At 45.6% G+C, this 144179-nt stretch overlaps 1 pseudogene; it reads left to right on the top strand.

The window, feature by feature from the left end:
• The first annotated feature begins 50909 nt into the window (after window positions 1-50909).
• LOC143388994 (paired box protein Pax-2-like) lies at window positions 50910-128620 on the top strand (annotated as a pseudogene).
• The last annotated feature ends 15559 nt before the right edge of the window (window positions 128621-144179 follow it).

Here is a 144179-nt window from a genome sequence, read left to right as displayed (position 1 = left end):
AGTAAATATTACTTGTAAATAGGTGGATATTTTCAGGGCTCACTCTTATGTGCTGTTAAGGTAAGTCTGGCATAGGCTTTACATCAGAGCTAGTTTAGTCCTAGTTAAGATAGAAGCCCTCTGAGGTCTCTAGTGAATGTGCCAGGCATTCAGTGCTGTTTCTCCAACATAGCTGAAACTTAAACAGCACCAAGTCCTGTGTAAGATGTGGGAAATGCTTAGCTCACAGCTACCCAGTCCATTGTCCAACCTTGTTGAAGTTCACTATATGTGTGAATGTTTTACTACTCAGCACGGATTCAAGAAAAATCCTACATATATTCCTCAAGTGTTTTATTGCATAATGATGTCTCATTCTCTATGCCACAAATCCCATGCTCTCATCCTCCACAAATTCCACTACTTATCTCTTCAACTCAGACGTCCTGCCTGGGCTTTGATTAGGTTTCACCTCTCTGTGGCTCTTCTAGAAAGTACCTTCAAGCTAAAAGCTGGAGGATCTTAGGGATCATCTTGTTTATGGCCCTTCTCCCAGTCAACACAAATCCAAAATCAAAAAAACTGCTTTTTATGTTCTATCCAGTTTTCAAGGTTTTTCCCCCCTAGTAGATCAAGGCTAGAGGTAAAAGAGCTTGAAAGAGATGTCTAGACACACAGGTTTGCAACACACCCACGGTCACACACCTTCTGTAGAAGCATCAAGCTCAGAACCTTGTTTCCCAACTCTAAGTGCCTTTCAAGACTAAGAGAGTGTTGTGTGTGAGTTTCCTAGGTGTGCTGAATCAACTAACACAAATCATGAATGACACAGTACAACAGAAATTTATTCTTTCCCAGTCTAGGAACCAGAAATCCAAAATCAAGGTGTTGACAGGGCTGGCTCATTCTGGAGGTTCTGAAAGAGAATCTGTTCTATAACTTTATCCTAACTCTTGGTGGCTGTTTGCAATGCCTGATCTCTCTCTCTCTCTCTCTCTCTCTCTCTCTCTCTCTCTCTCTCTCTCTCTGTCTCTCTCTGTCTTTCTCTCTCTCTCTCTCTCTCTCTCTCTCTCTCTATATATATATATATATATATATGCACTAGGGATTAAACTCAAGGGTGCTTTACCACTGAGTCACATCCCCAACACTTTGTATTTTCTATTTTGAGACACAGTCTTGCTAAATTGCTGAGCCTGGCCTTGAACTTGAACAACTCCCACCTCAGCCTCCTGAGTTGCTAGAATTATAGGCATGTACCATTGCGCTGAGCTCTTCTCTTCTTATATTAGAACATTTGGCCCTGGATTTAGAGCTCACCTAGTAAATTCAGGATGATTCCACGTACAGGTTCTTACTTAATTATATCTGCAAATACCCGTCCTCCAAATAGGGTAACATTTGGAGGAATTGTTATGAGAAATTATTAGAGAAAGAAATTATTATGAGAAATTAATATTTAGGCACATCCTTTTTAAGAGGGGGCACAATTCAACTTGCCATTGGTAGGAAGGATAAATGACACAACCAAAGTCACACAAAACAATTTGGAAATGTATGCCTTGCATACAAACAGATATTAAGGCTGACTCTGACGGGCTTATTTTGGAGGATTTGAAAAGGGTTTCCATGTAGAGCCCCAGGACTACCCGTCAAGACACAAAAGTCAGTTGGAAATGTTCCCTCTCATAAGAGCCCAGGCACATGGCTAACCTAGACCTCTCACCACTTTCTGCATTATACACTTAACACCACTGTTGACCCCGGCTGAATCGCCCAGCATGTAACGAGGGATGATTGCTCTCATTGGGTCCAGCCTCTTCTATCTCTAATAACGAAATCAGTCAGGACTAGAGGCCTGCATCCTGAAAGCAGGGACATGTAGTAGAAATGAATAGAAATAAATTGTTGACAGCCCTTACCTGGAACAGCAAAAATGTCACCCCTACAATAATTCTGTTTGTGAAGATGACCCAAAATGCTGGATTCAGTGGCTTCAACTGGGTAAAAAAACAAAAATCTATTGTGTGGCATCTAATTGTCATTTCAGCTATAATTTTTCATGAACAAATGATCTTTGGTTTTCAACATGAATTCTTTTTTTTTATTTTTTGTCTTTATTTTCTCAGCAGGTTTAGATGGTCTGTTGTAAGACAAAGACAAAATCTCCTCATAAGAAAAATTAGCAAGGAAGCACAGTGACAGGCCAGCAAGAGCCCTTTATTTAAAACATCAGCCCGAATAAATAATTTGACAGCATTAATTCATTAAGAAAGAAATATCTAGAAGAGATACCACACTGAGATCCTTAAACAATGCTCTGAAAGCTTCATTGGCTACAGACACATCCCTGGTGTGAGGATTGGAACAGATCTATAAACCCACATTTTACCTGGGCTGTCAGTCCTGTTGGGTGCTGAACAGAGCCAGTTCGTTTGGTTTCCTTTATGGTGTAGACAAAATACAAACATTAAGTGAGATCCAATAGAACACCCACTGGCAATCCTCAAATCTCTAAGATTTAAAAGAAACTGGAAAATTTAGTTGAATAAGGAATGACAGAAACAGAGGCTCATTTTTAAAGAAAAATAAAGCCTACCCATATCAACCCCCATTGTGCCAAAGACCCCAGCACCAGCACCATCAAAATCGAACTGGACTATAATAGCCAACAAGGACAAGTGCCTCACAAACATCACAAATTGGTAGAAGGAAATTTTTAGAGGAATGTCAACACCTAAAGTTAGAATCGTGCTCTATGCATGTCAAGTCAAGGTAGGTGAAAGAAGTTACATATATGGTCAAAGGAATTGGAAAAGGAACCCTTGACCAAGTGGGGGAAGGATCGCAGAGTATTGGGAATAGAAGGGAATTGGAGATAAAAAGGGAAAATACACGTCTCTGTAAAGTATAGACACTGACTATCAGAGAAGCTGGAAGTTCCTTGTCCAAGGGCTTATGTGGGACCAGCACCCACACCTTTCTCTATTTGTTGCTGTCTTTACTCAAATCTTTGTTCTCAAGGCCACGGTGGGTCGTCAGACTTTCTCAGACCTCAGACCTGGGACCCCTTTCCTTTTCTTTCCTCGTTCCCACTATATCCCATTCTTTCCCCCACACCATCCATTTCCACTGGCAGACCACGGCACTTAAATTTATTTCTCCAGTGCTGACTTCTCTAAACTCCAGACCTGGGGTCCACAGTTCCATTGGGTGTTTCACAGGCATCTCAAGTTTGACATGTACAAACCCCACGTTCTGACTCCATCCTTCCCACCATGAACTCGTTCCTCCCCAGAGGATCTCCACCCACTGGATGGGATTACCATCTCACCAGCTCCTGGGCTGGGGATGTAGCTCCATGGTAGAGGGCTTGCTTGCTTAGCATGTGTGAGGCCCTGGGTTCAACGCAGAGTACCTCAAAATAAAATACAATAAAAATATTCCATTTGAAAGATGATCCAGACCCCTCCTAGTTGCCTACCAGGACAGACATTTGGCCCTGACTTCTCTGACAGTGCATGCCCCTCTCCTTGATCACTCTGCTCCTACTGAACTCTTTAAACATCTCAAATCTTTCCACTTGGGAGCCTTTCCCCATGCTGTTCTCTCAGTCAGGAATGTTTTCTTCCTTCCATTCTGAAAAGCTGGTTCCTTTTATGCTTCAGGGTTCCTATTAAATGTCACTTAAAAAGAAACCTTCTTGGACCAGCCATCTAAATGACATCTTGTTTTCCTGCTGCCCTTTACAGCAGTGCCTTGATTGTCTCCACCACAGCACTTAGTACAATCTGTTGTCGTTTATTGATTTGGTTATTGAATGTCATCCATTATAAGTCTCTCAGCTAGATGCCAGCGGCCATCAAATCTCCCCACTGTGGCCCTCCACCTCGCCAGCACCTCACACAACATGCTCAGCATGTGCTCTTTCACATAACGAGAGTGGAGGACATTCAAAACATGGTTCTCTCTACCCAAAGGGGAGAGAAAAAAGATGCTGGTCTTCCATTCAGTATATATCCAATCTGGTAGAAGGAATCTCATGAGGGACGGTTGCTACAAGACGGAACGTCATCGCCGCTGGTTCTCTAGAGATCCTTGTTCAACAGTATCCCATCCATCAAGGAGGGATTAATTTCATCCCTGGCTCAAATACAGAACAAGATGACTTCACCCGGCCCCTTCCAAACTTATGACTTCATGAAAAAAATCTATAAGCTCTCAGCCTTACAGCACTCTGATAATAAATTACCCTTTTAATGAAAAAAAAGGATCCCTTTTGATATCTATCCCCATTGAATGATGGACCTCAAAATTGAATTGGAGTCTAATAGACATCAAGCACAACTACTTGTCAGTTCTGAGCAAAGATGAGAGGGAAATCTGGTGATATCTGGGGACTCCAAGGGCAGTGCTGACAGAATGTCCTTTCTGGTTTCTGTAGTGACTCTTCACTGAGGACCAAGTCTGTGGGTGTCCATTAGGTACCTCCTTCAGTTTGTGAGCCAGTCTCTGAAAGGAGAAAAGACACCAATCTTCCTATCTCTTCATGGGTGTTCTGGTTTAGATATGAGGTACTGCCCCAAAGCTCCTGTGTTATTGCAGGGATGTAAGGAGAGGAAATGATGGACTCAACTGTGACAGCTATGACTTATTCTGCCCATCCTAGCTTGAAGGGACTAACTTGGTGGTGACTATAGTTAGGTGGGTTGTGGCTGGAGCAAATACGTCATTGAGGTGTGCCCTGGAAAGGTTCACCTTCTCTCTCCCCATCTCTGCTTCCTGGCCACCGTGAGGAAGGCTGCTTCCTGCACCCTGCTCTATAGCCATGATGTGCTGCCTCACCTTGGGCTCAGAGCCATGGATTTGGCTGTCTATGGACTGAACCTCTGAAACCATGAGACCTAATAAAACTTTCCCTCCTTCAACTTGTTCTTTTCTAATATTTTGGTCACAGAAATGAGAAAGCTGACTGATAGAATGGGCATTGAAATCAAGACTGTCCAGATTCCATTTAAGATGTGACTTTCTCTATCCCTACCATGTTGGCTTTGGTCAGAGAGCTGGATTCTACCCCAATAGCACATAAGTTTCTGTGCTTCAGAAGACCTGCTATGAAATTCCAATCCATTTTCCTAGTGTCTTGAAACCTATCAAAATCCCTGTCAATCATTTCTTCCATGATAGACTGTGCTCCTCCTTAAAGGACAAATTGATAGAACCACAACATTGACATCCCAGAGCCCACAATCCATCCCCCTCCCCAATGCCCCTCCAGTTCATTGGCACTGCTTTATTAGCAGCAGAACCAGCTAACCCATTCCAGAGACAAGACTGTCACTCTCTCTTCTCATTCCCAGGTCTTCTCCACTAACTTCTTATTGTCGTGTATGTTTTATGATGGATTCTGTTCAAGTTATCACACTGCTAGTTAAATTCATACTTTGTCTTTCCATTGTAATCCTCCATGATTTCTTTTTATACAATATTCAGTTTGGATGTATAACCTGAAAAAAACATTACTTTCTGGTAAATACCTTTAGAGAACACTTCATTGTTTTTAGTTAAGATACAACCTAGAGTGACAATCGCAGCCTTGGAAAGCTGAACAACTTCTTTCCCCCTTGAGAGTCTTTGTACAACCTTCCATATTCAGTACCCAAGGACATTTCTTTCTCTCTCACCTAACACAGGGTACAGTAAGGTTACATTAGATAATAAAAGCCCTCTGCTGACAAAAGATGCTTTTGAAAAGTCACTCGAAAAGGGAGCCTTGTCGACAGCTTTATTAAAATGAAATGCCACATCTTTGTGAAGTTAAAAGTCTCGGGATTGTGGTTAAAAGTCTGGTCATCATACAATGGAAAGTCTTTTAAGAGTCATGTTTTGCTCAGATTGGACTAACTATGCATGACAGCTAGAATATAAATCCAGACTTTCTCAGCCCCATCTAACCTTTTCTTTCTATGTCATGCAGAGGTTTCTAAGTGAAGGATAGATCTGTGGAGTAATATGAGAGAGAAGTTCTATGCTGAACACCAACTAGCAGAAGCCATAATATAGAAATAATTTCATTCAAGTTAAAAAATTAGAAACTGTCCTGATTCATTTTCTGTTTCTATAACAAAATACCCGAGACTCAGTGATTTTGGAAGTATATAGGCTTCAGTTGGTCTCTGATCTGGAGGAGGCTAAGCAGTCCAGGATGCATCTGCTCATCAAGTGGTGAGGGCCTTTTTCCTGGGTCACTACATGGCAGAGGTTGTCACACTCACAGTGGAACAGCAAGCATGCCAGAGGGAGGCACTTCTAAAACAAAGCCACTTCTTTGCCAGTCCATTAATTTGGTAATCTGTAATGGATTAATCCATCCATGAGAGCAGAGTCCTCATGAGCCAATCACCTTCCAAAGGTGCCCCCTCCAAACACCATTAGTATATAAATTTGTAAATTAAGTTTTCAATACATAAAATTGGGAGTGGGGTTACACAAACCATAGCAAATCTGTTGCTCATCAGAGAGGCAAGAAGGCTTAAATGGGAATCTTGCCCAGTATTCAAGGAAATGCTATTCCCATATAATGTGACCTGGGAAGTATATTTGAATAGGCTTTCTAATACACGTTTTTATGGCAAACATTAAAATGCAAAATGCAGATATCCTTAAACTCAGTTATTCCTTTTCAAGGAACTCTGGAGAGACACCTGCCCATGTGCAGAAAGGAGACTTTATAAGAATGCTCATTATAGCATTGTTAATAATAATATAAATATCAAGACTTTATAAGAATGCTCATTATAGCATTGTTAATAATAATACAAAATCAGGAGAATGATTGTATGTACATCTACAAAACAATTTAAAATAATGAGGCGTATTTAAACGCACATGCCCTGGAAAGATACCCACATAATGGAAATAATATAATCCCACATGTATAAAAAGGAGAACCTTTATAATTCATGCATTTATAATAAGATAAAAAATAATTGATATATATTTAAACCACATATCAGATAATGATTTATAAGTATTTTTATGACCTTTTTATATGTATTTGAATATTTGGGTTTTGTGCATATATTTTATTATGTTAAATTAAATTCAAATGAATTATTTATTTATTTATAAATCACATATGTTATATACTGATATTATAAATCTGATAATATGTGTTTTTGTCAACTTTTCGTCACTGCCACCAAAAAGATGTGACAAGAACAATGTAGAGGAGGAAAAGTTTATTTGGGGGCTCATGGTTTCAGTGGTCTCTATCCACAGATTGCCAACTCCATTGCTCTGGCCCAAAGTGAGGTGAAGGGGATGATGAAGGAAAGCAGCTCAGGACATGGCAACAGCAGGCAGGGAAAGTTCTGCTCACTAGGGACAAAATATAAATCCCAATGACATGCCCCCAGTAATCTATCTCCCTCAGTCAAACCCTACTTGCCTTCAGTTTTTGACCCAGTTAATTTCTACTCTTAAAATTCTTGCATTGTCTTATGCATGAGACTTTGGAAGACACCTCATATCGAAACCATATATAAAAAGTATTTACAGTTTCTTTTTTTTGTGTGTATAATGTTGGAGATTAGAACCCAGGGCCTTGTGCATGCAAGGCAAAGACTCTACCAACTGAGCTATATCCCCAGCCCATACATTACTGGTGGGACTGCAAATTGGTGCAGCTAATATGGAAAGCAGTATGAAGATTCCTTGGAAAACTGGGAATGGAACCACCATTTGACCCAGCGATCCCACTCCTCAGTCTATACCCAAAGGACTTAAAAAGAGCATACTAAAGAGGCACAGCCACATCAATGTTTATAGCAGCACAATTCACAATAGCTAAACTGTGGAACCAATCTAGATGCCTTTCAAAAGATGAAAGGATAAAGAAAATGTGGTGTATATACACAATGGAATATTACTCAGCATTAAAAGAGAATAAAATCATGGCATTTGCAGGTAAATGGATGGAGTTGGAGAATACAATGCTAAATGAAGTTAGCCAATCCCCCAAAAAAACAAATGCTGAATGTTCTCTCTGATACAAGGAGGCTGATTCATAGTGGGGTAGGGAGAGGGAGCATGGGAGGAATAGACAAACTCTAGATAGGACAAAGGGGAAGGAGAGGAAGGGGAGGAGACATGGGAATAGGAAAGGCAGTGGAATTGAGATGGACATCATTACTCTAAGTACATGTATGAAGATACAAATAGTGTGACTCTATATTGTATACAACCAGAGATATGAATATTTGTGCTATATATGTGTAATATGAATTGAAATGCATTCTGATGTCATACATAACACATCAGAATAAATTTTAAAAAGTATTTACAGATATATATAAATCATATATCAGAATATTTAAATAATCTTTCTAATTCAATGAAGGAATAAATAACTTTAAAATTTATTTTAAAAATTCTAATAGCTATTTCTCCCAAGATACATAAGAGGCCAACAGGAACAGAAAAAGAAGCTCAAGATCATTGAGCATTAGAAAAATGAAAGTCATTGCAAAGCCTAACATGTATAGCATGTCTAAGACTCTGAGTTCAAAATATAGTACTGAAAAAAAGAAAATGAAGAAAAATGAAAGTCAAAACCACAAGAAGATGTCACATCATATCCACTAAGATATTTATAGTAAAAAAGACAATAACAAGTGTTGACAAGGATATGGAGAAGGTGCAAATCTTACACACTGCTAACGGGAATGTGAAATGATAGAGTTTTTGTTGCAAAGAGTTTGGCAATTCCTCAAAAGTTAAACACAGAGTTACCATGTAATCCAACAACTCCATTACTAGCTATATAGCAAAGAGAAGTGAAAATTTACATTCACATAAAAATACACATAGGAATTCCATAAAGCCTTATTTTTGATAGTCAAATTAGAAACAATACAATTGTCCATCAACTGATAAACAAAATATAGCATATTCACACTATAGAATATTATTATTATTCTCTCATGAATAAAGGAATGAAATATTGACACATGCCACAAAATCAATGAACCTTGAAAACATTATGCAGAACAATAAAAGCCAAATATAAAATGGGTAGTGGCACAAAACTATAATCCCAGAGACTTTGGAAGCTGAGGCAGGAGGAGTATTATCAGAGCTAGCCTTGACAACTTAAAATAAATAATAATAATAATAATAATAATAATAATAATAATAATAGATGGGGATAAAGTTCAGTGCTAAAGTGCTCCTGGGTTTAACCCCAGTACCCCCCACCCACCAATCAGACACAAAAGATTCCATTTATATGAAATATAAAAGAGATAAGTATACAGAGACAGAGAATAGCCTAGTAATTGTCAGGGGCTGGGGAGTGAGGAATGGGGGGATGACTGCTCTTGGGGTGATGAAAATGTTCTAAACTTAGCAATAATGGTTACACCACTCTGTGAAAATACCCCCCAAAAAAATCACTGAAGGGCTGGAGTTGTGACTCAGGGGTAGAGCGCTCACCTAGCACATGCAAGGCCATGGGTTTGATCCTCAGCACCACATAAAAATAAATAAATAAATAAATAAATAAATAAATAAATAAATAAATAAATAAATAAAGGTATTGTGTCCAACTACAACTAAAAAAAATATTTAAAAAAATCACTTGAGTTGCACATTTGAAAAGGGTGAATTTTATGGTATCAGATGGTATCTCAACACAGCTGATATTTTTTAAAAAATTTAAAAATGAAAAGGTTCCAAATAGTATCTAATAAGCTAATAAGAGTGGCTATTTGGAGGGAATGGATTAAGACACATTTTAAGACTAAGATTGACATGTTTCTCATTATTTTTGTATTTTAAAATGTATTGGCAAAAGAAAGAAAGAAAGAAAAGTCCTAAGTATCACTCAAATGGTGGTGTATGATGAGAAATGCAAGGTAGTGCATTTCATTCTTCCTAATATGCAACCTGAGAACAGATATTCATTGCAGTAAATAAATATTTGGGTACTCTTGTAAGCCCTGAGTATGCCAAAAAAAAATTAAATGTATAAGCTATGTTCCTTCCAGGAATCATGGTGCACATATGAGTAGAGACATGTACATAGTCAATTGTTAAGATAGTGGGCTAAGTGCTATATTACTAGCATAATCCTCTAGCTCTGGAAGTACAAGGGCAGAGGCCCTGGGGGAGGAGCTGAACTTTCAAAGAGAAGCAAAAGTTAGCCAAGCAGAGAAGAGGTGAGGGCAGACAGGCAGCCTGGGCTGAAGCCTGCAGGTGGCTGGTACAGAGTTTTCACAAAACAGTGTGTCAGTGGCTCTGGTTGTAATCCATGTCCTGTGGGGGAGATTCTTGCAGATGGAAGTATAGACTGGAATCGGACTGAAACGACTTTAAATAATGCCTTGCTCAGGGATTAGGATGTTATTCTGTAGACAAGGGGATATGACAAAGCAGGGGAGTGGAGCAGATAGGAAGAGCCCAGTGACAGAGAAACCAGTTCGGGCTTCCTGAATTAAGCAGGCAGAGAGAGGAGCCTTCGCATAAGAGCCGTGGCAGTGGCACTGAAGCGGGAGGTGGGATCCAAGAAATATTTCAGAGGCAAAACAGGCAGGACTCCGTGACTGATGTGGGAGGGAGAAGGGGCTGTCGCAGTGACTCCCAGAAGCCATTAGTTGTCAGAGCACATAGAGGAAGATTATAGTCAGACTTGCTCGCCCCTCAGGACACAAAATGAAGATGAAAAAGAGGGTTTCACAGACAATAGGAGAAAATACAGCTCCACATTCTGCATGCCTCTGCCAAGACAGAGGATCCTGAGCTGCTGTTGTTGTGACAATCTGTGCTGGGTAAAGGGTATTTGTTAATGTGTAGTAAGTGCATGGCAGGGGATGCCAGGCACTGCACCAAGGGCTCTACATGCATATCTCACCGAATCCTCAGGACACCCCTTTGTCAAAAAAGAAAAACAAGGTTTATCGAGATCACAAAACCAGTACAAATCCAGGCCATTATCTGCAGAGGCCAGTGGACCGAAGCACTTTGCTCTCCTGCCTCTTGGCTCTGGGAGGTGAAATTAGAAAGCTTTTGTGTTCCCTTCCAAAGAAGTTAAGCCAGATCATAAACTCATCCTCCACATCCAGAGCACCCATCCCTTCCATCCCTGTGACATCAGAGTGATGCTTCGATCTCTTCGTGACTTCCAGGATGTCTCCCATGGCTAACTGAGGCAGGTGCATCCATAGAGAAGGAGCCACATGGCTCTACATCCTGCCAGGGAGTCCAGGCAATACCAAAGGGCCTCCTTGCCCTTCCGTTGGGCCAGTTAGAATATACAGCCTAACACTTGGGGATTCAGACTTACAGACTCTGGGATTTATAGAGTCACTATAGTGAACTGAAGTGGGATTTTTGTGGTTGTTTTTTTGTACTGGAGATTAAACCCAAAGGTGCTACAATAGAGCTGCATCATTCCCAGTCCCTCCTGCTACCCCCCGCCTTTTTTTTTGAGATAGGGTCTCACTAAGTCACTGAGGGTCTTGTTATATTTCTGGGCTGACCTGGAACTTGCAATCCTCCTGCCTTCACCTCACTAGGATTACAGGCGTGCACTACTGTACCTGATTGTTCTTATTTTTTTTTTTAAATCACCTTGCATGTATCTGCTCCTTATCTGTTAACATCATCCCTATTTTTCTCTTGAGAACAACATGTGATCTAGATTCAGTCCACATGGTTGGGGCAGATGTGCTTCATCTCTACCTCCACGGTGCATGTTTGACTCAGGCTTGACCAATGAGTGCATCTTATTGCTTTTGCCCGAGGAATATGATACAATTCAGTCCATGGAGAGCAAGGTCCAAGACATTTTTTTTTCCAAATTTAGACCCACAATGAAAAAAAATTCCTGAGAATAGCCAAATTAGGAGAATAAAGAGATGAAAGGTGGAAACAGAAATGCTGAGTTCCTTAATCGAGCCACTCCTGAAAGCTAAGCTGAATTTTTCAGTTCATTACACAAGCCAGTACAGCCTTCATGCTTTCTCTATTTTTTATTTCTGACATGGATTGCTCTGTAACCAAAAAAAGTCACAGGAAAGAAAAACCTACAACACCTGCCTCAAGAAAGTGCTGAGTGGTTAGCTGCCTAGCCCCCCTCAACAGGCAGTATTCAGAGGGAGCTGAGATCTGCCTAGAAGCAGAGATGTCACACCCAGAGAGGCCTACATTGGCCTTGTACATAGTACATTAAATGGAACGGCTGTGGGGTGTATGGAACAAAAGTTTTTCTAGTGTCCTATAGAGATGATGAGGACTGGGCACCTTTTCTGGATAGCCATCTCGCTACCCCAACATGGCCAGACCACAGATATTCACCCCTCAGGACCTTGACCAGAGTCTACTTACAGTCACTACACTTAGTGGGCTTCAATGACAACATGAAGGAGTTAATCTTTACACATGCATCATTTAAAGTAACTCTCTGGGCTGGCTCAGAACTTGGACTCCTCCTGCCTTTGCCTCCTGAGTCCCTGGGATTACAAGTGTGCACCACTGTACCTGATTGTACAGACAAGAGGAAAAAAATACAGCCCCACATTCTGCGAAGACAGAATATCCTGAGCTCCAACTCCCTGACATTCTGGTACACACAATTTCCTCTATCCTGACATTGGGCATATAATTCCTCCCTCTCAGAATGTCCTCCCTCCTCAGCCCAGTTGTCCACATGCCAGTCATTTCTAAGACTCACCTTAGATTCACCTCCTCCAAAGAATCTTCCCTGGTCATTGCAGCCTTGACTCACAACTTCTTTGAGTATCTATAATGCTTACCCCATAAACCTACATGGAATCCAGCAAAAGAGGTGAGTTTGCATATCTAGCTTGGGAAGAGACTCCTGAGGCTTTATTTCTGTAGTGCTGCTGCCCCGTGGGTGAACACTAAAAGATAAACTGGGGGCTCTTGGCAGATCTAGAAAGGCTCTGGATTTTAGTATAGCAAGGAGGGTGAGATAATATCCTAAGACTCGGCTGTTCTATAGAGGGCATCCTGGGAAAGGATAAGTGTTCACCAGGAGCCAAAGGGTCTGGTCACTTAGGCCTTGAGTAAAGTAGGGAAGTCCCAGCTTCCTTAATTCCTCCCAAGAGTGAGAACTATGTAGATCTGGGGGTGCAGGGCTGTCAGGTGCCCTTCAGAGGAGATGTGAAAAGAAAGGCTAAACGTGCACTTGTTGAGAGCCCAGAAAGCCAGACTCTAGCAGACATCAGAGAGCCCATGAGATTGCTCTGATAGGCAAGTTCCTAGGAGCACTGCCAACCAGTAATGCACCCAGTGAGAGATGCCACAGAGAGCAGCTGCTGAGGTTGTGGCCACAAACAACAGGACATTCCTTCATGGAGAGCTGCCTTTATGAAGAGAACTAGACTCTAGCTAGAGGGTCCCACTGGGGAACTTTACCTGGCTAAGGCTCAACTCCTTACCCTGTCAGTGTGCAAGGCTGTGTGGCATTGCCTTCAAGACATGGGTTCTGCACTGGCGGACCTGGGCTGGAATCACATCTCTGTGGCTGAGTATTGCATGACATTGAGGAAATCTCTTATCCATGCTGTGAGTCAGTATTATCCTTCATAAAATAGGGATGCAAATTTGTTGGGCAAATAGAACAGGAGAATGCACATGAAGGGTTTCACTCCATACCTGGTGTGTGGTGGATGATGGCTCAGTAAGTGTTAGGCATCATTATTATGATTGCTGCTGTCCAGGGGAAGCCTGTAGGGATTGGAAGCTGTAGGTGTGTCAAAACATGGGAAACAAGGAGTAAGAGAACCTGTTCCCTGGAAGTCCAGAGCAATTGGTAGCCCGGGATTGGGCTCAAGATCACACTGATTCTTGAGAATTTGGACAGTAAAGACCTCATATTCCTAATGGAGATGTAGTCTCTGAAGGAAATTTACAGAGATTCTTTCTTAAGTTGCTTGTGAAATTTTCTACATTCCTTAGTTTCGCTGGATCGCCAACTTCTACAACAGATAACCAAGTCTTTCACTTCTAATTAAATCCATTTAGGGTCTATATCAAAATCAGAGGGCCCATACTGATCAGCTGATTGGCCCTAAGGGTCTAATGTGGGTAGCCACCATTACTCTCACCGCGTCAGAAAAGGCTGCACACTATCAAGAAAATTGTCAGAAGAAGAGACAATTCAAACAGAGGATGCAGCAATGGAATTGTCCAATGAAGAAATTAGGATTGGAAGCCTTAAAAATATGTGTATCTTTTGACATAGTGATTCCTTTCCTAAGAAACCATCCTACTGAAATAATGCACAGGGTAGATGAAATGTTAGGTGGAAAAGTCATTCTTCCAATAGAATATGTAATCAGGAAATTTTTTAAACAATCTAAATGTGTAAGAACAGAGAATACATTATATAAACTATGTATCTTCTTCCATGAAATGATTTATTAAAATAATGCTTAAGCAGCATTTTAAAGGCTTAGTGTTTCTGATGTAATGCTTAACAGAAAAATTCTATACAAACTCTGATCTCAGGTTAAATGCACAGAATATTAATGCTGGTTATTTGATTAGTGCAATCTGTGGTGGTTTTCATTTCTTTATCGATACTCTATATTTTCTATTTCCTAAGTTTTCTGAAACAATAAGGTATTGCTTTTGTAATCAGAAAAATGTTGGACTGTTCCTTTACATGATGCATGTGTAAAGATTAACTCCTTCATGTTATCATTGCAGCCAGCTCAGTGTAGTGACTGTAAGTAGACTCTGGTCTTGAGGGGTTAATATCTGTGGTCTGGCCATGTTGGGGTAGCTAGATGGCTACCCAGAAAAGGTGCCCAGCCCTCATCATCTCTCTATAGGACACTAGAACATCAAAACAAAGACCTCTCAACACTCCTCCTGGGAAAAGACTCAACACTCCTCCTGGGAAAAGAGAAAAAAATTGATGTCAAACGAACAGGTCTCTCCTTCGCCATGGATCTCTCAGTCTGGTTCAGCTGCCATAGATCTTTCAGTGCTCAGACACAGAGCCCTCCACCAAACCCTTCTTGCCCTCTCCACAAAACACCTTTTCCAGATAAAGTTCTGGAAAGCTCCTAAGTGCCCAGAGGCCACAGGTCACCATCTTTGACCCTCTCATCAAAACTGTCTCTTTCAAATACCCACGACACCTGAAAATTAGGTGTATCATCAGTGTCTATGGTAATTACTACTCTGTTCAAAATAATAAGGATAATAATAATGAATATCTAAAAAAAAAGTAGACTCATGATATCCTCAGGTATCAGAACAGCTATATAAGATTGTGTATGTACTTATTGGAAACATTACAAATACATGCTTTGTCCTAACACCTCTTTGGAAAAACACAAAATATTTCATAAAATCATCTCTTCTCCTGATAAACTTGTTTGACCATGTTTTCCTGATAATGTAGAACAGATGAAAAAGAATTTCTGATTTATTTGCTTTTTCCTTCATAATTTCAAGAGATGTCCATTGTGAATACTGATAAAAGGGTTCATTATTAATTTCCTAGATTTTGGTCACCTCTGTGCTAATCAATTCATTAAAAATTCAAGTTAAAAAAGAAAGTTCATGGAGATAGAATGCTAATATGCCAGTGCAGAGAAAACAGCATACAGTTATTTCTGCAGAAGATCAGTTAGAGAACTATCGAGAGACAGCCAGATATTCTAAAGCTGCTCCAAATACCCTTTCTGACCCTATGACTATTCTGAGCACAAACTCAGGATTTTGGCTTCCTTCACTAACACCTAATGATAAAAAAAAATCCCCAAGTATTATTTATGAGAGCAGAAAAGCAGATAAATAATAGCCTCCTGACACTTCAAAGGAAAATGAAGAAAATGTGAGTAAATATAAAATCAATTCATCAGATATGCTTTAAAATTACAACTGTCAGTGTTAGAAGGAATCTCAAAAGATCATTTTACTCCATCTGCTGATTTCTGCTGATAAGATACCACTCTATCCACAAGAGTGAAAAAATAGTCCCAGAAGGAAAGGAGAAATCTCACTGGTAACACAGCTGATCAGAACCAAAAAGCAAAAGAAAGTTAGATCTCAGTCTCTACTACCCTCACATGGGTTCCAACCTACTTCTCTACAAAAAATTATCCTCTCTGGGACTGGGGCTGTGGCTCAGTGGTGGAGCGCTTGCCTTGCACATGTGAAGCTCTGGGTTCCATCCTCAGCACCACATAAAATAAATAAAATAAAGGTACTGTGTCCATCTACAACTAAAAAATTGTTCTCTCTGGAGAATGTGTACATCATTACTATATTCATGCTACATTTTGAGCACATACTTTGGCCAGTCATTATGTTAGTTAGAAGGAATACAAAAAGAAAACTATATATATATATATATATATATTTTAAATATATATAAAAGAAATATATATTACTTTATATATAATGTATATATTATATTTATTATTATTTCTGCAGATCAGTTAGAGAACTATCTAGAGACAGAGAGATATTCTAAAGATGCACCAAAAAATATATGTCATAGGCACGCGTGCCACATGCACACCCCATGTGTATCATGTGCACGACATGTGTGTATCACGTTCGTGCCACACATGTCATATGTGAACCATGTGCGTTCACGTGAATGCCATGTGCATATCATGTGCATGGTGCCTATCATGTGCATGCCAAGTGCATGCCATGTGCATATCATGAGCATGCCATGTGCATTCCATGTGCATATCATGTGCACACCACGTGCATGTCATGTGTGCATCACGTGCATGCCACTTGCATATCACCTGCATGCCACATGTATGCCACGTGAATGGCACATGAATGACACATATATATTTATGTATATATTTACATATATATGGATTATATCCATGTACATATACATTATATATATATATATTTTTTTTTTTTAATAGTCTTAGAAGACCTTACAATCCAGTGAGGCAAAAGTCAACATAAACAAGAGTGCTATAGAACACACACACAGCAATACAAGCAAAACTCTGTGGGACCATAGAAAAGGGAGAAAGAAATTTCACTTACAAAGTGCAAAGAAGGTTTCAAAGAGGAACTAAGCCCCGAAGGATGAGTAATAGGTATTCCAGGGTAAAGCAACCCAGAGGACAACGGCATGGATGTGAATAACATATTTGAGAAGCAGCAAGCATAAAGTGTGAATGATAGTCCACAGGAAAAGCCAGGCAGCCTTTGGTTTTCCCCAGACCTAATCTGATAAGGCCTCTCCGTCAGGCCCTGTAAAGGCCATCGCTGTTTCTCCTCGCCTTTGTCTAGACTGCACCCTCTGTCGGGGACCCCTTTTCTCTCTTCATCTATGCCAACTCCCCATTGCTTTTCTTGATGGATCCCTAACTTTACCTCTTCTCCAGCCTCTCTGGGAGAGTTCCTTATTCCTTCCTTTGTTTTCCTATAATAATTTTTGCATATTTTCTAGAGAGTGTTTTAATTATGTGTCTACATGCAAGTACATCTCTCAAACAAGCCTGCAAAAGGTCTTAAAGACAATAGGCTTTTAAGTACTTATCTGTTTGATAAACATTTCAAATGAATGAATGCCTGCCCTTTTCTGTAGAAAGCTAGGTGCTGAGGGTGACACAGAGAGAATACACAAAATGAGTTCTTAAGGGAAATAGACACATAGATAAATCATAAGTGGAAGGACAATTTTCAGCATTGAAACCCCCAAGGAAGCATTTCAACCCAACTAAAGTCCAAACGTCAATCCAAAAACTTTCACGTACAACTGCTTTGGCATTGATTTAGAACTCTACCTAGACAGATTCATAAATTCAAATCCTTTCCTTGATGCATTCTTAGAGCTCATAAAAGGTTATCTGAAAAGGCAGATCCTGGAGTATGATTTAGAATTATAAGAGAGAAAATTACTGTCTGGTCTTTCTTTCATCACTGGGCATGTAATCCATTATAACGGTGTTAAACTTGTTGGTTAGTGTGAAAATGAGAGGAAATGAGTCTACAGACAAAAAAAATGCAATGAGACAGTAAACTAAAATTAATGCTTCACAAATTCTCAGCTTCTCCACCTTATTGTCTCAGTTTGTTATTCTCATGAATTATCAGAAAGTGAAGCTTAGCCACTGCATCTAAAAATATAGATTTCATTAAACTTCATTACGCAGAAAAGCGCCTGAAGACATTGCTTCTCCTTTGACCTCCCGAGCTACTCAAACTACTCATTCCCGGGGTTAAAGAAAAGTCTCATTAGCTGTACCTGATGTCAGCAACCGTGTTATTAAACTGCCTGTCACTCAAGCCCCAGGACCGAAAAATATCTAGGTCATCGGATGTTTTATGCCACCCACTTCTCTTTGCAATACAATAGAGAAAATGTAGTGCCAGGAATTGCTATTAATAATAATTACAAAAAAAGTTGGTTATTTCTGGGATACCTTTGAGTTAATGTGAAAAAAGCTACTATCTGCCAGGAAACTGCTACACACCAGAAAGAGATGAGATAGGTAGACAAGAATGTATTAGTCTGCGTGAGCTATGTCCTAATCCATTTGGCTGTCTATTACAAAATATCATAAACTGGGTAGCTTATCAACCACAGAAACTTGGTTCTCACAGGTCTAGAGGCTGAGAAGTGTGCGATCAAGGCGTTGGCCTTCTGGGCTTCCAATGAGGGTCTGCTTACTAGCTTACAGATGACCCCTCTTCCTTATGTCCTGACATCGTGAAGCAGCCTGAGAGCTCTCTGGGCTCTCTTTTATGAGGGCACCAACCTTGTTCACAAGGGCTCTCCTCATGACCTCATCCCTTCCCCAAGGCTTCACCTCTCAATACCATCACCTTAAGGATTAGGTTTCAACATACAAATTTGGGGCGTAAACGAATATTCAGACCATGGGAGACTGTCATAACAAAATACCAGACTGAGGAACCCAAACAAAGGAAAACTTTTTTGCTCAGTTTTGAAGTCCAAGATCAAGGTACCAAAAAGGTGACTTGTAGGTTGCTGTCTTCTTGCTATATCTTCAGATGACTTTTTCTCAGGGAACACCCAGGGGGAACTCTCTGGTTTCTCTTCCTCTTCCAATAAAAAGTCCCCTCCTACTGGATTATGGTACCACCCTTATGACTTCACTGAACCTTAATTAATTCCATAAAGGTCCCAGTTTCAAATAAAATCACATTATGTTTAGGGACTCAACACAGAAGTTGGAGGAAAAGAGACACAGTAAATAGACAAGATAGAAGGGATAATAAGTTGCTAAGGAGGTAGGATTAGGATCAGACTTGGTTGTGCAGGAAGTAAGCCACTGTGATATTAAAAACTGGAAAGTGTTAGAAAAGCCCCACAAAGCTCCAGAATGCTGTATTTGTACACACACACACACACACACACACACACACACACATACACACACACACCATAGTGCTTAAAATTTTACATTAGGAGTTGTTGTTGTTGTTGTTTGGTACCAGGGATTGAACCCAGAGGCACCAAACCACTGAGCTACACCCCCAGTCCATATATATATATATATATATATATATATATATATATATATATATATATATGAGACAAGGTCTCACTAAGTTGCTTAAGGCCTCTCTGAGTTGCAATCCTCCTGCCTCAGTTTCCTGAGTTGCTGGGATTACAGGCATGTGCCACTGTTTCCGGCTCCCTAAAATTGTACATTAAGCTTTCAAGAAACATTCGTTGTACAAGAATTCTGTGTCTGGCACAAAAACTAGGTGTTTCTGGAGTATGGTTAACTGAATTCCCAGCTAAAGATACTTACATTCTAAGAAAGAAACTATGTTTTGAGAAAAGTTGTTTTTAACCTGTACTGCAGGTTGAAATTAAAAATTAATAAATACATATTCCATAATTGTTATCTTAAATCTAAATAGCATGAATGGGTTTGGGGCATCTATATTTTATAAATATTTATTTATTTAAAAAATCTCTCTAGGTGGGGATGGGTGTGGTGCTGCATGTCTATTAATCCCAGCTCTTCTGGAGGTTGAGGAAGGAGGATTGAAAATTGGAGTCTTGCCTCAGCAACTTATCGAGGACCTAAGCAACTTAGCTAAACTCTGTCTCAAAGTAAAAAAAAAAAAAAATTAAAAGGGGTGGGGATGTATCTCAGTGGTTAAGTGTTCCTGGATTCAATCCCCACATCCCAAGTACAAAAACAAAAAGCAAACAAACGAGAAAATTCCAACATGTCTCCAGGTGATTCTGAAACACGGCCCATATGGAAAACCAGTTCAAACTAGGGCGATAAGCAGTGGCTTTTTATTCTAAACATCGAGGCTTCTGGAAAATAATGTGAAGATACCACCACCTCATTGTAATTGAACTCTCTAGATGGCTAATAATAAATGACCAGGGCAACATGACATCCTACAGCCAATGCACCATGAGACTAATGGATAACAGAAGGCATGGGTGACATAAGATAATGTACTGAAACTTAATAGAAGATAAGAAATCTCTTCTTGAAAATATAAGAGATTACTACTTCCATTTGTGGTAGGTCACCATGACACAAGGCTGACCATTCCCCTTGAAGTGCTTCCCAATTTGGAACCAACGCCTATGTTTTTGTAACTCTCTTTTTTATGCTTTTGATTCCTTGCTTTTCTGTACAAGTTTTTAGGAAGAGGCTCCACAACTCTGTAGGTCTATGGCCACAGGTTCGTGGGGTGCCTGAGTATATGGGGACTAGGATGATCAAAATAATTAGACTTAGGCCCACAAGTGGGTAGGAATCCAGAATTAACCTTGCCACCATTTTTCTTGGGATAAAGTGAATTACAAACCTAGGGCAGTGTTATGTTACAATCTTCCCCTTCACCTCATCCCCAAGCCCTAGGTCTTATCTATTAGGTTTCTGTCTGAGTTTCCTGTTCTCTATTAGTGCCCATAAGGAACCCTGGGCTGTTAGCTTGAGCGCTGAAATTCTGTCTTGCTATTGCTACCTGCACAGTACCCATCCAGCTAACTGCTCGATAGCCAGCTAGTGCTACCTGCACACTGTTGCTCTCTGTTCACTGGATTCCATCCCCTGTAAACTAGGCAGGGCCTGGACTACATTTCACTCTTGACATACACAGGTTGCTACTCAGACTCCTTACTTAGACGTTGGTTCTCAGTGGAAATGGTTCTGCCTCCACTGGCATGTTTTTGAAATTGTTGATGATACCTTTGGTTGTCACAGCTATAAAATCTGCTCACTTTTACTAGTGTTTAGAGTGTGGTTGTCAGGGAAAAGGGACATCCTACAGCAAATGCACCAGATAGTCCACACAAAGATCAGTTGTACTTTGCTCATCTGCATATTCATGTTGAAGAAAAATCTTTTTATTCATATCTGAGAGGGACTAGATGCTAACATTATTTTAATATAATCCCTAAGTCTTTTTTGTAGTAAGTTATAATATGCATCAAATTTCCCAGAATAGGCTTTAGGGATAGTAAAATCAAGACAGGAATCTAGTTGGAACGTTAGCAAAATGGTTCACTATCCTAAAAATCACTTCACCAATAATACAATGACATTCTTGAGATCTAAGTCACAGGTACAAAGCTCCCATATCTGTTTACAATTGTTATTTCTACTCTTCCTTTAACAACAAGTGACTGATTACTTCATCAAATATTTTAGTGTAAACAGCATCAAGCACTTTCATACTGAAACACACATTATGTTAGTTTTAATCACTTTACATTTCCTAAAACTTGATATTAAAATTAGGGAAATATATTAACTTACTTTCTATGCAAAATTATGAATGTAGATAGAGTGCATTATCTACTGATTATATTTGAGAATTAAGAGGAGATGTTAGGTCAGATAGGTTTCACAGATCAATATTAGTATTTATTCAGGATAAAGTGAATATTCACATAAAACCTGTGTATCTCTGTATACCATTTCAAGGATATCCCAGTATGCCCTTCAACCAAACCTACCCAATGATATATTCCACCCTATAATTTAAAAAGAAATCATAAATGTTATTTGTGTAATTCATTTGAATTAAAAGCTATGTTCTTAAAACTAAAAGCATAGAAAGGATGGTTCATCATTTTTTTAAACCTGTATTTCAATAGTGCTTTCACATGTATTGATTTTACTTCAGATTTACAAAATAGACAGATAATAGAGAAATTGTGTATTTCTATCTCTGTCCTAAAAAAAGAAGATTTCTTGAAGTTCTCAGAGTCTGACCAGTTAAAAGTCACAGAGCTAGCCAGAGAGAGCTGAAATTCGAGTCTACACACTCACAAGCCAAAAGCAGTGCCCTCTTCACATACATAATACTGTTTCTTGGGTGATACAAATAATCACAGGTGAAAATCAGAAAAAGAACAAAATAAAAGGGATCACTATGAAATGTTAAAAATGCATAAAAACAACTAGGAAAAGGGTGATTTCTGAAAGTCTCAAAGAAAAAATTCAACCCTCTAATCTAAACTATGTGGCAAAGGTAGCTCTTTGGACACACGAATATAGTCTTCCTCTGCAACTCACCACAGCCCACATCTTTAAACCTCCTACAAAGGCCCAAGGTCATGTACAAATGACTCCCTAAGAAGACACTAGCTGTGCTGCCCTCTACTGTTGAAAAACAAAAAGACCAGGCATGCAAATGGTAATCAGATTGGCTACCAGTGTCTCTGAGGTGACAAATTAAATGGATATCAGCAGAGCTATAAATATCATTCCACTTTCATTAATGAGTAGTTCAATAATATTTTTTATTTGAATAAACATTGTTACTACACTGAGATCAAATAATTCTTTTGTCTTAAGACATAATCATTATTACAGTTTTTAATTGTTAATTAAAAATTAAAAACTGGATTCTATGCGTAAGTATAGTTGAATGGACATGAAGAAACACTTAGTTCTTATAACTATTCTTCAGTTCTTATAATGTCAGGGCTAAATGAACCTTAAAGATAACAGAGAGGAACCAGGCGCCATGGCCATATCTATAATCCTAGCAGCTTGGAAGGCTTAGGCAGTAGGATTGCAAGTTCAAAGCCAGCCTCAGCAACTTAGCGAGGCCCCTATGCAACTTAGCAAGACCCTGTTTTGAAATTTTAAAAACTTAAAAAAGGAATAGGAATGTAATTTAGTGGTTGAACACCCTTGAGTTCAATCCCTGGTACCAAAATAAATAAGTAAATAAAAATAACAGAGAGGCAGCCAAATGGATGTCTACACATGACAAATCAAAACCACAGGAAGCAGCTGTCTGGAAAAATGTGTAAATAAAAATTCTAACACTGTCTAGAATCAGTGAGAAAGAATGCCAGAATTGACTAGTAATGTCTTCCAAGGAAAAGAAAGTGAGATGATGTCCCACAGGCAGCGCTAACACTATCATTGGGTTACAGCAGACCCCATCCCTAAGCTCGTCTGAGCCACTTATTTTATAGATGAGGAAGTCAAGGGCCAGTAAGATGTGTAAAATAGAAATTATAGGAGTCCATTAGTTTGGACTGGACTCCTGTATTAAGCAGCAGCCGACCAAACTAATATGGAGTTTAGTCACCAGAGCTAAGCTTTAAATTAATTGCGGAAAGCTGTATAACCAATTAACTTATAAGCAATTACTATGTCTCTATGCCTCACTTCTGTTTTCTCTAAATACTGCAAGATCCCATTGTTGGTTGGACTCCTTTGAACCTGCTTTGTTAATGAGGGTTGCCTGATTCACAAACAGTTTTTTTTGTTTTGTTTTACTTTGTTTTGCTTTGTTTATAATTGCTCAGCTCCACTCTACTAAGTTTAATTGGTCCAAAGAATTTTCCTTCTAACAGATTGTCAAAGATCTCACCAATGCTGGAAATTAGGCTAGGTTAAGAATTCAAGCAGCGTGTACTCTGGGACATTGTCTTGCCCTGAGATGTTTCTTAGAGTTCCAGTAAGAGAGCTCCAGACATTCCAGTTCAAACTTCAGAAAGTAAGAAGTAGTGTCTGTTCTCAATGAAGCTTTCAGATGATTCTTTGCTGGCACCAAGGAGCACATGTTCTTCCTCACATTGACTGAAAGCCTTTGTGAATGGTAAGGGCGCAGGCAAAGCCTTTTCATCTTACAATTGATCTTTTTTGATGATTTGTTCATAAGAAGCTAGAATTTCCCATTGTGGAGTCATTTCCATGGTTACCTATTGATTTCCTATAGGAAGCATGCTGTTTACACGGCCATCACGTCTTTATTGTGGAAGGTAAATCACCTTCTGAGTTTTTGCTTTATTTGCAACCTGAGGCATGTAAAAAAAAATGAGCTCTGCAAAATTACCAGAACAAGATAAATAAATGATTCATGCAAGTTGGTTTTGCATGAATAAGTGATTAAACCTCTTTCAACCTTGCTAGTTGAAAATGCAGAATTAATGTCATTCTATGCAAATGGAAGCCCACTTTCCTGAATTCTGACCTAATTATAAGTATTTTGTGAGGCAAAACGTATGTGAAATTTCTCACAGTTTTTAAAAAATCTGATAAGACTGCTACTGAAAATCAGGAACCAAGCATCACTTCATAAGCCTTAACTGCAGTTGCACATAATGAGATTTGCAATTTACCCTAAAGGTTCTTTCAAAACATCCTGTATTTTAGCATTCCAAAGGCATATAACATTAGTGGTACAAATCAGGCCTTACCATCGCTTACCAGACAGCCTAGTCCTTGGTTTAAAACAGTAGCCTGAATGGATTACACTCTTGGAAGCAAGACACACAGGACACCAGTGTCTCAGTGGACCATTCAATAAATCAATCAAACCTCTCAAGAATCCAAGACAACATCCACAAAATGAAACTCCCTTAACTCAGAGGCATACAATAACAATTTCAGTCTACAGCAATGTGCCTGAGATTTGTGCTAGAGGCTTAGGTCTCTGGCCACAGAGTAGGTAGGGACTATAAACATAAACTTGGACTAATCATGTGATGCCATACAAATCATAAAAATAAAAAAAAAACATAGGAGGAAAAGATCAACTTGGATTTGAAAATGGTCCAAAAGTCTTCTAGTATAGAAAGTAAGAAAAGTATATTTTGAATTTTTTGAGGAACAGTGCAGAAGTAGTGAGATTTCAATAGGTGTAAGGGGAAAATTATAATAATTAACATTTAATATACAACAGATATTACACTAAACACTTTATACTATTTTTTTCTTTTTTTATAGTGCTGGGATAAAACTTGGGGCCTTGCAAGTGCTTGACCACTGAACTGCACTCCCAGTAATTTTTACTTATTTTTATGTTTTTAATATTTTTTGTTATAACTGGACACAATATCTTTATTTTATTTATTTATTTTTATGTGGTGCTGAGGATCGAACCCAGGGCCTCACACATGCTAGGTGAGCACTCTACCGCTAAGCCACAATCCCAGCCCCAATTTTTATTTTTTTTTTATTTTGAAACAGGGTCTCACTAAGTTGACCAAGGTGGCCTCCAACTTATGATCCTCCTGCCTCAGCTTCCCAAGTCGCTGGAATTACACTCTTGTTTCATCTTCACAACTATCCAATCAGGTGAGTCAGCTATTATGGTACCATTTTTATAGAGGGAAGAGCTGAAGTGAAACAGCTAGTGTCACAGAATCAGTGGCAATGATTTTAATGAAGACTGTCGCCTGAGTCTACAGCCATAACTTTACCATTCCAGGGAGAAACGGGGCATGTAGGTGCAAGGAAGCAAATTACACAGCAAGAGAGTGGCAGAGGGTACATCACCCAGTGAAGAGACAAGTGGTGGTGACGGGGGAGAAACTGTGGGAGGCTGGATTACGGAGAACTCTGAATGCCATTCTTGGTAGGATAAGTCTGGAAAACCGAACCCCAACTGAGAAGGTGCCAATTAATTCAGGTGGTGCTGACCTGTGAGGCAGAGGCGGTCTTAATCACAAGAATACTAAATGCTCATTATCCAACCTTTTAATTAGCAAAGAAACTACCCAGCCCTTGGAAGAGTTATCAGAAAAGAGCCAAGGTTTGATCACGCTGTTCAGGGAGAGAAAAGAAAAGAAATAAACAATCCTCTGATCTCTCCTAGGCAACAGATCTGTCTTTCAGATGTTTATTTATTTATTTATTTATTTATTTATTTATTTATTTATTTATTTATTTATTTTCCCTATCTTCCAGGTCCCTATCGGAGACAAAAGAAGCAGAAGGTAAGTGATAGAAAGAAAAAAAAAAGTAAGGCTGGGGAAAGGGTGTGGCCAGAAGGAAACACACGGTGACTCTCTGCACTAGTTTTCAGTGTTAAGTGCCTGGATCGAGTATTGGTGGAGCTGGTGCCTGGCATGATCATACAGATCTCTTGGCAGAAAGCTTACCTTACAGAACCAGGTCAGGAATAAGGACCTGGGTGTGTGCATCAGCACCGAGGTAGGAAAATATGGGAAGGCCAGATTCTCTCCCATCGTCTTTAATTGGTGTATGTGGAAATGACCCACCAGGGTGTCCACAGAGAGGGCATGGGGCTGGGAATCAGGAAGGTAGTCCTTCCTCCTGAGAAAGGATCACTGCATTTCCCCAAGGTGGCCTGATAAATGGTAGAGGACCCACATCATGTTTCCTGCCTCTTAGGAAAGCATGCTTTTTTTTGTTCCTATGAACTTCAGAATGAGGCACAGTTTTCTGAAAGCCGGATCTGCCCTTTATTGGATACACAACCTCAGGCAAGTTATTATCCTCTTTGCTATAAAGATAATGTTTCGGTCAGTTTTTTCACCACTGTGACCAAAAGACCTGACAAGACCAATTACAGGAGGGAAAGTTTATTTTGGGGATCATGGTTTCAGAGGTCTCAGTCCATAGATGGCTAGCTCCATTGCTCTGGGGCCAAGGTGGGGCAGAACATCATAGTGGAAGAGTATGGACATGAGGATCAGGAAGCAGAGAGAGCCAGATAGCTCCCCTCACCATGGACAGACTATAAACCCCAAAGGCACACCCCCTGTGACCCATCTCCTCCAGTCACACTCTACCTGCCTAGCATTACCACCCAGTTAATCCATTCAAGTGGATTAATGCACTGATTAGGTGAAGGCTCTCATAACCCAATCATTTCAACTCTAAACTTTCTTGTGTTATCTCACACAAGAGCTTTTGAGGGACACCTCATTTCTAAACCACAACAGATAAATTAAAGAACTTCTTCACTCTCGACAACTCAGACAGGTAGGCAAGGTTGAATGGGTGGAGCCATCATTAAGGTCCTCAGTCTTCTGCCCAGCACCAGACTTGGGGTATAATTACAACTAAAGGGTAGAATGCACCTCTTGGGGGAAGGGCCAGGCTCCTTTTTCCTAGCTGCTAGGGTTGCACTGATTGATTGGGGGAAAGGAAAGAAACTGAGACAGCACCTTCAATGCTACTCATATTTATTAAACATCCAAAGCTGTCCACTGTGCTTAGAGCTTTGTATGTGTTATCTCATTCAATCCCCCAAGAGTCCTGTGGATCATTATCTTTGCTGTACAGACAAGAAAACAGAATTTCAGGAAGATTAAGTGACTGCCTAAATCCCCCTGGAACTGGCCCTGGCTCCAAGCCTCGGGTAAACTAGGGCGCTGTTCTGTGAACAACTACGCTCCTGAAGCCCTGACCAATCTCAGGACTGTTCGGTCCAGACAAGGATAGCCTGCAGCCTGTACATAGGTCCCAACCGAGAGGAGTCTGTCCCCCCTTCCCTATGGAGCAGAATTTCTGAATGCCAATTCAATAAATTATGCCACCACTTTCCAATCATGAGGCACTGGAGTGATGTGGCAATTACAGAGAAAAAGGAGACGCCTCTCCTGTCTTCAAGGAGCTTGTGAACTAGCCTGAAGGTGGCAAGTAAACAGATCACAGCAAGCGAAGGCATCTTATGCTGAGATGTATTTGAGCAGAGTCGATATAGAAAGGAAGAAGGAAATGAATCAGGAAAGAGACACTGACGGAATGTGTGAAGAAAGGAAGGGAGGAGGGAAGGGAGGAAGGTGAGCAAGAGGCCTCTAAGCACATATGGAGCACAGGGCACTGTGTGAGGCTCCCCATTTCCTTACCCTCCATTCTCCCAACATCTGGTTGTAGATGCCCTTACTCCTCTCACAGCCCTGCTGCAAACCCTCCAGTGGTTTTTCTTAGGATGGCCTAGTCCTGCATGAACTGGCTCCAGACTTCCTCTCTGGCACAAATCCTCCCACACTGGCACCTTCACCGTGCCTTGGACACACACCGAGATCACTCCCGGTTCTCTCCACCCAAAAGGCTCCCCCACCCTCTCTAGTCACACATGCCCTCTGCTTATTACCCTCTCATCATTCTGGTCTCTACAAACATGTTACTGCTACAGAGTGGCTTCCCTGACTCCCCTAAAACTCCCCTCCCACCCTCACTCTCTGTCTCCTCGCTCAATCGTGCTTTCCCCTGAGGCACCAGTCACTACTTAACTTGATTTGTATTGGTTCCTTGTCTGTCTACCCACCTCTCTCCCAAATCATCAGCTCCCTGAAGGCAGTGACGTCGTTTATTTTTATATATCCCAGGCGTTTAAATAGTACCTGGCAGATAATAAATGCTCGATTAAATTTTTATAAATACACTAACAAATTTGTCTTTATAAACGAGGAAACTGGGGTTCGTGAAAGTTCAAGTCACACAGATGAACCTACCAACTTCAGGACATGGTTACACTCTTCTCTGCCTCATGCCTTAGGCCTCGAAATTCTGTCTTTCTGAGACTCTGTTGACTGATCTACATGCATCCATCGCTTCAGAAGGGCCCTCTGGGGTCCTCCTGTTTAAAATTGCTCCACCCCACTCCCAAGAACACTTTATCCCTTTACCCTATTTTATGTTCCCCATGACGCTTAGTACTTCTGAAGTTATCTTGTTGTTTGTTTACTTTTTATTATCTTCCCTACTAAGATGTAAGCATCATGAGCAAGGAGACCAGTGGGACTACTTTGTTCTCATTCGCTGCCCACTTAGGACAGAACAGTAGAGAGCAGGAAAAGCCATGAAAAACACACCAATAAATGAACAAGAGTGTGCGCGTAGATCTCTTGGCACCATACTTAGCCCATAATCAGTGCTTCCTCGCTATGAATTATTTATTTATTTTTTAGTAGTAGAGGTGGTGAGAGTGGTCATACTAAAATTTTAATAGGAAAAGATCACAGAACAATTTCAAAGGCTAAATATTCATTGTGAAATAAGTGTTGGCTTTTCTTAGACTGTATTCCCTGGGTAATTTTACCCGGCAGTCTGTGTCCTGGGCAAAAATAGTGCAGTTTGGCCCCAGCCACAGGGCTTCCGAGAAACCCTTTCTTTTTTGGGTCAAAACTAGTGTGCTTCAACCAAGAACGCAGCTTCTGATACCTTCCTGTGCAATTCACGTATTTATTAAGTACATAAACATTTCAATTGCAGGAATAGAATCTAATGTGCAATTTAATTTGGACTGAATTTCTTTACTCTCTACCCGGACCTGACAAGTGTAGCTATTTTCACATGCAACCAATGATTTTGTGGCGTTGTACATGGCTACGCCTGACTGGCAGAAAGCAAAACACCAAGATCAAGGGCCATAAAACTGAAAATAAATAAAATGTGTGGCCTGAAACTTGTACATTTTTTTTAAATTCTTAAAAAATGTACAAGGTGTCCATTTACATATCTTTGGGACATTTCCTTACCATTCCTGATCTCTTAGCCCATTCCAATTTTCATCCCATTCTTGCAGTGGTACATGATGTGGAGTTACACTGGTTATGTATTCATATATGAAATTGGGAAAATTATGTCCAATTCAACTATCTTTCCTATTCTCATCCCTCTTTCCTTCCCTTCATTCCTCACTGTCTAATCCAATGATCTTCTATACTTACCCTCTCTATCCCGCCTTGTTATGGATTAGCATTGATGTATCAGAGAGAACATGGGACCTTTGGTGTTTTGGAGATTGGTTTATTTCACTTATCATGATAGTCTCCAGTTCCATCCATTTACTGGCAAATGCCATAATTTCATTCTTCTTTATGGCTGAGTAATATTCTTATTAACACACTTTCTTTAATTTATTTCTTTTGCCTAATATCTCTGGCTAGGGTTTCAAGGACTATGTTAATTAGAAGTGGTGAAAAAGGGCATTCTTGTCTTATTCCAGTTTTTAGAGGGAATGCTTTCAATTTTTCTCCATTTAGAATCATGTTGCCCTTGGGTTTAGCATGCATAGTTTTTACAATGTTGAGATATGCTCCTACTATGCCTAGTTTTTCTAGTGTTTTTAGCATGAACAAATGATGAATTTTATCAAATGCTTTTTCTGCATCTATTGAGACAATCATGTGGCTCTTGTCTTTAAGACTATTGATGTGATTATTTATTTCTATATGTTGAACTAAATTTGCATCCCTGGCATGAATCCCACTTGATTATGGTGCACTATCTCTCTCTCTCTCTTTCTCTTTTTTTTTGTATGTGATTTTATGGGATTTTGTTAAGAATTTTTTTTTTGCATCTATGTTCATCTGGGATATTGGCCTGAAATTTTCTTTCCTTGATATGTCTTTGTCTGGTTTTGGTATCAGGGTGATACTAGCCTCATAGAATGAATTTGGACAGGTTTCCCCATTTTTTATTTCATGGAATAAGAGGTATTTGTATAAGTTCTTCTTTCAAATTCTGGTAGAACTCTTCTGAGAATCCATCTAGTCCTGGGCTTTTCTTAGTTGGTAGACTTTTGATGGTGTCTTAAATTTCATTGCTTGAAATTGACCTGTTTAAATTTTCTATGTTCTCCTGTTTCAATTTGGGTAGTTCATGTGTCTTTAGAAATTTGTCGATGTTATCGTGACTTTCTACTTCACTCAAGTATAGATTTTGAAAGTAGTTTTTGATTATTTTCTGTATTTCAGTAGTGTCCATGGTGATTTTCATCACAAATTTTAGTGATTTGAATTTTCTCTCTCATTTTCTTCATTAACTTGGTTAATGGTTTATCTATTTTATTTATTTTTTCAAAGAACCAACTTTTTGTTTCATATAATTTTTTGCAAATTTTTTTTTGTTTCAATTTTATTGATTTGGGGTCTGATTTTAATTATTTCCTGTCTTCTACTACTTTTAGTGTTGATTTGTTCTTCTTTTTCTAGGGACTTGAGATGTAATGTTAAGTTATTTAATTGATGACTTTCTATTCTTTTAAAGAATGTGCTTAATGCAATGAACTTTCCTCTTAGAAGAGCCTTCATAGTGTCCCAGAAATTTTGATAAGTTGTGTTGTGATTCTCATTTACCTCTAAGTATTTTTTTAATTTTGTCTCTGATGTCTTCTACTATCCATTGGCCATTCAGTAATATCGTATTTAGTCTCCAGGTGTTAGAGTAGCTTCTATTTTTTATTTTATCATTAATTTCTAACTTCATTCAATTATGATCTGATAGAATGCAAAATAAATCACTATTTATTTTGTGCCATGGCATATTTTGAAACACATGTTGTATATGATTTTTTTAAAGGTTTAAATTTTGCCTTGGGATAGGTGCCTGTAGTTTTCATTGTACTGAGTAGTAACTAAGTTTGTATGTTAAGGAGTAACTTGAAACACTAAATTCAAGATTAAAAAACATGCATATTTTTAATTCATAATCTAGGATAAGGTTTATTCTTCTAAAAGACAAAATTTAAAAAGTTAAATAACTTAAACAGTTTAAAAAAAACTTTAAAAGTTTTGATAAAATCACAGTCCTGGGGCTGGGGTTGTGGTTCAGTGGTATAGCACTTGCCTAGCTCATGTGAGGCACTGGGTTTGATCCTCAACACCACATAAAAGTAAATAAATAAAATAAAGGTTAAAAAAAGAATGCTTTAAAAAAAATCACAGTCCTAATATACAGAAAAATGAAGATCACATTCATGATGTCTTCAAGATTCCTTTGCAACCGCTCAAAGAAAAGAGGGTTACTTCTAGACACTGGTATAGATCTTTTCTTTATTTGGGGTGATTATTTGGATACAGCTTCTATTGCAAAGAATATTCCCTCTGTCCATGCATACCACACCCACCTCTGACACTCTTCACAACCATTCCTGAGAAAAAGAGGCCAGGAGGTAAAGAGTGCCATAGAGGGCAAGTCTTGGGGACTCCTGTCCCAGAGCCTGTGATTCTGCCCATCATGGGGAGCAGAGGTTTTTCAAAGAGGAAATTTGGAGAAATGATATTAGAGAGGAGGCATCAGGAAGGAGAAGATCAGGGAGAAGAAGGTTAGGAAAAAGAAATTCAGGGAGGAGAGAGTCAGGGGAAAAAATCATTTGTTTTAAAGCTGTAAGGGATATATAGTCATCAAAGCATCAAATGAACCCCTGTTACATTCCCCCACTGTCAATTTCTAGCTTCTACTTCTATGGAAAGTGAGTAATGACATCTCCAAGCTACTTCCTGTCAAAAAGGGAAGCTGAAGGGAGTCTGCAGAATGGAAGGTTTCTACTTGTTGTAGCCATTCTCTCTTCTGGGTTTTTGTGACATAGTTGCAAAGGGAGGAACAGCATCAGAGCAGTAAATGGAATGACACACTCACAGGGCCATTTATGACAAGGGTACTTGGAATGAGGTAGAGAAGACCCAGTAAAATAGACTTAATACCTCTTGGTATCCAAGAGAAGAGGCTAGAGAACCAGTCAGTGAGGCCTATTCCCCATCCCATCCAGAATGGATGTGTGGTGGTCCAGGGTCTGTGGTAGCCAGGTTGCTCACTGCCTGATCTTTTCAATACCGGTCTCCACCTGTGAGGAGGTGGTGATATAAATGCAGCAGGAGGTATTAGTGATAGCACAAACTCTCCCTCGCCCAGCTGACAGAAAGTCCAATACCATGAGGTTATCTAGAACCACCTTGGCCAAGGAGTCCGGAGAAGTCTGTAAATTTGAGATGGACAAGGCGGTGCCACTGGGCAAGGTGATCAAAGTTTTTGACAGATTCCAGAGGATGCAGTGGTGTGACCCAATTCTCCAGAAGGGTAATAAATATTTATTTCATAACTTAAAATCTTTCTCCTCCCTGTTGGATCACGTGACCCTCTGGAAAAAACATGTAGTGTGTGTGTGTGTGTGTGTGTGTGTGTGTGTGTTTGTGTGTATGTGTATTCCAAATGTCTCCATGCGTGCAATGTGTGTGTCTGTGTGTCCATGTGTGTTATAAATTTCCACTTACATTACATGGCATTTTGAGGTGGTAAAGGCACAGTCATATCTCCACAAAAGCCAGCTATGGTATTCTCAACACTACAAGCTTTTTATGACACCTAGGTGGAGACTACCAGGATGTCTGGAAGACTAATCAGGGCTACACAAGAATTTCCTGTAGCACGGGCAGCATCTGTAGATCTATGGGAAGCTGTCTCTGTGTCTTGCGGTATTGTCACAAGAGTCCATGGATGTGTAGTTCCCTGTTCTTCCCAACTCCTCAGAGCTGGGCAGGCTCTTCAAATAGAAAAGCTTTCGAAATGATCCAGATTGTACCAGATCCCCTCCAGACACACATATTTCCTGAAGTAAATGGTGCTGAAAATCAGCCTATTATAGTACCATTATCAGAAAATGTGGAGTAAGGCCTGGCCTAATCTACAATCAAAGTTTCTGCCTCAGTTTCTTGATTGATACCACATTATCCTTTCCTGCCTGTAGCCCTATCCATAATTCCAGAATAGCCTGATTTGCTATCAAATGTGGCTTGGGGCACAGGCCCACATGTTCCCCTCTGATCAGGACACAGCTAGCAGCATAGCGGGGATTCAAAGTGAGCTCTCCAAGGTCCTGAACACGGAGTTCTTATGGGCTATTTGTTTCTCTCCTCACCCACCAGCCCCACAAAAACGAGATATTTTTGAGTCAGAACCCACAATACATCAGAATGTGTTCTTATCTGGAGACAGGATCTTTACAGAAGTAATCAATTTAAAATGAGGTCGTTAGCATAGGCCCTAATCCATTATGAATAATGTCCTTATAAAAAAGGTAAAATCTGTACATCAATAGAGGGAAACTGATGTGAAAAGACACAATGAAAAAAATAAAACTCAGCCATCTACAGTCCATGGAGAGATGTCTGGAATAGATCCTCCCCTTATAGCCCCCAGAAGGAACACATCCTGCCAGATTCTAGCCTCAGAACTGTGAAACAATATATTTCTGTTTTCTAAGCCATCCAAATGGTGGTACTTTGTTATAGCAGCCCAGAAATCTCCGTCCACAGTTACAAATTGCAAGTGTATGTCCCTGACTATCATTTCCTTGCAGCTGTCCAAATGTACAGTTTACAGCTTAAGACGGCTCTGTTCCCAGGGTCACGTCATGGTACATTCTCACACCAGACAGCACATACTCTGCATGACCTCACACAGTGCTCCTGACAAATCGGAGGATGGACAGAGTCTAACACACAGAACAGCCACAGTGATGGCCATAAAACACTTGTTCCACGTGATTAAACTTCAACTACAAATTTAGCTAAGTTATCCCCAAATTAAAAGACTATAAAAGAATGTTAGGGAGGCATTACTGGGTTTGATACAGTGCTTTTAAAAAGAGACAAAGTCATGGTGTACAGGTAATTTTGTAATCACTGAATTGCTAAATCAAAGGATGAATTCATGTTTAACCTATCAGGAAACTCATCTGATTATGACTGGGCAGATGTTTTCATTGTCTGTGGAAGGCTGCTGACTCTAGATACCCTGGATATATACAACACTGTTTTTTTTTTTTTTAATTCTGAATGCCTAACAACTAAAACTGTCCCCAAATGGAAGTAGTTTCATCCTCTAACATTGCTGGCACAGAGATTTTCAACTAAAGATCCACTCTAGTTTATCCATCCTCCTGCATAACACTTATTGTGTAAAACAGGCAAAGTCCTGGGCATCGAAGGAGTAGAAAGAATAGTCAGAATCCTATCAATCTTGCTCGCAAAAAAGCTTAGATGCTTCTAGGAGAAATAAGACAGGCACATAGCAAACTACAGCATAGAACAGAAAATTATTAGTGTCACACACAAAAAGGAACAGCTAAAATGCCACAAGAGGTCAGAGGCATTTAGGAAGGAAGACACTGTGGGAGTGGTGACATTTTTCTAGATGAATGTCATTACTGGGGAGAGAAAATGGCATCAGCCAAGAAAGAAAGACATTGAGGACTGACTGGAGTACAGGGCATGTTTAGAGGAGGCAGGAAATGCACTTAGAAAGGTCATCTCTATCTCATTTACAGAAGGTTTGAACAACTGCATCAGGAAGGCAAGTTTTGCTCCAAAGAACAAAAGTAGCCATTCAAAAAAAAAAAAAAAAGATGACCTACAGAGGTGCTGCCAGAGAAATTCCAGAGGTAAGAAGTCACCCCATGAGGTGTCTCCTTTTCAGACCACACGAGTCTCTGGATTCATGCTAAGGAAAGATCAATCCTTCATCACAGACACAGACCACACAGTGCAGGGAAGCTATAAGCTAATGAAAGCCCAGGTATGTCTTAAGTGCTTCATAGGGAATAGAAAATCCAAACCCAAGGCGACTCTTCCCTTGTCAATGATTCTCCTGGGCAGGAAGCCAGTTCAGAGAGGTCTTCAGCTTGTTTTCAAATCACAAATGACAATTTCTTAGCAGGAAGTAATATTTTTCCACTTTTTCTCACTCCTTGACACATAATTGGTAGACTCTCCCAATACCTGATGGTATCATAAAAAAAGAGCTGAAGGGAAAATAACTGCTGTGGGTTGGTAAACTCTAGGATCTCTGACCTGATTAAAGGCATTTCCAGTGAAACAACTATGTACAAAGTAACTAGGAAAAAGGAGGAAGGTGGAAAAAGCTGAACGCTCCTGGTCAGGGGCGGAGTTGAATGGGGAGGGGGCACTTAGCCCATGCAAGCCGGAGACTTCAGGCTTGGGGCCAGTGCGGCCACACCGGGAGCACACAGCCAACAGCCTGCGCCAAGTCTCACACGGAGGGACGCTCGTGAAGCCATAGGCAAACTCAAGGAAAAGCCCTCTCTGACCTGTAGAACCCCCAGACTTTCCCCTTGCCCACTGCCAGCACCCTGGAGCCCACGCACGCACAGACACCCTGTTCTGAGTGTACTGATCCAAACTTTGTCCAACTTGAGTGGCTGGACACAAACTCCTTTCCGTTCCTCTCTTGCCAGGCCTGCTCTTTCTGAAGCAGAGAGGGAGGAGATTCTCAGCTTCAAGACCCAGGAGAGGGCTGGAGCCTCCTTTTGCTGGTACATTAGCCCCTGGCCACCCGCCAGGCCTCCGGACACTGGACGCCTTCTTCGCTCAAAGGCTCTGGTAGTTGGAGTGGCCTCGATGGGGTCCTGGCCTCATCTCTCCGCTGCCCCTCCCGGACCTTCCCAGGGGCCAGCTGACGTTCCCAATTGTTACGTCGAGGACCCTGCTGGATTTGGAGCGGGAATTCAGGGCTGCCAGTCCCTTGCCAAGCCATCATCTCGGGGCTCTCAGCCTTTCTTAGCTGATTTTCCCCCAGCCTTCTCCCTGGGTTATGTCTCTCCCCACCCGTCACTCTGTCTCTGTCTCTGGCGGGGCTGCCTCAGTCTCTCTGTGTCTCTCAGTCTCTGTCTCTCTTGTTTGTTTCAATGCGCGGACACTGATTGCGCCTTATGAAGTTCTAACTGATTTTGTGTCAGGAAGATCTTTCTCGCTGCTACCCAGCCTGGCGTGACGGATTAAACATCAACTAGTTAAATAAAAATTAATATCAACTGCCTCCTAACTTCTAATGTCATGTTGTTTATAACTAATGAACTGATTAGGGGATAAACACATCACGGAGACATTCGGCTCTCCTGCCTCAGCTCCGTCGCCACCACTGCCCACTCTCCGGCAGGGCCTGCCTGCTGCCAAGCCAGAGGGAGGAGGGGGCTGGGGGCAGGGCAGGCTGCAGAGGCTGGGAGCTCCCTGGGGCTTGTTCCTCTGCCTCCTCTTTCCCTTTCTTATTCTCCTTTCTCTTTCCCTTCCTCTGTGCATTTCCTTTCCTTGGTCTCTCCTTCCCCCCTTTTTTTCTTCTGATGTCATCTTCCTTCCTTTTCCCTTTGCCCCTCCTTCCCTTCCTTTCTTTCCTGTCCTCTTCTGACCTTTGCTTCTCTGCCTCTGTCCATCAGACTGTCCCTGATTCTCTCTCCCTCTTTCTTATCTCCCCACCCCTCAGTCTGGGGCTAGAATCCATGCATTTCTGGGTCTCTCTTTTCCTTACTCTAGCCATCTCTGCCTCTCTCTTCCCTCTTCTTCCCCCTTATTTATATTCTCTCCTCCTTGGCCAGTGCAGAGTATAACGTTTACCAGTATCCTAGTAACTGGGCTTCTGCCCTGCTAAAAGCAGGAGATGTGGCCACTCCCTTGCACCTGGTAGAAAAAACACACACACACACACACACACACACAAGTACACACACCAGCTACTTAAAGGAGCAGGAAGAGAGCTAGAATAAGTGGGGCTGTGTTTTCTATTCTCTATTCTTTCTGGAAGGGGAATAAGGAAATAAAAATGATTTCTTAAACTTTTGCCTTTCCTCTTGTCCCAGAAGCAATTGATACAAGTTCAAGTGCTAAGTTTAATTTCAGTAAAAGAAAAATTGCTCTGATGTCTTTCCTCCAGGGGCTTCAGATTTCTCACTAGCCAGCTCCAGCCTGACCTGAGTAGTCTCCTACAGGGCCCTTTTCTTAAAGATACTTAAACCAAATCACAATTGTCATCATGACAACAATAAGGCAGAAAAGTAAGTAATCACAGACCCAGCCGTGGTGATTTTTTCCCCCTAAGAAGCCACAATGTGTAAACTTGGTTTGCCCTGGACCGCAGGGTCTGACAAGACAATAACAAAGAAAAAGCTTTTAAAACCAATTTAGCACACGTGAAAATGTAATTCTAATGAAGAATCAATAGGCTGGCGGATCATTTTTCCTGGGATTCCTTGGAGAACCTGAGAGAGACTTTCAATTAATGGGACAGGCAATGAGCAAAAGGGCTCCAGAGACAGTGTGGGACAGGGGTGAGGGCTAGGAGACAAAGAGAAGCACAGTCCAAGGGAGGAGGCTGGAGGGGCTTGAGATATAGGGCTCAACATTGTAGCATCACTTTGTTGGCTTTGGAGAAAGAGTATCAGATCCAAGAGCAAAGAAGTTTCCTTCCTCCTCATAGTCCCTCTGGTATGCGACAGCTGCTTAGCACAATGGCCTCAGCTGCCTTCCCCTGGGCCCAGGCCCTGGTCTTGGCACTGCCCCAACCCTGGGCCCTTTGTTCAGGTAACTGTGACCAGACAGCTCAGGAGCAAGCAGGAGGCACTAAGCTGAGTGTGTGTGTCCCCAGTTCAAAACACCTGGTTCCCAAGTAGGTAGCTCCCTATGTGTCAAGTCAAAGACATTGGGTCTCAGTTTCTGTCTCTGTCAAGAGCACCTGATGTTACGTATGGTCATACCTTACATTTTATGAATCAGGTGCATGCACATTCTCTCCCAAGAAACTTTTGAAAAGGGAAAGGGAAATTATTATCACTATTTTAGAGAAGAAGAAACAAAGGCAAAAAGAGCTGTGCAGAGGTATGCTCAGGTCACATCCCTTGTGTGGGACTGGGTGTGGTTCTGAATAGGTGACAATGAGACACTAATTATGTGTGATCCTCTCATGTGTATATAATGGAATGACCACATGATAATTATATGTGTGTGTGCTTAAAGTTTCATTTATTAATGCTGTTCTCTTATCCTTGCCCTTGGAAATGTTGTTCAGTTATAACAAAAAGAAAAAAAATCGTTTTGTTTTTATGCACTTGGGTTGGGAAATCACCAATAAAAAAGAGAAAAAAAAACACCGAGGTCTAACATTTTAAATTTTAAAACACTGGTAAGATGGGACTGAGAGTGTAGCTCAGTGGTGGAGCTCTTGCCTAGCATTCTGGAGGCCCTGGCTTCAATCCCCAGCACTGTTTAAAAACAAAATTGGTCAGATGACAATTGAACATGATTGTATTTGTCTGAAATGGCAGAGTCATGTTCCTATGGGAAGGTTTTTTTAAAACTTAAGTCAAGGAACCATGATAGAAGTTTTGCCTTGGAGCTTCCTGTTAGTAGATGCATAATCTTTCTAGAAGAAGCTCAGTTGAAGTTCCAGGAGACAACCTCAATTCCTGAGGGAAATGGGCCTGTGAGCCCTATGAACCTGAGCTCCACCCCTTGCCTTAGAACCTGTCTTCTGGGCGTGTGTGTGTGTGTGTGTGTGTGTGTGTAGAAAGAGAGGAAGAGAGAGAGAGAGTTAAAGCCAGCCACAGGCCTCTGTCTGCACATGGGCTTACCCCACATTTTCCTTGACAACCTCTCAGAGTTGACAACCTCTCGGAGTGGGTGGCAGAATAAAGTGGAACAAATGAATAGGGAGACCATGGAGAGGATAGGTATGGAAACACTAGTGCTCGTGAGCGGTGTATGTGTGTGTAAAAAAGTAGGAAGGACTACAAGCTGGTACCTATGAAAAAAAGTGGAGTATGGAAGGTTTGAAGGAGAATTAGACCAAGGTGTAAGAGTTATAAATTTCAGATTGGGAGGGTTTGGTGTAGGGAATAGGGTTGGACTTTTGAAAGGGATTAAAACATCAGTGTGCTCAGAGTGGGTGTGAGTCCAAGGGCCCAGGAGTCTTAGGGTAAGGGATTCCAGAATATGGTAGAAGGGCATGTTCAAGTGGCAGTCTAAATGAGTGTGAGAGGGATGGGACTTTCCTCCTCTTTCCCTGGTCCTCCTCATCTCTTCAGACGCAAGGAAGCCAGTACTTTTTCTTTTCATTTGATTGTTTTAAAATAAGAAGAAAAGTGATTCAGAGTGGGAGAGCTTATGAAGGATTTTGTGAGCAGCTCACAATGAATGTATTGGTGACAGGGACCTCTGGGAACGACTGCACGGCCTGTGAAAGTTGGAGCACTACTGTATCTTGGAGACTGAGCCTGAGACCTGAAGGCGCGTGACAGGCAGTGGAACCTGATGGTCCAGAGAGTAGGATGGGGAGAGTGCCCAGAGTCCTGGGGAAGGGTTACAGCACAAAGTTGGGGAGCAAGGATGCCCCTGCGCTGGAGGCTGTATACTGAAGGGGACCGTGTGACAGTGAAGAAGAGGGGGTGGGGTGAGAGGGTGTGCAGGCGTCTAGACCCGGGATTCGGTCTTTAGGCGCCTCAGGCAGCAAGGGTGCCTGCGGCTGGCTGGGGGCCTCTGCGCGCGTGTACGCGCGTGTGCGCCAGGCGGAGAGCCCGGGGCTCGAGCCCCTCTGCTGGCTGCTGTGCCTCGGCGCCGCGGGTTGTGTGAGCGCGGGCGCAAGCCAAGCGCACCGCCGAGGCGGCGGGCAGCCTGGGTTATCTGAGCCGCTCGGTCTTGGGTGGCTGATCCCAGATCTCCGGGCGGCTGCGGCCAAGGCGAGACGCACTGTCCCGCCGCAGAGAAGCCGGGAAGCCAGGCCCAGGCGGCCGGGAGCAGAGTATGGAACAACATGCGGGTCGGGCAGGTAAGAGCGAGGAGAGACTGGTCAGCGTCTCGGGCAAGGGTGCGGGGAGCACCAGAGGGCTTCTGGCGGCCAAACCAAGAACGCATCCCACTCTTTTTTCTCTCCTGTGCTTGGTACCCAGCTGTACCGTAAGGGCTGGGGACAGAATCCCTGCGGACTCTTCTCACCCCTGGGACTTCCAGGGCCTTCCCTCCCGGTGTCCTCTAAATCTTCTAATGAAAACTTTCCACCCAGAAAACGTTAGTCTTACAACTTCTCATACGTCTTTGGAGTACTTGGTTTTTCCTTCCTCTTGGGTGTTTAGGACTTGATCTTTCAACTTTTCTCAGAGCATATATATTTTGCCCAACTTCCTCCAAGTTGAGAGTGTTGGGAAGGCTTTAATTTCTAGTGGGAAGGGAGATGTGAGTGTGGGCCTCTGTGCCTATGCTAGTGGGTAGGAAACACTGAGTGCACATACCTGTGTGCACTTGTAAGAGTCTTGTATATGATTATGAGCACTAGTGTTGATGCTCCTATGGGGTGGGGGGGGAGGGGAGGCTCTGCCCTCCAAATCAGGAGAGGTTCAAGGGAGGCCTAGGGAAAAGATGGTTCAAGGGAGGCCAGGGGACCCAGATAGGGAGTAGAATCTGAAACTGTCTACTCAAGTGCTGACTGAAGGCTGATTTTCTCCTCTCCTCCACCCCCAGGCCTGCCAACTCAGCTTTGACTGCCCATTAGGTGTCCTGGTGTAGTGTAGGGGTAGCAAGCCAAGAACCCAAGTTTAGTTTGGGATTGGTGGGAAGGAAGAGGGCTGGGTTGGGTTTCCAGAGTTTTCCAAATACTTCCATAGAGGTCAAAGCCTCACTCCTCACCTTTCCCAAATCTCATTTCTCCCCTCCCCACTCACCCAGCTCAAGTTCCCATTTTTTGTAATTTTTTTTCAGCTGATAACTCATGTCCCCCCCCCCCCAGTACTACCCTTGCTCTAGCTTCTTGATTGGGCTGTCCCCATTCTCCTCCCAGTTCTTGCCCTGACGGGAAGAACCTGGGCCTTTAGAAGTGTAAACTGTGGCCTCCTGGGTTTTTAGGGCTGTGGGCAGACCCTCTGCAACAGAGGTTTAAGTAGGGAGATCAATAGCAAACAGTTGTAATAATCTAATTAATTATGGCAAAATTAAAAGCGAGTACAAAATCAATCTCTGATGGTGTTGAAGATGGAATTCAATTGAGAGCCCATCTGTGCACCCCCTCGACCGTATAAATATGCAGCCCAAGGACAGACCTAATGGCTGGGTCTTCCTGGGAACCTCTCTCCCCCTTCCTTCCTTTCCTGTCCAGGGCTTCTCTCTTCTTCTGTCTCTCAGAATATATTTTGCCTTCTGATGCCCTTTCCTCTGTCCGGTTTGCTTAGACTCCTGGAACTACGACGTTTCTATTTTCCCTCTAGGCAGGCCTGAGGTGCATAGAGTGGGTTCCCAGTCTCAGCAAATCTTCCAGCAGTTGTGTGGAGTCCCCCTCCCCAGCTCTTAGGAAGAAGGAGGCAGAGCACGGGGACATCCTTGTGCAAGTGTCAGGGTCCTCATCCTCAATTACTTGGGATACTTTAGAAGAGACCAGGGCATTTTCCGCATACCCGGGGAACCTGTGCCTATCCTGACCCCTGACCGTAGGACAAGCCTGCATACCAGACTCCGGTTCCCTTCCCTCCTTTCCCCAAGCGGGGCTCCCACTTCTGGCAGGCGCAGCTCGGTAAGGGCGGGGAGGAGCCGCGGAGCCGCGCCGGAGGCAGGGCGGTGTTGGAGAGGAGGAAATCTCCCCTCAGGTTAAGGCGCCCCCCACCAGCCGAGCCGCAGGGTCTTCCGCCCTCGCCCCTTCGCCGCCTTCTTTCTCTCTTCACTGCTCCGGCTCCCCTTCCCTGTTCTTTACCAAAGCCGCGTCTGGCCGGGGTACCACTCCCTGGGGGCCCTGTCCCCTGGACTGGCCCTGTGCCCTTTTTGGTCCCTCCCCATGAGTTCAAAATGACAGCGACAGACACGCACTAACCAACCTGCCTGCCGGACACCCAGGCGCAACCGCCGCAGCCAGGTTTGCGAAGGATGCGGGTTTTATTTGGTCTCGCTGAGCCTGTTTCTAAGCTGCAAAAACCATCAGGAAAGGGTGAAGGAAGGGGAAAGGGGAGAGATTCAGTAACTAGGTCAATTGTGGTCTTCAGATAGTGTAGCCTGTACCCCCAGAGCCATAAAAATAAGACGTTTATTGATGTCCACCATTTTTCTCCGCTATCTGTTCCAGTGGCTCTCTGGTTCTCTGGCTCCCCGTCGCTGTTCCTCTGCCTCTCCCTCCTGGGGTTCTGAACCCACTCTATGACTCACGCTGACTTCCCAGGCTTCTTTCTACCCTCAGAGACCCCTCCCTCTCCCTGGTCCCGCTGCCGGGTCCTCAGAGCCTGGGGGAGACACAGCCTGATGCCTCCCGCCCTCTTTTGCCAGGCCTCCTCACCCCGTTATTAATTGCTGTGTTGACCTGCAGGATTGATTGGCGGCCCCGCTGGAAGAAGCTGAGGAGGCCTTGGCCTCCGAGCAGCCTCGGCTGAGGGTAGAGAGAGGAGGGGGAGGTGCTGGATGCCGGGCCTGGCTCCCAGCTCAGCCCCGCCTGGAACACAGCTGTTTGCCTAAACACCCTTGGCCACCCCCCTCACATACTTTTTATGCACCCTCAACACTTTAAATACACACTCACACCATCCCCTCACCAAAAGATGCGCTGCCTCCAAATTCTCCTTAATTGATTTAGAAATTGCAAGAGTATTCTTCCACTAGTCAGTTTCTTCAACATATTCGTTCGTTAGCCGCGGGTCTAGACCCTACCGCAGGTCTAGACGTGGCAGGACAAACTACGGGGCCTGGACCTAATATCCCAGATTTATTTCGCACCCTTTCTTTTCTAGGAACAGTTACAGAAAGTTAAGCGATAATTCTGGATGCGGGTAACCCTTAAAATCTCAAATCAAGGAACTTTTTTTTTTCTTGCCCTGTCTCCTGAATGATTCACTTCAGGCCTTTTGTTTCAAGTGCGGGGAATCTCTGGCTGCCGGAGGGTGGAGGGCAGAGAGTTGCAGTCGCCTGGGGCAGGGGTCTAACCCTACAGCGAAGGCCCGGCCCTCCCCTCCCTATCCCTTCCCTCACCTGCCCAAAGCGTCGCGTGCGAACACACACACTCGCGCTCACACACGCATGCACACTTACACGGCCCCCATAGCTGCAGCAACACCCCTAGCCCAACCCCAGGCCACAAACGGCGAGCCAAGAACCCCCAGGGCGTCCTGGCTCTAGGCTGGACGTGAGAGAAGGCAGGAATATACAAACCTTGGCGGGTCCCCTGAGAGACCCCCTTTCCTTGGGCCTCTTCCTGTTTCAGCCAGCCCCTCTTGACTCGGTGTCCCCTCTCCCCTTTGCTCCGGTCCTTTGTCTCCAGCCACCTTGCAGCCTGTCCTCGCCTGGGCGGCCCTGCTCTTCGGCCGGCCTCCCTGTCTCACAGGCGGGTCTCCCCCTGCCTTGCCCGCTCCCGGCTCTGGCACGCGCACCGCCTGCTCCTCGAGTCCAAACACCAGCTGGGAGAGGAGGAAGGGAGGGAGCGCGCGCTGCGTATGGATCCGAGACGGTAGATTTGGTGTCTGCTCCCAACTCCTGGGAAACTCAGCCCCGGTGCTGCCGCCCCTCTCCAACTATTCCTCAGCGCTGCCCAGCCCCGCGCCCAGGCCCGCATTTGGCCTTTACTTTCCCTACTTACCGTCTGTGGCTATTTCGCTTTCCCTGGTTTCCTGACACCCGCAGTTGCGATCCCTTTGCCTTGCACTCCGATCCCTTTTGGCTGCCTCTTGATGCTGTCTGTCCCCTCCCTCCGCAGTCCCCACCGTTGCAGTGGCGGTGGCTGATAGCGCTAGGGTCGCCTCGGTCCACCCTCACTACATCCCTCGACCGCTGCCGAGTCAGCCCGCTGGCTTGGCCCGGTTGAGAGGAGGGTTAATCATTACTTCTCCACCAACACTCAGCCTGGGTTGGACTTTCTCACCCTAGCTCCGGGAGGGGAGGGGAGCTGGCTCAGTGGGGACTTTGGCTTTGCCCAAAGCAGCCTCTTCAGGCCTTCCGGATACAGGTGCCTTCTCAGTTCCCTTAGCGTCCCTGTCCCTTTCACATCCTCTTTCTCCTCCTCCTCTCTCCAGCCGTTCTGTCTCTCCCATCAGTCAGGCCTCTCCCCACCATCTCATCTCCCCTGTGTGTTTGGCAAGTTGACTTCAAGTCCTGGAAGGACCAACTCTCTTTGTTTGCAACCAGACCCAACGGGATTTCCGTCAATGGCCCAGCTCCTCCCAGAGGTTTTGGAGGACTGGCCGAAGGGGACGGCGCCTCAGGCCGCAATTAACCTGGCTATTGGGTGTGTGTGTGTGAGGAATTTAACTGATCCTCCAGCTGCTGGTGGAGGTGGGTAGGAAAGTGGGAACCAAGGAGTGGCAAGAAGGATAGAGCAGAGTGATAAACCTGGATGGAGTATAGTCAAAAGGAAAAGAGGGAAGATCCAAAAGAGAAGAACACAGGAAAGGTCTGCAGCAAGAATCCCCAGAAAGCTTTACAGAATTGGAATTCAATAGAAAACACCTCTCTCAGATCCTTCCTTTTCCTTTTTGTGGAAGGCCAAGGATTCAAAAAGCTGTTCCTTAATCTACTATAGAAATGTTTGTTTTTCAAAATGCCTTTTGGTTAGCTCCATAGAGTAGACAAGTATCCCCATTTTACAGGTGAAACAACTGAGGCATAAAGAAGAAAAGGGACTATGCCTGTAGGGGCAGCTGGTCCTTCCTGTAGGCTGTGGATGAGTGATCCCTTTAGCTGTACAGAGGTCCATGCATGTCTGGGGAGGGGGGACAGGCAGTGTCAGGTCTGAGCCAGGAGGACTAGGATCTCTCTGACACATCTCTCACACACACACACACACACACACACACACACACACACTCACTCATCTATCTAGTTCTTTGATGTGGGCCCTCCTCTCCTACCCTCCCTGCTGGCCAGATTTCTCTTGGATTCACTATTTTTCAGCCTCCTTGTCCAGTGGCCCTCAGGCGGCAGCCACCTGGCTGACCCGTGCCGCTAAGAGGCCGCTTTGGTGGCCAAGTGGCTTGCATTGTCGTTTCCCCTCAAAGGGACTGCGAAGGGTCCGAAGGGTCCGGCGGATCGCAGGGACCTCTAGTGAGGGGAAGCAGGGTTAGAGGGGGAGGGGCTAAGGAGGATAAAAGCCCAGCACGTGCGCGGCCTCAACAGGACCAACAGTCCCGGCGGGCGGGGCCAGGCGGGAGTCAGGCCTCCCGGGCTTCACGCGGGGTGCCCAAATATTGGGAACAAAAGCGGGAAAAGAAGAGTAAGAGCAGGAGGGAGGGAGCAAGGGAGAGAGCGAGGAAGCAGAAATTAGGGGGTCTTAGATGAAAAAAAAAAGAAGAAAGTAGCTTTAGGGGGAATGTGCTGTGGAGTGTGAAATTGCAGCCCATGGTGCTCCATATTGTACCAGAAGCTCTTCCAAAAAAAAAAAAAATCCTCCAACGTGACCAGAGGGCTAGGCAGGGGGAGGGACGGGAGAGAATGGGGAGGAGGAGGGAAAGGGCCGGGCGGGAGCTGGTGAGGCCGAGCTGGAGAGGGGGCCGGGGTGCTTGCAGCGGCTGCCTGGGATCTGGCCGCCAAGGGTATGCGCTTGGGCTGCGGCGGGACGCTAGGGGCAAGTGGGCCGAAGGTGCCAGTACCGGAGTTTGTCAGAAGAACTTTTTCTTTTCTTTCTTTTCCTTATTTATTTATTTATTTATTTGGTAGTTGTGACGGTGACTTACCAAACTGGGAATAATTCAGGAAAGGAGCTCGGCTGCGGAGCAGCTGCTCTGCTCTACCCTGGTCTCTTCCCTCCTCGGGTTCTGCTTCTCTTCCCTTCGGACTAGTTTTTTCCCCTTTGATTCTAAACAGCTTTTTCCCCCCTGAACTTTAATGCGTTTAATTTGGTCCGCGATGTGGGGAGCATATCCTGGGGAGATACATTTAATTTCGGAATTTCTAATCCCCTCCCTCAGAGCCCGGGCCTTAGCTCCCGGTGCTGCTCCCCGGGAGGTGGGAGGAGGAAGGCAGGCCAAGCCACGGGGGAGGGGCGCGGCTGGGTTGCTCCCGCTGCAGCCCAAGGCCCCCGCCAAGCCCCCCGAGGCCCAGCAGCCTTCCTGAACTGCTTGAGGCCAGGCTCCTGGGTCCCGGGTCAGCGCCCTGCCGGCAGAGGAAGGCTGCCAATGCCTCTGCCTTTTCTCGCCCAGGCAGAAAGCTTTGGGCCTGGGAATGGGAAACCAGTAAAGGAAAAGAGAAGTGTCCACGAAAGGAGCAGGTGCGAGTGGGAACAGCCGAGGGGTCTACCCCGGCACTTCACTATTCTGCAGTCTACTCAGAAACATGTTTTAGAGCTTGGGGCGGGTGAGTCACGCTTGGCTTAGGTACACTAGAGGTGGGATGCATATCCCGGACCAGCACCTCTGGGACACCTGCACCCAAGCAGAGCAGGCGAGGCCCTGCCACAGAACCAGGCTGACCCTAGATTGGCTGAGAGGGAGGAGGCAAGAGTTTGGGCCGCCAAGCGTCAGACAAGCCTGGCAGGAAAGGGAGCGGAGAAGGCGAAGGAGTCCAGAGATCCACAAGGAAGATTTATTGGGCAGATCAGATGCACAGAGGCGGCTAATGAAGCAAATCCCGAGATGGGTATCAGAGCAACTCCCCAAAAGTTTATTTGCCTTTAAATTTCCGCAGGGAGGCGGGCGCCTTGTTTGAAGTGTAAATGCCCCTAGGTTGGCGGGTGGAAGGGCCACTTTGAAAACACCAGAGAGAAAAGGTTCATTTAGAGGCAGACGGGAAAAGCAACCAACCCTGACAGGTCGGAGCCCAAGTTGTGTTTGGGGTTGGGTTGTTTTCTTTCTTTCCCTCTTTCCTCTTCTTTCTTTTCTTACTTTTTCCCCTCTACTAGCCTCTATAGAAGAAGAAAAAGAACAGGAAATGGGGAGTTAGAGGGAGAGGCCAGTGACTGGAGAGGAATCTGCAGGCCAACCCTGGAGGCCTAGGAGAAAGCAGAGCCTTGGCTAACAGGGCTTCTAAATCACCAGGGATCATTGCTCTTTGACTTTCTAGCCCAGAAATGGGCTGGAGCTAAGGATGAAGCTGCCAGGGACTGGTCCTGCAATAGGGTGAGTGTCTGGCTAGTGCAGTGCTGGGAAGAGTGTCCAGGAAGCAGGGGATATACCAAGGCTCTCAGAGGCTATTTGGGACTTGGACTATCATGGAAAGGTCTTCCTTCCTGAGAGGACAAACGTATGAGTACAACTTCCAGCACACTTTGTGGATTTTCACAAAATATGAAAATCCCTCTCTCCCAATATATGAAAAATGCCTGTTATCTACACCCACACTTTATAGTATGTGTAACATTGAGGTACCTATTGGGTTCTAAAAAAATCTGAATCTGTGTGGAAAGGGGGAGTCTACCCATAGTCTTGTTCTTCCAATAGTTCAGACTTCTCAAGACTTAACTCCTGTGATAACCAATATATGGAGACTTGGGACAAGAGCTCCTTTAGTTCTGAGCCCTTCTCAATAAGGACCCTTCTTCAATCCTCCCCACCTCCAATTCTGGGGTAATTACCTCCCTGAAAGAAGCTCAAGTCTGTACCAGCTAATACCACCTGAGAGTCTCTTGCTCCTGGTCTAGGAGCTGTTTGGTTTAGCTGTTTTTCTTTTTCGCTATCCACAGGGAGTTAGTGCGTGTCCGTGGGGTTCTGAGGCCAAAGGAAACCCGGGAGCGCCATCTGCAGGCCTTGAGAAGAAGAGACTGACCTTTGGGGCTGCACCCTGCACCTTCAACCTCCTGCCCAAGGGAACCTGCTTCACCGCCCAAGGGAAGAGGGGGCAGGGGCTGGGGGGAGCAGATGGAGAAGATTTTTTTTTTTATCTTCTAGAAGTTACTCCGCAGATGGATTAAGCGAATTGGTCTCAGAACAATCCAGGAGGGAGGGCAAATACCAGGATCCCAGCAGACCCAGGCCTCTAAGGAGTGAGAGTCTCAGAACCTCATGCGGCAGAGCTTGGCCTGAGACCCACCAGAGGAGTAAGGGCGTCCTGAAAACCAGAGTTCCAGACGTCCAGCTGGAGTCAGGCTAAGTTGGGCTGAGTCAGGCAGGTGCGGACCCGGATACTATCTGCCGCCCAGGCTTCAGCCAAAGGGACTGGGGCACGAGTCTTCGGCCCTTCCCCCAAGCACCCGAGGCTGCAGACAGGCCGGAGGAACCTTAAGTCTAGGCGGCGAGATCGCAGCACAGCGCAGTCTTCGTGGAGCCGCCCTTTCGCAGACCCAGGGAAGCGGGGGGAGGGAGTGAAGGAGGGAGAGAGAGTTAAAACATCAGCTGAAGTGCCAAGATGATTTATGAGACGAGGGAAAATATTTCATAAAGATCTCCCGGATATTCTGTACTTAACCAGTTAGGAGACAAAGGGCTTCTCCTGCCTAGTGCGTGAGAGCGGACCCCAGCGAGCAAGGGAGGGAGTGCTGGCGAAGGCTGCGTAGTCCGGGCCAGCGACTCCGGTAGAAGTGAGGCCGGTGTGCTGCGCCTCCTGCGCTCGCTCAGATCCGCAGAGCTGGCAGCGGGCGGCGCTCCGCCGCGTTAGCAGTTGCCTCTTCTCCCCAGCAGGGGAGAGAAAGCTTTGGTCTCCCGCATCCTCTGCCGCCAGCGAACAGACACTCCGCAGTGTTTCTACCCAATCTCCTCCCGGTTACCGAGGGCCCAGGAGCCAGGACCCCGGGCTTTTCTATCATCCGTTGGGTCCCACCAAGGCAGGTGGGTTCAGGCCGGAGGTCTCCAGCTCGATTCTAAAGCAAGTGTTCTGTACTGCCCAGACCCGGGTGGGCGAGGGGATGCGGGAGGCAGTGTCCGCAACTGCGTGTGGGACAGGAGAGGACAAACTGCTGGGCACTTTGCCCCAGAATGAGAATGGTGATGGTGCTTGAATGGCAAGGTACCTCTGGAGGGAAAAGGAAAGGGAAGGACCAGAGAAAGAGGAAGGAAGAGTCAGGACAGAACGGAAGGGAACTCAGAGCTGAGGGTAGTGGGGTTAGTGCTAGGGACAAGGACCGACCCGGGCCCCGTGGCTTATGCGGGCACTGGCCGGTGGTGATGGCAAGGCTGGGCGAATTGGGACTGAAAGCCCGGCTTCTGAGTGCCGCGCCTCAGCCGTGCTCTGTGGTTGCCTGAATATTCATTAGACTGGCCGCTCTTTATCCTTATCTAACGTTTACCTTATCGGCGAGTTTCGTTTCTCAGTGTAGTTTTAATCCTGGGCTCCCATTCCTCCTCCCCCTGGTTCGCTCCCCTCCCTCCCTCTTCCTTCGTCCGCGGTTCCCTCCCTCCCCCCGTTTCCCCCTCCCCTACCCTCCCCTCGCCGGCACCGTAGTGACAGGCGAGGGGCCCTCCTCGCTGAAGCTCGGGGCTCTGGCGCTGGTGAATCACAGAGTGGTGTATTGCCTTTGTCTGACAAGTCATCCATCTACCGGCTCGGGGAGGGGGAGGGGGTCTGGAGGGGGCTTTGCAGCTTTTAGAGAGACACACACACCGGGAGCCGAGGCTCCAGTCTCCGGCCGAGTCTTCTCGAAGCCGCAACCCACCTGGGGCCAGCCCAGCGCTGCCGGCGCCGCTTACCTCCCTCCCTCCCTCGGGGCCCTTGGCCGCGGCAGCGTGCGCTTGCCTATTCCGGGGGCGGGGGCCCGCTCGCGCGCTCCCCTCCCGCGGGCGCCCGCTCGGACATCCCGGGGATTGCTACTTCTCTGCCAACTTCGCCAACTCGCCGGCACTTGGAGCAACCCAGCTCCCATCCCGGCGCCCTCGGGCCGCCCCCCGCCCCACGCCCTCTCCGACCAACGCCTCGTGGATGACCGGGTTCCAGGGGAGCTGAGCTAACCGCCTCCCCGGCCCGGCCTCAGACCTGGCAGCAGCTGCTGCGCGAGCAATGCGCCCCCGGTGCCCCCTGGCCCGGCCCATTTCCCCGGGGCCGCTCTGCTGATCGTCCAGCCCCGCGCCCCGACGGTAGGAAGTTGCCGCCACTGCGGTTGCAAGCCCCCGCTGGCCCTGAGGAGTCCCGGCGGGGAGCTCAGCGCAGCGGCCCCCGCCCCCGCGCGCCCCACAGCTGCCGGGCGCCCGCTCACCCTCCCTCCTTCACCGTCCCTCCCTTTTCTCCTCAAGTCCTGAAGTTGAGTTTGTGAGGCGACACGGCGGCGGCGGCCGCGCTGCTCCCGCTCCTCTGCCTCCCCATGGATATGCACTGCAAAGCAGACCCCTTCTCCGCGATGCACCGTGAGTACCAGCGCCAGGCTTCTGCTCGGGTTCCAGCCCTGTCTAATCCCAACGCAGCCCGGCCCCTGCACTCAGGTCCCATCTCGGAGGCCACGCTGGCTTTTCCCGTTCTCTCTTTTCGTTCTACCTCTTTTCCTTTGCCCAGTGTTTCTAACGCCTTTAGCTTCTCTCCCTTCTTCCTTCTGTAACCCACTCTTATTCCTCTGCCTGCCTTCCTACCTTCCCTGGTACTCATCACCTGCTTTTGCTCCTTCCACCTGCTCCTTCTTAGGTCGTGGGACCCACAGCCCTAGGCGGGGGTTCCAGCTCCCTAGTCAGCCTCTTGCCCTAGACTGGAGGACTAATTGACAGGCAGTTTTTAGGGTGTTGTGGTTTTTCTCCCTCTCTGTTTTCTCTCACTCTGTCACCCTCTCTCAGTTTGTCTTCTTCTCCCCACTCCCTCATCTCTACCTTTCTCAGACTTGGAGTTGTGGGTGTCAGGGAGGAGACTTCTAGCTTGGACAACCTGAGTGTTAGGACAGTTGGTCAGAAGAGAGTGGGGGTGGGGTGCCCCCTTCTGACCCTCCGCTTTCAGCATCTTTTTGGCCCTTCCAGCCTAGTCAAAGCTTCACCTGGGCTGATTTGAAATATTTCCTTCCTCTCTCTTTCCCATTTCCCTTCCATCTCCTTTCCCTTTGAGTTGAGAATCCAAGGTTGGCAGGACGTGGCATTGTCTTTCCCTACCTCTGCCCTGGGAGATGTTCTAAAACAAAAAGGGGTTAGAGGAGAAATCGAAGTCAAGAAGAGAGCAAGCAGGGCAGCCTTCCAAGCTGGCCCCTGGGCAGAGTGCAGCTCTGCTCAGTTCTGAAGCCTTCTTGCCTGCCTCCCACTCCCTGTTAAGGATCTTGCAGTCAGTGTCCTGGGTAGGGGGTCAGCAAAGAAGGAAAAATGAGGGGGAAAGAACAAAAGGAAGGCAAATCCCCAAAACTGGGGGAAAATGAAAGAGAAGTCAAAACAAGGGAAAGGAAATCAAAGACAGAAAATTGAAAGGATGATACAGAAAAAAAAGAGAAAAGGAGAAAAGAAACAGGAAAAAGAATTGTTTTAATGAAATTTAAATTTATCTTATTCATATTATGTTTTTTAGCTTGGAAAACCATGAGATATTTAAGCAGACATTTAAAATAAAAAGTTAAATAAGATTCTAAGTAGAAAACCCCTCCCCATCTGTAAATTAATAATTAAGATAATTTGCAACTTTTCACAAGGAAACTTTTTAGACCTGGCTTACTTCTGTGCTTAAGACAAGAAAGCCAAGAAGAAAGAGCTGTGTTTCTCTAGGCATATATTTAGCTTTGGGGGGGGGGTCTTTAAAAACTACTCCTGGGATAAAATATATTTCCCTAAATAATTTCGGAGTACAGGAAACCCAAGCCGAGGGTTTCAGGCAGTTGCTTTTCGCTGCAAGCCGGGCCGGAAAGCCTTGCTCCTTTTTGGGAGTGGAATTATGTCCTCACGCCGTCTTCACCCAGCCCGCCTGTCTCGCAGTCGGCTGCCACAGCTTTGGCTCTCTTCTCTGGAAGATTGCGCCTGGGCCGCGCACTGATAGCCACTTTGAAACCAAAAAGGGAGCAAGGACAGCAGAAGGTGGTCAGAAGAAAGGAGAGAGTCGCCGCGCAGCTGGCGAGCTGGCTGACTCGCGGGCCAGCAACTACAGTCCAGGTCTTCACCGCCGGCAGTGGCGCATTCCAGGCCTGACTCAGCGCCAGCCCGGCAGACCTCTGGCCTCCGGTCGACCACCGGCCCGGACGTCTGCCTTGCCCCCTTCCCATCTCCACCCTTTAAATTGGGGCTGAGGGGCCAGGCCCGGAGCCCGGGGAGGCTGAATTATTCATCTTTAATCTGCCCGCAGCTGCCGCCTTTTCATGCTGGTAATGCGAGTTCTCCCGGGGCCTAAATTATTGATGGTTGGGGTTTGGAAGGAGGGGAGGGGTGAGGAGTGGGACTAGAGATAGGGAGATACAGGGATGGGGCCAAAATAAGAGGTTCTGGCCTCCCAAGAGCCACCTAATCAGAGGCCTCTTCCCAGGTATTTCACCCGATTTCTTTTGGTTTCCCCAGAAGGGGACGGGAGAAAAAGCGAAGGGGGCACAAGATGCCCCCCCCGCCCCCGCTTTTTCCGAACTCGCTTGAGGCCAGCATGGCAGGGGTTGCAGATTGCTGGCCCAGTCTGGCCTAAGCTGCTACAAGTCTCTGAGCTTGGATTGCTTGCTAAATGCCGCTGCAGGTTGATCGCTCTAGGTGCAGGATTTCTAGTCTGTGGTAGGCCAGGGAGAATGGGGCACCGGGGCAGAACCCTCAAGTCTGGCACCCGGTGACCACCTTGCCTCTTGTATTGGAAACCTAGCTAGTAGGACTGGAAACCCAGAATCCTCCTTTTGGCCAGAAGAGCAAACGCTCTTGTTGCTGGGTTCCCTGGGCTCTCTGGGCGGCTGGGCTCTAAGAGGTCAGAGGGACTGGTACTGGCTTGGGCTGGCTATAAAGGGTGCCGGGTGAGTCCTCAGCCGATTGGGCAGCCTGTGTTGTAAGACCTGGGTGAAGTGGTTTGCACAAAGCCCGAAGCAGTTAGCGACTGACAGGCGAACCCAAACAGCCTGTGTTCTCGGCTGCAGCGGGGAACCGCGCAGCTCTCAGGCCATCATCTTGTCTTTGACAGCATCAAATGCCCGACCCCTGTCTCTTCCACTCTCCCTTCTTCAGCTGGTTTTCGTTCCACTTTAGACACTAGGGAGATGAGAAGGTAGATTTTCTCCCAAATATCTAAAGATAGAAAACATAAAGGGAAGAAAAACTCCCTGCCAAAAACACACCAAACAAAAAGCACAGGGAAAGAGGTAGTGCGATCCCGATTAAAAATAAATACAAAGGAAGAGGTAGAGAGCAAAGGTGTGTGTGTGTGTGTGTGTGTGTGTGTGTGTGTGTGTGTCTGTGTGTGTCTGTGTGTCCCTCTCTATGCTTGGGGTTCGGCTGAGCAGAGTTAAGCGGACCCGGACCTCCCATCCGCTTCCAAGCCCTCGCACGCACTGAATCTGCCCCTTGCATGCGGCGCAGGCGGGATCCCTCTCCAGCTAGTTCCGTCTTACCAGGCACTTCATCTCCTCACTGTCCTGTATTTGTTCCCAACTGGCATTAATCCCTTTTACCTTATTTCTCCTCCTTCCCATTCTTTTTTCTCTCCTGACTTCTCCATTCCTTCCCTCACTTTCTCCTTCGCATAGACCTGGTCTGAGAGTTGCGTTCTGCCCAGCCCTCTGTCCAACATCTGCGCTTTCCTCTCTAGGGCCCCTGCAGTTCCAACCCCTAATCCTCCGCATTGTGGTCAGTCCCCCCGCCCCTTCCTTCTCGAGTTCAGGAATATGCCCCACAGACCTACCTGCTCCTTTAGCAAGTCTGGGGCCGCGGACCCTGACTAATGGTTGGTCCCTGCTGTGTGTGGGGTGTTGTGTTTTTTTCTTGTCTCTCCCCAGCAGGGCACGGGGGTGTGAACCAGCTCGGGGGTGTTTATGAACCGCTGGCCTCTACCCGACGTGGTGAGACAGCGCATGGTGGAGCTGGCCCACCAGGGTGTGCGGCCTTGTGACATCTCCCGACAGCTGCAGGTCAGCCACGGCTGTGTCAGCAAAATCCTGGGCAGGTGAGGGCCGGAGCTATCCCTGGAGAAGACCTCCTCCTTCCCTGGCCCTAGGACGTGGTTAAAAGTGGAGGATGCCAAACAGGAGAGGCAGACCCCCAGTTAGAAGGGATCTAAAGAGCTGTTTCATTTGGAAAGGGAAATCAAGTGGTGGCACAGCCCTAGGAGGAAGAGTGGAGCAGGGTCAACCCAGTGCCTGCCCTGCTTCAGGAACCTCCAAGGGGAGGAAGCTCCATTTGTGGCTTCAGAAAGGGAGGGACACTTTTCCCAGCCAGTTAATGTGAAAGATGTTGGAGCAATGGGGTGGGGAGCAAAATGGGTCCCCAAGAGGAGAAAAGACAGCATTCGGGATTCAGGAGGGTCCTGGTTCCCATAGGGCATTGTGCTCAGTAGGAAAGGGCTGGAGGTGGTGCCTCAGCCCTGGCTTTACCTGAGGCCTCTCCTGGCTTGCTCTTCCCAAGTGAAAAGCTGAGCTTTCACTCCCCCGGTGCTTATTCTGACCAATATGCACCCCTGGTGTGGCTGTCTCCTAGGAGAGAGCATTCCTTAGTCCTCTGCCTCTGCAGCATTTCTCACATTAGCCAAGTTTTCTCTGGAAGTCTTGACTCAGCCACAGTGGTCCATTTCCCTCCAAGCTGCTGCCTCAGGCAGGAGAGTGGCTCAGTGGCTTCAGAGCCTGCAGCCCCCCTGCCCCTGCTACCACCCTGCTTCTTGCTGACCCTGCCGGCCTTCCCGGCGCAGGTACTATGAGACTGGCAGCATCAAGCCTGGTGTGATCGGTGGTTCCAAGCCCAAGGTGGCAACGCCCAAAGTGGTGGACAAGATTGCTGAATACAAGCGACAGAACCCGACTATGTTCGCCTGGGAGATCCGAGACCGGCTCCTGGCTGAGGGCATCTGCGACAACGACACAGTGCCCAGCGTCTCTTTCATCAACAGGTGAGCAAGCTCCCTGGTCTGCAGATGGGACTCCAGTTCCCAGTTTTTGCCTTCTGGGGTGTCTGCCTGAACCAGGTCTCTGCTGTCTGTCCAGCCTCCACCCTGTCTTCCAGCTCCCAGCTTGAAGTCCTTTGAGTAGGGAGAGGATTCTTGGGAGACAGAGAGATAGACAAACAGACAGGGTTGTCTCCAGTTCAGAGCTGGGTATTCCCTGCCAGGCTTCTCCTGCCTGCGTCCTGGAAATGAATTCAAGTGTTTGTGGTAATTAAGACTCCAAGATTATGCGCCTCGGGATCTAGAGACAATCACAGCCCATAGCAAAGACTTTAAAATGACGAGTGTCTATTCATTGCCTTCAAACAGACTTCCCTTTCTAAAGGCATGCGCTCTTCCCTAGGGGCAGCCACCAGTCCTGGCTCCCCTGCCCTCTTAGCCAACCCCCACAAAGCTTGCCTCCCAAGAGCCCAGGTTTTGCTAGCAAGCTCTGCACAAATTTCCGGCCTAGAAGTACTGGCATCCAGGTCTGCAGAGCAAATGCCAACCACCAGACAGTTATTGGCAGGATTGAGGATCTGGACAAGGAGTAGGATGCCACGCAGGGAGGGAGAAATCAGACCTTGAGACTGAAGCTTTGGAGATGCCCCAACCACCTAGGGTACATATCTCCAGGATGAAGTCTTTGCACTGATGACAGGTTCAAGAGTAGGGATGGCACAAGCCAGAGTAAGCTTAACATGTAAGATAGTTAGAACTCTAATTCCCAAAATCCTTCAGTGTGTTCTCTGGGAGAATACATGGGCATGCTGCATGCATATATATCACAGCCAGTATGTCAGCATGCCTTTCTTGGGTGGCTGCAGAACACACAAGCAGCAGTTGGGCTTAGGAACCCCAGGACAACTTCACCGTTGTGCAACTGTACAACCTGACAGTTATACACAGAGATCCTGCACAAGTCATTCACCAGTCAGAAGTAAGTTTCAGATAGCCTTGGACCTCCATTTTAAGGTTCTCCCCAAAAGAGAAGAGGGCTAAGAATTCCACACCCCATTATTCTTTGCACTCTTTTAAAGGCTCACTATCAAGGCGACTAATAATTCAGATGGTGCCTTTTTCTGAAACTGGCATCACCAATCACAGGGTTTTTATTAAAATATTTTGCAAATGATATGGAATTATCCCAAATCATCCTGAAAACAGCAGGTAGAATTAGCTGGTAGAATGTACCTTGGCTAAAGAAGATTCCCTCTGCCACACTCGTGCTGTAACGTACTGCAAGGCGACCCCAGAAATTATCCCAGTGTGTGCCATCTGTATTAAAATGGTTATTCAATTATGAACAGGGTAACATAATACTGATCAGCTAATTATACACCCTCCGAAACCCTCCAGCTCCCTGGGTCTGGCTTAGCCAGGTATTGAAAATATGATGGTTTGACATTCAGATACCTTCCAAAGAAGCTGGAGAAAAAGGCTGGGTGGTTTGGGAGAGGAATAAGTCCTTTGCATTTGAAAGTCAGGAGGAGGCTAAGGAAGCTGAGGGCTGAGGCAAGAGTGCTGGTTAGGGAAAAAAAGGGGACAAAGCATTGTTTTCTGAGCCATCTGAGACTGTCTCAGCTGGCTACTGGCCCTGACAGTGAGTTGGAACTGAGGTCTTAGGAGGAGAGCAGCTGGAGCCAAGAGTGACCCAGTAGAGGACCTGCGTTGCTGAACTAGGTGGTGACATCTGGGTAATATTTCAGAGAAATGCTTGTTGTCAGTGATGGGATTTTCAAGCATTTGGAAGAACCCAAGATGTGTATAATTAAGGTGATTCGTTTCCTTGTGTGGCATGGAGGAGTGGAACAACAAAGTAGTTGTGGGGGCAGCCCTATCTAACACAAAAGATGTTTTTGGAAGCTGGCTTAGGCACAAGTGTGGGATGTTTCATCCTCAAAAGCCATAGAGTGTAGGCAACAGGTGACCTGAGAATCAAGCTCCGGAGACCTTGAGGTACACGCACCAGAACTGGGGGAAAAAGTAGACAAGCGAGCCATCTGTGAGATGCATGGCCTCACAGGACATCTCTGACAACCTCAGAAACTACCCAGCAAAGGGCCCTATCACCACAGGGGCATAGAGGCTTCCTTGGGTGCAGAGAAATAGCTAGATTTTGCTGGAGATGGAGAGGGAATATGAGGAAGGAATGGGGAAGCCACTGGTAGCACGGTGGCAAGCCCTGGGTATAAAATTAGGCTTCATGGCTTCTTTTGTCAACAAGAAGCAGTCAGGTTATTCTTGATTTTTCTTTGGGCAGAATTCTCCCACAGTTCATATTTTGGAAAGAATTCTAGGAGCTGCTAGGATACCCCATCCTTAGCATCCTTCTGGTATGTGCTCTGCTCTTAAGGAGAGGTTTTTTTTTTTTGAGATGTGCTTCACCCTAACACTTGATAATGACAGGATGTTTCTACTGGTGCTTTTTTTTTAAACTTAGCTCTTTCTCAATTCTGAGAATTCTCAGTCTCTGTAGGAAGAACATAGAGATTTTCCTCTGTGCGGAGACTAGTGCATGGGAAAATGGGGAGTTTTAAGTTCAGAGATTTATTGTTGGAGAGTTGTCCACTTGTGTTAGGTCCTTTCAAACAGTTTTGAGTAAGGGTGGCAGGAGCCAGCATTGGCAAGAAAAGAAGTTCACACATGCTCACCCACCTGAGCCAAAGGTTTTTCACCTTCTCCTCCCCAAAACAGATGCTGTCGCCGCCCTTGAAATATGCTGTTATGGCTATAAATTAAATTGCTTTTTGTGTTTAAAAATGGTTTTGGCATTCTCTGATCCTGTCGCGATAAAAGCTTAGTGTCCAGTCTCCATTCTCCATCAGCAAATCCTCTTGGAATTGCCTTTTTGGGCCAAAGGAGTGTGCCAGGGAGGCCTCTGTACTCCCAGAGAACACTGTCCAAAACCTCAAGTTGACTGGGTCGCTTAACACATGGAATTTATCCGAATCATTCTTAATATTGGGTTACTGATCGCTGACACAGAATTGCCAGCTCTTCAGCTTGTACGCCACTGCTGTGGAGGGCTGGTGTTTATAACCAGGTGACTTTGGATTGAAACCTGGCATGGGAAATTGCCTGGAGCAGGGAGAAATGGAGGGAGATCCCTGCTACCAAAGGAGGGAAAAGTCACTAAGTTACATGGCTGAGCAAATGACTAGGCGGAGAGGATTTCCCTGATTATGTGCCAGAGTCTTCTGGTTTGGCTGTTGCTCTGGGCAGGGAATATAGCTCCTTTGAAAGAATAACATGAACTCCAGATGAAGTCTAGGGTTACTGGAGATCCTCTGAGGGTGCATTCTTGGAGTGAAATGACAATAAGGGCACCACTTTCTAACTTTTTGAGGCTGTCCTACACTCTTTGGAACCAGTGACTCCTCACCCCTACATTTTTTGGAGTGGACCTTTCCAGAGTCTGCTCCTTACTGCCCACCAACCACTGGTGCTCTCCCTTAGCTTATTTGGTTCAAAATAAGCACGTTCCTTCTAGCTGTGGCAACGCTGGCTGCAACAAGGTGATAGCCCCAGCACACGTGTTAAAAAATTCCAGTCTGTCATTCAGGTGTTTTCTGATCCCTCCTAACACCACTGTGTCATTCTCAGGTCTTTATCAAAGGTCTGGCAGTGGGGGTGACAGTGGTCTACCAGTTGTCCTTTCAAGTAAGCTGGGAGTTAGTCATTCCAGGACCTGAAATGTTGAAGATGACTTCAGGGCTAGGGTCTGTTTCTCTTTCTCTGAAACTCACATTCCAAAACATTGCATGTTTGATTCTGGCTTAGCATGGTGGCATTGCCTGCCATATCTCCATATCCTCATAGCTGTTGGTGGTCAGTGCTGTTGGACTCAGGGCAAAAAGCCAGAGTGGATCAATGAGTTAAAAAAAAAAAAGTCCACAGAGGAGTGAGAGAAATAAGGACAGAGAACCTGCTTTTGGGGCACTAGGCTTAGCACACTGGAGCCGCAAGTAACAGTTTATCCTCAGCAGTTTCTAAGAAGCCATGCCCACCCCAGAGGGTGTCTCCAGCTGTTAAGGTCTCCTGTCCTTAGAACATGCGAAGCAGGCATGACTATCCATCCTATTCTTTAACTTGAGCTGGAGTTGACTCTTGAAAAACCCATTTTGTTTCCTCAGTTGTTTTAGCCTGGACTTCTTGGCCAGCAGTTGTATTTGTCTGTCTCCCTATTGACTGGCTTGTGGATGTTCAGGCTACAATATCACCTCTGGTTGAGGGCAATGACTAGTCGCCTTGAGTTCTATGTCAGCTGGCAACTTTTAAGAAGAGGCACACAGGAAGGGTTATTCCTAACAAAAGCCCCAGGTGGGTTTTGGAGGATGATGCAAAAAAGAAAAGAGAGAGGGAGACCCTAAATAAGTAAATAAATAGTGTCCCAACTGTTCCGAGAACTCAATAAAACAATCACATCAAATATGAAGAGGCATAAATCTTGTGTCTGCACAGGTAACCTACTCAATTGCTTTTATTATCGCTCAGGCTGCCTCCATTTATTACCGTCCATGACCCTGGCAAAGGAGACTGCATGGAGGGTGGTCTCCAATGCAATCCTACACCCAGAGAGGCAACAATCAGCCCATACAGCCAGGTATTTCGATGGGAACCCGGGAAGGGCCCATCTGTCTGCATGAAAACCAATCAATAACTCTGTAACCAGAGCCCTTGTCACAGGGAAATGGATAACACAACAGTTCAATAGAAGGGCCACAAGGGGAATTAGCCAAGTGGAGATGGGGCAGGGCAGGAATGGCTCCTACAGAAGGGAAACAGGGGTGACCAGAGAAGAGAAGATTGGGGAGGCAGTGAGGATGAGGCAAGGGAGAGCAGTAGCCTCATATGCCTATTGACATAAGGTGGGGGCTTGTTGTACAGAGTAGAGTCAGGGATAGAGAAGCAGCATTGGAAGTTGGGGTGGTGGGAACCTGTTTTGGAGGGCAGTTGGGAAATGGGTATTTTTGGGGGGCACACAGGATGGTGTAATTGTAAATGTGACAGGATATGCTCACGGGCTACATGATAGCTTCTAGACAATGAGTAGCAATCATAGTAACTGGTGCAGAAGATTAATTACACTTCCCCCAAAGCCTGTATTCTGAAAAGGGGGCTTCTTATAAACCCATGTGGGATGGGGGTCCTGCTCCCTAGTCCTCTTAGCAAGGCTAATGAAGGAACACCTTAATCCAGGTGCCCGTTGTACATTCCCAGCTTCCTAGACCTGCATCTCTAGTTGCATCTCTAGCAGTTTTGCCTCTTGGTGCTCAGGTCTGGCATTACTGCTAACTAGGGCTGCAGTTCTTATATTAAGAGGAAAATTAATATACTAGAAAGAAGTCCTTCTTCACTTCCTGTTCCTTAAAAGAATGCAGTAAAGGATACTCACCTGACCTGCCAATTCTCTGGCTCCCTACTTGCTTTCTCATACCTTCTGACCAGCCAAGCCAGTGTCCAGAGCTCAGATTCCTGCAAGGGAGACAGCTGCAGGCACAGGTCACTCACTCTGGGTGCATCTGGAGAAGGCAGAGTGAGAACTGAGATCTGAGGAATGGGAAACAGTGTCTCCCAACCAATCTCCATAGCACAGGAGACATACCAGGTGGGGAAAAGTGACATCACCTAGGATTATCTATCTACCACTGAACCTCTGGGTTGAGGTGTTTTCTCCTGTTGGTCATGTTTTCTGTTGTGGTACTACCACTGCACAGCTTGAATATATTCATGATGGATTATAGACATAAAGGTCAATGTCTTCTACGTGTGGGTCTTCTGTGTGCCCACCAGTGTCTGCTGTTAGGTGCAGACCTCTGAGGCCAAGAGGAGGAAAGGGAGGAAGGCCCACAGGACATGACCTATAGTCACAGGCAAAGGCCTGGTACCTTGTACTTGGGCCCAATAAGTCAGTGGGCTGTGGGCAAAGTGGTAGCAGTAATAAGGCTGAGCTAAGGATGCCTCATTTCAGAAAACTGGGACCAGATTTTTTTAAAATTATTTGCATAGTAATACTCTATAGTTTAATTAGCTCCCAATCAGAGAGAATTTGCTGAACTAATGCCATATCACTGTCTGACATACAATTGTGTGACCAGCTGTCCATCATTGCTTCAACACTCCAGCCCCAGATCCATTGGCAATGCTAGTTAGGGACCAACCACATCAGCAACCAAGAAGACACTCTTCCAGTATAACTCTTCCTCCCAAGCTATGGTCCAGTGACTCACAAGCCAGGTCTTCCAACAGGAGGCATGGCACTGGGACATAGTCATGGGCAGAGCTCTCCCTAGGACAGGCCCAGGCCTAGTCTTCAAAGCCTCCCCCAATAATCCGGGTGCCAAGAAATGAAGAAGAGGCTCTGGGTCAGAAATGCATGATTGGACCTGGCTAAGAGGCCAGGCAGGGCATGGTGGCAGAGGCAGCTGCTTTGGGGCCTCCTGAGGAGGGCAGGGCACAGAGAGCTGATGAGCATATGGGAAATAAGAGGAAAATGGCCTTGCCTGGAGGAAAAGGAGCAGGCCCCACGTACCAGGGAATTTTCTGGTAAGAGAGGAAGGTGTGTAGGAGGCAGATGAGAGTGTTCATAGAGCTAGGATCACCTTATAACTTGTCCTCAATCATAAAAATAGCAGGACCCCTCCCTACATTTCTTGAGAGATGACACGATGAGAAGTTTTGTGTTTAAAGAGAGGAGCAGCACTGAGTCACTGGGCAGCATTCTATTCATTTTATTATCAGGATGTCGGGGAAGGAGGTTAGTGCCCACAAGTCCAGACTGTCAAGACTTTTATTTGCCAAAAGTGGTGAAGGGGCAGCTACTTACAACACAAATGTCTTCCAGATTCTGGCAAGGAGGGTACATGGCTCTGGGAGGATCCATGGCTTATGGGAGCCTGACCTGTAGGCATTGATATAGGAAAGCTTGAGGAGGGTGCTGGGGATGGAACCCAGGGCTTTGCATACATTAAGCAAGCTCTCTCCTGCTGAGCTACATCCCCAACCCAGGAAGACTCTTTTGATAACTCTGTGCTAGACAGGGCTTGTTTCATCCTGGCCCTAGATAGGCAGCCTCTGGTCTATGTAACTCAATACACTGACTAGTCTTTCTGCTTTAGGCCAGAGCAGTAACCTCAGTGCAAGTGCTAGAGGAGAGGACATTTTCTGAGCCCCTTAGTCCAGAAGGTCATGGGGAAGGGAGTATGGGAAGGAGAGGAGAAGAGACGTGAATGGGAAGGGGACAGGAGGTGAGGATGTGGACTGCAAGAGTGAGGAGGGAGGTGGGAAGCTGAAAGGTGAAAAAGAGCTGTCTGGGAGCTGCTTTGATCTGGCTGGGGTTCCTTAGGACAGGAGCATGTGGCAGGGTCAGAGAATGCATCCACAGAGCTTGAAAAGGAGAATTGGATCCTGCTCATCTGAGCCAGAGTCCTTGATACCCTTCTAGGTCTCTAAGGTGATTGAAGGGAGCAACAGCTCCAGGCAGCTGGTCCAGGCTGATGAGACATTGAGGAGCAGTTCAGAGGTGATAAAAGAGTAGAGGCCAGGGAAGAGAAAGTAGGAAAGTTTCTGAAAAGAGAGTGGAACAAAAGAAGTGACATTGGGGGGATAAACTTGCAGAGCTGGGAGTGGTGTAGTGCCTTCTGTGAGGGACTCACCGGAGCTCTGGAGGTGGATATTGCCCCCTGCCCCCTCGGCACACTGCACAACACCAACAGTATCCACGGGCTGCTGCAGTGCAGGCGCTCCAGCCTGGTCCCTAGCAGGCTGAGAAGGAAGAGTGAGAGAAAGGCCCGGAAGAAGAGGGGGCAGCCTAGCTTCCTGGGGCTTCCACATTAGAGGCCCCTCAACTCAGAGCCTCTGGTAACTTCTCTCTGGACTTTTGCTCTGCCTGCTTTCAGTCCTGCTCCACTCATAGCCATCTCCCTTTGCAGCGATCAGGAACAGAGGAAGCCAGCTGATATGCTGGGCAGCTCCTGGAGGGAGGCAAGACAGGGCAGCAGGCTGAGAAGGGAAAAGTGGAGTTAAGAAATCAGAGAGGAAGGAGAAGAGAGAACTGGGAGAGAACGAAGGGGTAAAAAGGAAGAACAAAGAATCCCCAGAGCTCAAGCAAATAGAAGCAAGTGCTGGGGACAGCACTCCATAATACTGGTGCTCCCTCTTGACCCTGGAGTCTTGGCTGGGCTCTGCTGCCCTGCCCGTGTCTGGTAGGTAAATGAAGGAAGCTGAAGAGGCCAGGAGCTTTATGGACAGTACTGACCTGATGGACCATGGAGATGGTCAGGGAGGAGCCCCTCATTTGGCCCCTTATTCTGCCAGCTCTCATTATAATTCTAGAGGGTGAGCTCTGGTGTGTGCCTTAGTGTGTTACCCTGAGAGAAGCTGGTGAACATGTGGTGGGGGCCTCTGTGTAGCTCTGATTTAGAAAATGTATATGGGCTGGTGGCATCTAGCCAAGCTTGGCTTTTGTGCCCATGTCTAAATGGCCTAGCATTCCAGGGAGCTCCTGGAAGGAGTCACTCTGGTCAGCCCAAGTGGTCTACTATTCAGGTTTCCAGTTGATAGGATTATTTGGTCCCCAAACAAGAGTCCTTGCCATCACTTGGAGGGCCTGCTTGTTTGGGTGTTAGCAAATGCAATACAGAGAGCACAGGGTCAAAAGGACAGTAGACATCCTGATGGGTCAATAGGTAAGGGTCAGGGCAGGTCCACATAGGGTCCTGACACTGTTAGTCTGTGGACATGCACATGTCTGGGGGTGTCCACTGGTGAGCAGCATGTGTTTTCTTCATTGGAGGTGAGAGTGTCAAGTTGTGTATGACGGCTGGAGTGGTAAGTGTGTATAATATCCTGCTAGGTAAACTGGTAGCAGTTGTATTATTTTATCTGCCGTGTCACCTCAAAGGGAGACAGTGCTTTGGACAAGGGCTGGGATAGTTATCTCCTTCTAACATCAGCAGAGTGAACACCCCCTTTCCACAGTTCCTTCCCTCTCCTTCCTCTCTCTCCTTCTCTACACTCAGGAGCCAATCTCGGTAGATTCTAATTGAAGAGTGAGGAGAACTTGATAAGATAAGGAAGGCCATCCTTCCTCTAGGGACCAACAGAGGTTTCATGTTCCCTCTCCCCTCTGCTTCTCTAAGGGCAGACAGCCTTCCGACTGACTGTGACTGTCCGGCCTCGGGGAGAACCAGAGGGACAGAGGTATACTGAGGTTGGGGCTTGGCTTTCTGACCCCAATCACTGTGGTTCTTGGAAGGAAAGCCTAACAGGATCCTGAATAAGGGTTGGGGGAGGTAGAAGACAAACAGCAGAAGACAGGGAGAGAGAAGTGAGAGCCTGCTTGGAGCGACACTGACCAGCCACACTGTCAGTTTGGGCCACAAAAATAGACTGGGAAGGGGGAAGCATGCACACTCTGAAAGCTTTCACCTAGATTTCAGAACTAAGCACTCAGCTCCCTATAGAGGGGACAACCCCAGTTCAGGGCCAGCTGCTCCTTAGAACAGTGTTGGCCCTCACTCTCAGCCTCCTGCCTCCCACTCAGCAGATGACATCTGCCTCTTCCTCCACTCTCATCGCCCGTTAACTTGACTGTTAAGAGACAGCTCGGAAGGTCATGCGGACTCCTTAAGAGATGACCTCCCAGGGCAGGTACAAAAAAAGTTGAGAGAAATTCATTTCATGGCTAGTGGCTGCTTAGAAAAGGCGATTCCAGCAGACGAATGTGATAAATGTTAACTGAGCATTAATCGCATTAAAGAGGGCCCTATAAACTTTTCATTTCTAATTAAATTCGTCCACTGATGCTGCCCAAGCGAGTACTCTGGCCTTTGTTTATGTGGAAAATTAGAATGCAAATACAATGGGATTTATTTCCAGGAGTGGAGTGATGGGCTGGCCTCTCTGGCTACTGGTCTCCAGGCCTGTCAGGCCAGGTAACTGCTTCTCTGGAGGTATTGTGCCCCTTGTGACAGATTTTTGTTTGAAGGGAGAGACCAGAATCCAAGGTCAAATAGAGTTAGGAAAGGGGAAAAGGTGTAAAACGAATTAAAGAGAAGGAAAAAGGGCAATAAGTGGCCCAGGATAAAGAGAATCATGGTCCTGTTTTCCCTCCAACTCACACCTGTAGAATAAAATCCCAACACCTTGCTTGTGAATAATGTCATTGCAAGCCTTCTCTGAGATGAAGGAGTGCATGGGGGAATTTGGAGGAAGTGGCCCTATAAGCTATATGTGGATCCCCTCCTAAGAGGACTCAGTGGTCATCTATATGATGGGCCCACCACCTGGATTTGTCTCTGGAATTTTGGGGCTGCTGTCTACATCATGGTTTTGCTGGGCTCTTCCTGCCAGTGCCAAGTGGCATTGACACGGAGCAGTGGAGCATAGAGGCACAAACTGAAGAGGACATTGTGCATGCACACTTGCACGCACTCAGCCTTCTTACACGTAGGGAGAGCCAGTTGCTCATGAGAATAAACAAATGTCCCTTGAAAGGAGTCTTTTAGTGTCATAACCCCTTTGATAAAAGCAGTAACCCTAAATGTTATTGAATAGAACAATCTAAAGTTCCTATTTGCAAAAACATAAATTAAGTCCAGGGGAGAAAAAACCCGAGTAAGAAAAATCATTTGGCTGTATCAGAGATACTGAAAGATAGCTCTGTTGCTCTATGATTAGGGAAGTTGTAAACAGCATTAAAACACAGAGGAGAAGGAAATGGAGGTAGGAGAAGTGAGAAAAGGCAGAACACTAAATCACAAATAGAGGTACATATACAAAGTCACAAACCAGATTTACGCCAAGCTTTGCAAAATCTACAGCCTAGACTGCCAATGCGTAGAGACACCGAGTACACAGACACACAGGCATTTGGAGAAGAGGCAGTGTGGAGAGGGTGGATTGGTTGCACCGTGGGCAGGCTGCTTGCTGTGCTGGATGCTGGGATTGATCCATCAGCTTTGCTGTGCAGGGATCTGATTGATATGATTCTTTAGACAGCCAAGGATACAGCTGTATTTTAAAGGTCTTTAAGCACATGAGTCTCTTGTGAGCTAGATCCATGTTCTAATGGATCTCCAAGGTAGCAACCCATTCCCACAATGCCATTTGCCTGACTGATTTTTCGAATAGCTGCTACCCCTGTCCTCTTTAGTCTGTTTTATTCTGGGTTATTCTTTTCCTCTTTAGTGTTCACTTACGTGTCTTGGAAATGCATGAGCACTTGCTGACAAACAGGTTAATGACTGTGGCAACTCCCAAACATCTGGATGAAAACCAAAAACTTTAGTCAATCATCTATAAAGGTTGTCCATATGATGCCAAAGATCTGGTATATTAGAAATATTCACCTAATTGATTGGATTTCCCAGTTTTTATGCAGGCACAGAAACAACACATTGGGAAACACCTGTTTTCAGAGAAAAATGTTCTAGGAAACTAAGTGTTGTGGTTAGTTTTTCTCCCCCCAGTTCTGGGCATGGAATCCTAGGACTCAAGCATGCTACCCAAGAGCTCTACCACTGAGTTACACCCCAGCCTGATTTTATTTTATTTTGAGATTCAGTCTAAGTTTCTGAGGCTGGCCTCAAACTTGCTATCCTTCTGCCTAAGCCTCCTGAATAGCTGGGATTACAGATATGCCCCACTGTGCCCAGCTAGAAAGTATCTTTGCTGCATTTGGGTCTGATTTCTGGTTTGAAAGTAGGCTGGCATTTACTGGGTAGTGGAAGAAGTTAGTGGGGGCAGCTGAGAGGAACTTTGCTTCCCCAAATATTTTGGTCAGGAAGATCACTTTGTACACATAAGCTGAAGCTTATTTGTCATTCATCAGGGGGTCCACTTTGCCATCTTAAGGAGACAATCAGGTTTTTAATAGATTTGATTTTTTATTGATTTATTCTTTCATTTATACATTCAGAAAACCTTTGCTAAGCACCTACTATATGCTAGGCAATTCACATACAGTTGTGTGGCATAAAGTAAGAAAGGAAGCTCTGGGGAAAACTTTGAATCTAACTTCATTACTCCATGGCTACATGGTTTTGAGCAATTTCATTTCCTCTCTAGACCTCAGCTTTCTCATTCATATATCATGGGTATAATCATGTAGGTCTCTCATAGGTTGTCATGAGGGTTAAATAAACTAATCTACATAAACCTGCTTAGACTTGCACTTGGCCGATATTAAGGGCTTGACAAATGTTATTCTTACTGTAGTAGTAATTGTTAAGTGTGTGTTTCTTTCCTTTTATTATAAGTTTTTTTCTTTTCTTGGTACCAGGGATTGAACCCATGAGCACTTAACCACTGAGTCACATCCCCAGCCCATTTTATGTTTGTATTTTGAGACAGGGTCTTCTTGCTAAGTTTCTTAGGAACTTGCTAAGTTGCTGAGGCTAACCTTGAACTTATGATCCTCCCAAGTCAGCCTCCCAAGTTGCTAGGATTACAGGCATGTGCTGCCTCACCCAGCTAGTGTGTATTTCTTGTTATGTGTCTATATCAGTGTGTGTGCATTCTGGTTTGTATTTGCATAAACACTGAAATCTTTTTAAAAAGAAAACTTGAAGAACCACAAGGATATTCTATGAATAGTGTTGTGTATCATAAAGGCCAGTGAGAATTATGGTATCCTGTGAGCCCAGTAGATTTAAGAAGCAGATCTGTTCTGTGTGCTTTTTAATGGCAGGAAGTGGGGGGGGTCTCTGCAATTCAGTTCTCTGACCATTGAACAGAATTGGGCAGGTAATTGTCCCCTTTGTTCACTTTGTGAGCTCAACCTGTGTGTGTGTGTATGTGTGTGTGTGTGTGTGTGAGTGTGTACTGTGTACAAGTGCACACTCCTCCTCTGGATGAGCCTGCTGTGGCTTGAGGAGTTGAAGGTTGGCATTTTCCCAACTGCATGGCATTTTCATGGGTTGTGGTGTTTTGCATTTTGTAGGGTGTTTTTTTTTTTCTTTTAAAGATAAAATGAAATGATAGTAGGAAAAAAATCCTCTTGTGATGGGTTTGAACGATTTCTATGATTCTTAAATGTCACAGACAGGAGAGGAGAGGGAGGTAAACAGGAAGAGTAGGGGATTAGAGGGCCGAAATGGAGATAAGAGAAAGGATGAAAAGGGAGAGGAAGCAGCAAACAAATATTTGATGAATTCAAGCTAAATCTGTCAACGAGGGTCTTGCATATCTGGATATTCCCAGGGAGCGTGGGAATCTGATAATCATTGTAGTTATTTTCATTGCTAAGGAGTAAATAATTTTAAGAAAAAAAGTCAAGAGCCAGGTGCACCTATAATCACCTCAACTCAGGAAGCTGAGGCAAGAGGATTGCAAGTTCAAGGCCTGCCTCGGCAACTTAGTGAGAACCACAGCAACTTAGCAAGACCGTCTCAAAATAAAAAAAAAACAAGAAGAGCTTCAATGTAGCTCAATGGTAAAGTGTGCCTGGGTTCAATCCTCAGTACCACCACCAAAAAAAAAAGAGTTCAAGAAACAAAATTTAATTTGGACTTAATCTATTTGCTATGCCTATTTACTCTGTGTCTGGCAAGAATAAAGATCAAAACAAAGGTTTCCCAAATACACAATGATGTTTCTTCCAGCTCCATGGGAAATTCTATAGAATGAGTCTGAGTTCTAGTTTCATTCTTGCCTGAAATTCTCCTTGCCCCTTTGGCTTAGTTAACCAAGTTCAACTTGGGGAACTTCCAAGGATCCTAACAGCTCTAATGGTCATTTGTCTGATGTCTTAATGGTTACTTTATTACCCTTTTATTTGTTGTCAAATTTAATACCTACATTCTACTATCTCTCATTTATACCCATTAACTGGTGAAAGTTCAGATTTTTTTAATTAGAAAAAATTTTAAATGAGCTGAATTGGAATTGTGAGAGCTGAATTATCCTCAAAGTATATTTTTTATACGTGTAAAATCTGCATGAGGGCTGTCATCTTCCTTTCAGCCTATTCATCACCAAAGGGCTGGCTGCCACCTCAAGACGGAGATGGGCAATGGTGGCCTCCACCAACCCCTAGCCCCTGCATTGCCCAAATATACCAGAAACCAGAAAGGAGCTGCTTCCTTTTCCCATGCTACCTGACTGCTTTTTTATTGAACTTCTCTGCTTAAAACACACACACACACACACACACACACACACACACACACACACACACATTCTCTCTTTTTCTTCTTGATTTGCCTTAGGATCTTATGTACATCAACACACTTGTAAACCTCTTTGTATATGTGCATTGGCTAATCTTAGGGCTGATTTACTCAATTTACTCAAGCCCTAATATTGACCCTCCTCCTCCTCCTCACAGTCATAGCTAACCAGTGATTACTGCAGTAGGAACTGTTCTAACCATGTTGCTTGTATTAATTGATTTAAGCCTCATGAACAACCCCACAGGGCTTTGTGGGATTGTTTACAGATGATGTAACTGGAGAACAGAGAAGTTAATAACTTGCTGGAGGTCACCAGTTGCATAGCAGAACTAGGACTTGAACCCATGAAGTACTCATTTGTCTGCCATGTCACACTTCATATGCACTCAGAATAAATGGAAGTGCAGGCATGGGTAATTTCTTGGAAAGCTCTGTATATTTTGTATAATTTTGCAGTCTTTTTTTTAATTTTTAGAAGTAGTTGGACACAATACCTTTATTTCATTTATTTATTTTTATGTGAGACTGAGGTTCAAACCAGGGCCTTGCACGTGCTAGATGAGTGCTCTACCGCTGAGCCACAACCCCAGTCCATATTTTTGTAGTCTTAAGTCCCATTCGTACTTTTACTTACAAGCTCAGAACAAGGACCCTGTGCCCTATTAGAAGGTCACACCTACTATATGTACCTGTAACCTCCCTTTGTGTGCAAGCTGCTGCTAAGCCACATCATCTGGGGATACTAGGAAGGAAGAAGATGCTGCTGGCCATGGCCACAGAATGGAGAGGAATGGAGTTCTTGGAACTAGAATTCATGTTATCCTCATTAGGTCTGAAGAGTTGACTCCCATCCATTCTCCTCTAGCCCCCGCTGGGACTTAGACTTTGAACAGGCATAGGGGTTCACCTAAGGGCTTCGCTCTCCAATTTAGGCAGACATAGGGAGGGTGGCATCAGGACCTCAGCCTGTGGTAAAGTCAGACCTGTTCAGTGGAGCAGAAGCAGTTTGTTTCAAAAAGAACAGAACTTTATATTTGATCATCAAGAAGAGATTTGTGGCTGGGTGTGGTGGTGTTCACCTGTAATCCCAGAGGCTCAGGAGGCTGAGGCAGGAGGATCGTGAGTTCAAAGCTTCAGCAAAAGTAAGGTGATAAGCAACTCAGTGAGACTCTCTCTCTAAATAAAATACAAAATAGGGCTGGGTATTTGGCTCAGTAGTTGAGTGCCTCTGAGTTCAATCCCCAGTACCCTCCCCCAAAAAGAGATTTTTTTTTTCATTTCTAGAATCTTCCCTTTGGAAAGGAGCAGCACAAATGACCAGGCCTGAGTAGGCTAAAAAAGCCAAAGGATGGGCCCTTTCACCCACAACCACACCAAGAAGGCAATTAGAGCAATTACCTAATCATGTACCACCACCCAGCTCCAATATCATTACTCAACCCACATCATCAAGGAGACACCCATTAACCTAATCTCTGAGACATACTTTATGAATAAAAAGATGCCGATATGATCAATGAACACAATAATTCAAAACAGAAACACAGACACTGCCACCAAACAATACTCGAATTCCTTCGACTCAGTGTTACACAAAGTACAGTCACCTTGATACAACACCACGTAACGAACCTTCCACCACCTGCCAGAATGCGTCAACACATTTCAATACACAGTAGCACACAGCACATTTCAAACTCTCAGTCCCACCCCACAGGCACTCTGTACACAAAAGCTAGAGTCAGGTGGCCACCAGAGCAATGGTAAACATTGGTCAGACATACACAGAGGAGAGCCAGCATTGCAACACCCAGCCCCTCTGCACACCCTGCAGAAAATGGTCACAGTTGCAGTCTTCTGAAGCTCGGGAGCAGCCTGCCAGAGAGCAGCAGCACCATCCTGTCTCTCCAGCAGGTGGATGTGTCTAGACCATCACCTCCAATAAGGCCTCCGGGCTCTCATTGCTAGTAAGAGAGTGAACTGTCCCCTGAGCCTCCTTCCTGAGACAGGACAAATCAGCTCTATCCTGGTTGGGGTTTAATAAGACTTGGCTGTTACTGAAAATGACAGAGCTCCAGGGATGGAGGGAAAGGTGGGGGTGGGGGTGGCTCGCCAAGCTGGGTGCAGGAATTCCCCTCTGACTCCTGCCTTCTGTGGCCATTCCAGAGCTGAAGCCCTCTTGCTGGGTGTTCACTGAGTATCGATTCAGTCTGCAAGCAATTTTAATATTTCTTCAGGGACTTTCCAGCAACAGCACAAGTCATTAATTCACCCTCCCAAATTGCTTATTCAATAGCAGGAACATGGCTCCTGAATAAAGTCCCACAATTTATGTGACTTGCACGAGTCAGGAGGTCAAACAACTGTTATGGAGCGAAGTTAAAAATCCAAATAAAATATTGACACTTTTTTGGGCGGGGGAGGGTTGAAGCCAAGGTATTTAAAATAGGTTTTTGTTGCAGTGCCCCCAGGATAAAGAATGGAAGGAGACTGAAGACAAGTTGGAGTTTATAAAATCAATGGCATTTATTGCACATCTACTTGGCATTTAATAATTCTCTCATTTCCACATCCCCCACCCCACCCCATCCTGGCCATAGACAGAGAGATACACAGGTATACAAATACACATTTATGCACGTCAATACCGATGCACAGACCAGTATAAAAACACAGTTGTGATGTGAGAATCTCAGATGCCCTGAGAAGAGAGCAGTGATGGGCGTGGAGTCTCACCATGGCTAACATATTTAACAGAAATAGACACAACTTGGCAGATATTCATGAAGTAGATTTTGATAAAGATATCTACTGTTATAAATCTTGGATCAATGCATTAGAGCCAACAGGAATATAAAGATACACTAATCATAGAAATAGTTTCTAAAAGCACAGAAACCAAGAAACACATCTATATGTGGTATTATGCAATCATATTAATGATTCATAAATTATGATTCATTTGTGACAAATGTGATTCTTATTGAATGAACTATGGCACACATAAAGGGCAAGCATGTTTAGAATCATAGCCAAATGCATCCGCTGCTAATTGTCTACAGATACATTTACTTAGTTGTGCAGATCATGCATGTGGAAAGACTTAAAAAAATGTGTTTGTGCTCAAATAATTAATAAACACAAAAATTATTAACATGGAAATTTCCCAGAGGTCCTATCATTCAGCCTTCAGATACTAGAGACACAGACCTGAATCTAAAGTCTGGCTACCGTGCCATTAAGCATGTGACCTTGGGCAAGTTGCTTAGCCTCTCTGTTGTTGTAAAATAGAGAGCAGACCTATTTAAGAGAGTTGTGGTTAAACTGGGCATGGTGGTGCACACCTATAATCCCAGTAACTTCAGAGGCTGAGGCAGGAGGATTGCAAGTTCAAAGCTAGCCTTAGTGAGGCCCTGAGCAACTTAGAAAGACTCTATCTCAAAATTAAAAATAATAATAATAATAATAATAATAATAATAATAATAATAATAATAATAATAATAAAAAGATCTGGGGATATGGATCAGTGGTTAAGTGCCCCTGGTTTCAATCCCTGACACCAAAAAGAGAAGAAGAAAGTTGTATTACTTAAGATTTGAATGAGAAAATACACTGATAGCAATACCTATCAGATAGTGAATATGAATAAAGTATAGTTATTATTTTACCGTTATTATATGCACCTCTTCAGTGAGGCCTACTTTCTCATGAATTCTAGCATCTGTTCCTGATATGGCTGATTTATTCTACCTAGTGGTTAGTAGCACGAGTGCGGGAGAGATACACCTAGGTTTAAATTCTAGTTCTGGGCTGGGGATGTAAATCTGTAGTTGAGCACTTGCCTAGCATGCACAAAACCCTGAGTTTGATCCCCAACACAAATCTGGTTCTGTTATTTAACAGCTGTGTAGTGTTATGCAAATTACCTAACCTCTCTGAGCCTTAGTTTCCATGTCTATAGAACAGAGATAATAATCTCCATAGGTAATTGTGAAAATTAGTATCATTGTGTTTTGTACAGTGTTTAGCACAGTGCCTGGTACATGGTGAGATTATGTTAACTCACTATATCCCTTTAGATTCTATTATTGTTGTTATTGATATTAATAGCATCCATTTGTTATTCAACAAATAATTATTAAGTATTATGTTCAGTTGGGGCCTTGGTGCTAGGTGGGGACATCTGCCCTTGTAGAGCTCAGAGTCCAAGGGAGGACTTAATGTGAGCTGAGTAGGCAGGGCATCAGGACTCAGTTCTGTGTGGAGCCCAAGGGGAAGAGGGAAATAGGGAGAAATAGATGGGAAATCTCAGGGAAAGCCAGATTGGGGAATGTTTTGAAGACTAGATTGAGGAATTCTGAATTTATCCTGTAGGTAATAAGAAACAATTGTGGGATTTAGCCACATCACTTTCTTTCAGAGGGAGTCAGAGAGGGGCTGATGGATTGCTTTTGAGTACCTGAGTAACAAGATGAGAGGTGAAAAGGGTTAGAGGCAGGGAGACCAGGCAGTCACTAGTGGGTCTATACCTACTGCTGCCAAGGTAAACACCCCTCCAGGTTTCCTTCTGCTTGCACATGGAGGTGGACTGGCTTGTGGAGAAGGATGGAGAGGAACAGAATGGGTGCCTATGCCCAGCAGCAGCCCCCACTCTCCATTATACTGTGGAGTCCTCAAGCCTCCTGAATCTTCCAAGCAGGACCATGGAGTGGACAGCCGGTAGACCCCAGATCCAGCTAGAAGCCTTGACAGATGAGGGCAGGGCCTGTGACCAGAGGAGCTAGTCTGGTCACACTCTGGGCTTGGCATGCACCGCAGACTGGTTTCCAAATGGTTAGTTAAACACATTGCCCCTTAATTTTTAAACCTATGCATATCTTGAAGTTAAATCAATCCATATGCTTACCATTCATCATATAAACCATCACTATTGCCCCCTTGGGCCAGGCCCATGGCCCATCTAGCCCGGTAAATTGTCTCTGGCCTGGGCTCCAAGGGACACGTGGTAGAAGGATTATTGCCCTTAGTGCCAGTCTGAGAAGGCTAAGTTGATGCATAGAATATGCCTGGTATCAAGGAAACCACTGGGAATATATCAACCTGAAATGTACAAAAACTATTTTGAAATGATTTTTACTTTTGACCAATAGCTTAGTTTCCACAGAGGGCCTGGTAGTTTCTTGAATTTGGATGACAGCATCAGTCAGAGTCAGGTTTAACAAATGGTAAGAAATGTATATGGATAGGAGTATGGAACTTTCTTCACTCACTAAGATTTCCTCCTAACTCTCTCAAGGACCCCATGTAGAACCAGTAGGGTGGTTCCCTCACCCCCTGGATTAAGCTTGTCTCAAATATTAGAGTACATAAATTTGAATTCAGGCTGGGTGGGGTGGCCTGTAATCCCAGTTGCTCCAGAGACTGAGGCATGAGGATTGGGAGTTCAAAGCTAGCCTCAGCAATTTAACAAGGCCCTAAGCAACTTAGTGACATCGTGTCTCAAAATAAGATTTAAAAAAAAAAATGGCCGGGTGCAATGGCACACGCCTGTAATCCCAGCAGCTCCAGAGGCTGAGACAGGAGGATGATGAGTTCAAAGCCAGCCTCAGCAATGGTGAGGTGCTAAGCAATTCAGTGAGACTCTGTCTCTAAATGAAATATATAGGGCTGGGGATGTGGCTCAGTGGTCAGGTGCCCCTGGGTTCAATCCCTGGTTTAAAAAATAAAAATGATTAAAAAAAAAAAGAAACTTGAATTCAGGATGTCAGAGGAGGGATCAGAGGTTTGTGTTTTAGTAAGTGTGCTAGGAGATTCTAATGCAGGTAGTTCAAGTTAATACTTTGAGGACACCCTTCTGCAAGCTTTTTGGTAGAGTTCTCATTTCTTGGAGTTTAATTTTGACTTCTGAGAGCTGATGAAAGTGGCAGAAGGTCTTGACACATTTGGGAGAAATCTTAGCAACCTGTGTATCCCAGCTGAGTCCTGCTACTGCCAGAAAATAAGGAGCCCAAAAGAAACTAAATTTCAGTTTTCAGTTTCTGGGATATGAAAAAAGGAATGTTCTCATTCCTTAGAGTTCTCTGAGCAGGGACCATTTTCAGGAGAGGTGAAAACTTCCTGGGTGATCTATGATATCTCCCTTGAGATTCTGCTATGAGAAGTCTCCAGCTGTTTGTTTTATTGACTTGCCTCAGGACCAGGCCTGAGATCCACGCCTGATACAGGCAGCTCTCAAAGACTCCAGTCCTAGCTATTATCAGCATTAGTCAGGCAAAATATCCTTTGCTGAAGTAAATGTAGTTTAGTTCTCTAGAACGATCCCGCTTATAATGCATACTCAGGCAACTTGAAGTCACTGACGGAAGCCTCACCAACAGCTTGTCTGGCTCAGTGGATAGTGGGGCCATCTAGCCTAAAACATTCTCTACCTTGGAGTTCCTCTGATTTATCAAATCAGGGAAAATTTTTCCCATACTAGGGTTTAAGTATTTTTTGCAGACTCTAAACCCCAGGACAATTTATGCTGATTCATACATGTATATAACACATGTATGTAGATAGCTGACATTTTGCTTCTAAGGCTCTTTGAACAAAAACCAATGATATGACCAGGCTTGAGACCAACCTACTGTTTCTCTAGAAAATATTTCCAAAGTTGGGACAGCAGACTGTTCTAAGTACCTGGACAAGATTTCATAGAGACATGTGGCAGATCCCATGCACACATATTTTCAGCGCTGGTTCCATTTTCTACTGAGGAATACTGAGGTTCAGAGGTGTCCCTTGCCTTCATTTCTTAGAACATGGGATTAGAAATAGAATCCAGGAGTTTGGATTCTGGGCTTTGGGATTCTTTTTCTGGAAGCAGTATAATTTAGTGGTGAAGATGTTAGGGTCCCTAAATTCAAATCCAAGATTTGCCACTTGTAAAATGAATGCCCTCAGGCAAGTTATAATATGCTGCATCTGAAAAATGGGTTGTTGTGAGGATTCAGAGACCCACTTGTTGGAAGCACTGAGAGCATTGCCTAGCACACAGTAAACATGCAGTAGACTGGTTTTATTACTGAAGTCCTGCTGAGGAAGCATCACTCCTAGAAATCTTGACCAACATAGTCCTGGAAATGCTGCCACCTCACTCCTGCCAAGGTGAGCTATCTGAGGTTGCCTCAATGCTAATAGGACGTCTTCCTGTCTCCACCTCAGGGGAAGTTTTTGCACACCATTTATTATCATATAATATAATGCAATATAATATCATACATAACATAACATAATATCATGGGTAGGTTAACTTGAAAACCCTGAGGCAGACTGTGGATGGATGGATAGATGAATAGATACATTTGTACTAAGTATACATACATTATATCATTCTATTGATTTGTAAAAAGTTCCCGGTCTGCCTGGCTGTAATGAGATTTTTGAACTTTGCGTGGCGATCAATGAGAGGAATATTATTGGCCTGGAGAATTGATATACCTGCTCTCAGTGGCTTGTTCTGCTCCCAGGCTGCCCCAGCCCCCCAGGTGTGTGATTCCAGCAGACACTTAACCTTTTTTACAGTGTCATCAGGCAAAAAGGAATCTAATAGTGACACAGGACTTGTGCTCAGCACTCTGCCACTATTGCTTTCCTGTCACAAATAATTTATAGCCTTCTATTTCCATCCCTGAGCCTGCACCCCAGCCCTGCCTCCTGCTTTTCCCCAGCTCCCAGGAATCAATAAACTCACATAGCCATAGTGGGACTTCAGGGTGCAAGGACTGGACAGATGGACAAAGAGAGGGAAAGTGAGAATGTGGCAGAGAAAGAGAGGGAAAGAGAGAGAAAGAAGGAAATAGGAAGCAATGAGAGGAAGAGGAAGAGGGGGTAGAAGTAAAAGAGCATTGGGGGGGGTCTCCATATGCTTTCCTGGAGATGGAGGAGAGTGTCTCTCCTCATTCAGGAGTCTAACAGACTGTTGCTGAAGACCCATTCTGACTCACATAGCCCATGCAAATTGTTTTGATCTCCAAGTAGTGGGAGGTGGAGGCCCCTGGGAACCAAATAGAGAGTGACCTCACCACCTGCACCTGCCTCACCATCCTTTCCTCTAGAGCTCTGCCTCAAACCCCTATCATCTCTTTGGTCCTCTGTGGATCCCTCCTCGTATCCCCAAATGGGGCTTTATCTGGCCCCTACCCTGTCTGAAAGTCTTTCAGTGCAACATCTTTTGGGGTCAACCTGTGGTCTCAGCTGCTGCTGTTTCCTGTCTTCACAGTACTCTTTCCCAGTTCTTGTAGCTTGCAGCATTGACCAAACTGGAATATGTTGCATGGGAAGGTCTCCTGCCTGCAGCTGGCTCAGCCCCTAAATTGAAAGCAGCCAGGCCTAGGGGTCACCTATAGAAATAATAATACTATTGGGCACTATTGTCATGGCTATCATATATGGGGTCAGCCATCATATTAATCACTTTTCGTAGATTATTCTTATTGTAGTTCCAGAAAGTGCCTAGTAGTATTATCTTATATTACTGATAAGTGAATAAAAAACAACTGAATTTTCCAGGCAATAAGTAATAGAGCTAGTATTCCACTTTAGGTAAACTAAGCTCATTGTGCAAATTCCCTTGCTCTACTTCCATCCTTGTGAGTGTGGGAGACTCTGAGTGCTCAGAAGCCCTGCACTAGGCACAAGTGAAAACCCTGGGAAAAGCAAGCCCTCATTTGAAATGGAAAGGAAAGAGCTTCCTATGGAGGAAAGCCTACTAGAAAAGGAAGTGGGGGACCATACCCTGTCTCTCCATGAAAATGGGAAATGACACCTCCTAGCTGTGCCTTCCAGGGTCCTGTCCACATCCTCCAAGGATCCATATCCTGGGACTTGACCTTTCTGGATAAACCTTCCTGGGGCCATTGAGGAGATTGGCATGTCTTGATGACTTGTGGAGCCAAGGATGGAAAAGAATTGGAGGAAGAGGAGGAGGCATGGGGAGGAGAAATGTCAGGCAGCCACCCTGCTTTACCTCTTGTTTTCAGCCCTAGTGCCATTCCTATGAGTTACTGGGTTGTATACAGGATACAGGAGTGCACTGGATGACCTTCAGATTTCCACTATTCTAATTCTTAAATTCCCTGTGATTAGCTCTGGGGACTGGCAAGGGCCTACTGCTTGGGGTCATAGATAGACACCAAGAACATTAGTAACTCGCAGCAGGCACCCTACCTAAGTCCTCTCCCCTGCACCAAGCCGCTGTCAGGGAGTAGTGATTTTCCATCACTTGCTGCCTCAGCTAAATCTGCACCAGTGCCCCAGGGGTCAGAGGCTCTGGGTAACAAAGACAGAAACTCCACAAGCCCATCCAGTTATCTGTCTCACCCAGCCCCAGCCCTGGGACTCCCTTAGTCCAGAGCCTATCAGTTCTCAAGTAGAGCCACTCACAGGATCCGGGAGGCTCTAGACACTTGTGCTGTAATGAATCTGCGGCAGCTTCTCTGAGCTGCTCAGCATCCTTCTAGACTTTTCTTGTTAGATCAGCCTATGCTGCCCTCACCTACTTTCTGATCTTTCCTATTGTGGTTAGGCTCCAAACCTTCTCCTAACTCTCAGCTTTGATGAGAAATAAAAGCCACCGAAGTTCATTTTTGAAGCTTTTGAGCCCACCTGGAAGAATGCTTTTTCTTGCTTACTCCTCCCTGTGCCCTTCACTCCATCTCTTCCTTGTTCTGCCTTGCCCTCTGTCATGCACAGTCTCTCTGGCAACTTCGGTCTCTCCCTCTTCACTTGTTCTTCTTCCTCAGCCCACAAACTTATTCAGGTATTTCCTACCCTGAAACCCTCTCCTTCCACTTGGTAGACAGTTCCATTCTCTGATTTCCACACAGGAGTCTCCTTTCACTGCCTCCCTCTCCTCCTGACCACTCCTCCATTCATTCTACCTGACTCTACTCCAGACACTATGCCGAGACTACTGTTCTCCCCAGGATCACTAATGTTCACCCAAACACCCAAATCCCCATTTTATTCTATTTTTGGTGCTGGGGATAGAACCCAGCACCAAAAATAAAATAAAACCCAGCTACGCAAGTAATTTTCCAGGGAGCTACACCCCCAACCTAAATTATATTATTCTTAAAACATTCTTCTCCGTGGGCTGCCTACAAGGCCCAGGTTCCACCTGTATCTATCCTGAGGCCTCTCCTTCCCCTCAGCACTCGTTTCCCCAACAGACTCCCCAATCCCTTTCTGCCACATCAGCAATGCATGGATGTGTGCACCTCACATGCTGCATGTCTAGAGTAAACATCACCACTTTCCTCCAAAACCAGTTACCTCCCTGCAGCCTGTTTTTAACAATGACATGGACTACAGAGCTCCCAGTGGCATAGCACTGAGGTTTTAGAGCCATGGTTACCTCCAGTTAATTGCTAAATTCTGTCCACAGTGTCTTGCAAATCCTTGCCTCTCTTTCCTAAGACCAGCTCCTTATCACGTCATGCCCAGATGTCACCTTCCTGGGATTGTTTTTACATGCCATTTCTAGTTTGAGAAATTACTCATGGCTGGAGACCCTCTAAACCTGGCTCCCACATGTTGGAAGGATGGCAGAATAGCAAAAGACACAGGTTTGGGAGACTGAATTCAGACTCTGCTCTAGCTGACAGTGGTGTGATCTTAAGTAAGCTATGTAACCCTCAGCTTGGTTTTCAATCTGCAAAATGAGTATCCCAATATTGACTTCAGAGGTTGCTGTGAGACTTAACAGGTACATATAAGTAATATAAATTGTGTAATATTAGAACATAATAGATGTTCAATAAGTGGGAAATAACTATTTTAATCATTGCATCCAAGTTTTCAGCCTTATTTCCTCTTGTCTCTTTTATGAATCCATAAATGGCGTCTGTCAGGTGTAGGCATTAACCCCTGAAGCCTCATGCTCCCCTGGCTTCCCTGCTATACTTCTGCCCTCCTCCAGCTCCTCATACAACACCCTTTCTTCTGCTTGTTGATTCATCTTAGAATTGTGTTATCTTTCCGGGAAAGAGATTGTAACAATCCTGTAGACCAGACCAGGCCATGGGGATAAGGCTCCTCCTCCTAATGCTAGAAAGTTGGGGAAGGAAGATTTATATTCAAAGAAAGTGAGTAGCCCAAGAGGATCAGGCAGTCAGTGCCAGAGGATGCAGAGCAAGAACAACCCCCTTACAGGTGAGGGAACTAGGGAAAAAGTGACAAGGTGATGGATTTCATGCATCCACAGGCCTTTCATTGGACCCACAGATGGAGTCCTCAGTCCTGGCCCCTGAGTTGGTCTTTTGTATCATTGAGCCCCAAGTTTTGTAGATCACCAAAAGGTAGTCTCATTCTAGCCCCTGATTGTTTGACTTGACCCTCTGCCCCCAGGGGTGTGTGGGGAGGGCAACAGTCTTCTCAGCCAGGCTGATAAAGAGGTGATGGAGCCAGTCAGCCAGGTGGAGGCAAGGCTCTGGCTGGTTTGAGAGCAGTGAGTGGGCTCAGGAAGAGGTTGTGCAGGCCTGACATCTGTCAAAGGGACCATGTGGTATCCTTGGAATTCTGGGGACAAAAGGGTTACCTGTTACCCAGCCATTTCCTGCCTGTTGCCTTACTTCAGGATATCGATAAAATATGCCACCTCACCTGGGCTCTGGAGGACTATGACATGCTCCCAGTAGGAAAGCCAGCTCCAAAATCTCTCCAGATTCAGGGGGTTCTGGTACTAGAAAGTGCACATATATGGTTGAGGAGGCAAAGGTAGAAAACCAGTCACCTGGCTCTGCCAACCCCCAGAAGAGAAGACTCTGTGCTCTAATCCTTGCTAGCAAAAATCAAGATACAATTCAGATGACGCTTGTGGCAGAACAGGAGCAGAGCCTCCATCCAGAGCTATAGTAGTAGTGATCCACAGAGCTGACAGGAGAGAAAACTCATGCAGTTGGTGAGAGCAGGAGAACAAGGAGCAGACAGGCAAGGACGGAGCTGAGGAGCTTGGGAGGGCCCCTCTGCCGGGCTGGACTGGCGCTGGTCAGAGCAAGATGGGCATAGGATTCATAATGCTGTTGTGATGCTGTTGCAGGATCATCCGGACCAAAGTTCAGCAACCTTTCCACCCAACGCCGGATGGGGCAGGGACAGGAGTGACCACCCCTGGCCATACCATTGGTAAGAGGGCTCAGGGAATGGGGGAAGCCTGCCCCCGACCCAGGGAAAGCCAGGAAACAAAGACCAGCCCTGGGAATTGCCCCCTCCCAGTGAGGTTCAGGACCTGCCATGTTTCCCATCTCCTAGAGGCTCAGGGTCTCCTAAATATGATTAGTTCACTACACTTGGTCTCTGTTCCCACCTGGTACCCTGCCTCAGTCTGTCTATGTTCTCCTTTTCCTCCTTTCTCACTCTTAAGTCAGCATTTTTCTTCTAGCATTTCTTCTTCTTTTTCTTCTTCCTCTCTTCTTCTCTATCACCTTTTATTTATGTGACTCTATCTCCCTACCTGTCCCTCTTTCTTTCTTGTCTATGTTCTTATCCCATCTTTGTTTTTGCTTTTAATTTTCAAAATTATCCTTCTCTCTTCTCCTATTTTTTCCTCTCTCTGAGTTTTCCTTTCTCTCCTCTCCTTTCTTCTTCTGTGTTTAGCTCTGGATCTTTCCCTCTTCCTCACCTTCCCTCCTAATGGCCTCTTTTCTCTTCGCCTGTATCCCTGATCTCTGTCTCTATCTTATCTACTTTGTAGCTCTCTGCCTCTTTCCAACCTCCTCAGTTCTCTGCCTGTACTTAGGGTCTTTCATAGACATGGCCTAGGCCTACCAGAACACCTCCTGACACTCTCCTGTCCCCTGACACACGTAGACTGGCTCCTTTATGGCCCGTGGACAATTTGTGTTCTTGTGGCCATAGATGAGATCTGGGGTTCGAGGACTAGGATATGGTTAAATTTTTCCTGCTGCCTCTTTGGCAGCTGTCCTTTTCTTGACCAGCAGGAAGTAGAAGAGGCTGATCCCAGCCCTCCTAGAGTTGGCAGGAACCCTTGTTTTCCAGACCTGGGTTACAACCTGTGCTAGGAGGGAGGGTGGGGCTGGGCTGGGCCTGAGCTGGTTACTGTGGAGTGAATGTGCTCACTAGTCTGTGCCTGAGGGGAAACTGAGGAACTTCTCAAGTGATTTTAACACCAAAGTAACGGGAAATAGAACTGAGTACTCCTGGGAACCTCAAGACCATCCTGTATCTCCACAGAATCACAGTGCTCTTAGAAAGCCCCAGGCTGTAAATCACAGTTAGTAAAGACTGCCCTGGAGACTAAGGAAAATGAGATGGGGTTTGTCTGGAAGGATTTGCCCAGCTCTGGGGATTGGTCGAGCTGTGCCAGAAGGCACCCCAGGAGCTGTGCTTTCTGGAGGGCTACAAGGTACCTTGTAGAGAAGTCAGCCTTGGTGATTCCTGGGCCTGTCACCATCCATCCATGGTGGAAAGAGTTTGAGGCACCCACTGAAACCCACAGGTCTGCAGAGAAGGCCTAGGTTGACTGCTCATCACTAAAGCTGGACAGAAGTAATAACAGCCTGAACTGTATGTGTAACACATTTCCCCCCTTAAACCTCAGAGGAAGAGAGGAATATGGGCTCCTCATCCCTCCTTCTGTCCTCTGCTTCTCTCTGCCCCCAGCCTTGGGGCTTTGGCCTACGATCACGACTGCTATCTTGATGGCATTTCCTCCTTACTCTCGCCCAGTTCCCAGCACGGCCTCCCCTCCTGTTTCCAGCGCCTCCAATGACCCAGTGGGATCCTACTACATCAATGGGATCCTGGGGATTCCTCACTCCAATGGTGAGAAGAGGAAACGTGATGAAGGTAGGGAGGAGGGAAGAGGTTTGGCTTCCCCTTCGCATGCTTTGTCCTTGGACTCAGATCTCCGGTTTCTGCCTGGCCTTGCAGCTGCTCTGCTGTGAGATCAGTTTTAGTAGCAAAACCCAGGTCCCCCCACTGCCCTGCTGGCTCCTGGAGAGAGGGAGGGAGGTTACTGGTGGGGCCACCAGCTTAACCATCTGCTCAGCCCTGACTGCCTCACCTTCAGCTGAGACTCACCCCAGCTGTCCCTGTGGGGTTTCAGGAAAGGCATGAACCATTTACCTAGGGAAGGTTTTGGAGGTATGGGGAACAGTTGGTCTCTGACCCAAAGATGAATGGTGAGCCTACTTTATTCTCACTTGATCCCAACCCATAAGAAGGTATGGGTGATGGCAGGTGCAGCTGACCCTGGTGTCCTTTCTCTGTAACACAAGGACATTGCCTCATTAAAACCACTTGTGTCACTGGACATGGGATCTTCCTTCTTCTCCATGGGAGAAAACACCACTCCACTTTCTTGCTGGCTCTTCCCCTCATGCCCTTGGAGCACTCCAGAAATAGCCAGACCATCAGGTTGGGAAGAGTTCAAGGGAAGGGGGATAAAGAGAAACAGCGGGGGAAGGAAGGAAGGAAAGAAAGAAGGAAGGAAGGGACGGAGGGAGGGACAGAGTGGTAGGGGTGAGCTTGAAATTAAGTGGCAATAGGGTTCCTTTGGTGACCATCTGGTTTTGTTCTGAAGCACAAGGCCAGGGCACAGGACTGACAGGTCCAGACAAACAGAGAGCCCAGTGTCTCAGGCTTGCTTCCTGCCCCAATTTTCTCATGGTCCTAGCTGGGGAAGTGGCTTTGGTAGAAGGCAGTAGTTAAAGGAATCTCCCATGAAATTCTGAGACAGAATCCTCCAAAGATGAGCATAAAGGGTGACCATATATATTCCATTAGCCCAAGAAGTTCCAAATTTATGTCTTTGTCTCTTCATCTTGACCCAGCAACACCTCCCTTTCTCTCAAGAATGCACTGTTTGGACAGTTTGTCCTGTGGTTACCCCAAGCATAGACAAGCCCTTGAGCAAGTGAAGAATAGAGAAGAGGGACAAAGCTGATATTCCATGGGCCACAGCCTGGATTTCCTGAGCCCAGGCAGAGGGAAGAAAGAGTGTGAGGCCGGGCCTCTAGCAGACGGGATGGAGTGTAGGAGAGGCCTAGGTCTGGCAAGACAGTGATGACCTGGTGCTGGCCTCTTTCCAGAAGCCCTAATAGCCTCGTTTCACAGGGAAACAGCTTGTCTGGCTCTATTTCTCCTTCTTCCAAAATATCCAAACCCATTTGGCTGCCACGGCCTTTGCCACTCACTAAATTTCATTGTGGTTGTTTTGGCGGCAGCCCCTGATGGGCAGTGGGAGGCAGCGTGAAAGGCCCTAAGTCCCAGCTCTCCCTGGGACTTCCCATACTCAGGCCTTAGCCAAGCTCCCTGGCACCCTGAGTGCTTTGGTAGAATCTGCCTCTCAAACCCTAAGCGTTTCTCTTTAGCTACCAACCCCTGTGTTATTCAGAGTATGAGATGTCCAGGGGCCAGGGAGGCACCACTTCTGTCCACCCTACCCCGTTACCCCCTTGGCCTGAGGTTGGGGGCATGCATGCCCTCTGCGGACATCCCATGAAGGGAGGCTGGGGTAGGAAGGCACTGGCCTGAGGCTTTAGCCACCCAGGGCTAGCCCTGGCAGGCCCAGGACAGAGTGCTGTCCTCTCAGAGCAGTTGCGCACATTCATTGTTCTGAGTTAATTTAATTCAGTGAAACTTCCTGCACATCAGCTGCAAGAAAAGCTTGGTGCAGAGAATCCCCAAGTAAAAGAAGATATGATTCTTGTCCTTAAAGAGCTTATTTTCCAGTGGGGCATATAAACACTGAGTCCAAAGAACAGAAAGGTCCATCAGATATGGTACATGTTAGAGGTCTTGCCACCTGGGAGCTGGGAGTGAGAAGGAGGTGGGGAGGGAGGTCACTGCCAGGTAGGGCTGCTCTTTGAGGAGAGGCCTTGACCATGGCTGAGGAAGATGTTACATACAATGGCAGCCTGAAATCATATCTAATAGAGCAAACCTTGTCACCAGCAAATGCAGGGCAGCTTTGGCAGGAATGAACAGGCATGAAGGGAAATGGTGCAAGGTAAGGCTCAGTAGGTGGGTTCAGGTAGCAGGAGAGCAGGGCAAGCCTGAGCTGTGTAAGGAGGGAGGACCTTTCTCCTGAAAGCAGGAGTAGCCACTGAAGGTGTCTGGGCAGGAAGGACAGAAGCACAGCTGGATTTGAGAAACTCCTCTTCCCAGCAATGTGACAGTGATGGTGGCAGGAAGACAGTGAGGAAGCAGTTGAAATCTTCAGGTGAGAGATAATGGGGACCTTGAAGTTTCCTCTTAAACACTTACCTAGCCAGGTGGCAAGAAGGAGCAGAGGCCCTGTCCTTTTTTAGCAGGGGTTCTTTTGTCCTGAATCCCTCTTCTCTTGACCAACCTCAGGCCAGATACAGCTGTCCTTTCCCTGGAGGCCAGGACTGTGGGGGAGGCCAGCTTCTCCTGACCACTGCCCTGCTCTTGATCCATGGGACCCAGGTGGGAAGGGAGAGGAGGGAGAGAAGAGCAAAGGTAGATCTTTGGCAGCCCTCCTCCCCCTCCCCCACTCCTGATGCCTCCAAGCAGCCAGACCCAGTTTGCATTAGGGAGCAGCTCAGATGATTAAGAATAGGGGAGATAATTATGTGTCAAGATGATGTAGCCCAACTCTGCAGTCAGGCCAAGGTAGCAAAGCAGCTGGCAGGCCGGTCGCAGGAGGCAGCCTCGGGCACAGGCTGCGCAGACACCCAGTATGTCCTTCAGCTCTTGGGCCAATACTGCAGGCGAAAGAGAAACTGACTTGGGGGCCCTGAGGAATGTTGGGATGGGACTGAGGATGCATGTCCAGGGACTAGACCCTAGAGGGAATGGAAGGCCAGGCACATCTCCCTCCAGGAGGACCTTGGATGCCCCTTGCCAAACTGGTTCTCCTTTGGCCTCAGGCACTGTGGCATCTCCCTGAAAGTGGCATATCCTGAGGGCAAGCTGGGTACTTCTCTGCCCTCCAGGAAGCTGCTCCGGTTCCTGCCTCTGGGTACAGTGCGGCCCATTCTTCAGCTCTAACAATGTCACGGTGGTGGGCATTAGCGAGGACAATGACTGCAGCATGTGCTGGCATTAGTGGAGACAATCTCAGCAGTAGTTACTGGTGTTCACAGTGATAATACCCAGAGCGTTATTGGCACTGGCACTCAGAATATGGACAGCATTATTAGTATCTGCAGCAATCATATCCATGGGGATATTAGTAAAGGACCAATCAGCTGTGACTCTGGGGAAAAGCTGATGGTGACTGTGGGCTGCTTGAGACTTCTTTCCATGTCCTGGCCTGTGGGAGTGTGGAAAACCCCAGATTTTCCCTGGAGAAATATGCCACTTTAGAAGCTGTGACTCTCCTTCAGGAGTCCAGAAACTCCCAGGAGATAGACAGACCAGCGATAGATGAGGAAGTCATGTCATGAAGTCCCCAGAAGACAGGCTATGCTTCAGTCTAAGAGGGAAGAATCATCATTCAGTACCCTGCTAAATTCCTTACTTCTTAACTAAAATTATGGGTGGGTGCATTAGGTCTGGATTCCCTGGAACTTTGAAGGGACATTGATCTTCAGAAGGTTGAAGCTGGAATACAGAGATTTGAACTTTCCTATCCTTAATCAGCCTAAAACCGACGTATGGGCTAGGACTGTAGCTCAGCGGTAGAGTGTTTACCTAGCAAGCATGAGGACCTGAGTTCCAACCTCAGCACTGCGGGGGGGGGGGGACCTGATGCCCTTTGTTTTCTGCTGTGGCCCAGAGCATTGCTGTCCATCGGCAGCCATGTTGAAGCATAGAGCAGTTACATAACTTGTCCAAAAATCAAAATAAAGTCATGGCGAGTCTGTTGATCGGTGTAAGGGAGGTGTGTTGGTGTCATCCTTTGATGTGTGGGATTGCAGGGAGGCTGTGGGTTTGCATTCCATTAATTAGATGCACAATGATTTGTGCAGCTAAGTGGTGCCAAGCTGGTACAGTTGTGCATTTTTAGACAGGGCAGGTTGTGTGACTACAAATGGCCTAGTCCTGTGACTGCCTTTAATAACTCCCTTCTGATTTGGATGAAGCTGTAAGTGAAAAAAGCAGTTTATTTCCTTAGTTAGTTTCCCTCCTATAAGTCCCAAAGAGTGTTGCTCAGGTTAGTCTTGGAACAAAGAAGGGGAATAAGTTGTGGAAATGAGCAGCACCTACCCTTGTCTAGGAGCCCTGGATGGAGGCAAGAGAAAGCTGCAAAGATCCACTAGGAAAGAGGGTGCAGGGTGGAGGTCAGCATGCAGCCCAGGAGCTTAGCATGGATGGGCAGAGTGCTCAGGGGGGACGATGTGAGCTCTGGGGCGAGCATAGCTTGGCATGAATTTTAGCGCCCCTTACTATCAGTGTGACCTTGGGCAAGTCACTTAACATGCATCACCTCAGTTTTCTCCTCTATAAAATGGACATGGTAACAATTCTTTCTTCACAAGTACTATGGAGAAGATTCCATGAGATCATGGATATAGAGTGTTGCACCAACTCCATATTGGAAGATGGATTGATTTGCATCTGGGAAAGAAAGCCTCGTTATGGGTTTTGATTTCATGGGGAAATGAAGTTGTGTCAGAAAGAAACTGATTTGGACACAGGCTCCATAACCTTGGTGTAGCTTCTTATTACTACGGCAGCCTCTGGCTGATGCTGGATAAGCTAACCTGGATGTGACCAGTGCAGTTGGCCTCACCTGTGTAACTGGGATAACCTTTGTCCATCTCTACCTATTCATTTGCTCTATGGTTACCTGTTGGTGTTTTCTATGTATATAAATAAAGCCCCTTTTCCCCCTTAATATGAGGGCATCACTCCCTCTATCCATCTAATATATTTCTGCTCCTACATGCAAATTGATTTATTTACCTTGGAAAAATGTATGCTTGTTTTAGAGACCATATGTAATTTTCCCCACAGTTCATGCAAGTATGAGTCTCTCTGTGTGTGTGTGTTCTACCTCCTCTGAGATCTTTGGGTGTAAGGAGATATGATATGTCACGTGTTGGAAAGGTATTCAGTTTTCTAGGTAGTGTGCATGCTTAGAGAGAGTACCAGTATAACCATATGTGTGTCTACCAGCACCAATGACTGAGGAGAGCTCTAAGCTAGGCCTGAATTAGTTGAGTGTCCATGGTCCTGGGTACAGACATGCAAATAGAGTTTGGCCCATAGAACCTTCTCTACATCTGTTGGCAAATGGATGGGATGTCTTGAGTTTGCCTCCAGGGATGGCTGGGGCCAACCCTAGGGAGACTGAAGCTGGCAACCCTCACTGGCTCAGGCTGTGTGGGAGTTGCAGCTCAGAACCCTTGCAGCCCTTTGAAGAGGAGTCTGGTCTTCCAGTCTCAGGGAATAGCCCCCAATCTTCTACCTGCCTGTCTTTCAAGATCTCTCAGTGTTTGTCTCTTATTTGCTCTAGTCGAGGTATACACTGATCCTGCCCATGTTAGAGGAGGTGGAGGTTTGCATCTGGTCTGGACTTTAAGAGGTATGAGGGCCAGAGGGATCATGGTGTGGGGGTCAAGGGAAATAGCTAAGGGTGGTGGTTAGAGAACATTGAAAAAGTGGGTTCCTAAGGACAGAGAACAGAAAAGAGGCAGCTGTTCAGGCTTCCACTGGGCACCTAAGAGGCTAACAGAGTCTCAGGGCCTGGATCGGCTTCCACCGTGGGCCACTGAGGGGGTGTAGGACTGAGGCCCTGGTGGCCTGGAGGGTCAGGCACTCAGTGCATGGGGGGCAGTTTTTCCAGCCCTTGGAAAAACAAAGAGCAGATCGGGTAGTAAAACAAAAGCAAAGGAGACCTGGAAGCACCTGACAGCCCTAATTCATCACGGCCCAAGTTTTTTCCTGTGTTCCCATTATATTTGTTTGTAAAAGTGGAAATCAATTTTGAAGGTAATTTTCTGGAAAGAATGGAAGGGAGGTGGGAGGGCCGGATAAGGCAGAGATGGTAAAAGGAAAAATTTAGGCCAGGCACAGCCCAGGGGCAGCTCTTGGCAAGGTGAAAGAAAATTGCATATTCAATCTCCATCCATGAATCTCCCTCACTGCTGCCCGCCTCCTGCTTGAAAACAATGAAGGCTTTTTCCCAACGCTGGGCAGGGCCTCAGTATCAGCCTCACTTTAACTTTAGGGTCATTAATTCCCTGATTATTGAAGGAGAAGAGAGGGTTGCAGCATTGTCAATTCCAAAGGCACCCCCCATGTGATCAGGCACTGGCTGGGTGGGGTGGGGGCCAGCCAGGGTGAGGTGAGGTGTTGTCTCAGAAGGGGTTGGGGAGAGAGGAAATGGGGGAGCCACCTGGACTGGGGGGCAGGAAGCCAGGAGGAGGGTGGAAGCAGGCAGTCATTACTGCATACCTCTGTTGTGTTGTTATTGCAAATTAAAAGTAGCATGTTCCACTCCACAGCTATCTTTGGGGAGGGAGGGGCACCAAGGGAGGTGGGGGATCTTATCATTGCTTCTTCAGCAGACCAGCCATGGTGTCACCGTGTGAGGTGACATTTGAATTTACAATTCCGCTGAGAAAAGCCATTAATTCACAAATTAACATTTCTTTCTCTCCCTCTCTCTTTAACACTCTCTCCCTCTCTCACATGGATGTGCAAGCAATTGAAAAGACAAAGGAAATAGCCTTAAGGAAGAGACTTTACTGCTAGTCTGTCTGTGCTGAGATTGCTCCCCCTGCTTCCAGATAGATAAACCAATTACCTGAGCAGCTCGGCTCCTGGCCACCCGATCGCCTCCTTTTGTAGGTTGCCTCCATGGCTGGCTTGCGCTCCGTGTATCTCATTAATGGAAACCAGGCATGCCCTGGTCACTAAGCTGTCTTCCCAGCTCTCCCTTGGAGGAGCAGTGGGAGGAGAGTCAGTATCAGAAAAGGCAGGTGAGGAGACCCCAGGGAAGAGGAAAATCTGCCACTGCCCTGCCACCTGGGGGGCCCTGGGTCTGGGTCTTTGGGCGCAGCTTGCTGTGTTGGCCAAGGCTGGTGGGGGAAGTGTGCAGGTGAGCCCTGTTTGGTAGGTGAGCCTGCTCTGAACTGAGAGGGAAAGGGCATGGAGTGGGCACTTAGAAACAGAGGCTACAACACTAACCTAAACTCCTGGTGGCCTTTGGTCCCAGTGCAGGGAGCTGGTGGAACCAGAGAGGGACCTAAGCTCACCCTGAATGAGAAGAGCGTGGGGAAGTTTTGCTGAGTCTGCACTATTTTAGTGGGATGGGATTCAGCTTGAAGGAGCTGAGAGGTTGCTAAGGAGGGCCCAGGAGACATGATGAGGTTGCACTGTATTGGGTAAACAAAATGACGTTTCACTGATTTCTTAAACTAAACCCAGCACTTGGGCACGAATATGTCTGTTTACTGCCTAATACACACACACACACACACACACACACACACACACACACACACACCACTCTGATTTCCTTCTTAGAGAACACAGCAGCCCCCCTTTATCCACTAGATATGTTTCAGGATCCACAGTGAGTACTTGAAACCAAGGTTAGTACCCAGTCCTACACATACTTTGTTTTTTCTCTATATATACACAGGACAAAGTTTAATTTATAGATAAGGCTCAATAAGAGATTAACGACAACTAATAATAAGATAGAATAATTGTAGCCATACATTGATACCATGACAGTTAATCTGATAACTGAGATGGCTACTAAGTGACTAACAGGTACAGCATAGATATGCCAAACAAAAGGATGATTCACATACCAGGTGGGATAGAGGGGGCTGCTCAATATTTCTTCTTGCTACTCAGAAAGGCATGCAATTTAAAACTTATGAATTGTGTATTTCTGGAATTTTCCATTTAATAGACTATACTTGACTGTAGGTAACTGAAACCTTGAAAAGTAAAATTTGGATAAGTAGGGACTAAGGTGCCTTATGAATTACTGTTAGGATTATATGTCTTCACATGTTCTATACTGCCTAGCACATGTCACAGACCCTGCCCCTATGTGACAGGTCCTATGAAAGTCCAGAAAGGAAAGCTACACAAAGGGAACCATCTATCTAAACAAGCTCCTGAATTTAACTGCATTAACAAAGCTCAGCCTGTGTTCATTTTCCAACTAATATTATAAACCTAGCTAACATCTACTCCAGTTCAAGAAAAAGTTAAGGTTCAAAGGTCAACATTCACTAAGACACCAGAAAAAAAAACCCACTTATGAACACATTTGTGGTCATGAGTATATCTTTATAGTAACCAGGGAAATTCGACTGGTCATACCTGAGAGGGGAATTTTCCTATCTTAGTTGAATCACATATTTTAGCCAAACTCTCTGGGTAATATTGGCCATGAGACTGTTGAACACACTATGTCACTCTACAGAGGTAGATGTAGAATGCTTTTGGAGGTTATGTTGATGTTCTATTAAGACTTTTACTGAGGGCCCTGCATGCAGGTGACTGTATTTTTCTGTGGGTAAGTACCCAGGTTTATCCATGGCTGTGTGAGACTGACAGGCTCATGAATTTATCTATAAAACCGTGCATTTGTACCAGAGATCAATCAAATTATTAACTACCTTTGTTTCCCAACTAGTTCATACTACTATGGATAAAGAGTAGATTGTTTGAGGAAGTATTTTGAGGTTTAGTACAAATGAGCATATATTTTTTCATATAGTGTCAGAAGCCAGAATAGATAGGTGGACCATCCCTAGGAAAAAATGCACAGATTTGTTGTAGAGGGGGGTACATGTGTCTCTCCACCCCCAGACATTTGGGTAGGTTCAACACAGGTATTACAAATTCCTCAGCAAAGGCCAGGAGGTTCTCCATCCCGCTGCCCTGTTTTCACCCTCTCATGAGCACCCATCATGTTAGAATCCGTCTTCACCTCTTGGTCATCCCTTGGCAACTGTCTTCCAGCACTGCAGGTAGGCATCATTCTCCTTTCCCTTCCTGGCAAGGGCACCAAGCGAGAAATCCGCTGCCTCAGCTCTGCCCTTCTCCCCCAGAGCAGGCTGTGCACACAGGAGGGAGGAGCCAGGCCCAGGGCTGTCCCCCAGGCCCTGCTGCTTGTGGGCTTGCCTCCCAGAGCACCTCCTCCTCTGCGGACCAGTGGGCAGTGAGAAGGGCAGATAGCTGGCATGAGGACCCCTTGGAAAATGGGTTTGGAGATATTAAAGGGGAAGGGAGACCCCGGGATCATGCCCACCGAAGAATGGGTCCTGGCAGGCTCCTGAACCACTGAGCCCAGAGAGGGACCCCTTCCCACCCTGCCTTTCTCAGGCCTTCAGGCTCTTTGGGACCCTCTCACTCTGCCTGTGGGGGTAGAAAGGCCAGGAGGGTTGGGGGAGGGTGGGGCCTGGTGCAGGGGCTGGAAGATAGTCACGAGCCTCAGAGCCGGAGTTGCAGCAGAGCCAGTAATTCAAACCATCCTGACCCTTCGGTGAACCTGAACCTGCTGACCTTGACAGCAGCAGACAAGAGAGGCCTCACAAACCTCAACCTGGCAGAGGCCCTGCCTTCTCTCCCTTCCTTTCTTGAAAGCCTGTGGCCCAGCCTCCAGGTGGCTCCTCATTTGGCCATCCCCAAGAAATGTCAGCATCCCCTCCCTCCCTGAGGCTGCCTGCTTGCTTCAAAGCACCCTTTGTGCTCATCTCCACTGGAGACAGGGTGTAGGCATCTCCTGGGGCCTGTCCAGGACTGCCGTGAGAGTTCTCCTATGAGTGGAGCTCATACTCATACCCCTTCTCTGCCCCAGGCTTCGTCTTTTCAAGAGGTCTGGCTATAGCATGTAATCTGGGTGCACACGGGATCGGGGATAGAATGTGATGGAGATGTAGTAGACGGGGAGGGAAAACAAGCTGGAGGAAAGCAGCCTCAGGAACCTGCATTAAAGTAAATGCAGTTTATGAAGTTTATGCCTTCTTCCTCAGGAGAACTGGATTCCTTCCAGTAGCCCCTCCGAGGCTGCCAAACAGCTCCTGAAGCAGAAAGTGTGGGCAGGAGAGCAAGCAAGCCAGTGACATAGGGAGAGATGTGTGGACACCAGCAAGCACACACACATATACATCACCCTAGGCCACAGCAGCCTGAGAAGCCTGGGATGGGAGAATGCAGATGGTGTGTTTAGGAGGAGTGGCTCCAGGAGCTACTTTCCCCCTTCTTCCCTGCCCACCTGCCATCTCTACCCACTCAGGCAGTGTGGCCATCAGTATGAGTGCTGGGAAGACTGGTGGTATAGTAAAGCTAAGCTGGGGGCCGTGTGAACTGCCTGGGGTAGCCGGATCATGGAAGCTGCTCTGGGTGAGAGATGGTATGGGTGGTCTTGGGGCAATGGGTACAAGCCCCTATGTAGGAAAAGGAATCAGAATATTGTACCATTGAAATCAAGTGTGGTGGCACACACGTGTAATCTCAGCTACTTAGGAGCCTGAGGCAGAAATATTACAAGTTCAAGGGTAGGCGGCAGCTTCATAAGACCCTGTCTTGACATAAAATAAAAAAGGTCTGGGGATGTAACCCAGTGGTAGAGTCCTTCCCTAGCATGATCCAGGCCCTGGGTTCCAACCCCCAGTACCACAAAAAACAAAACCAGAATGTGGTACTCTTGGATCTTCCAGGAACCTCTCTTTTCTCTTAATACTGATCAAGTGGATATTGTGGCTACTGACCAAGTGGGTATTGTGGCTGCTGAGGACAGCCATTGGAGTTTCTTTTAAAGAGAAATAACTTGAGACCTTTTTCCTTTTTCTGAGAATTCAAGGGAAATAAATGACCAACAGGGCTATAGCATGGGAACTCTCAGAGGGACTTGTAAGCAAGTTGGAGGATCTTCCTTTCCAGACTCTTCTTCCTGTGCATGAGAATACGGGTGTGTGCATGTGTGCACCGGTAATGTGTAAGTGGGCCAGGATCCTTGGCTTTTGAGGAATGGGAATGTGGAAGAGAGAATGACCCAAAGTGAAGTGTGCAGCAAGAGCTTTCTCTTAGTATGGCAGCATCTGTCTCTTGTCCCTGTGGCTTCTGTGAAATGCCTCAACTGGGAACAGACAGTAAGGAGAAGTCTGTCTCCTGCTTCTTCCTGGAGACTTCATGTCTTTCTCTGTTCAGGAGCTGGGACACAGGACTACAGACAGAGAATGAAGGGAAGTGGGAGAGTGAAGGGTGGGCAGAAATTGCTGATCGTGGAGAATGCCCTGGGCAGCCAGGAGATACTAGGCACAGAGGAAGGCAGAAACTGGTGGAGGATAGCCTTGGCCCTTTCGGTCCCCTGCTCTCTCCTCTGCCCTCCCTCCCTCTGCCCTCCCCTCTTCCCTCCACACATCTTTATTGGTTCTGGTAATAGCGTTGATTTGCATGTCAGGCAAAGCCTTGCTACACACACACAAAAGAAAACCCTAGCCGTGGCAGTGTGGCAGTGTCAGCTCTCGCTGTTGTTCGACAGTGTAAAATTAAATTAATAAAGCCCCCAACACAGGAAAACATAACAGGAAATTAATGGCCTTTACTGTTGCTCTGATGCAGTCATTTGCAACCCTGCTTTCCGCACCAAAGACTTCATAAATGCAAGCAGTTTCTCTAAACAAGCATACTTAGGGTGGCCTGGTATGTAATTTTTCACCTTGCTTGTGTCCTTTGAGCTAACAAAGCCCCCTTCCCTCCTGGCTCCAGAGAGGTTTCTAACTGTTTCTGGCCTGGGCTGGAGCCCAGCTTTGAGGGGGGCAGTGCAGGACCAGGTAGAAAGCCCCACCCCCTACTTGCCAGCCCAAGGAGGGCAAAAGGAGATCTGGGGACTCTGCAGACTTTCAGTGAGCCCTCCTTGCCCTCCAGCTTTGTGGGCATGCCTGCAGGACTGCACATAGGGTGCTTCCAAGCGGGAAGTTGATCACCCAGGGACTCCCCTCCCTTTCCTCCCATGAGTCTCTTTTCTCTCTCCCACCACCCCTGGGTTCCCTTCCCATTGCCTCTGGCCTTTGTCTCCTCCTCCCCCATCTCTGCTCTCAGCATCTTCCACTATTCCACACATAGGTCACACATTAGGACTGGCTATGCCTCAGCAGTGGGTAACCTGGGGCTTTGGGGGAGAGAGAGAGCTAACTTATTCAAAATGGGAAAGTAACTCTGCTGGTAAATTTCCTGGACTCTCCCTCTTCCCTGCATGAGGGCCCTAATAGTCATTCAGGCCATTCTTCTGTCCTCAAGTGCATTTCAGACTGAGAAACTTGACTTTGGAGTGTAAGCTGGTGGAATGTTAAGAACATGTAGCTTTCCTCTCGGGATTTTTGTGTCAGTGTGGGCCTGAGCACCCACTGTGTTTGACTGTGTGCAGGGATCTCAGGAGCTTCCAGTCTACTGGGGACAGGAACTGGCTAGAATAGACAGCAAGAAATGGACTTCAGCCTGGTGGGGGGCGCTGCTAAGATGGGGAGGGACCATCTCCAGGGATACCTCCTGGATGGAAAGAGACCAGGGGCTGGCCTGAGAGTGGAAACGAGGCACAGTCTCAGATTCTTGAGGGTCATCAGATCTTACCTGCTCCTTACCATGGAACTCTCCTTTCCGGTAGTTCTGCCTAATAGGCACAGCTCCTGCCTGGATATAAAGCGTAAATGGACAGTTGCTATTGTTTGTAGCTTTGCTGTTATACTGAACCACTGTGGGATTGAGGGAAGAACACAGGGGTTGGAATCCAAATGGACTCCACTTCCACTTCCTGTTTGCTTTGGGAACTTTAGCTAATTATATAATTTCAAAATCTCAATTTCCTCAAGTACATATAGACCATGAAGTTTGCCACTGAAGTGATAGATGGTGGTCAAGATCTCCATTTGACTTCCTCCATCCTTCCTTTCTTTCCATTCATTCAACTCTATTTACTGACCACTTTGCTAAGTCCTGTATGGATTTTAGCTTCTCACGTGACGTGTTCCTGCCCTTGCCGGAGTTCCTTCACCATCCTAGTTGCCCATCTTGGAATTTATTCTTGAAGGTTAAAGTCACTCTTGAAGGAACACTGAACCCTAGAGACAGTTTAGCCAATGCCAAGTACAGTGGAACCATTGCCCCTCTCCGTCTGGAGACTCTACATCCATAATGTAGCCTAAGATTACATTCGATTTTTTAGCAGCCGTGTCAGACTCGAGCTCATATTGAGTTCGTGGTCAACTAAAACCTCGACATCTTTTTCACATCAATTGCTATCAAGCCAGGCCTACCCCATTCTGCCTTGTGGAATTGATTTTTTTTAACCTAAACATAGGGCATTCCATTTATCCCTGTTGAATTTCATCTTGTTGGTTTAGGTTCTTAATTCTACCCGATTAAGGTCATAAGGATGTCTTCTATATCACCACCCAAGTAGCTCCTTTTCTTTTCCTTTAGCTATTTTTCCTTGAAAATAAAGGAAAGTGCATGGCCAACCAGTAGATACCTCCCTCCTGGTTGCAATAAACGAATGCTTTAGGTATTATTGAGCCTACCCAATAGCCATTAACCATTTCACTTCTCTTCACCTCGCCCATAAAACTAAGAAGGAGATTCTTTGCCAGATGTTAACATTTACTACACCCTCAGAATTTCCTTAATCAATCAATAAGAATCAATTTAAGTTGATGAGCAAATGGCCTGCTTTGTAAATCAGTTTACAAAGGTAAAATAGAACAGTCTTTGACCTCAAGAAGCTTGTAATCTAGGGAAGAGATGTGTACTTCATTATACCAGCAGAATGTGGTCAATGCTCTGATTAAGGCTTGAGAGACTGTGATAAATGTTGAGAGAAGGGTGAGGGGAGAAAGAGAGAAAGAAAAAAAAACAGTTGCTTCCAATTTTGGGAAAGTCTCAAGGTAGCATTTGATCTTAGCATTGATACTGAGTTAATGTGCCACATCTTAGTGAGTGTGCGCAGGCTCTGGAGTACCAAGTTTTCTTCTTTAGTGTCCACAAATTAGCTGTATAATAATTTCTTCTAAAAGATATTCAGAGCCTGATACTGAATTTATTGTAGTGTAGTTTGCCTACCCTTACCTTTCCCCATTTCCTGCAAGGCAGGATGGCATTGGGTTTGTCACTGCTTCACTCTTTCCTTATCATTTCTTGGCTCAAGTATTATCAACAGCAGGGTCCTGACATACAAATGATCTGGGGAAGTTAACTCAATTGGCATGGCTCAGGGTTACCTGCCAGGCCCTCCCACCAGGGCACCAGGACCTTCCTGCTGATTGCCTTTTGAAGATTCAGCCTTTGGTGCAGAAGACAAAGGCAAGCTAGAGATCTAGAAATTCTGCCTCCTCCCTGTCCTCTCTCAGTATTGCCTCTTCCCAAGGACTGAACTTAAACTCATCTTCTTTTTTTGTTCTTTGCCCCATACATAGCAACAAAGGTCCTTTTTTGTTGTCTCATCTTATTCCAAGTTTTTGTCTTCCTGACAGGTGCATGCTACTTTCATGCCATCTTTAGTTTGGTCTCTCCTTTCATCTGTTCTTTTTTGTCTTTTCTTTTTTTTAGTACCAGGGATTAAATCCAGGGGTGCTTAACTACTTAGCCACTTCCACAGGCCCTTTTTAAAATATCTTATTTAGAGACAGGGTCTTGCTGAGTTGCCTAGGGCCTCACTAAGTTGCTGAAGCTGGCTTTGAACTTGCAATCCTTCTGCCTCAGCCTCAAAGCTGCTGGGATTACAGGCATGTGCCATCACACCCAGCTGTTCTGTCTTTTATAAGAGAAAAAAAAATACATAGCTTTTGTTTGATCATAAGTGCAATACATATTTATTGTAAAATGTTTGGAAAAAACAATAAAGCTCTAAAGAAAATCAACCATGATCTCATCACTAAGTGATAACTACTGTTAGAATTTGATACATTTTTCCAGGCTTTTTTTCCTGTGCATATTTAACTTTATACATATATATCATTATTAATCAAAATTAAAATGGTACTGTATACACAGCCTTATGTCTTGCTATTTTCACTTAACTTTATATAGGAGCATTTTCACATATCATTGCATATTCTTTGAAAACATGATTTTTTAATGGCTGCATAATCTTCCACTGTTCAATGTACATGTCCTTTTAAAATCTAAGCTCATCATATTTTAAAGCTTAGTCGTGTGCAACAGTGGTGATTTTCCTTAAATGTCCTTCTCTTTCCACCCCTCCCCCATTCTTACTCTCTTTACTTGGTCAGGTTGATTGTTTGAGCTTATGAAAGCAGACTTTCATTTTTAGAGCATCCTGTCCTTATGGAGTTATATTCTCTTTTAGACTCTCTTGCTGTGGGGTCCCTTGCCTATTCTTTTCCTCTACATAGAGCAGTTTGCTTTCCTCAGATTGGATTCTGCCAGTGCCCCTTTCCTTTACTACTGTCAACTCTAGACATGGTTGCTTTGCCCCCAGATACCCATCACTTCCCTTTTATCCATTTTTCTTCCTTGGTCAGAATTAAGTGACCTGAAATAGTGAAAAGGACCTTGGGTTAGGAGTTCTAATTCTAGGAATGCCTAGCTCTGTGACATGGGAGCATTATGTACCCTCTCTGAGCCTGCTTTTGTTGTTTCGTTTTTTTTTTTGTTGTTGTTTGTTTGTTTGTTGTTGTTGTTGTTGTTGTTGTTTTCTGTTTGGTTTAAATTTTAAATCTCTAAGAGGGAATCAGATTAAATTATCTCCATGAAACTTTCCAACTATAAAATGTGAATGACACGGAATCCAGAGCAGTAGTTTCTCTTCTTTCTTTTTCCTTCTGAAAGGTAAAACGTTAAGAAAGTCAAGTTAAGAATTCATCAGGCTTTTGTTTTTAGAAATCTATTCAATGAATTGGCCAATGTTTGTGATCACCTATCATGTATCAGCCTCCATGCTGTTCTTAAAGATGAAAAATATGGTGTCCTTGCCTTCAAAATTCACAATTTAATGAAGAAACAAGCATTTTTTAAAAATATGGCACATATAGAATTTACTTTTGGCTGTGCCACTTATTTGCTGTAGGAAGTTATTTCTCCTCATGAGCCTTCACTTTCTCAGGAGTGCACTCAGCTGCCGGAAGCTGATTGCCTGGCCTTCCTCTGTCACTCCTTAATTGTGCCTGTGTGACCTTGGGAACGTTCCATAACCTCTGCACTTTCATTTCTGAGATAAGAAGCTTCCTGCTTAAGTTTTTCTTGTGAAAATTAGATGAGTTGATTTGTAAAAAATTCTTAGACAAGTGCCTGGTGTGTGGTAAACAATAAATGTTAGTTGCTGTTATTCTAAGAATTAAATCAGTGCTATAATAGGGGTCTGGTACTGTAATAGGAACTGGATTTGCTTTAGTCATTATTGTTATTATTTCTGCAGTATAGGTTTGAAGAGATGGCTATTGGACACAGAGAAAGGAAAAATTAATATTGCTGAGGGAGGCTCTAGCATCACTTGTGTATATCTAAGGACACTCAGTCCAGAGAAGCCCACAGGACTTGTCCAAGGTCACACAGCAAGTGAGCAACAAACTAGGATTCAACCCAGGAGATGTTACTCTTAGTCCAGCCTTATGTTAGGTCCCTAAAGCAGTTACTGCCCCCAGAGGCAAGTGGTTGTGAATGGGCACAGCAAGCTTGAGGTCAGACAGGCTGCAGCCACCCCCAGCCTCTCACCCTAGCAGTGAACATTTAGAAGCTGGGCTTGGTGAAGGATAGCAGGTGGTTTGCCAAGGTTAGTGGAATGGGCAGACCTGGTCTTGCCCCGAGCCAAAGATTTGAGCCAGATTTCTGAGGGCTTCTTCATGCCTGCCAAGGTTGGCTTGGGGTTCATGGTCAGGCCAGACTCATAGGTTGTCCAGTTTATCTGGGAGGCAATGGGGGTATGTCATCTATCTCCTAGGACAAGCGGCATTCCACAACTCTTTCCTCAGCCTGGCCCTCTGGGCCCCCTTTCAGAATGCTGTGGCATCTTAGCACCCCTTCCCTCCTCTCTCGCCCTTACTCCCCCCTCATCCTTCCCCTACCCTGCCCCATCTTCCCTTCATCTTTTTTCCAGTCTCCCTCCCTCTCTCCTAATTCCCTCATGCTCCTTCCCTTCATTTTTCTTCCCTCCTCCATCCTCTCTTCTGCCCCCTCCTCTTCCCATTCCATCAATCTCTGTCTGGAAGGCACCCCAGCTCTGGGGAGTAGCCCCATTCCTCAGCGTCTTAAACCTCACTCCCTGTTCCCAATCAGATGGGAGGCCCCGGGTGGCAGCTCAGACCTCCGGGTCCTGCCTTGCTGCTGCTGTGGGGGTGGGGCTGGGGCTGCACAGGCGGGCTGCCCTGAATGACAAGCGGGGATATTGATCACATTCTGAACTCAGCCCAGCCAATAGAAGGTAATTAATGACTCCATTTGCCTCAGTACCGGGGAGAACAATTGAGTTTGAAACTGCAACAACTGGCAGCTGGGGAGACTGGGGGTCAGCACTGGGGTGACCCCCTCCGAGGGGGAAGGTAGTGTGGAGAGGTGCCTAGGTGGAGAGGCCACCGCCCACCCACTGCTTCCACTTCCTCCGTGATTTTTTTTTTTTCTTCCCAAGCCACTTTTTGAGGTCATTTTCTGCCTGTGGATGAAGATTTACTTTCCCCGAGATCGTGTCTTGTCAGCTGCGGGATCTTGCGCATATTTTGGACCCTTCCTGAGTGTGTTTCCTCATTTGTAAAATTGAGTGAATGGCATCTTTTTTGTAAGTGCTCTGTGAGTTCTAAGCGTAATGTGTGTGAAGTACCTCAAGCCTGCCTGGACACAGGAAGTGTGCAATAAATGATGGCCACATGGTGAAGACATGGGAGGAAGGCAAATTTGACCAAATAGAGAGCGCTTTGGAGTCAGACATACTGTATTAGTTATAGGATGTCAGGCAAATCATTTTATTTCTCTGAGACTGTTACTTCAACTGAAAAAAAATTTGTTAAATAATAAGTGCCTCATAAAGTTGAACAGGTTTAATGAATATAGGTGAAAGCCCAGATAGTGTTAGTTTCCCCATAGACTAGTAGATATTTGTATTTGAGCTACCAGGGATTGAACTCAGGGGCACTCGACCACTGAGCTACATACCAGCCCTATTCTGTATTTTATTTAGAGATAGGGTCTCACTAGGGCCTCTGCTAAGTTGCTGAGGCTGGCTTTGAACTCATGATCCTTCTGCCTCAGCCTCCCAAGCAGCTGGGATTACAGGCATATACCACCACACCTGCCAGTATGGTTTTTTGGTATACTTTTTAAAAGTTCTTCTCAAATGCCTAATCATACTTCCTGGGATTCAGTGGGCAGGCCCTGCTCATCTCATCCAGATTTTTTAAACATTGAGGGGTTCTCATGCTTTCTGAATAAGGAAATAGCATCATTTCATTCTGTGTATTCCCACCACTCTACCTACCTTTTGGCCAGTGCTTGATCCCTATCTGTACCTCTCTCTCTCTCTTTCTCTCTCTCTCTTTCTCTGTACTAGGAATCGAACCTGGGGGCTCTCTACCACTGAGTTACATCCGTGGCTCCTTTTTATTTTTATTTTGAGATAGGGTCTCACTAAATTGCTGATGCTGGCTGACCTTGAACTTGTGATCCTTCTACCCCAGCTCCCAAATCACTGGGATTAGAGGTGTGCACCACCATGCCCAACCCCATCTATCTCTTCACCTTTGCAGTGATCACTTTGGAAATCCACAGAAGATGTAAATGCACAAGAAATAATACTTATGTCCCTTTTCCTTAGCCTTAGACCAAGACATGGTGTTCAGTGACTACCCTTTTCCCTGAGCTGCTGAGACCTCTCTAGACAACCCCATTTATGATTGGCCAGTGCAAGGGTTCTGGCCTAGAGTGAAAGGTGTGAAGAGGGTTCTGCTCCAGGGCAACCTAGGAACAGACGGGGGGTAACTGAGAAGATCAGATCTTTTTATCAACATTAAAAGACATTTTCTTTTCTTGGTGCTGGGAATTGAACCCAAGGCTTTTAGTATGCTAAGCACATACTCGTGACTGAACTACACCCCCAGCCCCAAGACATTTTTAATAAACGATTCTAGAAGTAGTACATGCTTATTGAACAAAGTCTGGACAACATGGAAAACTTAGACAAGAAGAGAATAAAAATTGCTTCTGGAATCAGAGTACTTAACTCATAGGGTTGTTGGAAGGATTCAATGAGCTCTGAAGTCTGGCCATGGCATGTAAGAGGCTCTTGATACTTGTGTGCTGCTAGTGTAGATGGGCAGAGGGCAGAAGGAAGTAACCACAGTCACCATGTTGGTGGTAGTTCTTTCAGTCAAGATGATCTTTGGTCTTATGTTCTTTTTGTTTGCATGAAGTCTGGGGCCCCACTGCTGGGAGCCCCGGCTCTGGATATTGCTGTGTGGGCAGTGCTGTTGTCCACCAGTTCAGCCCACAGCTGTTTACCAAGCACCTTTCCTGTGTCAGGCTCCCTAGCAGATATGCCCTCGAGTCAGACATTTACCCTCACCTAATCTGCACTTCAGGTATTCTGAGTCTTAGTTTTCTCACCATAAAAAAGGAATTTTAATTCCTACTTACTGTGAAGAATGGTTGGGACCAAATAAGATAAGATCTATGAAGACTGCATTAAGTACTAAGTGAATATGAAGTGGTCAGAGAAGAAAATGTGAGCTTTAACTCAGCAATTTGTTTAATTTAATTAATTTAATGTAATTATATCCTGTCAATGTTCCAAAAAGGACTTGTGGTAGCTCACCCTCCTTGAGTGGGCTCACACTGGTGTGGACAGAGCACCTAGACTGGGCTCCAGTCCCGAGTGTCCTGCTACCCAGTTGTGTGACCTTGGATAAGTGGCCCACCCACCTCACACTCACCTAGTTAGTTTTCTTTACTATAGCATGAAGAATTTGAGCCAGATGTCCCCTAATCATCTGGGCAGTCTGTACTCAGCCAGCACACATGCCACAGGTTTCAGCCTCAGTATAGGGAGGTGGCCAGCCAGAGAACTGGGGATGCCATGAGGAAGGCTGTGCCCAGATAAGGCCAGTGGCCCTCAGCCGTGGCCCTGAGTTTGACAGCAGCAGCAGCAGAGCACAGTAATTTAGAAGGCAGGCTCTGGAATCGAACAGATCAGGATTCAAATCCTAGCTATCATTTACTAGCTCTGTGGCCTTAGACAAGCTACTTAACCTCTCTGTGCCTAAGTTTTCTTATCTTTAAAATGGGTATCAGAGTACTTATCTCATAGGGTTGTTGGAAAGATTAAATGAGTTCTGGTATCTCGCCATGGCATGTAAGAGGCTCTTGATACTTGGGTGCTGCTAGTGTAGATGGGCAGGGGGCAGAAGGAGAGCAGAGCCAAGTCCTCCACGGCTGGAGACAGTTATTCCAGCACATGGTCCCTTCCTAGCTCTATGGGGTCTTTCTAAACCTATAGCAGCCACATTTTCTGACTGCAACTTGAAAATATGGCCTAAGAGTAGGAAACAGTATCAGAAATAGGAATTGTTCCAGACAGGAACATATGGCCACCTTACTCTAGCCCTCTTGGTGTAGGGAGTACAAATATAGAGGGCTTCTCAGGGCCCTTTCCTTAAGCAGCCTCTGCCACCCACTTTGGTTGGCAGCTCTGATGCTCCAAGGCTAAGTTCTGCTCCTGAGAGCATAATGTTCTTTGTCCATTGGCTTGAGGCACCATAGGTGGGCCAGATGGTGTTGTTCAGAGTGAGAAGGACCTCCAGGGGACCCGAGTTGATGCTGTTTTAGGCTAACAGGCAGTGGGATGAGTGCAAAAGAGGAACAAGTCTACCAGGGACCTGATGCAGGAACTTCTGCATCCCCTGAAAGCCAGGGATGCATGGAACTTGCCTGACAAATGACCGAGTATCCTAGATGCCACAAGTCGGATGGCCAGTTCTGAAACCTTCTTCCAGGTTCTGGTTATGAATGCCACCCAGGAAAGTCTCATTCATTCAATCAATCATTTATTGAAGACCAACCATGTGCCATGTCTGGCACTGGACCTATAGAAATGCATTAGTGATGATCCCTGCTCGCCAGCAGCTCACAGCCTGGCTCCTCAGCACTGAGGCTGTCAGGTGAGGAATCTTTCGGAGTGGATGTTATCTACTCCCACACATTCCCTCCCTGCCCACTCTGAAACCCAGATCCAGACCTCCATTTGCCTGCGCCTTTATTTTATCCCAACTCTGCCAGAGAGCCCTTCAACATCTGGGGATAGCACCATCTCTTCCTCTCCCTTACTGTCCCTCTGAAAGTGACACTCTGAGCTCTTTCTCCATCATCCTGGGAAGACCTGCCAGGTGGCCAGCACTGTCAACTGCTTCATTTTGTTTTCCTTTTCTGTTCTTTCTGTCCTTGTTTTCTTTCTTTCCTTATCCTTCCCTGCTCCTGTCTTCTCCTTTTCCTCCTCCAACCTGTACCTCCCAACCCACCCTGTCCAGGCCCCAGGCTGCCCTCTGTAGCTGAACACCAGGCGTCAGCACAAGCAGGGCCAGCTGGTGTCATTCCTGCGCCAAGTGTCCTCACCCAACCAGTGCCTCCTCAGCTTCTGGTGTGGAAGCCTTCTTTCTCCTCCTCTCCTTTCTCCTGCTCTTCCTCTGCTTTGGACCTTCTCCTCCCAGAGCTTCAGCTCCTGGCACCTCTGACCCAGGGCCTCTCCCTCCCTCCCCCTGCCCTTCCTACCCTCTCCCCTCACCTTACTTCCTTCCTCCTCTCCCTAGCTGAGGATAGGGCATCACCCCCTCCTCTAGAGAGAGCCCCTGACAGCCTGTGGGACCTGTGGCTGAGTGGGGGGCTGAGTCCCTGTCCCCCACCAGTAGTGCCACTGCCCTTTCCTCACCCTGGGGCTCACCTCCTTGTCCCCCCATAACTTTCTTTGTGCTCCTTCCCCATTCATCATGACTGCTGCCTTCCCCCTTGGGAGTTTCTAGGCCGCCTCTAGTCTCTGCGCAGATTCTCTGCAGGCTTTCATCAGCCACTTTGTTGTTGTGCTCTCTAGCACCTTCTCGCTACCCACCACCCCCCACCTTCCTTCTCCTCTTCTTCCTGCCTCCGCCTCCCAGGGCCACCTCTTCCTTCTGCTTCCCTTCCTACCCTCCCCTTCCCTGCACTGCCGCCTCTGTAACCTGTCTTACCACCAGGGCCTGAGTGCACAAAAAAATAAATAAATAAAAAGGTCAGTGAGTGGAGGGAGCAGCAATAACCCCTAAAACAGTACTATCAGTGGAACATGATTGATCAATTGAATTCCATAGCGGCTGAAAAATGTGGGATTAAGTAGTGTATTATACGCACAATGAGTTGAGGCATGATGTTCATTTCAAGTTCATTTCGCCGGCCTCTGCCACCAGATCAGGCAATCAATAGGGGCAGCAGATATCATATATCACCTCTCTGCGGGCTGGGGAGAGAGCACCATAATCTCTCGCAAATTTAGAGTGACAGATTTGTTAAGATCTGAAGGGCCCCTGAATAAATGAAGGCAAAGAGACTCCTCCAGCCAGTGACCTGAGGACAAAGCTTCAGTTCAGCCCTTTACACACACACACACACACACACACACACATACATACACACACACACACACAGGCATGGGGTGAGACAAGCTACACTCAGGCATGTACGCAAACCTCAGAGAGGCAGGAATTGAATCCTGCCACACATGTACATAGAAACACCCCCACACATAATGCATAAACAGGCTCACAGACAAATGCTCATTCTACTCCCTAGGATGCAGTTGGTGACACTGCACTCACCAATACACAAAGACCCTCAAAGCCTCCCTTGGCCTTGGCAGCAGGGCTTCCCCAAAAGGTAGGAGGGCTCCGGGAAGAGAGAATTAGACACAATGGAACATGCAAATAGCTACAGTGAGTCAAATTAGGGTGATGCACATCCTGGTGGAAGAAGCAGTCACAGGAGAAAAGGGCAACATGAGCTCCCGCTCCCATGCGGTCACATACATCCTTTCAAAAGGGTTCTTATTCTGTCACTTAAACGCAAAGAGACCCTTATTTATCCAGATGTTTATTATATACAAGTGCACACATGGCAAATACTCACAAGAGGGAAAAATAAATATTTTCCGCACCCCAACTCACACACAGAAATGCCTACACCCTCGAAGACTGAAAACTATTCCAGAACTACACACAGAAAAAGCACAACTACCAGATTTTGTGTCCACAGGGAACATAGGCAGACTATCAAAGCTGCCTCTGCCTGCCTCCGACTTGATCTTGGTCTTGCTTTCTCATATTTCTCTCCCTCTCTCTTACCTGCCCTGCCCCTCACATACACACAGTTTCTTCGCTTTCCCATCTTCTCCAGAGTAGAGTGTGGAGGGAAGATAGGAGATCCCTTTAGGAAAGCAGAGCCCCAAGCTCCATCTGGAAGGCCAGCCAGGGAGGATGGCTGCAGGTTGAGGTTAATCAATATGTAATATTTTCTATGGTCTCCCAAATGATACTGTACGGTGTTACTGTATATAATGCAATATTGATTATATCATATCATATAATCACCTATAAACTGATATATATAACAGTCCCAGAGGAATACCCTGGGGACTACAGCATGGGCTGGCTCCAGGCTCAAGGCTTATCAGCTGGTCTTGGGCTAAGGAAGCCAAGGAGTGACTGGGGAGTTTCTGGGTCAGGGTTCAGGGAGAGGCATTTGGTCCACATACACTTTAAAAGCTCCAAGAGACCTGGAAGGAAGGGACAGAGGAGGCATGGATAACAGCATGGTGATAACAGCATGGTGATAACACCAGGTAGAGTTTGACACAGAGACAGGACTGACCTGTGGCCCCTAGGGAGCAGACACCAGTGGGACACCACCAGCCCTTCTTTCATGGAACAGATCTCAGCTCCCTGTGGAAACCCACAGCAAGTACCAGGTGACCCAGGAGCTGGCTCCTGATGGAGGCCAGAACCAGAATTCTCTAGGGGAAAGTGGCCAGGGCACAGCAGCAACCACATAATCTCTGTGGTCTACCCACGTGATTGCTCTGAAGCCCACATGTCTCCTCTTTCCTCCTGCTTGGTCTCCAGCCCTGCCCAACCCAACCTGAGCCAAGCACCTTAGCTCTCAGAGCCCCTCCTCCCTCAGGGGGCAGTTAATTACTTCACCCAGTCTCCGCGTTACACTCGGCCTGAGAGATTTGATGATTTTCAACCCTTGGAATCAGTGGAACTGAAATTCATCTTGGAGCCGAGTTCAATTCTCCACAGGCTCAGTAACACGGATCTGAGAGCCAGCTCCTCCCCTACGCTCTCCCAGGCTGGGGAACAGAGTGGGGGCCCAGGAAAACATACCCTGGGAGACAGCCCTCTCTTGCTCCACCTCTACCAAGTCCTCCTGCCTCCCTTTCTCTTCCCAGCTTCTTTAGGTTCTGGCTTCCTTAGCCAGACCTCTGAGGCAGCCCCTTTCAATCTATAAGCTGGAAATAAGGGGTTCTGGCAGGGATGCAGAGCCCTGAGGGCCAGAGCCAGGTACCCACCCATTTTTTCCCCTCTTCCTGGGCTTCTGCTGGCCTGATGCTAATGCCCTGAGTATCCCTGTGTTTCTCAGATGTTTCTGAGGGCTCGGTCCCCAATGGAGACTCCCAGAGTGGTGTGGACAGTTTGCGGAAGCACTTGCTAGCTGACACCTTCACCCAGCAGCAGCTGGAGGCTTTGGATCGAGTCTTTGAGCGTCCTTCCTACCCTGACGTCTTCCAGGCATCAGAGCACATCAAATCAGAACAGGTGAGGAAGGCGCTTCCTGCTTGCAGAAGTGGAAGGGAACTGAGCAGAACAGGGCCTCCCAAGAACTCACACCGAACACCCAGCACCGCATGTGCTCATGGGAGGCACCGTGTGTGTGCTGCATAAAATGCTCACACAAGGACACCGGGATATAGTTAAGAAAAATCATTGTGTTATGCAGTAAATAGAAATGATAAGTTCTGGGTGCAAGGTTACCCAGAAAATCTTCTCCCTTTTTTGCGCCTCAGTTTCCCCATCTATGTAGGGGGAAGGGCTTCAGTGTATGGTCTATCAGGTCCCTTCCAGCTCTACCATTCTGTGGTCCTGGCCCAGGCACCCAGGAATGCCCTCTTGCCATGTCCTTTGCCTGTCTCCTCCAAGGGTCCTACAGAAAGTCTGTGCAAATCTGTGGAGCTCCTCTTTCCCAGGATCAGGAAGAGAGCCCACCTGTGCCTGGCTCCTGTTTCCAGCCATTCAGTGTGATTCCTGCCCTGACACCTGACACCTCCTACAGAGAGCAGACCAAAACCCAGCATGGGATGCAACATAAACACATTAGCCAAACACACCACACCGAAACATATTTCTAACTCTTCACATTTTACAGTTGCTTACCCACCACCACTGTCCACTTGTTCCCTTTCCCCCAGAGCCCACAGTCCTTATCCATAACCCCAGCAGCCCCATGAAGCCACGTTTAGCACACACCTCCGCCCACATACCAGTGTATCCCCTAGTGCAATCACCCACACACAAAGCACACAACCATCCCTCCCATACATGGCCTAGGCCAGACTCACGCCTGCAACACAGTATAGCCTGCCATGCTTGCACATGTACACGCACACACACGTGCATGTACACCCATACACATGTACATCCACGAAGACTCACAGTCTCCACACAGCACAGTTCTACTCTAAGACTCCAACAGCTCCTAGCCACTCGCCTTTCTCCCCGCCCGTCCTTTCATCCCATAAGCTGTTTGTCTTCATAAAACAAAAATCAAAAGTCTTTTTAAGGTGCCCTGAGCCATAAACCAACAAAGGAGGAGGCAGTCGAGGCGGGCGGCTCGGTGCACCCTCCCTGAGTCCCCGGCTGTATTACAATGAATAACCTTTATTTACTTTCATTAGACTATTAAACACCAGCACAGTCATTTTTCCCCCTGAAACTTGGAGCAGGGCCCATAAAGCAAATCCGAAGCCTAATTGAGTTCATTTTAATTTCTCTCCGATCACAGCGAATTACTCTGGTGATAAATCAGGGGGCAGCTTCACCCCCAGTAGAAGGCCTAATTTGCAGCTAATTACAAAACTGATTTCTACAGGAAGATCAATATGAGAAGGAATTGGAAATGACGAGGCAATCCCGTCCAGCCTGGGAGGGGAGGGGGTCCTCTGGGGGGGCCAGGAAGCGGAAGGGAAAAAAACGGACCCGAAAGAGCAGAAAATCAGTTTTAATTTAACGTAATATTAATCAGAGCAACTTTTCCTGCTTTGTGCAGGCTCCTGGTCTGCCCAACTCCAGGATCTGGCTTGGCAGTGGCTGCAATAAAAAGGCAATTACCCGAGTGTTTTGGGCAGGACACCCTTTCAGAGTCAATGACTGGCCCCCTCCGACCCTTCTGTTAGCCATGTGGACTCTCCCCCTCCCCAATTTCATACCCCAGTGCACAGGCAGAGAGCGAGGGGCCTGTGGGGCTGCCTTTGTTTGTTTTTAAAAAAGGGGCACCTATACCCTATCAGCCAGCCCACCAGTGCCAGGCTGGAGGTCCCACTAGGCCCTTCCCCAACTGCTGCCTCTGCCGTCATGTCAAGGTTTGCCCCTCCTCCCACAGGGTCCCCACCCCAGGAGGATCCGAACACCCCATGTCTCTCAGCAAGGAGATTCCCCATTGCTGTACTTCCCCTGGGGTTTCTTAGGCAGGTGGTGCTAGAGAAGACTAAAGGGCACAGGGAAAACCACCCACAATGGGTAGGTGGCACCTCTGGCTCACCATGTCAGGTCTACTCCACCCTCACAGAACTCCCCATCACTGCAGTGTCTGCCCCTCCCAATACCCCCCCTCCCACCCGGCTATCTCCTTCCACCCCATCTGGGAGGGCTCCCCGTTCCTCCTTCCCATCTGCACACCGAGCCCTTTCTCTATGTGTGCTCATCAATAGAGAGCTGTCGCTGTTCTCTCTCCTCCCAGGGGAATGAGTACTCCCTCCCAGCCCTGACCCCTGGGCTTGATGAAGTCAAGTTGAGTCTATCTGCATCCACCAACCCTGAGCTGGGCAGCAACGTGTCAGGCACACAGACATATCCTGTGGTGACTGGTAAGGGGGCTTCTGGGAGGGTGGGGGTTACTCAGCCCATGCCATCTGGGGCCCAGTGTGATAAGTGGGCCTCCTGCCATGGCATCTGGAGAGAAAGCCTTCAAAAATCAGGGTGCTTCCTAAACAGATGTGTGCAGATGTGGGGAGAAAACACGGTGGTCAAAGGGTCTGGACTTCAGCCTGGAAAGGTGGAAACTAGGGGCTTGCTTCCCATTCTCTCTGCCTGTTTTCCTGTCCTCCCTCTGTCTTTTCTCTTGTCTCCCCCAAGGTGTCCAGACTGAGCCTCTTGTTAGGATTGTGCAGAAAAATGCAGAGGGTAATAGGCCAGGCTGTTGAGAATGGATATCATGGGTGCCCAGTATCCAGTCTCTACACTTCTCTGTCCCCAAGGCTCCTAGGGGATCCACTTTCCTCACCCTCCAGGCAGAACAGGTGGCTGTGGCTTTGGGCTTGAGCTACAGAGGAGCACAATTATCACAACCTTTCTCTTGCTTCCTGGAGAAATCACTGAGACTAAGGTCAAGTAGGGTCACATGCAGGGGAAGGGCTCTCTGACCAGGAGCCCCCATGAATCAGGAGCCACAGAGGCAGCTGGAGTGATCATGAAGGGGAGGGCCAGCATATGAAGTTCCAGGCTGCAGAATTGTAGGCTACAGAAGACTCTTGGCACTGCAAAGGGTTTCCAGGCCAGGAGACTGCCCAAGTGGGAGAGACACACATTGAGGTGTTATTAAAATTCACCTAATTATTCTGGAGACACTAAAGCCAATGTGCCGTTTGTTCCTTGGGAGACAGAATGATTGAGAAGGATCTCAGTGGGGATTGGAAGACACTGAGGCGTTACCTGCCGAGTGAGTGGAGGAGGCATAGGGACCTGGCAGCAGGGATACAGGCAGCCAGCATCACAGCCCAAGCAAAGACAGGGAGCAGGGGTGGCCCTGCTCCAGGACAGGGCCTGGTTGTGACTTAGAGCTGATCTGAGCTTGGCTCAGGTTGATATGGGTTTGGAGTAGCCACCCAGCCTCCTGTTATGAGCTTTCCCAGGCCTTACTGAAGGGGTGTCCTGGTACACCTGTGTCCAACCTATAAGAAGTTGCAGTCTTTGGCTATGGGCTCAGTGGCTGAGTTCTGGAAGTGCTGCAGAGGTGACTTTTGGGAATGAGGACCTTAGCTGTGCCAGCTGAGTCAGGACATAGCCTATATTAACTGGCCTTCAGCATGAGCCCTCTGTAGCCCAACTTGGGAGCTCTCTGACCCACTGAATCTTCTGACCCAGGCCAGACCACCTTTTTGGTCAGTGGTCACTTCCCAAAGGTGGCCCACTCCAGGCAATTGGTGAAAGAGTGTGCAAGAAACTTTTCTCTAATCCCAGCACACTTCCCTATGCTCAAGGCAACAGTCTAAAAGGCAGGGACTTCCTAGGAGGGTAAAGATGTGGATCTTCAGGGCAAGGGCTCCTGCCGCAGGGGACACTGGGACTGGTACAGAAAAGTGCCTCCACCTTGAGCAGCCCCCACCCGCCTCCCCCCCATGGCCCTGGAACAGTCCCAGCTCAGCCTGGGAACATCTCCGGCTGATCCATCTGGATCCAAGTGTGAGAAAAGTTCATTTCAGACCCAGCTTGACATTCCCAGGTGGCAAGTTAGCACTAACATCTCAATCTGTATGCGACATTTCAATCAAGCGAGGAGTAACAACAGCAGAACCATTAACATTCGGAGCTGTTCACCAGTGGTAATGACGGGGAAACTCGCTCAGAAACTGGAAATTACCAAAAAGAGAAAAGTGTGTGGAAGGGTGGGGGAGGGGAGGTGGAGTTGGGGGCAGGGAATGATTTTTTTCACACTTAGGCCAAGATCCAATGTTTGGATTAATAGTGCCATTACCCGAGAAAGGGCTGCAGATTATGCTCATTCTTAAAATGTTTTTGCTGGCAATTAAATGACTGCAGCTATTGATCTTTGTTGATTTTATGTCCTCCTAATTTGCATAATCTATTAAAGATGAATGATTCATGATGTGTTTATTATGGGGACAAACAGAATTTGCTGGAAGTACTGTCAAGGTGAGAAACTGGGCATTGCCCAGGGACTTGATAGGCCATCTCAGAGTGGCTTTCAGGCAGGACTCTGTGGGTAGCAATGAGCAATAATGCAAGGACACCCAGGAGAGGTAGACTTTAGGTGAGTTCTTCTAGAAAGATTTCATTGGCATCTGTGAGAACTAGGCTCCAAACAGGGCTGGGGTGTGGGAGAGGTTCTTGGTGTATTTGTAGAATTTCCCCTCAAAGATTCTTTAAAAACTTATTTCATAGGAGAAAGTACTAAGGACTTCAGTGGTGGAAGGGAAAGGGAGGCCCTTTCTGGTTGGCAGGTGATTGTGGGCAGGTGGGTGCTGAGGTAAGGAAGCAGCAAGATCATCCTGTGCCCACAGCCTGGCTTGGATGTGCCAAGGTATTCAAGGAGCCCTCTTTATCCCCAACATCACAGCTCTCAGCTCATCTTTCTCCCCGAGCACAGCCAGCAGAGGCCACAAACCTCTGGGGATGGGTCCTGAGGGAAATGGCCCAGGAAGGCATTGGCCCAACCTGAAAAGCAGACCTTATTGATATTCCTGCTGCCTCCTGGCACTGGAGGCTGATTTCAAACTTCACCAGCCACTTGATGCAGCTGTTCCACAAGGTCAGGACTGAGAGGAGAGAGGAGCCTACACTATTGTGTGGAGGGGAGAGTGGGGCCCAGTGGGCCAGGACAGAGCTAATCACATTGCAAGCAAGGGTGGCTGCCAGAGGCTAGGGCTCAGTCCGATAGCCTCCCCCACCCGCTCTTCCATCATGGAACTAAGGCGAAGACTGATTTTTCAGAGTGGTGTTTGCAAGTTCTGCCGAGATTTTAATTTCACTGCATCACAACTCAGCAAGCTGCCAAGTCAAGCTGGTTATTTAAATTTATCACCCACTCTCCCTTCCGCCGCTGGGCTGCTTTAGCTTGGCGGCATCTCTTCTCTCCAGCCCACTGCTCTAGGCTGCTGGTCTGGAACGGAGTCTCTCCTAAGTGATAAGGAAGAAGAGACCTGCTAGATGAGAGAATGTGTCGGGGGCACTCTGGCCCAGGCTTCCTCAAGTTGGCAGCCTGCTGCTGCCTTCCACCACCTTCCTACTCTTGCAAGGGACCCTGCAGGGGACTGCCACTAACCCCTCAGCAGTTCCAGGACCCTTTGGGTCAGGGCCTCTACAGTGAGAACTGTGGCTGCAACTTAAAATCTCCCATCACTAGTAAAAATGAGAGCCCATCTTCCACACGATTTTCTCACCTTACCCTCACCCTACCTGGGCCTGGCCAGGGCTGTAGTGATGGAGAGCCTACAGAGAGACCCTGGCAGTAATGTTGATCTGAGTAAAGATGAAAACTAGTTTTAGAATTCCCAAAGTTCCTGGAGATGTTTTGGAGCATTTAGACTCCTTTGGCTTGGGGAAGTACAGCTGGGAGGAGAGACCAGGCTTCCTACTTTGGACACGTATGAGCCAAGAGGGTGCTAAGGGAAGTCAGTGATTGTATAGCTCCATGCTCATTCTTTTTTTTTTTAATAGTTTTTTTTAGTTGTTGATAGACCTTTATTTTATTTATGTATATGTGGTGCTGAGAATCAAACCCAGGGCCTCACACACACCAGGAAAGTGAGTTACTGCTGAGCCCCAGCCCCAGCCCTCTATGCTCATTCTTGAAGCTGAGGAACACACCTGTCCCGAGCTGCTGCACAGAGTGGGCTTCACTGGCCTCTAGTGGGCATTGCTGCCAAGCATTGGGAGAGCCTTGTATAGTGTAGGTTTCACCTCCCTCATTTTAGTGGCATAGAGGTAATGGAAGAATGAGGTAGATGTCCAGAAGCCATCCACCAAGGCAAGCTAACCTTGGCCAAACATGGCTGGGTAAAACATAACACAAAATCTGTTAATACACAGCCAAACCTCACTTTCTGGTGCCAGAAAAGTCAATGCCAGAGCAGTATGTGGGAGACTGCTGGTATCATGCTGGAGGGAGACCCTAATTAGGGGAAGTTGGGTTTGTAACACACTTGATGGGAAACATGACCTTGGGCTCAAGAGAAGCAGGAAGCTAGAAACTGAGTATTATCCTGTATAAAGTCAGAGACAGAAGAGAAACAACTCTGTCCAGGAAAGTACAGACCAATGGCCCAGGGAAGCAAGGGATGGAGGGGGTTGCGGGGGAGATGTCACCATAAGAAATAAAGACCCCAAGCCTGAGCCTGGATCAGAATCCACATTTATGCAATGAGTGTGTTGCAGGAACCCCAAGCCAAGAACTTATATTAAAAATTTTCCATGATAGTAACCCACTCAGAAATCCCAGCAGAAATGCTGCTGGCAAACCTTTATCGGGCTGGGGATGTGGCTCAAGCGGTAGCGCACTCGCCTGGCATGCGTGCAGCCCGGGTTCGATCCTCAGCACCAAATACAAACAAAGATGTTGTGTCCCCTGAGAACTACAAAAAACCAAACAAACAAACAAACAAAAAAAAACAACCTTCTTTATCAGGACCTTTTACAATCCAGGGCACAAGGAACTCCCACAAAGAAAAAAAATAATTACAATTAAAGATGAGCTCACCATAAAAAATTACACATCCGATGTGAATGCCAACTATCATAAGTGAAAGTTAGCCAAAGCAATACATAGGAGAAATATTACCCCCAAGAACTGGAGATCATAGAATTATCCAAAAGCAACTATAAATTAAGCATGTTTCATATTCTAGAAAGGATCAAAAGAGGTATAAGTTTTGCCTTTATTACAGAACCAGGGTCCCTTCCTCACCACTGCCCAACAAGTTGTGTGATAATGGAGATCAAAAAGGACCAAGAATGAAGGCCACACCTATAGCTCATTATTTTGGGGTCTTGGAGGAACTGAGAGAGTTGAGTCTCAGGCATCTCTGAGAGTAGAGCCTGTTTTCTGTCTTATCCAAGCTCCTAGACTGCTAGTCCTCAGCAGAGAATCTTAACTTTTCTTTGGGAAAATGTCTGAACATTGAAGAGTTAGGGACAAGGACAGTGTTTTCTTCCCAGTGTGTGGTGATTTTTTTTGGGGGGGGACAGTTTACACCCCCACCATGGCAGGAGGAAGGTGGTTTGGTTCAAGAGCTAGGGAGAAACTTCTCTTAATGCCTAGAGACTGCAACTCTGATGGAAGCTCTAAGGTCCAAGGGGATCTGTGGATTCTGTGCAGGAGGGAAATGCCCAAGGCAGGGAGAACAGCAGAAGTGCTGGTCTCCTGGAACCGGCAAGTTTAAGCAGAGGTAGGGAGGCGGGTGAGCCAAAGTTCAAAGTTGAGCAGCACCATTGGCCCCCTGTATCCTGGAGGCCAGGGAAAGGGATATAGGCTCAGCTTCAGAGAGAGGGTGTCAACTCTCAGCAGCCCCAGCTCAGACTTCTTGCCCCCATCTGCAATGAGCAGCAAAGTGGCCTTTTAGTAGATAGAGGTGTGGACCCTGGGAAACCTCCTCCTCCTGCTCAGGGAGTCCTGAGGACCTCCAGGAACTGCCTCTTTCCTGTAGTTAACAACCCCCTTCCAATGCAACTGCATTTCCCTCCATAAAACACTTAGCCCTTGGCCAGCCCCTCAGGGGAGGAGAGGGCAATAAAGGCCAAGAAGTATTTCTGAAGGAGGCTGGGAGTCTCCTAGTCTTGTCTGTCGGCTCAAAGCCCCTGATTAGCTGGAGGAATTTAGGGCACACACATCAGAGTTCCTCTCCAACCTTGAAAGGAGAGGGTGAGGGCAACTTGGGACATGTGGCAAGTCAGAGAGCCCTTACTGCAGAGGCCAAACCAAGATAGAGGGCTTCTCCTCTGCACCCATAGGCCCCAGGTCCTTCATTTAGGCTAAGAATACCCAAAGAGAAGAGGCTGTCTTCCTCCAGACATCCCCGAGGCCTCCAGACACATCCCCAAGGACCTACAGCCCCCAGATCTCACTCTGATTTAATTATAGGGGCATTTCCATAGCAATGAGACATTTACAGATATTGCGGGTGCCCTGGGCCTGCAGCCTAGGGAGTTATTGGATCAGGCCCTTTTCTCTCCTCCTTTATCCAGTCCACCTCTAGAGAGAAAGGATGTTGAAAAGAAGAGGCACCAACCCATTCTAGAACTATGGACAGCAGTCAACTTTGAGCAGAATGAAAACTGTACCACCCCTACCTCCAGCCCCCATCCCACCCCACATCCCTATCTGTGTCTTCTAGCTAGCCCAGCAATGACCAACTGCCCTTCCCAGGGTAGAGCAGCATGCAGGCTGATAATGGGGTTACCCAGAGGAGGAAAGTCACAGGGAGGATGAGGAAGGGATGAAAGTTTGGGGGCCTTTTAGTAAAGATGCAGTTCTGTGGTCTTCTTTTTTTTTTTTTTTTAAGAGAGAGTGAGAGAGGAGAGAGAGAGAGAGAGAGAGAGAGAGAGAGAGAGAGAGAGAGAGCATTTTTTTAATATTTATTTTTTAGTTATCAGCGGACACAACATCTTTGTTTGTACGTGGTGCTGAGAATCGAACCCAGGCCGCACGCATGCCAGGCGAGCGCGCTACCACTTGAGCCACATCCCCAGCCCCTGGTCTTCTAAGCCCAAATTTGGACCATATCCTGGTCCTTTCTTCTACTTCCTCCCTTCATCTTTCCTCCTGCCACCTCATCCATGAGACCCTAGAGGCAGAGCACTCCAAATGGACTGTTTTTTCCTTCACAGTAGTCTTAATTCATTTAGAGGTCAGGGAGAGAGACCAGTCTGAATTTGATCAAAATATTTTCATTCAACAATGCCCAGCACCACAAATTTTTTAAAAATTAATAATCTTTAAGTGTCTATAATAGCCAACTCAGGCTAAAAAAGGGTAGTGTCTGAGCACACTGGACACTGCTTTTGTGATTTGCTAGGTGAGAAGGAACTTCTCAGCTGCTATAGATGCTGTTTAGACATGCTTGGGGTTTCCCAAAGAGTCCTGCAAAACGGGGATCCTCCAGCACAAGACCATTTACTCCATTATTTGACGTGTTCTAAGAAGAAAAGGAAAGTAAGATCCACTACCAACCCAATCTTTTCTGAATTACCAAAAATTCTCAATAGTGGTGTCAGAATGAATGTTACAGGTATAAACTGGGAACAAGGACTCAGAAATGTCTTGGTAGCCTCAAAGCCATCTAAGCAAGACCCCCAGAGAGCCAGCCACCCCCAGGTGACAGGAAGACCCCTCCTCCTCCTTCCCCAGGGTTCTCAGAATCCCTTCTTCCCCCACTCTTAGCTGTAGCCTCAGGACAAATGAGCCAGTGCTTTTTTAACCCTGAGCTTTGGAAGGCAGCTCTGCCACTATTGTCACTTCTGAGAGGGCTTTGCATGCCTTCAGCCTGGAATCCTCCCCTCTTCTCCCCGGTGGCGGCTGGGCTGGCAGGCAGGGAGGGAGGAAATCCTGCAGTGGCTCTGAGAGCAGACTAATGCTCCAGCAGCTTAAGTGGCCGTTTTCCTTGGCGTTTCACTTACACAGAGCGCCTGAAAAACGCTGCGCTTTCAGAAGGATTAGAGCTGAAAATTCAGTGCTCTCAGAGAACAAAATAAAGCCAGAGAGGAACTGGGAGACCTGGAGTATCAGGAGACTGTGCAAACAGGCTTAACCTCTGCCCACCCAGCATGAGGGTCTCTTATGTGCTGAGCCCATCTGTGAGCCTGGGCCCAATCGCCTAGGTACCAGCACCTGCCCAGCTCTACTCTTCACTTGTGACTTGCTGATGGAGCCAGAGAAGGCAGCATCAGGAAGTGAATGGAGGACAGCACTGGAGATTTCTTCTCCCTCCCTGAGCCTAGTTTCCTCTTCTGTAAATCAGGGAGTTGGCCTAGGGGATGGATAGTTAAGTTCCCTTTGAGCCCTTTGAAATTGTCCTCTTTCCATTGCTCCCTAGTCTTATCCCAGGATCTTGAGATCACAGCACCATCCTTGGTCCAGCTGAGTTAGAAGGAAAAATCTCCCATGAGGCCCTGGACCAGTCACCTCAACAGCTGTGTGCTAAGGGAAACAGGATGACTGGTTGTGTCCAGCTGTTTGGTGGTCAAGGATCAGACCTCACTTAGCCCATGCAGATCCAGGCAGCATCCCCATCTAGGACACCCCAGGGACTAAAGGTCCAACTGTCAGTGGGCTTCAAGATCAGCCAGAGCAGCTACCCTGAGCTGTGGGCACAGCCCCCTCTGCTGGAACTTTGAGCCTCCTGTTTAATGTGGGACCAAAACAGAGCCAGGGCCAGGGATCTTCACTCTGGCAGCTGTGTCCCAGGGGACAATCCTTGGGAGGATTTGGAAATGAGAAATAAAAATAAAAAACATGAAATATGTAAAAACCCTTTCCCTTTCCTCTTAAAGCACCTTTTACAGATTCAAATTGTTACTTTAGGGTATTATATATAACTTGGATTGGTCATAAAGGGCCATAATGATATAGCAAATATAAAGGTAGGGGATATTTAGGCAGTAATTACAAATTTAATAACTGTATTATTGTAAGTATTATAAATGTTTGTGTCAGATGCAGGCACAGATTGCCAACCTCGAAGAAATCTAATGTCTTCATTTTTGCCACCTTATGAGAAGGAGACAAAACTTGAGCATAGGATAGTAAAACAAGAGTTATGTTTTCTGGCCTTAGGGTCCTCCACAGTGTCAAGTGGATAGCAAAAGTGCTCATTTTCAGAGAAAGATGCTGAGGAAACGCATCTCTAAACGCATGGGATATAACTTTTGCTGTATAAATCTGTGTCTAATAAGTCTTGTTGCCAAAGCCATCACGAGCAGCAGTTTCTGCTTCTTGGGCAGCTTTCTCTTTATTATTTCCTCTGTCCTCTGAGTGCTGACATTTGCTAGGACTTGAGATAAGCCTCCCTGCTACTCCACATTTTGCTGTTTTCTTGTTGTTGCTGTTTGTTATTTGCTGGGGATTGAACCCATGTCCTTGTATATGATAGGCAAGTGCTCTACCACTAAGATACATTGCCAGCCCACACTGTGCTGTTTTCTGTATGATCTTGTTTATTGCTATCATTCAAGCAATTGCAAGCAAACCAGCTTCACCAGAGGTTCTTTTGATTTTTTTTTATAAATGCTGATTATTAATCTTTGAATCAGGAATACATCTGAACTATCTACCTAGAAAGATATGCATGTAGAATGTCTATAACATTTTATAAATAGCTTTCTATAGCCCCCTGAAATGCATCTATGGGTCATTTCAGGCCATGAGCCCCAATTGAAAGCCCCCACTGTTAAAAAAATGAAAGAAGCTTAGACATGAAAGAAACAAGCAATGAAGGGATGTTCTCATCTAGGAAGGATTAGTTTGGCATGATCCTAGGTTACTTTCCTGGACTAAATACCTAGGTCTACAGTATTTGAGAATATCATTCCAAAATCAGTTCCCAAGTGTACATACAGTTTGCTTTGTAGTCTAGGTTCTACTGTCTACTAACTGTGAATCTTGGACATATCTCCTCTGGGTTTCAATTTCTCATCTATTAAGTAGGGATTAAAAACAGGTCATCATAGGTTTTATATAAGGATCAAATGAGATAATATAAAATATCAAGGACGGAACTTAGCATATTGTAGGTGCTCAGTGAATGCTATGGAACCTAGGTACAAGGAAAAATATAACTCTGGCCTTGGATCTTATACTTGACAAAGTAGCAAATTATCTGATAACTAAAAATTTCCAATTTCTTAATAAAGTCTCTCGCTTTGCTTTTCTCTGTATTTGTAAGAGAGGCTGCTCTTAGATTCTCCAAAACAGTTGATTTGCTCTGGCCCATTTGCTAAGGAATGTCTGACAAAAGCGCACTGTCTGATTCAGATGTGGTGATTGTTGTAGAAATTGGCTTTAGAATCTTCAGGGACTCTGCAGTTGAACTGAGAAGGCATCCTCATCCAGTACAGTGCATCTAACAGTTTTGAGTACTTTAAAATTCTCAACTACTACTGTTTCTTGAAGAGCCTCTTTGTTTTTTTCAGAAAACTCTCAAAGGAGATTAATACTACACCCCATGGAGTTTTATTACAGACCTTTCATGTCAGTTATTTATTCTTTGTGTCCCTTTTTTTTTCCTGTCTCATCTTAATGACAGCATGATGGTATGAGACTTGCCTGTCAGGTGACTTCTTTTCCTTTTCTTTGGCTCTTTGGGGGATTATCTGGCTGCATGTTGTCATTAAAAGCAGTGTGGCATAGATATGGCTTCAAACTTTGGCTCCACCATTTACTAGCTATGTAACTGGAGGAAAGTCATTGTGCCTCTCTGTGCCTCCATTTTCTCACCTTTAAAACAAGGCTGTTAAACTAATCATCTGGAAGATTCTTGTCTTTAAAAGCTTAGAAAGCAAGCAGCAACATGAAAACCCCATTCTCTCTTAGTAACATGTGAGTTTTTATCCATTTGTGATTCCTGGTGCTGTTTTCATATTACTGGCATTGTCAGTGAGCAAAGCAAATACTTTACTGCTTCCTGTCTCCTGTTGGATAGCACATATTTTATAACCATTCCATTCTGCAGTGTAGCCATTTTCTCCTATTTCTCAGTTTTTGTTTGTTTGTGTAAAGGAGGTGGCTGTGCTGTCTTATAGAGGGTTTTGGTTTTGTTTGTTTATTTGTTTGTTTGTGGTACTGAAGATTGAACCCAGGGGCACTCTACCACCAAGCTATATCCCCAGCCCTTTTTATTTTTTATTTGGAGACATGGTCTCTCTAAGTTACCCAGGCTGGCCTCAATCTCATGATCCTCCTACCTTGAGGCAATCTCAAGTTTCTGGGATTACCTGTGTGCACCACTGTACCCAGCCCATCTACAGTTTTAGAGTCTGTCTTCACTCCTGTCTGTCCATCATTCTAGTACTGCATCATTGTAGTACTGCAATACCAGGTGCTCGGTGGATTCCTCCTTGCACAGGTTCCATTACTCACTTATATTCCCTCACTAAAGGAGACTTTCTCAGAGAATGCTGCTGGGCAAATGGTTTGATGATCTTAGTAATTTGAAAACTTCCTGCAATATGTGTTTTTCATTATTGACAATGGTGTTCCAGAGGAATATATGGCTCTGGGAAGAGTTTGGTCAATTTTTTCCTGCTCTTCAGGTGTCACCTGTGTACTAATGAAGCCATTGAAAGTGCTTTGTATGCAGCGGCTTGCACTTTTGTTGGCTCAGGGGTCCTGAACAGACACCTCTTTGTAGTGACAATGTGTGACAGAATGGAGCAAAGCTATATGCCAAACGCTAGGAAGCTGGAATGCTTTTTCCATTGTGGGCCTCTTCTCTCACATTTTAAAAACTGCTGCCTGGTGCTTCCCAAATTCAGTTTTTTAAAATAGAATTTGGAAATGTGCCTTATAATTAATAGTTTAGTATGTGACTTTCAGCAAGCTAGCTGTACCACTTTTTCTTTTGGGGAGAGGGGCAGTGCTGAAGATTGAACCCAGGGCCTTGTACATGCAAGGCAAGTACTCTACCAACTGAGCTATATCCCAAGCCCAATTTTTTCACTTTTTTTTTAAAGAATTTAACCTTTATTTTATGTATTTGTTGTTGTTTATTTGTTTGTATGTGGTGCTGAGGATTGAACCCAGAGCCTCACCCATCCTAGGCAATTGTTCTACCACTGAGCTATACCCCCAGCCCCTGGCTGTACCACTTTGCAAAAGAGAAAAAGGAATAAACTTTGCAATTGAAGTACCTCTGGGTTAGTTGGGGACAGCTTTCAAGTCACCCAGCTTTTCTTCTCTCTCCTGAAGCTTGGGAGGAGATTTTCTGACAAAACCTTAGATTTTGAGCAATTCATCTGCAACAGGTTGTGAGAACCATGCAGTTGAAAACCCAGAACTCAGATACATTTAAATTTCTGTTTGTTAAGATGAAGCCTTACTCCTTTTTCTGGCTGCTTTGTAGACATGCACATCATAGGGACAGGAGGAATTTGTTTCCTATGACTACCTAGCTTCAAAACCTCCACATCTTCCCTAGTTCTCTTCTATTTCAGGCTTTTTGTGACCAGTAAGTTCCATATTATTAATCTCTTTACAAAGTGAATGTTGCTGTCATTGTCCACTTCAGGTCTACTCACTGAAAGGTGGTCAAGAGATATATACTTTTTATTGACAATCAAAGTGAATAAAAGAAAATCCAAAACAAAAGCAAACACAGATTCTTCTACCTCCCTGGGAGTCATAAGTGATCTCTTGTTTGGCAGTTCTTCTCTATTTGTTCTTGAATTTTAAGAAATGTGAGATATCAGTTATATTAGGTAGGGATATAGGAAAAACATTCTATGACATGATAAAATTGAATCACAACAACAGATGAGCCTCTCCCTACAAATCTTTCACCATCCTATAAGAATTCATAAACAATTGTTTAAATTGTCTTTAAAGAAAAAAAGATAAAAACATTACATTTTGCCCAGCTTTACCCCTTTGTAGGAGATTAATATATTTGAAACAGTTTTAAAACAATCATAACCTTATTAGGAATTGGCTATAAATGCAATGGAAAGACAGAGAACTAAAAAACAATTATTCATTGAGTATTTACCATGTTCCCAACTATGTAGGAGAGAGCAGAAGACAGGTCCTGCCCTTGGGTTGCATATGATCTATTTGAAGAAACAAACCAGGATATGTAATAACAGGGATGACACATTTATATAATGTAATGATGTGGTAAACCATGGAAAGAAATGGTTCCTTGATGAGTAGAATAGTAGGAATTTTGAGGCTTGAGCAGGAAGAAGAGGGAAACTGTGAATGAGGAAGAAGAAAAGGGGATGGCAAAAGCACAGAGGTTTCATAGCACACAATGAAAACAGTCCAACTAAAACGGTAGTTTTAGAGTCAGAGCTGAGAGAGTTGGGTGGAGAGAGTTCCTGGGAGGCTCTGACAGTCTGCAGAGGTTCCATTCCAATTGTAGCCTACGGGAATCAACGATGGCTTTTACAGGGGAAGTGGTGTGATGAAAGCAACATTTCATGAGGGCTGGCCAAGAAGCCACATGTGGGGTGGCTAGGAGGGATAAGAATATAGAGACAAGGGATACAAGCAAAGGAAAACCACTGGGCAAGTGCAAACCAAAATCAAGTGCTTAGCTGAGTTTTAAAAGTGGTAGAGGAAATGGAAATGGGCAAATGTAACAAACTTGGCTAAGGAAAATCAACCACACCTGGTATCTGACTTCATGTAGAGAGGGCAAGAAGAAGGCTATGTCAATGACCCCAGAGTTGCTGGTCTTCAAAAGGATTTGAATAAGTTCAAGGCCAGCCTGGGAAAATTGCAAGTCAATTCTCAAAATAAAAAGGGCTGGGGATGTAGAGCACCCTTGGGTTTAATTCCTAGTATTACAAAAAATAAAAGGGTTGCTAGAACTGATTGGGGATAATATGAATCAGCCTTGATTCCTGTTAGATTTGAGGTAACAGTGGGACAGCTACTGAAAATGTTCAGTAGGAAGCTGGAAATTAAAAATCCTGAGCTGTAACTCTGTTCTTAGAGAAGAATGAATCACTCAGTTGTGTCAAGGTAGGGGCAGGAAAACACACACCTCAGCAACACAGGAGGTGAGGTCATCTTCAAGGGGACAGTAGCAAAGAAAGATGCTTTGACTCTGCTTTAATATTTCTTCCCCCTGTGATGCCTCACACATGCCAGGCAGATGTTCTACACTGAACTACATTCCCAGCCCCAGAAATATGCTTTAGAATAGCCATGGGAAGGATGACAACTAAGGCCCAACTGAGGGAAAGAAAGTGAACTGGGAGAAGTACATGCCTTGCCTTCCAAGGTCTGGACAGAGGCATGAGGCACTGGATGGTGAGGATAAGGAGAATCTGCAGGGGACAAATGAACCCCAGGAGAGCATAGAGCAGTCTGGCATGTGGGAGTATGGGGGAGGGAAGAAGCAAATATTGTCATTAATGATTGGAACACATTAAGTTGCCATGAGTGCAGCGTTACCTTCATAGCAATGGAGGAGGAAAACCAGTCCATGCAGCCGTGTTCCAGGGGAACCGTCTATGGACCAGAGATGTTTCCCTAACATTGACTCACTTTACCTCCACACCAGGACACTGGCAAGGAAAGTCCTGCTTCCCATTCTCCAGGCCCTAGCTAATAGAGGACTCTAGGGAAGAAGTCCAAGAAGCCCAGCAGTTGGTAGGGAAGCAGATTTTGCTCATTGGAACTTGATCTGATCCACTTGCACTATTGACTCAAAGCTCTTGATCCAAATTGGGATAATTTTCTCTCATTTAACTGCCATAAACAATAACAGCAAAATAGCTCACTTGCTGGTCCTGGGCCCTCCATACCTGTCAGATCCAGCACCTGCAGCCCCATTTGTAGAAGACAAGGAAGGTCCATCAGCCCCTGTAAGGTTGGTGATGGGATGTCCTCAAAACCTGAAGGAAAGATGGTGTGTTAGGGAAGGGAGATAGAAGACATTTGGCTACTGGAGAGACCACAACTTAATATCTTGCAGAGAAGGAGGAGTAAAACCAGGTCATCTCCTCCCATCTCCATCTGGGTTTGGAACACAGAGACACAGGCAAAGGCAGACACACAAATGCATAGAGAAAGACACAAAGAGCTACATAGAGGTGTACACCTGGCCGCTTGTACATACACACACCCATTCAAAGGCACTCCGGTACCTGCACATTCAGGTGCATGTTTGCACAGAGGTCCTTCCTCTCCAGGAATTCTTCTTCCTGGAGTGCCTGGGTGCAAGCAGAGGCAGGCCCCTTTCTTCCAGGCCTCACCCCTTCCCCTTTGTGTTTTTCCAGGTCGTGACATGGCGAGCACCACTCTGTCTGGTTATCCCCCTCACGTGCCCCCCACTGGCCAGGGAGCTACCCCACCTCCACCCTGGCAGGAATGGTGCCTGGTAGGTGACAATACTGCAGCTGCCTAATCTAGGTGAGGGTAATTAAATTGTGAGTGAGCTGCTGAGTGGTCTATAGTCTGAGACTGGGGGTGAGGTAAGACCCAAGATCCCCTCCCTGCAAATCACTGTTATTCTGTTCCCCTCTCTCCCTAGAGGGTGCAGTTGGCACCTCATCCTCCCTCATGAGTAACCCAGGGAGGAAGCTTGCAAAAATTCCCCCTTTGTGCACCCCACTTTATGTCATGGCCCCTCCTCAGCACCCACCCATCTGAGCCTGTGCCCCAGGAGCACTCAGTCTCAGCTTTTCCCTCAGTGCCCCAGCCAGCTGATACTGCTTGGAAGAGCCTGTCCTGGTTTCCATGGAAACTTGGAGCCAAGAACCATTTCCAGGGGCATGTCAGTCATTCAGACAAAGCCACCCTGGTCTACACCAAACCACAGGGTAAGACCAGTGAGGAGAACCAACCCAAACCAGAGGAAGGAGGGATATAGTCCCTAAGAGGGACAGAGGACAGGAACAAATGACTTTGGCTTTGGAGAGGCAAGCTAGATACCACCACATCTCTTCAAGAACCCAGGTCCTTATTGTTCCAGGGCTGATCTACCCCTTGCCGGAGAGGCATCAGGTTCAGCTTTGTGGATCAGGGAGGCAAAGGCTGTATTTAGGGCTAGGGCCAAGACTACAGCTGGAGGTCATGCTGTTCAGACCCCTCACCCCAGATTGGGAGCAGGGCTTGAAGCCAAAGAGAGTAGAAGTTCCTATCTGCAGAAACACCAAAAAAAAAAAAAACTCTTAAAGAGAGAAATCCTTACCCAGGCCTGTAATCCACTGCCTCTAGCAACTCTCTTGTGTGCCCTGTCCCTGAAGTTCAACTCTTGCTGGTAGGGGGAGAGGGAGAGGATAGAAGAGGGTGATTGACCTCAGCATTTCAGGGGTAGCCCTGGGTAAGCAGAGTTTAGGGTGGGGGTAAGGCAAAGGGAGATTGTTGCTGCAGAGTGTTACAGAATAGACAGGAGTAGGAGTGTGGGTGAAGGTATTCCTGCCCAGATTTTGGAAAGTAGAAGTATTGCTGGGGAAAAGAAAATTTGGGGGGCAAGGTGCTAGCAAAGAGCAGGTGGAGGCTGGAGGAGGTCTTAGAGAGGTGGGGTGAAGAAAGAGTGGGGAGATGGAGGTGGGGAGTCTGCAGGGAGGTGGGGATGAGGGGAGCCCAGCAGCAGAGAGCTCATGGTGGCAAGGGGGGAGTCGTTAAACAGAATCTAGAGCTGATGAGGAAATTACACTTGTTTCATTAGTGATGGGGAAGGAGATAGCTCAGTTCCTCTTGGTCACAGTTGAGCTCAGAAGCTCATTATCCTGCTGCACGCATGCTTTCCCTCCTCGTCAATAAACAGGCTTTCCAGTGGCTGCATCCCCCACCCCCACCCCAGCTCCCTCTCAGAGAGGGGCCCCTTCTCCTCTACTTAACCGGTTAGGGATCACTGTAAACAGTCTGGGGTCATCACACAGGAGAAAGGGCGAGGTGGAAACCCAGAGGCCTGGCCTTTCTTCTCCAGAGGGAGGGAGGAAGCTTCCGATGGCTCCCAGCCCACCTACGCTCACTGCTCTTGGACCAGTGGGCAGCCCACCTGCTCCTACAGTGTCCTTCCCCTGCCGCTTGGCCCATGTATAGAACCTCTATAGGCAAAGGAAGCAAGCGCACGCGCGAACACACGCACACTCACACACACCACCTTGCACTGGCATATGCTGAGATGCCTTTCTTAGGACTTGCTGGGACAAAATGTCCCAGTGGCCTTTCTTCACCACTCTCCTGTACTCTTCTAACCTCTGGGACTATGGCTCCTAGAACCGGAGTGTCCACTTGAAAAGCGCTTGACCCCCAAGTTAGTCGCATGAGCTCTCCCGAGGCCAGAACAAGCCTTTCCTGGATGTCCCGAAGCGCCTGGGCTGGAGAGCATGGGTACTTCCCGCCTCCTCTAGCCCCACGTGGACCCAGTGGATTGTCCCGCCTCCGACCGGCCTGCACCAGCCATTGCCTTGCCTGCCACACCTGCGGCCCAGAACTGGGGGGAAGGGCAAAAACACCTGCAGGGCTCGTCGGGGGTCCACCCCAGCATGCTCGAGTCTGACCCCCACTCCCCCGACCTCCCGCAGGGAGCGAGTTCTCCGGCAACCCGTACAGCCACCCCCAATACACCGCCTACAACGAGGCTTGGAGATTCAGCAACCCTGCCTTACTAAGTGAGTACCTCACCTAGCTGGCCGGCGGCTCTGAGCGTCCGCCTGCCCGCCCGCCAGCTCCGCAGGGTCGCTTCGGGACTCTGGTCCCACTCCCGGCAACCCAACCTCCGGGTGCTGGGTTGCCAAGGGGACAGGCTCGTTAGTGCAACACTAACTCCCTGGGATCCCTCAAGGACGCCAGCGCCTCCTGCATCTTCCCTTCTTCCCCCTCCCTCCCGGGTCACTAGAAGGCTATGCGCCAACGTCACTCTCCCTGGAGGGTCCTCAGCCTGGCGTCACCTCTCCCGACCGGTGAACGCAGCTTCCCTCAAGGCCGTGCAGCCCAGCCACGGTCTCCCAGCCCTGATCCCGCTGGACCCCAGCTCGGGGAAATCTTTGCTTTGCTTTTCTTTCCTTTTTTGTTCTCCTGTTTGTCCTCTCACCCAGCCCATTCTTCTCCTGTGTTAACTTCCAGGTTCCCCTTATTATTATAGTGCCGCCCCCCGGGGCTCCGCCCCTGCCGCTGCTGCCCCTGCCTATGACCGCCACTAGTTACCGCGGGGACCACATCAAGCTTCAGGCCGACAGCTTCGGCCTCCACATCGTCCCGGTCTGACCACCCACCCTGGAGGGAGGGAGGACCGACGCGACGCGATGCCTCTCGGCTACCATTCCAACCCCACCCCAAGATCCCCGCAGCCCTTCACGTCACCCCGTCGAAGACCGGACAGGACGAGTGGAGCCCGAGTGGAGCCGCCGGCGGGACCCTCAGGCCCGGGTCCGCTGCCCCCAACCCCGCCCGCCGCCCCTCCCCGCCTGCCTGGACTGTGCGGCACCTTGAGGAGGGTCGGGCCCAGCTCGCTTGGGTTTCGCCCAGTGGTCTCAGAGCCGGCCTGCTATCCCGCAGGTTCTGGCCCGGCCCGCCGCCGCACACGCCGGACAAATTTCTGTGACACACAATCAGCGCGGACTGCAGCGCGGCCCAGCCCCGGAGCAGCCTGTCTTAGACGCTTGGTCGCCGGGAGGCTTGGCTGGAGGGGCTGGGCAAAAGAAATAATGAACAAAACGGATTTTCTGCAAAAGAAGGGAAAACCGCCGGCCCAACCCTGGGAGAAAATTCCTTACCCCCTGAGCCAGCCGGACTGCCCCCTGCTTTCTGGGTGTGCTTAGCCCTAGAAGGTGGAAAAGGGGGCGTGAGGGGGCTCTAGGAATGGCGATTGGGGGTGTCAAGTCTTCCAAGACTGGGATCTAAGGCATGCAGCCCCAGCGGCCTGCGCCAACCAAGCCCCACTCTAGGATGCGCTTCCTCTACCTGGACTGCCTGCTTCCCCAGGGCCCAGGCATCTCCTGCTACGTGACTCGACTCGGCCTCGCCTTGCCCCTACCTCAGCGTCACTTCCATCTCACATCCTCCCAATTTTCCCTCCTGAGGTTCCTTTGCCCATCCCTCAACGTCCTGAGGTCCCTGGTCCCCAACTTGCCGCCCCGTGGGACGCTCTCCCCGACCCGCCGCGGGACCAGTTTCCATCGGCAGTGGGCACTGGTCTTCCCGAGCAGTCTCTTAGTGCCCCCCGACCCCGACACAGACTCCCAATCTGCCGGCGGCAGGAGCCGGTTCTGAGCTGAAGTCCGAGCTGCCGTGGAGTGGAAGTGGGGGCTGCCTACTCCCCACCCCGCCCCTAGCCTCCTTTCCCACAAGAACTGAACAGAACCGCAAAAGTCTACAATTATTTAATATGATCTTTGCAAAAAGGAACAAAACAAAAATACCAACAGGCTGCTGCTTTGTAGAAAGATGGTGTGTGTCGCGTGAAGGCGAACCCCGGTGTATATAACCCCTCCCCCTCCGTCCCGCCCCGTAGAGTTCCTGTCGCCCGCCCTGCCTGTAGATACGCCCCGCTGTCTGTGCTGTGAGAGTCGCCGCTCCCTGGGGGGAGGGGGGACACAGCTACACGCCCACTAAAGCACAGCACGTCCAGGAAGGGGGGCATTTTTATGTTACAAAAAAAAAAATTACGAAAGAAAAGAAATCTCTATGCAAAATGACGAACATGGTCCCGTGGACTCCTCTCGCCTGTTTTGTTGGCTATTTCTCTGTAATTCCGTGTTTTCGCTTTCAACCCCAGTGCATCTCTCCCCTCTCTTCACCACCTTCCTCTTTCTGCTTTTCTCCCCTCCTCTCTGTCTCTGTCTGTCCTTGCCTCGCTTGTCTCCCTCTCTGCCCCTCCCTGGGCTCTCTCCCCAGCCCCGGCCGTCCTGCCCTCGCAGGCTAGATCAGAGGTGGCAGCCCCAGTCCCCCCGCTGGCCCCTTGCGGCTGGGCCGGGCCGGACTGGGCCGCCCCCCGCCCCGCCCTGTAGTGCTCTCTCAGTAGCGGCGATGCGCCCTGCATGTCTCCTCACCCGTGGATCGTGACAACTCGAAATAACAGAAACAAAAGTCAATAAAAGTGAAAATAAATAAATAAATAAAAATCCTTGAACAAATCCGAAAAGGCTTGGAGTCCTCGCCCAGATCTCTCTCCCCTTCGAGCCTTTCTATTTGAAAGGGAAAGCGAGAAAAGAAAATAATTTAAGGGAATTGCCGGCGCCCAGCCTGGCTCCTGTGGCCCGAGAAGGACGGTGAGGGCGCCCAGGTCCCAACTCCGAGGTCCAGCCCATCCCAGTCCTTGTAAGGCTGGCCGGGCAGAAGCTCCCGGGACTAAGGACCAGGCTTAATCTTTGAAAGGTCCCCCGAAGGTTCTGGTCTCCTTGGCCACTTTCAATGCGTCGGTTCGTTTTGATTATTTTTTTCTTTTTTTTGTCCCTTTACTTTCTTTTTCTTTCTTTCTTTTCTCTCTTTTTTTTTGTGCACATGAGAAATAAATAATAATAATAATAATAATAATAATAATAATAAAATTTTGTATGTCATTCCCCATGGCTCCAGGTTTCTCTCTCCCTGTCTCTGGGACCAGCCTCCCCTCGCCTAGGTTGATCCCCAATAATCCTCTCAATGATCCCCGCAACTCCTCTCTGTGACTCCAACCAAACTATTGGCTCCTCTAGGCGACAGCTGAGAGCAGGCTGGCCAAGACAAGCCTGCCTCTCAGCATCTGCACTCCTCCACCCACCCAGGCCCTCAGGTCAAGGAGTGTTTCTGAAACTTCAGAGATAACTTGGAAGTTGTGCATCTGTACCAGGCCAACTCTGTGCTCCTGCCACTGTCCCTGCATCCGGAACTAGGGTGCAGGATCTCCGAACGCTACATCTGAGGCCCTCAAAACGTGGGCGGGGGTAGTCTTGGGTGCTGTGTGTCTCCTCCCTCCGCTCGTCAGCCGGCCAATTGCTGCCGCGCAGCCGCAATTCTATCCCGGTAGTCTGCGTGGAGACCGCGGAGACCCGGTTCTCCTGCCTCTCTCTGCATTCACTTCTACACCAGGAGAGCGCCAGCCGGGTGGAGAACCCCGGAGCCTGCTAACGGACCTTGCGCGACCCCAGTGTCTTGCCGAGTCTCAGGCCCTGGCGAACAACCTCTGGGAGTGGTGGTCCTGTATTGAGGTCTGGGTGTGTCCCTGAGAGCATGTACAGACGCCTGTGTCGGGTAGGAGGGTGGTGGTGGGTGATGAGTGGATGTCTTACTGCATGTGAATAGATTTTTGTTTGTCCCTGTGGACCTATGAGTCCCTGGGGTGGATCTGAGGTTGTCGTAGGAGGAGACTGTCTTTTTAGACACCTTGTTCTTGTGCCAGATGACAGTGAAGGATCTGTATGTCTGTCCTTGTGTCTATTCCTGTTTGGGAAAAGGATGTCACGATTGTCCAAGATTGTCCTGTTGCAACAAAGATTTCTTAAAGGCCCTTCAGCAACCTCTCAGATCTATCCTACCCCATTCTTGCCAACACAGAGGCCCCAGCTTTCATCTGCTCTCCACACTGGGAGACTTTCCTTCTTCACCCCAAGAAATCTCCCCAGCAGTTTCCCTCTCAGTCTCCTTCCACTTGAAACATTCTTGAAACTCTGAGCTGCCAGGTTAAAGGGCTGTAAGCAGGGCCTCTGCTGGACAGGTTCAGGAGTGACCTTCCTTCTTGCCTGGGGCAGTGACTCCCAGATGCCTCCTTCCCACCAAGATGCAGAAGCCTTGTTTTTCCCAAACTTACCCATGTCACCTCAGGAATATGCAGAACAAATCAGCAGAAACTCAACCTCTTCCTTCTCCCTCCTCATTTGTGACTCCTCTTTATTCTCCCTCTCAGCAAATGGCAGCCCCACCTTCCACCCTCTTTACCAAAGAGGGGTCTTATATCTGCAATAAAATTCTGTTCATGTCGTTCCAATATATATTTACTCATTCACACATTCCATAAATGTACTAGACAAACACATTAGGAATTTTGTAAAACATAAAAATAGAAATAGAGGTTCTAGGGGCTGGAGTGGTGGCTCAGTGGTAGAGTGCTCACCTAGCATGCATGAGGCACTGGGTTCTATCCTTGGCACCACATAAAACTAATGTAACCACCTAAAACTAAAGATACATAAATAAATAAATATTTTTGAAAAAGAAATAGAGGTTCTAATATATTTTTCTCACACCCAGTTGGATTTTCTTGCATCCCTGAAAGGCATGCACTCCACTTTGGAGAACCTCCTCAGAATTCAGCTCACAAAAACCCAGCATGACTCCCATTGCTTGGTATGCATCAAGAGAATTCCCAGAAGTTCCAGGGCACTGGGTTAGGCCAGAGTAGCCCATTGAACACCACCTTCATAATATGTAGCAGGCATCTGGTCTCCAGCACCTGACTTTACCTCCAGGTCTCCCCAGACAGGTAGCTCTGCCCTGCCCAATCCAGCAAACTGGGACCCAAAGGTACTTTTGTGGGTCCCCTGGGAACCTCTTCTTCTGTGTCACTTCTGGTCTCCCTCCTTCCTGGGAGAAAACTAAAACATAAACAGAACCAGACACAAGTATAACATCATCTTTGGCACATGGGTATTCCAGAAATGGACTTTGTATGGTATTGGCCGAAAGATAATGGGTTTTCTCAGGTCAGATTTGGGACAATTTTTGACTTTTTATTTGTAATTTATATTTTAGTTAATATTTTTAAATTTTTTTAGTTGTAGATGGACATAATACCTTTATTTTATTTATTTTATTTTTATGTGGTGCTGAGGATCAAACCCAGTGTCTCACACATTCAGGACTAGTATGCTACCACTGAGCCACAACTCCAGCCCACTTTGGTGAATTTTTTGATGGTAAATGTGACTCATTTTTACAAAAAAAAAAAAGTAATTTAAAAGAAAAGGACCCACGATGAAATGGAACATTTTTTTTTCTTTTTTTCTCTCTTTTTTCAATAGGGCATTTTGGTTCTACATAATCATGGAGTTCATTTTGGCATACTGGAAAATGCACATAACATCATTTGCTCTTTTTCAATTCCCAGTACTATCATCTTTCCCTTACTCCCCCTGATCGCTCCCCTTGGCTCTACTGCTCTTCTTTCTATTAATTTATTTATTAAATGGTGCATTATAGTCATACATAGAAGTGGAGTTCATTGTGATATAGTCATACATGCACATACTTCAGTGATTTTTATTCTACATTTCCTCTCCTTTCCCATTCCTCCCCTTTCCCACCTGATTTCCTTTCTCTCCTCCACTATTCTCCCTTCTATTTCCCTGAGATTCCCCTTTTTAAATTCTTTATTTCCCTCTTAGCTTCTACCTAGGAAAGCGAACAGTCAACCATGACCTTTTGAGTCTGGCTTATTTGCCTCAGCATAATGTTCTACAGTTCCATCCACTTAACAGAAAATGAATTCCATCTTTATTTATAGGCTAAAACTCTACCATGTCTATATACCACATTTTCTTTATCCATTCACCTGCTTAGGAACACCTAGTCTGGATCCATCATTTGGCTGTTACGAATTACAGTCTTAAACATTCGTATGTACGCATGTATCACTGTAGTATGTGGATGTTAGTTCTTTTGAATAAATACTGAGGAATAGGATAGCTGTCTCATATGGTACTTTCATTTGGGTCTTTTGAGGAATATCCATACTGCTTCCCAGAGTGGTTGCACTAATTTGCAGTCCCATCACCAATGCATGAATTACCTTTCTCCATACAGCCTCACCAGCAATTATGGTTATCTGTATTCTTTTTTTTAAATATACCTTCATTGTATTTATTTATTTTTATGTGGTGTTGAGGATTGAACCCAGGGTCTCGCCTGTGCTAGGTGAGCACTCTGTCACTGAGCCATAACCCCAGCCCCACTATTTGTGTTCTTGATTGTGCCATCCTAATGGGAGTGAGATGAAATATCAGTGAAGTTTTCATTTGATATGTTTTTTGTATTCAATTTGCCAAAATTTTATTGAGAATTTTTGCATCTGTGTTCATTAGAGATATTGATCAGAAGTTTTCTTTCTTTGATGTGTCTTTGCCTGGTTTTAAAATCAGGGTGATATTGGCCTCGTAGAATGAGTTTGGAAGTGCTGCCTCTTTTTCTATTTCCTGAAACAAATGGAAGAGTATTGGTATTAGTTCTTCCTTAAAGGTCTTGTAGTACTTGGCTGTGTGTCCATCAAGTCCTGGGGTTTTCTTGGTTGGTAGACTTTTGATGGCGTTTTCTATTTTATACTTGAAATTGATCTGTTTAAATTGAGTATGTCATCCTGATTCAATTTGGGCAAATTATATGACTCTAGAAATTTTTCAATGCCTTCAATATCTTCTATTTTATTGGAGGACAAGTTTTCAAAGTAATTTCTAATTATCTTCTGTATTTATCTAGTGTCTGTCGTGATATTTCCTTTTTCATCACGTATGTTAGTGATTTGAGTTTTCTCTCTCCTTCTCTTCCTTAGCATGACTAAGGGTCTGTCAATTTTATTTATTTTTTCAAAAGAACCAACTTTTTGTTCTGTCAATTTTTTCAATTGTTTCTTTTGTTTCAATTTCATTAATTTAAGCTCTAATTTTAATTATTTCCTGTCTTCTACTGCTTTTGCTGTTGATTTGTTCTTTTTCTAGGGCTTTGAGTTGTAATGTTAAGTCATTTATTTGTTTACTTTTTCTTTTTTTAAGGAATTAACTCCATTAAATGAACTTTCCTGTTAGAACTGCCTTCATAATGTCCAAAAGATATTGATATGTTGTATCTGTGTTCTCATTCACCTCTAAAAAATTTTTAATCTCCTCCTTGATGTCTTCTGCAACTCATTGTTCATTCAGTAGCATATTATTTAGCTTTTATTTCTTATTTTATCATTGGTTTCTAATTTCATTCCATTATGATCTGATAGAATGCAGGGTAGTATCTCTACATTTTTATATTTGCTAAGAGTTGCTTTTGGCATAATATATGGTCTATTTTAGAGAAGGATCCATGTGCTGCTGAGAGGAAAGTGTATTCTCTAGTCAAAGGATGAAACATTCTATATATGTTAGTTAAGTTTAAGTTGTTAATTGTATTATTGAGTTCTGTAGTTTCTTTGTTCAGTTTCTTTTGTTTGGAAGATCTATCTAGTAGTGAAAGAGGTGTGTTGAAGTCACAAACAATTATTGTGTTGTGGTGTATTTGACTCTTTAACTTGAGAAGAGTTTATAGGATGAACATAGATGCTCCATTGTGTGGGGCATATATATTTATAATTGTTAAGACTTGTTGGTATATGGTTCCCTTGAGATATATATAGTGTCCTTCTTTATCCTTTTTAATTGATTTTAGCTTGAAGTCTACTTTATTTGATATGAAGATGGAAACCCCTGCTTGCTTCTACAGTCCATGTGAATGGTATGATTTTTCCTAACCCTTCACCTTCAGTCTGTGGATGTCTTTTCCTATGAGATGAGTCTCTTGGAGGAAGCATGTTGTTGGTTTTTCTTCTGTTTGTTTGTTTATCTAATCTGCTAGTCTATGTCTTTTGATTGGTGAGCCTAGGCTATCAACATTCAGGGTTATTATTGAAACATGATTTGTGTTCCCAGCAATTTTTGTTTATTTTTGGTATTTAAAGTGACTTGGTTTCTCTTCTGATTAGATTTTCCTTTAGTGTAATACCTCCCTCTGCTGATTTTCATCATTGTTTTTCATTTCCTTTTTTTGAAATATTTTGCTGAGGATGTTCTGTAGTGCCGGCTTTCTAGTTATAAATTCTTTTAACTTTTGTTTATCATAGAAGGTATTTATTTCATTATCACATCTAAAGCTTAGTTTTGCTGAATATAAGATTCTTGGTTGGCATCCATTTTCTTCAGAGCTTGGTATATGTTGTTCCAGGATCTTTTGGCTTTGAGAGTCTGGTTTGAAAAATCTGCTGAGATACGAATTGGTCTCCCCCTATATGTGATTTGATTCCTCTCTCTTGAGGCTTTTAAGATTCTATCCTTATTCTGTAGCTAGGCATTTATTTTCATTATAACATGCCTTGGTGTGATCTGTTGTAATTTTGTATATTTGGTGTCCTGTAAGCCTCTTGTATTTTGTTTTCCAATTTGTTCTTCATGCTTGGGAAGTTTTCTGATATTATCTCATTGAGGAGATTGTGCATTCCTTTGGTTTGAAACTCGGTGTCTTCCTCTATCCCAATAACTCTTAGATTTGTCCTTTTGATGCTGTCCCATAATTCTTGAATGTTCATGGTTTCTTACTATCTTCACTGTGTGATCAACTTTATTTTCCAGATTGTATACTTTGACTCCGTTATTTGACGTTCTTTCTTCCAAGTTTTCTAGTCTTTTGGTGACGCTTTCTATTGAGTTTTTTATTTGGTTTATTGTATCCTTCATTTCAAGGATTTCTGTGTGAAAGTTTTTTGTTTGTTTTTTGAGAGTATCTCTCTCTTGAAGTAATCTTTTGCTACCTTTATTTGCTCTCTTATCTCTTTGCCTGTATTTGCTCATTTAGGTCATTCTTTAATTCACAGATCATCTTATTTATGAACCTTCTTAACTCCTTCTCTGACATTTCATCAACTTCACAGTCCATGGGTTCTATTATTATAGTGTCCTGGTTTGTTTGGGGCACTTTCCTCCCTTGTGTTTTCATGTTGTCTATGTGTCTTCCTTTCTTGAAGCATGGATCTGAGATATTATAGTTTTTTCCCTGTGTTCTTGTAGTACCTGTGCAGATTGTCTGTACCTCACCTTGATGTTGGGCTTCCGGACCCTGCTGGTGTCCCTCAATGTATGCTACTGCATCTAAATGTGGTGATAGCAATAGCTGAGGTAACTCGAAGTAATATTTAAGGTTCCCCAAGATGGAAGCAATGTCTTACAGAGATGGGGCTGAAAGGGTGGGCCTCACACTCTTTGGGATGCCTGCTCTCAGATGCATCTGCTTCTAGGCCCTGTCTGGGGTCAAAAAGTTAGGGTCTACTGCATGGGGAAGGCTATGGCAATGACTGCCATGTTCCAAGATGGAAGTGGGTTAGGCTTAGATTCCCAGGTGAGGGGGAGGGGTGAACTTGAACCTACCCTGGACCTGGGTCCTGTACAAGTTGGTGTGGGCAGATCTGGGCTGGGCCTGGGCTCCTGCAATAGTCTGCTGGTGGTGAGAGGCAGTCCTGTGCCCGAGGCTGGGCTCCAGTGGGTGTCTGCCCCATCAGTAAAGGGGTAGACCCAGGCCTACTGTGAGCCTGGGTTCCGCACAGGCTGCTGTGGGTGGATCTGCAACATTAGTTCTTCTTTAAAGGTCTGATAAAACTTGGCTGATCATCCATCTGGTCCTGGGCTTTTCTTTGTTGGAAGGCTTTTAATTGTCACTTCAATCTCATTGCTTGATATTGGTCTGTTTAAGATTTCCATATCCTATTGGTTCAATTTGGGCAAGTCATGTGTGTCTATAAATCTGTCAATATTCCCTAGATTTTCCAACTTACTGGAATGTAAGTTTTCAAAATGAGTTCCTAAAGACCTTCTGGATTCCAGCAATGTTTATGGTGTTATCTCCTGTTTTATCTCTAATTATGTTGATTTGGGACTTCTCTTTTTCTTTGGATTTGGTTGGCTAAGATTTGTTTATCTTTTCAAAGAACCAATTCTGTTGCATTGATCCTTTATATTTTTTTTATTCTCAATTTTATTAAATTTGCCTCTAATCTTAATTCTTTTCGGACTTCTTTAATTATTTCCTGGTTCTGATTTTAATTATTTCCTTTTGGAATTGGTTTGTTCTTGCTTTCCTAGGACCTTAAGATGTAACAACTGTAATCTCAGAAACCCCGGAAGCTGAGGCAGGATGATCACATGTTTAATACCAGCCTCAGCATCTTAGTGAGTCCCTAAGCAACTTAGTGAGACTCTGTCCCCAAAATAAAAAATAGAACAGATCTGGGATGTAGCTTAGTTGTAAAGGAGCCCTGCATTCAAATACTGCCCCCCCACCCCCGCAAAGTGTATCATTCAAGCTCCATGTGTTAAAACATTTTCTGTTATAATTTCATTTCTTTATGGCTTGATAAAATGCAAGAAATTATTTCAATAATTTGTATTTCCTAAAACTTGTTTTGTGTCCTAAAATATGGTCTATTTTGGAGAAGGTTCCATGTATAGCTGAGAAGATAGTAAATTCATTTGTCAATGGATGAAATATTCTATACATGTCTGTTAGGTTCATTTGACTGACAGTATTTTTCAGATCTGAAAACTCTTTACTTAGTTTATATCTGAATGATCTATGACCTATCTATTAGTGAGAGGGGGTGTGTTGAACTCACTCAATATTATTTTATCAGAGTCTATCTGGGAGTTTATGTCAAGTAATGTTGGTTTTATGTAATTAGGTGCAACAATATTTGGGGTACAAACATTTGTAATCATTACATCTTCTTGTTGATAGAACCCTTTATCACTATGACTTTCCTTGTCTCTTCTGATCGATTTTGGCTTGTGGACTCCTTTGTCAGATCTGAGAATAGCTACTCTGGCTTGTTTTCAGTCTTTGTTTTATGGTATATCTTTTCCAACCTTTCATCTCCAGTCTGTGAATGTGTTTTCCTGTTATGTGAGTCTCTTGTGAACACCATATTTTTGGGTCCTGTTTTTTAATCCATTCTGCCAGTCTCTTTTAAATGGAGTGTTTAGACTATTTACATTCAGTAGAAAGAGATGATTATTATTTCCTGACATTTTGATTTATTTCTAATGTTTTATTCAGACTTGGCTCTCCTTTTCTAAGCTACTCTTCTAGTGAGATTCATTCATTTGCTGGCTCTGAAGTTTGACTTACATTACCTCTACATAAAATATTTCTTTAAATATTTACTGTAGTGCTGGTTTAGTAGTCATGAATTATTTTAGCTTATGCTTATATGGGAAGGTTTCTATTTTATCTTCAATTCTGAAGGATAGCTTTGTTGGATGAAGCAATCTTTGTTAGCAAACATTATCTTTCATAGCTTGGTATATATTATTCTAAGACTTTCTGGCTTTTAAAAAATCTGGTCTGAGATATCAATGGTGATTCATATTGGCTTACTTGTAAATGTGACCAGTTGTTTTCCTCTTGAACATCTAAAAATACTACTACCCTTATTCGATATATTAGACATTTAATTATAAGGTGTAGATGTCATAGAGATTACCTTTTTTGATCTTGTCTATTTGGAGTTCTGAATGTCTCCTGTATTTGAATATACATCTCAATCCCAAGATCTGGAAATTTTTCTGATTTAATTTCAATGAAAAGGATATACATGTTCTTGGTTTTTAATCTTACTGTTTTCTTCAATGCCAATGATCCTTATATTTTGTCTCTTCATGTAGTCCTGGATTTCTTGAATATTTTGGTCATGGTCTCTTATCATTTTTATTGTTAAGTTTTCAAGATTGTATGTCTTGTCTTCAAGATGTGAAAATTTGTCTTCTGCATGTTCTTTTTTTAATTGATTTTTAAAAATAAAGTGAAATGCATGACAGTGAAATGCATTGCAATTCTTATTACACATATATGCTACAATTTTTCATATACCTATTTGATCTACTAGTGATACTTTCCACTGAATTTTTAATTTGACTTATTGATTTATTTAGTTCCAGGATATCTGTTTAGTTCTCTTTCAGGATATCTATGTCTTTATTGAAATTATCTTTTACCTCCTGTATTATCTCTCTTAGTTCATTATATCTTTTAGTTTGTTGTTCATTTTAACCATCAACTTTTTAAATCCTTTCCTAGCATTTCATCTACTTTGATATCTGAGGATTCAATTGTTGCTGGGTTATAGACTTTTGGAGGCATTTTATTTCCTTGATTTCTCAAGTTTTCTGTATATCTAAGTTAAGATTTGCCAAATCTTCTGGGATAGATCATTCTCCCACTGTTAATTAGAGGACTCTCTAGTAGGATGCTTTTACTTTATTATGTGTTACTAGTCAGGCAAATAAGTCTGTCAAAGGGTCCAATGTGTTCTCAGTATTTAATCAATCACCCCATTTTAAGGAGAGCTAATAATCATCTATAAATACAACTACAGAGTTTTTTTCTTCTTCTTGGAAATGCCTAGGGCACTTCAGAAGCCTAGATTCAGGGCCAAAGATCCAATCCCAGAGCCTGCAGAAAAGTGATGTGGCAACTGCAGGGTCTGGGTTTTCTGAGTGGAAGATGGCAGAATTAAAATGGCACTTTATGAGTGAATCTAATTTGAGTAGTAAAATTTAACCCCACTCTATAGCCTTTGGAAGTCATTATAGGAAGAAAGGCACCTCTTCCATAAACCTGGACAAATTCACAACTCCCTGCTTCTTATTCTTAATTATTCTGTCAGTGAAGTCCAAGAACATGCAAAAGCATAAAAGCCAAGGGTCTTTTTAGATCACCTGACCCAATGGGCAGATTATAGGAGGAGGGTACACAGGAGGAAGTATTTTGAGAAACACTATTTGCCAAAGAGAGAAATGTCTGCTAGCAAGTACTAGCTTGTGGCTCCAACCAGCCTGAAAGTGTCCCTTCACTTGATAGTCATTGAAGCTGATGGAATGATGTCTTCTTAGAGGAAATAATTCACCTCTACTACAGAGAATGTGCAGAGGAAGGTGCATGCAATGAAACTCTCCCAGACACAGATCCCTAGAAGAATATATGCTGATATAAAACAAAAGCTTTCCCAGAACCAAGGCAAAAGGATGAAGTAGATTGAGAAACTGAACACTTAAATTTCTTCCTGATTTTGGCACTTAGACAATGTGTGATCCAGGGAGCCGCTGTCAGGTTTAATTAGCAATATGGCTGTGTATGTTGGAAATATGATCACCTTGCTCTTATTAAAATTTTACAAGGTTAGATTTTAACTCTTGTTAAAGTTCTTAATACCTTGCAAAAGCATATGGTTCATCCCTAGAGATGAGACAAACATATGAGGAGAGTGCCTTTATTCTTTAAAATGTCAATCCTAGCTTTCCCTGCTTTCAACATAAACAGGCCATGTTTCAAAAAAAGAATCTCAAATCTTCAAGTGTCCACAAGTCAGTGAAATGAAATTTGCACATTATATGTCTTAATTCATCCATTCAAGAAATAGGCATTGCCTGTCCATGCTCCGTGTATCCATTCTCTGTATATAGAAGATAGAAGATTAATTCTATAACAAAGACTCAGAAATAGATTAGGCATAAACCAACCACTTGAGTAATAAGGGCCCCATCAAATAGGGGAGCTGAAACATAGTTTTGGGGCACTGAGTGATTATTGCAAATGTGATGAGATCAAGAACACAAGTTTCATAGGAGTCCAGGTAGAAAACAATGTATGGGACTGGAAAGGATTACCTAATGAACTTCTTTGTGTGCTCTGTGAATCTCACAAAGACATAGCCAAAATGTCTGCTTCCTATGAAGGGTAGATTTGAGGAGCTCAAAGTGTGATTTTTGCCAACTGGACCATATACATTTGGGGGCTAGCACTTAGACAACAAAGATTAAGTTGGGGGTTGTCACTAGTGTGGATCTTTCTTCATCCTTACCCCATGCACAGCTCAAACTCTAAACGAACAAATACTCAAGTACATTTGTTAAAGAAGCATCAAGTTGTTAGCCTGAAACAGACACTCCCAGGTCTTGTTAAGGTATCAACAGTCTCTTTTGTCACATTCCTGAAGTCCCAAGAACCCTAAGAGAACCACAGCCCATTCTCCCAGTCATTGAATCCTCCCCATGTTCTCTGCCCTTCTCTTAGACCACCTGGGACAGGACCAATGTCACATGACAACATGTGGAAAACAAGAACGCTAAAGAGACTTTGGGTTCTTTTTCTACTTTGTTCTCCTAATTTGTTTTCAATTAAAGAATTACATGCAACTTTTTATTAATTTATTATTTTAATCAGGTAGATATGATAGCAGAATGCATTTCAATTCATTGTACACAATTGCAGCACAACTTTTCATTTCTCTGGTTGTGTACCATGTAGCAATATAGTGTCACACCATATGTGCAGTCATTCATGTACCTGGGGTAATGATGTCCATCTCATTCTACCTGATCCCGTGCACCCTCCCCATCCCTTTCTCCCCTTTGCTCAACCAAAGGTCTTCCATTTTACCCATGCCCTCCACCCCCATTATGGATCACCATCCATTTATCAGAGAGAACATTCAGCCTTTGGTTTTTTGGGATTGGCTTAGTTTGCTTAGCATGATATTCTCCAACTTCATTTATTTACCTGCAAATGCCATAATTTTAGTCTCTTTTAATGCTGACTTATATTCCATTGTGTATATATACCACAGTTTCTTTATCCATTCATCTATTAAAGGGCATCTAGGTTGCTTCCACAGTTTAGCGATGTCGAATTGAGCTGCTATGAACATTGATGTAGCTATGTGCTGTGACCAGTGCAGCCAAACTAGCAGGTTCCAGTGAGAGGCGGTGGGAGATTGGAAAAATAAAGACTAACATAATCAAATCTGTTTAGCTGGGATGGGGTGGAGTGTTGCTCTCTGATGAAGCAGTGGATCTAAAGAATTATGCCAGCAATATTTATCACATATGTCTCATTAATTAGATTAAAGACTATGCAAGCATTATTCTCTGTCTTTGTGAAAGTTACAGGGTTAGCAACATTATGCAGCTTATTCCCCAGTTACATTCTACAGTTGCAATGTACAATGTTAGGAGCATTGTGTAGTTCTCAAGAAAGCCCATTGTTTAAAATTACTATTATGGGGGCAGGTTCAGGAACAGCAGAGCCAGTGAAACATTGTGGTTGTCTTAGCAAGAGAATTCCTTCATTCCCAGGAGCTGTGTGCCTGAGAACAAGGTCAAGGCTGATAAGACTCTAGCACAGAGCCTCCTCATGAAGGGCATTACCATAGCAACCAGGCATCCTGCATCTTTGCACAGAAATTTTCCCAGACACCAAGCATGCCACAGCCATGAAAACATTATGGACCCCAATCTTAGACACTGATCTCCCAATCACTGTCACTGCTCTCCACAGCTACATTACTATAGTATGCTGACATGCAACTGTTTTAATATAAAGCCCCAAAGAGGATAGAAATATTATTTTTAGACAGTGAATTGTATGTCTTTCTTACAGAAAAAGAAAATGCTCCAAAAATGCTCCATCAGTGATATTGATACCAATCATTCCTTCCCTCCTCTTTCTCTCTCTCCAAACAAACAAATATACATACTACAGAATCTAACACAAAAAAGTACATAAAATTGAAACTTGCAAGCATCTGAGGTAAAGTTCAGTCCTGAGAAACAATCAGTGTATCCCCTGGTGCAAGTTAACGCCTATTGCCTCCAACAAGATCCACAACTCAATGAGGCTGAGGATTTAAACACCAAGAACACAGGAACAAGGGTCATTAAACAGCCTAAGCTGATTAGGCAAAATGCACATCACTAAACCCGTGATATTTAAAACACTAAAACAATAGCTCTGCCATGTGTATACAACCCAGAATCAGAAGGAAGTACAATTATCTTCATTAAACTAGAGTACACAAAAACCTGTAACAAAGAAACCAAAAGAATCCTCCAAATCACACTTACTATTTAAGCTTCTTCTGCACCTTGTTCAGGTCCTCTGTGCCCTTGGAAAGTCAATTCACCTCTCTGGAACTCATTTTCCTCTATGAAATTAAGAGGTTAGATTAGATAATATTTACAATGCCAAACAGCTGCAAAATACAACACAAGAGACTTAATCGCCCTGGCCTCTA

The sequence above is a fragment of the Callospermophilus lateralis genome, unplaced genomic scaffold (genome assembly GCF_048772815.1).
Source record: "Callospermophilus lateralis isolate mCalLat2 unplaced genomic scaffold, mCalLat2.hap1 Scaffold_43, whole genome shotgun sequence".
NCBI classification, from domain to species: Eukaryota; Metazoa; Chordata; class Mammalia; order Rodentia; family Sciuridae; genus Callospermophilus; species Callospermophilus lateralis.
Note: the sequence above shows the minus strand (reverse complement) of the source record. Positions and strands in the feature narration are given on the sequence as shown.